This window comes from Podarcis tiliguerta (genome assembly GCF_965153285.1).
Source record: "Podarcis tiliguerta genome assembly, chromosome: 17".
In the NCBI taxonomy this organism is placed as follows: Eukaryota; Metazoa; Chordata; class Lepidosauria; order Squamata; family Lacertidae; genus Podarcis; species Podarcis tiliguerta.
Genome location: NC_139550.1, coordinates 3,727,183 through 3,848,217, shown reverse-complemented (window position 1 = coordinate 3,848,217; position 121,035 = coordinate 3,727,183). Strand labels below are relative to the sequence as shown.

Sequence of the window (121,035 nt, the reverse complement as noted above, 5' to 3'; positions counted from 1 at the left end):
AATACCTCAATATGAAAAAATAATAAAATTTCATAGATTGACTTCCATTGCTTACACTGCACTTCCTATATACATTTTAAGCAATATTGTATCTGTTATTCTGTATTTTTCCCATACAATCTCACACAAATATTCTGATCAATAAGTTTTCTAAATCTATTCTAAACACAATCAATACCTTACATTTAATCCTTGTCTACATAAATAATCATTTAAGCATTTCCATTGTTTCAGGATTATAAGTTTTTGGGTTTTGTCTTATCAAATCAGTCAACTTTACTAATTCCAAGTATTTGCATAATTTATTCAACAATTCTTTGGTTGGAATGTAATTTCCTTTTTAATTATTGGCATTTGCGCATGTTGAGCTATTGCCTCTTGAATATTTTTTCACGTTAAGAGGCAGAAATTGTAAAAGCTTTTCCTAGCATGGCAAACATGCTATAAAATATTGCTGCAGCTGACAAGGTGCTGCAAGATTGTGGGGGGTGCTATGAAAGAGGCAGCTCCATTGAGAGAAAATGCTCAAAGATTAAAGTGTAGCATATTGCGCTCTTCCTATGGCAGAGACACAGCTCTCACTGCTGCGCCTTATCAATCTCGCCTTTCAACTTTATCCTGCCATGTTTCTTCCCCACCCGCCTCGGCTTCAAGTCCTAAAATATACCACAGGGGTCAACTATGAGCCATAACTAAACGAGTGAGAGTTTAGTGGTTGGGAAACAGGCATAGCTCAATGACAGAGGACGTGTTTTGTATGCAAAAGTTCCCAGGTCCAGCCCTCAGCCTCCCCAGGTGTTGCTGAAAAAGACTATGCCTACAAGGCTGATGCCAGTCTGACTCAGTGCAAGGCAACTTCCTATGTTCCTAATAAATGGGTGTTTTCCCACCTGGCACCTCCCGCCACAAAGTACTAGGGTGTTCTGGTGACAGTACAAACTTCAGGCGAACGTTAGCATTTGATGTGCCTGTGTCACTTGTCCTCTGGCCCCTGCAAGCAGAGTCCTTGCTGGCAATTGTTTGCTCATCAAACAGAACATTCGGATTGTGCAAATGCTTCGAGACTCTTAAAACCACTTTCCTTCGTAGTAGCCCCGAGCATGTTGCCATCAAAGTCTCAATGCTACAGTTCTACTACAGTGGTACCTCGGGTTACATATGCTTCAGGTTACAGACTCTGCTAACCCAGAAATAGCACCTCGGGTTAAGAACTTTGCTTCAGGATGAGAACAGAAATCGTGCATCGACAGCAGGAGACCCCATTAGCTTCAGGTTAAGAAAAGTTTCAGGTTAAGAACGGACCTCTGGAACGAATTAAGTACTTAACCCGAGGTACCACTGTATTCTTAATCCACTCTTGCAGCAATGGATTATGTGTACCCCAACCTCCCGGGCGGCAAGTGAAATAAGGGGTTTACTTGCATACCTTGGGTTTGGTATAGCTGGATATGATGATTTATTTTTGCTGTACAGTGGTGCCTCGCAAGACGAAATTAATTCGTTCTGCGAGTTTTTTCGTTCTACGGGTTTTTTCGTCTTGTGAAGCACCGCTATGTATTGACGGTTTCCCATAGGAATGCATTGGCGTGGGTTTTTTTAAAAAAGGCGCAAGACGTTTCGTCTTGCGAAGCAAGCCCATAGGGAAATCCGTCTTGCAAAGCAACTCAGAAAACGAAAAACTCTTTCGTCTTGCGAGTTTTTCGTCTTCCGAGGCATTCGTCTTGCGAGGTACCACTGTATTTAGGATATAGGGCGTTCTTTACAGACATATTCAAGCCATAGCTCTGGATTCAATACAGAGAGAGCAAGTAGATAATGTGTCTCTTTCTAGCTCAATTTATTACATTGGCCCCAGGACTTCCTTTTCTTTTCTTTGTCACTCACAGATGGTATCGCCTCCAGCCAGGGGAGTAGGGAGAGGCCTCACCATTCAGCCCACTTTTTCAAAAGCAGCTGCAGCTAGTAGTAGTTTACGTGGCCCACCAACTACATGTACTCTTTACTCTTGCAAAAGAGGCAAGACTTGGCAGATGGCTTCAACCATTTTAGAAGCCTCTCTGCGGAAATAAATATATAAAAATGCAGGCTTTGAGGGGACCCCAAAGATTATACCCAGCGCACCATCCCTAATCCTATGACAGTCTTGTGCCTTCTCAGAGCCTCTGTGCAGCTGCTCCTTTTGCTGCCTGCCGGAGGGTTGGTGGAGATTAAAGGCCACAATCCACGCTCAGCCTGGTGCCTCACCGTTTCTGCTGGCTTGCCACATAGTAGCCCATATCCAATAGAGGGATTTATCATCCTAGGGCAGACCGTGGCAACACGGGGTCTTTCCTGCCTTCCTTGGCATCCTTTTAGTATCAGGTTATAAACCGTCCCCCTGGCCTTTCGTTAAAGGTCATAACCTCAGCCAGGGCTAAACTTAGTGCCTTGGTCCTTCAGTAGTATTGGGAACAGCAGCTGGGTGATGAGAATCGGGTTACCTCCTGAGCCAAATGAACTTTCTCCAGCGTCTCTTGAAGACGGCACCTCCCACCATCTCGTCAGCCTTTTTTTGTCCTGTTTTGCAGAGCCACATAGGTCAAGGAACAAGTCAAGAGTTCGTCTGCAAAAGCTACAAAAGACCGATCTTTCGATCTGTGGTTCTGCTCAGAATCCCATGAGAGTGCAACCTTGATTTTTTAAATTGGCATTTGGAGAAATGTGTGTGTGCATGCAAGGGTTTGTGCGCAGCTGGGTAGCTAGTTAAGAACTTGTGGGCACTAATCACAGAGGACCTCATCTCCCAGGTGTTTTTACATAACTGCAGGAGCTGTGCACCAATATGTTAAATCCTGGCAGTGTTGAGTCTGTTTTGGTTCTCCTATCACTAGCTTAGGACTTTGGATTTCCTGGAATTCAGTGCTAGGGAGAACAATAATGATGGTGCAATTGTTGTCAGTTGGATTCATTCATCCATTAAAAGCAGAGTCTTTTTGTCCATCATAATTGCGTGGGTGGTGCAAGGGACGCGGGTGGCGCTGTGGGTTAAACCACAGAGCCTAGGGCTTGCCGATCAGAAGGTCGGCGGTTCGAATCCCCGAGACGGGGTGAGCTCCCATTGCTCGGTCCCAGCTCCTGCCCACCTAGCAGTTCAAAAGCATGTCAAAGTGCAAGTAGATAAATAGGTACCGCTCCAGCGGGAAGGTAAACAGCATTTCCGTGCGCTGTTCTGGTTCGCCAGAAGCGGCTTAGTCATGCTGGCCACATGACCTGAAAGCTGTACGCCAGCTCCCTCGGCCAATAAAGCGAGATGAGCGCCGCAACCCCAGAGTCGGCCACGACTGGACCTAATGGTCAGGGGTCCCTTTACCTTTACTAATTGCAAAATCTCACTATTGCTGAGACTCCTGGTTCAGCTATCTGAGTGTTGTCTGCACTGGCTAGAAGTGTCTCTTCAGGGAGTGAGACAGAACATTCCCAACACCACCTGGAAATCCCAGGGACTGGACCTGAGGCCTTCTGCATGCAGATGAGATGCTCTACCGCCGAATGTCTTTCCTATACACACAGTAAGAGTGACATCTCTGCCTCTCAGAGGCCACAAGTCTGGAACACACAGCTTCAGATTCTGCTAGTATTCCTTGGCCCCTATCAGCATCAAATGTCCTAATCTGCATTCAGTTAAGAGGCCATTGGATATTGTCTGCAGACATTTTACTCTGGTGCTCATGGTGCAAGGATGGTAAGAAGTCCCATTGGAATATATATTTTGCCTTATTGTCTTTCAATTCATGCTTTTGAATTATGGTGCTGGAGGAGACTCTTGAGAGTCCCATGGACTGCAAGAAGATCAAACCTCTCCATTCTGAAGGAAATCAGCCCTGAGTGCTCACTGGAAGGACAGATCCTGAAGCTGAGGCTCCAATAAGTTTGGCCACCTCATGCAAAGACAAGACTCCTTGGAAAAGACCCTGATGTTGGGAAAGATGGAGGGCACAAGGAGAAGGGGACGACAGAGGATGAGATGGTTGGATAGTGTTCTCGAAGCTACCAGCATGAGTTTGACCAAACTGCAGGAGGCAGTGGAAGACAGGAGTGCCTGGCATGCTCTCGTCCATGGGGTCACGAAGAGTCGGACACGACTAAACGACTAAACAACAACAACTTTTAATTCAGCAGGGCAACCATTTTAAAACTAAAAGTATTATCGGCCAGATCACATGTAGGCTTCTCAGGACTATGTCAAGTGACACATTTGAATTCATCATCTGAATTCATCACAGTGCCCTATGGCAAACTGCAACTCGGCTAAATGTCAACTCTCTCATGTTTTCCACACCATGTCTTTGATGCCAGATGTTTCTGCACTCCATGCCACTTTGAAGAAGGAGGAAGTTACATTAGCAGGTGCCAGGTGGGCCCACTAGAAATTAGGCAGTGGTCTCTCCAATAAGCCATAGCCTACCTCAGTGGTGGAAGGGACGCGGGTGGCGCTGTGAGTTAAACCACAGAGCCTAGGACTTGCCGATCAGAAGATTGGTGGTTCGAATCCCAGCGACGGGGTGAGCTCCCGTTGCTCAGTCCCTGCTCCTGCCAACCTAGCAGCTCGAAAGCACATCCAAGTGCAAGTAGATAAATAGGTACCGCTCTTGCGGGAAGGTAAACACCGTTTCCGTGCGCTGCTCTGGTTCGCCAGAAGCGGCTTCGTCATGCTGGCCACATGACTCAGAAGCTGTACACCGGCTCCCTCGGCCAATAAAGTGAGATGAGCGCCACAACCCCAGAGTCGGCCACGACTGGACCTAATGGTCAGGGGTCCCTTTACCTTTACTCTTCAATAAACCATAGCCTACCTCAGCGGTGGGGAACCCTTTTTAGCCCAACGGTTGCATTCCCTTCCGAGTAACTTTGAGGGAGGGGGCACAAGCTAGTGGGGGTGGGGCCAGAGGCAAAAGTGAGAGAAGAATGTACATTTTACCTTTCTACCCTAGGCTAGTTTCTGCACACACACATACGCCTCTGTAGTGTTGTAAATAGCCTCCATCCAGACAAGCAAATGACAACAGAGGTCAAGGCCGAATTCTAGCTGGGTAGATGCACTTGGGGTGCAAAGCAAGGCTAGCGAGCTGTGCAGCCTGGGGAAGAGTTCTGAGGGCCAGAGACAGTATGGCCTGGAAGGTCACCTTGGGCCCTTAGTCTGTCCAACTCTGGCCTAGATGGTGCCTTTCCTCTGCAGCATCCCTTTGTCACACATCCTCTTTCCTCTAGATATGGCACACTTTGCACTTTGAAATTCTCTTCTCTCTCTTGCTCTCTCGCTGCTGTACTCTTCAGCTAGTAATTTGCTTTTTGGAGAGAGTCCGTTTACATTTTGCACATTTCACTACGGTGGTGGTAGTAGTGGCGCTGCTGTGCCACCTCTGGGAAGCTGCTGCTTCAGCCTAGATCCATTGCCTAGGTTTGAGACGTTTCCTTCCTAGCACGTTGCACAGTCTTGCAGTAAGTAGGCGGGCGCTGCCCGTTCCACCGCTGCAACCTCACCCCGCTCAGCCTCCTGGCACGCTTGTGCCCAAACACAACCTGCATGCTCCCTCCCTGCTTCTCGGGCTAGCGCCTTCCGGGAGCTGCTCAGGGGAAAGCGCTTCTTCTCGGATCTTCCTTCCAGCCCCGCTGCCCCTCTCGCGCCTGTTGCATCCAGCGACGACTGGCAGGGCGCCCTTGGCTCCTGTTTGCGCATGCAACCCCAAACTGCAAAGGGAAGGCGGGATTTCCGCTGTCACGTCCCTCGGGTAGAGGCCTGGGGGAGACTTCCCCTCGCCTGGCCTTATTAGAGATGCGGGTCACGCTGCTGCCGCTGCTGCTGTTACGGGGAAGAAGCGGGTCGGCGGGGGTTGCTGGCTCAATGAGCAATCACAGAGCCAACAAAGAGCTCCCTTGTAGGGAGAGGGAGCGTTTTGCAAAAGTTGGCCCATTTTATTTGGAACTTTCTGCCCTGTTTCACACGGGGAATGGGTAAAACGCGGGTCCTCATGGATCCTCCACTTTAAAAAAAAAAAACTCCCAACAAATCCAGTGTCATCCCCAAACCGACCCAACTATTCCCCATGATGTGAGGGCTGCAGTCTTGTTTAAATTGAAGTTAAGTTAAGGTCTGCAGAAATAATTAACGGGACTTCCTCCTCGGTAAACGCGGATAAGACTCGATTGCAACGGCTAGACGTTTCCCAGACATGCATATTTGGGAGCCCAGCTGATGCAATCTAGTCCTCTACCCAGGCTTGTTCATCGGTATGTCTCATCGATTTCAACATAATTCCAATTAACGATGCGATGCGTAACCTCTTAGATTATTTAACTGTATTATTTAAGGCTAGGGAGTCTAGCTTCGCGAGAGTTAAGAAAGGTGTGTCCTTCATCCTTTTGGCGCAGCCTAATTTGTTCTACTTTCAGGGTTTTCACCATGTTCTGCGTTACTCAGTTTAACTACAGCGTTTGCTGCATTTTATAAAGGTTTGCGTTAAAACTTCCATTAAATCTTCAGTTATAAAAAGGACACACACTTTTTTCCTGGCCGCCAAGAAATCACAGCGCTGGCCTTCCTCATATTGCAGCTGGGGCGTTGAATCCGAAGCAAGAAAACTCAGTCACTAGGCAGGATGGAGCAACATGTTATAAGAGAATATAACACTTGTTATAAGCAACATGTTATAAGAGAATATAACACACACAAAACGGAGCGGGGTGGGGAGCGGGGGTTGGCCCTCTTGTAAAATTAAATGTTCGTTGGTTTAGCCCAGGATAGAAGCGACCTAGCTGCCGCCGGAGTTTGGCGTGCCGGATAAAAATGTAGCGCAAAAGGCAAGCGATACATTGCATCGCAATGTCTTCCTCTTTTTTCTTGCAATAATGTTTATTCAGTTTCTTATAAATATAACACATACTGTAAAAACAAATGAAACAGAGAATGAAAAGGAAAAAGAAAAACAACATAAAACAAGTACAGCAAATAACAACAAATAAAAAATATATAACAACTAACACATAAACAATAGAAATTGGTTGAATAGTTAAACTTCCAACGTCATAAACATGTTGCTTGACTTCCTCCGGTCCCTTCCATCTGAATTTCCCTTGTAACTAAATGTAGCAGTTTCCCAATATTATTATTTCTTCCTCTTTTTACGCAGTTACGCGCGGCTTGGTCCCTCCGAGCTTAGAGGGACATAGATGAGCTTTAAGAGTTCTGAAAGATCCATGCTAACCCTATTCCAGGCATATTTCCCCTGAACTGGTGCCTGTACGTTGCTCTCTCTTATTGATTTTATTTCCCATCCTGGAAGGTGGGGTGAGATATAAAATCAATAAAAGGTTACAATATGTGCAAGACTGGGAAATAACAAATCTAAGGGAAACATTTCCCCAAAAAAACCCCCGCGGGGGGGGGGGAGCACGTCTGTTGTTGCTTGGGAAACGAGCTGTTAATTATTCGGGGGGGGGGGTGGGAGAGGCTGGAAGGAAACCTATTTCTCCCAACCCCCATGCGTGCCTGGGTTGGAAGGCTGGGTTTCGCTTTGCGCCCTCTTACCGTATTAACTGTGATAAATGCGTTCCTTAATAGCCGCCGAGGACGAGATGGTTGGACAGTGTTCTCGAAGCTACCAGCATGAGTTTGACCAAACTGCGGGAGGCAGTGGAAGACAGCCTGGCGTGCTCTGGTCCAGGGGGTCACGAAGAGTCGGACACGACTAAACGACTAAACAACAACAAAATAGCCACCGAGGTGGGGAGAGGAATGAAGGAATTGGGCAGTACCGAAGGCTTTGCTGCAGGTTCTGCTGAGAGTCTTGGCCCAAGTGGCACTTCTCCAGGGATGACTTTGAGTGGCTCCTTAAACGGCATAATCCGTTTCAGGGGCTGATGCTCTTCACTCAGCCCATGATAAAACTCTGCACTCCTCCATTCAGTTCAGGCATCTAGCTGCTGGCCTGTGATGCAGTGTTGTTGTTGTTGTTTAGTCGTTTAGTCGTGTCCAACTCTTCGTGACCCCCTGGACCAGAGCACGCCAGGCCCTCCTGTCTCCCACTGCCTCCCGCAGTTTGGTCAAACTCATGCTGGTAGCTTTGAGAACACTATCCAACCATCTCGTCCTCTGTTGTCCCCTTCTCCATGTGCCCTCCATCTTTCCCAACATCAGGGTCTTTTCCAGGGAGTCTTCTCTTCTCATGAGGTGGCCAAAGTACTGGAGCCTCAGCTTCAGGATCTGTCCTTCCAGTGAGCACTCAGGGCTGATTTCCTTCAGAATGGAGAGGTTTGATCTTCTTGCAGTCCATGGGACTCTCAAGAGTCTCCTCCAGCAGCAGAATTCAAAAGCATCCATTCTTCGGTGACCAGCCTTCTTTATGGTCCAGCTCTCACTTCCATACATCACTACTGGGAAAACCATAGCTTTAACTATACAGACCTTTGTTGGCAAGGTGATGTCTCTGCTAGAGGAACACAATGATGGGGTGTCTGCAAACCAGATCTGAGTCCTCTGCATCTTGCTTACAAAGGCCTAATGCCCATGTGTCATCCACCTGCATTCTTCGTTCCTGTCCTTCCACCCCCATGTGTTAAGGTGAGGCAACTGCCTAAGGCTTTACAGGAGCTTTATTGACCTTTCCTCCCCCTCTTGTTCCCTGTAGATCTTCACTCAAACCTTCTTCCCTGGTGGGGAGGTGGGGTGCCATTTTGTGGTTTGATTCAGGGGCCGGCCCTGTGTCCCTTCCCCCATTGTACCCTCTGCTTCACATCCCCTCCTGAACTTCCTTGGGGCTCACCAAATGGGAATTTTCCCCAGGGAATCAGATACCCTCCATCCAGCATCTCTCTGCTGAAGGTAAAGGTAAAGGGACCCCTAACCATTAGGTCCAGTCGTGGCCGACTCTGGGGTTGCGGCGCTCATCTTGCTTTATTGGCCGAGGGAGCCGGCGTACAGCTTCCGGGTCATGTGGCCAGCATGACTAAGCCGCTTCTGGTGAACCAGAGCAGTGCACGGAAACGCCATTTACCTTCCCGTCGGAGTGGTACCTATTTATCTACTTGCACTTTGAAGTGCTTTCGAACTGCTAGGTTGGCAGGAGCAGGGACTGAGCAACGGGAGCTCACCCTGTCGCGGGGATTCAAACCGCCGACCTTCTGATCGGCAAGTCCTAGGCTCTGTGGTTTAACCCACAGCGCCACCCGCATCCCAAAACCGCGTCTCTCTGCTAAAACACAGCAAATCCACAATGTTTGCAGCTCACGTCTCTCCGCCCATCCCCATCAGCCCCAATGATGGCTGATCATCTTGCTGGCATCCTGCTAAGGACAAATGCTGCCTGGAGGTCCCTTTACTGCTGATCTGTGGCAGCAGCAGAGTGGAGCTGGTCAGCTAGGACACATGCACAAAACATCTTAGGGATGCAAAATAAAACAGTGATGAGGCATGATGAAGGTTTTTGTTTTTTCAAAGAACCATTTTGGACGAAAGGACAAGCACTACCATATCCTGCAGAAAGCAGCGGCTGTGGACCTTATGGCCACTCTGTCTTCCAAAGACAGCTCTCCAGAACTGCCTTCTGTTTCCAGCAGCAGAGGGCTGGTGGCTTGGAAGGTAGACTGCCTCCAGCATGGAGGTTCCATGCCACCTTTATGGTTAATGTGGGCCCAAAAAATCCCTGACCAATGGCCGGCATTTAGGTGGCCAGACAGGTATCTCCAGAAGTCCATGAAAAACAAGGCCTATCCAGCTTCTGAGCTTTGAAAATCACAGCAGGCTGTCATGGCAGGTTCAGGGCCTCAGTCCAGCACCAAAAAAACCCCCATTTTGTTGGAATGGTGCTCTTCTGCACAGGTGCTATTAACCGAAGTAAGAAGGAAGGGCGCATTCCAGACCTGAAGGTTGGAAAAGGGAAGGGAATTTATGGCGCCAGGAAGGCCTGACTTGCTGGTGCTTGTTCATCCCTTCCTGGACGGGAGGAAAGCGCTTTATAGTAGCGAATCCACTCCGTGGCCTTCACTTTAGCTAGGTCGAATAATGGGTAAGTAACGCAAATTCGGCCTGGTGCCCCCTTTGCCGACCTCTGAGGTGCCTGTTTTTGGGTGGTATCCCTCCGCCCCAAAACAAAAGGTTGGGGGTGAGGCGATTTGGCGGGAAGGGGCCAGGGCTATTTCCATCTGCGTCGGGGCAGGAAGCGAGGGCCGGGGAGCCTCCCCCCCTCGCGCCATTCGGCCGGGCCGCCCGTCGCCTCCCCTCGGGCTCTGATTTGGCGCCTGCGCTCGGGGCCGGGCCTCGCCATTACCATACGGGGAGGTATAAAGGGCCGGGCGCCGGGGCCCTTCCTTCTCACCTCCTCACTGCACTGCGGAGCTGAGTTAGGTCAGGGACCCCTCGGGTAAGACCAGGCGGAGGGGCGCGCGGAGCGAAGGCGGCAGCAGGGGTCGCCGTTTCGGGGAAGGCGGAGGAAGGGAGACGGCGTTGCTGCGGCTTTGGAAAAGTTTATTTGGGGCCGGGGAGGAAGGAAGGAAGGGCGGCAGCGGGGCTGGTGGTGGGGCAAAGAGCCCCCCCCCCAACAAAGAGTCCCCGCGTCCCCTCAGCAAAGGGGCTTTGGCCAGGCTGCCGGCGCTTGTTTGTGGAGAAGTCCCATAGAACTCACTTGGGGGGGGGGCTTTACTTCTGAGTAGGCGCGCCGTGGGGTGGAGGGGGGGGCTCGCTCGGGGAAGCGGGGAGCTTTTCTCCTCTTCGCCCCCCCCACGCCCAGTCCTCGGGGGCTCCGCGCCCTCCAGCCCTCTCAGTGGCGTAGCGTGGGTTGTCAGCCCCCGGGGCAAGGCAAGTAATTTGCGCCCCCTAACCCGTGGATTTGCGCCCCCTAACCCTCAGATGTTGCGCCCGGTGCGCCCCGCACCCCCCACCCCCCTCGCTACGCCACTGAGCCCTCGGGCTGCGACGGTGACAAAGTTTCCCCGGCCGACTTCCGCGAGGGGGGAGCCTCGCTGGAAAGGCGGCCGCGGAAGCGCCTTCTTATCGCGGGGCGAAGTTGCGGGGGGGGGGGGAGAGGTTGGCGGAAGGAAATGTAGCCTGGCAGCGTTTCTTTAGTACAATGATCCCCCCCACCAAAAAAAAGATTTGAAGCAACTTTCGTTGTCTCTCGGGTCCTGAGCTTCGCTTCCCTCCGCTCTGCCGGGTGTGGGGCGGCGTCTCTCTCTCCGCCTAAGGGGACATTATCCTGATGGGGGGGGGAGGGCAGAGACAAGGACCCCTTTGAGCCTGGGGGTTCCTCGGGCATGAATCGGGGTGGGCTTGCTGGAGTGACGGGGGTGGGGAGCCCTGTTTTGGCGCAAGATAAGCAACCTTGTAATTTCTGTATATATATATATATTGTTTCTCCCAGGATCACAATTTCCAGAGACGAAAATGGTGAAAATCGGAGTTAACGGGTGAGTTTTCGGAGGGGGCGGACGTGCGGCGAGGCTGCCTTAGCATGGCAGGGAGGGAGGGGCGTGTAAAGTGGGGAGGAGGAGGAGGAGATCTGGTTGCTGGGAGAAGCAGGGGGGTGGCTGCCCCCTGGGAGAACTTGGAGAACTTTCCAGCCAATGGGAGAGCGCTGGCGCCTGGCTGCCTGTTGCTGTCTCTTGTGGCAGTTCTTGGGGGACCCGGCTCGCATTCCTGTCCTTTGCAAGGACATCTGAAGGTCACTCCCGCTCCTCTGCCTCCGCCCAGCAGCTGCTCCTCTCGAAAAAGGATCTTCTTGTGTCCTTCTCAGCCCAGCTGCCCAATTAAAACAGGTGGCACCCAAAAGGGTTTTCTCCCCATCTTTGAGCTCCGCGTGCAGCAGCGAAAGCACATGGGGCAAGCCAGTGGGCAGGATGTGCCTAGGCAGGAGAGGAGTGGTGTGACTCACTTCCTTGAGCTATGTACTGCTGAATCACTTGCGGCAGGAAGCAGCAGTAGCAGTGGGGCTCCCTGGTCCTCTTCGCCCCACTTCTCTTTTATTCCCATCTTTTGCAACTCTGGCTGCTTTCCCCCCGCCCTGCAAATCAAAGTGAAACTGCCTTTTGGTCTGAAGGGCCCACAAAGAATGTGACCTTCTGCACTACACCCTGTGGAGGCAGAAAACTGTAACCAGATAACTTGCCGCTTGGTGCTGGAGGGTGGGGGGAGCTGGCGCTAAAGTTAGTGCGTGACCTTTCTGCAGCGGCGGGATGGTGCTGTAGAGGAAGGGGAGAGGTGTCTGGATGCAACATGAGAGAGCGAGAGCCTGTCTAAGCAATACCTTTCCCATCTCAAGGCTGCTAACGAAATAGTAGCAGTGTCCTGCAAGAATTCCCATAGAGATGAGTGGCAGACTGCATGCTTTGCATTCACAGAGCTTCGGACTCAGATAAGGGGAAGCTGCTTATTGGTTTATTCCCACAAGTTGGTTGGGAATAAACCATGTGGGCCAAGTGGAATTCCTCAGAGCAGCTTCACAGGGAGGGTAGGACTTGCATTTCTGCATGGCGGTTTACAGTAGCCATGAGCAGTGAATCTCTGCAAATCAGGCAGTAACTTTTCAAGCACATGCACTTTGCTGAGCAGTGATTTGAGGCTCGTGATGAAAGTGGAGAGATCAGAGCCTCTTCCATCCACGTTTTTCTTGCCCCTTAGATTAGCTGGCTGCCGGTTCCAAGCATTTTAGAGCTAGTAAAATGGTGGCTTGGCCTCTCATGCAAAAGATGCCCTTTGTCTCAAACACAAAGCCTTCATCACGTGACCCCAAAAAAGCTGCTGCAGTTGTAGGGCTCTGGAAGGTTTGCAGAGGTGAAGTTGCATGCGCTCAGTTGGTGTCCTTGCTGCAATTGTTCTGCTTCCCCTGCATTTCTCTCACTGGTCCTTGACTTGCAGCCACAGGAGAAACTGAGAAAGGCCAGAGCTCACCAGAGCAGATGATGGCTCTGTGTTGGGGGATGCCCCGAACTTAAGGCAAGAACATGCAGCTCTCTTGGGCATCAGACCCTGGCTTGCTGGTTGAGGGTGCCAGAATAGGATTTGAACAGGTGGGGCACAGTCTACTCGGAAGGCTTTGGCAATAAGCCTAATTTGAAACTAACTGGGATTGTGCATTTTAGTGAGGCTTGCACAGGGTATTTAGATAACAGAAAGATGTTGGCTACATTTCTTGTGTGCCTAAGGCAGAAAATATTTATAGAATAAGCCTGATTTTATCTTAATATGGTTAGGTTCAGGTCTAAGCCCTTGTCTAGCTTCGTGCCCTCCAGCTGATTGCCAAGTTCTCACAAGCTGCAGTGTGATGTGCCTCATCACTGCTGCTTCTCCCCCGTCCCAATTACTTGATTTTTAATACTTTCTCAAAGTACTATTCTCTGTTTTGGGGTTTTTGGTTTGTTTTTTTGTTTTTTGCTTTCAGAACAACTAGGTAGAGAGAATTCTGGTTTTGCTTCCTTGTGACGGTTGATCTTCTCTTTCTCTAGATTTGGCCGCATTGGCCGTCTGGTCTGCAGAGCTTCATTTAACTCTGGAAAAGTTGAGGTTGTGGCCATCAACGACCCTTTCATTGATCTGAACTACATGGTGAGAATCCAGTATTCTTTCTAAAGTCAAAAAGCAGGCTATGGCCTTACCTTGTGAACATGTATTTGTGTCACTAAACAGTATTCTTGGTATTTTTTCCAGAGATCTGGCAAATGGTAGCAGTTACTTTGGGGGAAGACAGTCTATAAGCTGAAAGCAGCATTGGGTGGTTAGGGAGCAAGTGCCTCTTGAGATTTTAGAATAAAGCCCACCCCCCAGCTGAAGACTACAGAGTATGAGCCAAATTGGCACATAACCCATAATAATCACATTGTCCCTAGTGAGATGCTGAAAGTCCAAATGCAACTTTCAATGGGCCAGGTGCAGAGAGGTGTTCAAGGTTCTGAAGAGAAAACATTGCATGAAGCGGCACATAAGAGTTTTGTGGTCTTGTGTGACCACAGCAGTACTTAGCATTCTCCCCACGACCATAACACACAAACAGCAACAGCAACAAACCCGCCTTTCTACTTTCAGTTCGCACAGCCCTTTTCCCATGGAGTTGTGTATTTGAGAGCAGCTTGGGATGGGGGGAAATTACATTGGGGATAGAGAGAGAGGCAGGCAGAATGAGGGATTAATGTGGAACCAGACTACAAAACTCATGTTTTGAATGTCTCACTCTTAGGTCTACATGTTCAAGTATGACTCCACTCATGGCCGTTTCCATGGTGATGTGAAGGCCGAAAATGGGAAACTTGTGATCAATGGACACGCCATCACTGTTTTCCAGGAGTGAGTAATATCTCTCACTCTTCTCTTTCCTTGCTGGCTGGGCAGGATCTGGCTCTGTCAGAAACTTGTCTAAAACTGTGATTCCTTTTCTCCTCATCAGGCGTGACCCTGCCAACATAAAGTGGGGCGATGCTGGAGCGCAATATGTTGTTGAATCCACTGGTGTTTTCACCACCCTAGAAAAGGCCGGCGTAAGTATCTTCTGTGCAGATGAGCAAAGGGGACCGTGCATCTCTCCCGGGCAGGAGGAGAGGTGTCACAGGAGTTTTCTGTTTTCCACTCCTGTTTCTCCCCCTAGCTGAGCAATGATAAAAGTAAGAAGGATAACATAGTTTGCCTCATCCACGTGGCTGTAGCCTTCCTTAGCAACAAGATTCTTGTTCATAGTTCTTAAATGACAAATGCTCTGTCAGTCCTGGAGCAGATTGCTACAGTTCTTGCTTCCTTTCCCCTTTCAGGCTCACTTGAAGGGCGGTGCCAAGCGTGTTGTAATCTCTGCCCCATCAGCAGATGCTCCCATGTTTGTGATGGGTGTCAATCATACGAAGTATGACAACTCTCTGAAAATCGTCAGGTGAATATGCAAGCGAAACTGTGGTACTGTAATAGTAACCGGAGCAGTGTTGCTCGCTGGCCTATTAACATTGGACCACAAAATAGATTGGGTCAAGAGTTGTGGTGCTCAATATAAATACCCTCATTTCCTTCCAGCAATGCTTCTTGCACCACCAACTGCCTGGCACCCCTGGCCAAGGTCATCAATGACAACTACGGCATTGTGGAAGGCCTTATGGTAAGTGAATTGCATGCTCCTAATGCACTCCTCATTACCAGGGTCCTTTACTGTGGAGGGGGAGGCCTAGCCCCCCCAACACATACCCCAAGTCCCTCCACATATTGTTGGGCTCCAGCCCCCATTGGCCAGCATGCTCAGTGGTCAGGGATGATGGAAGCTGCTGTCCAGCAACAAATTTATCCATCCTTAGTGTAGCCAAATTTGCAGCTCTTCAGAATGTGCCGATCCTTCCCCTTGTGGGGTGTACAAGGGGAAAAGTGCATAGAGTATTCTATCCAATTACTTGCAAAGATTTTGACTCTTTCCATTATTGCGTCATACTTTTAAACCCTTTCTGCTTCACTGCAACCGTTTCTCCCTACGCTGAAATGTTGTTCAAAGCTTAACCTCAATGATCAAAGGCAGTCTAGGATAAAAGTTGGCTGCAGTTCAGAGCCCTTCCTCTCAGTAGTGTACATGGAGGGGACACACATCTTGTGCTTGGGGGTGAAAAATTGATCTCTCTTGCCCCTTGTCTACCCCAGACCACAGTCCATGCTATCACAGCCACACAGAAGACTGTGGATGGTCCATCTGGGAAACTGTGGCGAGATGGCAGAGGAGCTGCTCAGAACATCATCCCAGCATCCACAGGTGCCGCGAAGGCTGTGGGCAAGGTCATCCCTGAGCTGAATGGGTAAGTCCTCTTGTCTCTCTGGGTGGCGTCTGAGGGAAGGGTATGAAAGTGAGGAATGCTTTGCACCCTAACCCGAGTAATCTTCTACACCCCCAGAAAACTCACAGGGATGGCTTTCCGCGTCCCAACTCCCAATGTTTCTGTTGTGGACTTAACATGCCGCTTGGAGAAACCAGTGAGTATTTCGGAACTTGCAACGCCTTTCCCTGTGGCCTCGTGTAGAAACCCACCTTTGTAGCTCTCGGTAATACTTTGTAATGCTTGCCTGTACAGAAACCACAAAAGGGGTTTGCACCGCCATACAATGCACCATGAGCTGTGCATTTATGTCTAAACAAGCACAGCTAAGGCTGGACTTCTCGTATGAAGCCCAGTCCCCTCTCTATGATCCCCGCCCCCCCAAAAAGTGGCAGGTGATGGTGGCAGAAGCCAAGATCAATACCTGAATCTTGCCCATTGTGGTTGGCACTGGTCACTCTAGTCCTTCCTTCCTTATGCTTAAAAATATATACTTTGGGATAATCCTAATTTTATTTTTGCTTTAAAAATATATTATTATTTTCTACAAGTAAATTTGTTTAGCACCAGCGCAGCAGACGTGAACTCCCATTTTATTCCTGCAACCATGATAGTGAGGTTTTTTGTGCGCGTGCGCGCGCACACACACACACAGAGAGAGAGAGAGGGAGGTTTGGTTTGTTCTACTATATAAGGAATGTAGAAATAGTTGCAAATCACAGACTAGTGGATGGAGTGGGGGGAGGAGGGGAAGAGAAATGTTAATTGTGTCCACATGACCATCTAGAGCCCAGTCTCCTCATCAAGACCATTTGAATCCAGGGTCTAAATTTATATAACTGCTTCTCCTTTCCCCAGCCTTCTCTGGCCTGTGTCTTAAGTAATTTCCATAAGCTCCTGCACAGCTCTGGCAGGTAGGACCATTTTAACATTTCCCATCCTTTTCCACACAGGCCAAGTATGACGACATTAAGAAGGTTGTGAAGGCAGCCTCCGAAGGCCCTATGAAGGGTATCCTGGGATACACCGAGGACCAGGTAAGCCACGATGGCTGCTTCAGCAGACTGTCAAATCTGGATTTTCATAGAATCATAGAGTTGGAATAGACCACAAGGGCCATCGAGTCCAACCCCCTGCCATGTATACACACAATTTGTATGGAGAAAGCACATCGGTACATTTTGTAGCAATTTATGCTACCGTGATAGTGGCAGTAAAGATAATTTTGGAGATTGAATGTATCTATGTGATACATTTTCTTTCCTTCGTCTTCTTCCTTGCCCTATGTGACTGGCGGCATGCGGTTTCATCCTGCATTTCTTCCATATTGGAACCCAAGGTGTACATGTTTCGCCCAGGCAGTGCCAAGGTGTACATGTTTCGCCCAGGCAGTGACCTGGGTGCTTAACTTCAACAAGGTGATGGCCCCATGCACCTTTAAACCATACCAGTTTTGCTTCAAGTTTATACATTATGTTACCCTCCGTTGGATAAAACGTGAGATCATCTTTTGAGACTTGTGTTGCCTTGTATTGTAAGCTTCTCTTCTTCTCTCAAAGGTTGTCTCCTGTGACTTCAATGGTGATACCCACTCCTCCATCTTTGATGCTGCTGCTGGCATTGCTCTCAACGACCACTTTGTGAAGCTGGTCTCCTGGTAAGAGATCAAGCTAGATATAAGTTCTAGACTTGTGTAGGATCAAGGAACTTCTTGCTGTTTGAATTGCTATGGTAATCCAGTGGCCTGCTGAAATTTGGGAAGGGGGACATAGTGTGCGCACACATGTGTGTAGCAGCATAGACTTCCTGCTCTCTTCCTACCACTTGTCAAATAGGGGAAGGCTATTTTACAATGAGAGGATACTGTAGGTAACCCTACTATCCCCCTGCCTTCTTTTCCAGGTACGACAATGAATATGGATACAGCAACCGCGTGGTAGACCTGTTGGTTCACATGGCATCCAAGGAGTAAAGGCAGAGTTCCATTTCTTAATTTTCTTACAACTCGGCTCTGTATCTTGCAGTAAGAGGCCTTCTCTTGTTCCACCTGCCTCTGAGGAAGTGGAGAGGCTGGAAGAAACTTGACTGTTTCAGTAACATCTCCCCTCTCAATAAAGTCATCACTGTCTCAAATCCTTGTTCTCTTCCTCCTTCTTGTTGTTGTTGTTGTTGTGAGGGTGTGAGCACAAAGGCTGTGCTTTCCTCCCAAAAGTGCTGGGCTGCCTTGAAAGTTGATAAGCCCACAGGACAGAGTCTTCATGAAAATTCCCCACTTGGTGTCTGCATTGCTGAACAGAAGTTGTACTGCTGTATGGACCAGCAGGCATGGTGGTGGAGGCTGCCTGGATTGGAGTTTCGAGGGTTCAGAATGCCTGCAGCTGAGGGGTTTAAGCTGAATGTGCTGCTGCTTAAAGAATGAGCAACAGAAGATAACCAAGAGCAGTTGCAGCTTAATTGGAGGGGGGGGGGGGACACCTTGACTTGCTGGTAATATAAAACACAAAACAATGTGATGGTGCTTAGCCAAGGGACCCATCAGGTTTGTCTTAATTTTTACTGTAAAGCTGACACAATTACACTCCACCTGGCTCCATCTGCTGCTGAATGCTGGAAACAAAAACCAGGGCATCATCACCCAGATCTTCACTAGATCACCACCTAGCTAGCTAAATTGTTCCATTGTGTCAGAATGGCTGTTGCTAGCAAGAAGTTTTGACATCTCCTCGAAACTGAAGCCCATGTAAGATCAGTGTCCAGAAGTGGACACAGGTTTAATTAGTACAGAGTAGAGTGGAACTATTCCTTAAGGCTGCTGGAAAATAAGTTCTGTTAATGTAGCTTAAAAATTGTATGAGTTTCCTTTTCCAGCAGCATCATATTGCTAACTCAAGTTCATCTTGTGATTGTCCACAGTCCTGAGACTGTTTTGCCTACATGGAGAACTTCACATTTGTCTCTGTCGTCTTAGAATGGAAAACTGCTGACACTACACTACTGAGGCAATTTTAAATTAAGTGCTCTTGAGTTGTTCGCTATCCCTGCCAAGTTTCTTACCAATGATTACCTCTACCCCGTTTCTCCAAGTTGTTGATAAAATGTGGAAGGAATCTAGGCTCTGCATCACCTCACTTGATTTCCTCAGTTTCCAGCCTTTTAAAACTCAATACTTTTATCAACCTGCTGCTATGCTGGTGAAGGCAAGGAGCCACAAATCTCTCAGGGAGGGGAACGCAACCAGGAAGAAAACAAAACACAGCATGAGAATGTTCAATAGCTGGCAGCTATATTAGTAATTTGCCTCCTTTAATAAGGAACTGAAAACTTGGAATCTATTTAATAAAGCATGTCCTTCGTTCTCTTCCATTATATGATGTATAAGAATTAACCAGCTGTACAATGGCAGTGAAGCAGATTAATAGTTTGGAGTTCCACAATGGGAGAGTAGCCATGACTCGCAGTGCCAGCTGCTGGCAGAAACATACAGGCTATTCAGCTTAAGGAGAGCACACTCACCCTTAGTTTTCTCTGATAGGCAGCTGTGGAATTCACAGAACGGTAGAATTGGGTTGGAAGGGACCCTGAGGGTCATCTAGTCCAACCCCCTGCAATGCAGGAATCTCAACGTAAGCATCCATGACAGATAGCCATCCAACCTCTGCTTTAAAACCGACAATGAAACAGTCCACCATCTTTCAGTGGCACCTGTCAAGCCGCTTACAATTTGCTGAGATCTTCCCTGCTCGCTCTGCTTTGTGTGTGAACAGGCTGTGTTTTACTCCTCTTAGACTCAAACTCTTGGCTTGAGCCTAAATCCTCTGCCTTCAGCTGAGTCAGACTTTGAGGATGTGTGAGGAACAGCTGGTTTATTTATTCTGCTTCGGGTTCTGCCTCCTTATGGCACACACACACAAGGCTGAAGGATGCATTTCTGTCCCTCATGAACAGGTGTCACATTTAGCATCACACAATTACCAGCCGCAGAAGCCGCAACAGCTCGGACTCTGTGTGACTGGATTTTGCAAGGCTGCTTCCTGGAGCGTCCCCATCTCAAGTTAATGGGAAGTGACAGCCGCTTGGATTTTAGGCCTCGGATACTGTGAAGTATTTGGGGTGGGCAGGAGCTATTTTAGAGGTGCCAAATTCCTTGCCGAAGGAAACCTTTTTTGAATGGGGAAGAGGGGTCGCGATGCATGGTTATTTCTTTTGCTGAACTGTGTACAAGAACTATATGAGACATTCAAATGCACTTAAGGATAAAGACTGCCACATGTTCCTAGTCCTTCCCTTGCAGGCGATGAGTAATTAAGACAGATGATGTAGGTTTGAAGAAGCTATCCTGCAGAGGGCACTGTAGCCATGCTTTATTGTTATTCATGGCACTTTCCTTTCTCCTTGTCTCTGCTGGCAGAATGAGTCCACAGGCCTAGAGCAACACAAACTAATTTTTAAGCTGAGAAATTCTGATTTTGCCTGGGGCAGTTTAAGTAACATTAACAGGCTTTCCGCCCCAGGCAAAATCAAGGTTTAAAGTCATAGAATCATAGAGTTGGAAGAGGCCACAAGGGCCATTGAGTCCAACCCCCTGCCAAGCAGGAAACACCATCAGAGCACTCCTGACATATGGTTGTCAAGCCTCTGCTTAAAGACCTCCAAAGAAGGAGACTCCACCACACTCCTTGGCAGCAAATTCCACTGTCGAACAGCTCTTACTGTCAGGAAGTTCTTCCTAATGTTTAGGTGGAATCTTCTTTCTTGTAGTTTGGATCCATTGCTCCGTGTCCGCTTCTCTGCAGCAGCAGAAAACAACCTTTCTCCCTCCTCTATGTGACATCCTTTGATATATTTGAACATGGCTACCATATCACCCCTTAACCTCCTCTTCTCCAGGCTAAACATGCCCAGCTCCCTTAGCCGTTCCTCATAAGGCATCGTTTCCAGGCCTTTCCTATTTTGCTTCGGTTTTCATTCATAGCTCTGCAGCATGGAGTCCTCTCCAAGCAGAGACAAAAACTGCCCTCGTCCAGCCCCCAAATCTGCCAACTTTGACAGATCAAAGTATCGTCCTTGCTAGAAAAGCCTGGGCCTCACTGAAGCTCTCCATTTCTATTTGAGAGCTGGCGGTGTTGTACCGTTAGAATGCTGGACTAGGACCTGGGAGACCAGAGTTCAAATCCCGGTTCAGGCCAGGAAGCTTCCTGGGTGACCTTGGGCCAGTTTGCTGCCTCTCAGCCTAATCTACCTCTCAGGTTGTTGTGAGGATAAAATGGGGAGGAGGAGAACCATGTATTCCCCTTGGGCAACTTGTAGAAAAGGTGGGATGAACGTAATAAATAATAAAATAATAACCATATTTCTAACCCAAAGGATCTTGGTGCCAGAGGGCAGAAATGCTAGGCTTCGTCTGCCAGCGCTTGGTGCATAACCTATGTTGTGGCAGAACAAGCTGGAGATCTAATTCATTGTTTCCCACACCTCTGACTGTAGAGGTGCACCCTCCCACATTGCCTTTATAAAATAGGGGGACGTGGGTGGCACTGTGGTCTAAACCACTGAGCCCCTTGGGCTTGCCAATCAGAAGGTTGGCAGTTCAAATCCCCATGACACGGTGAGCTCCCGTTGCTCTGTCCCAGCTCCTGCCAGCCTAGTAGTTCAAATAGCATGCCAGTGCAAGTAGATAAATAGGTACCGCTCCAGCGGGAAGGCAAACAGCGTTTCCGTGCGCTCTGGTTTCCGTCACGGTGTTTTGTTGTGCCAGAAGCTGTTTAGTCATGCTGGCCACATGACCCAGAAAGCTGTCTGCGGACAAACGGCAGCTCCCTCGGCCTAAAAGTGAGATGAGCGCTGCAACCCCATAGTGGCCTTTGACTGGACTTAACTGTCCAGAGGTCCTTTACCATAAATAGTATGAGGTCCAGGCACTTTACCTGTCTACCTTGAAATGTTTTGCATCTCTAGACTCCAGAACAGTAAGTATTCCCATGTGGGTAAGTGATATGCATGCAGCAAAACGAGAGACAACTTGGCTCCTGGAGAGACAACTTGCTGTCATTTCTCCGAACAGGCAATATATTTTACCTGCCTGATTCCAGGAAGACAGAATGATCTTGCTTCACGGATTTGAGATGTCTTGCCACTTCATTCCAAAGATGCGATGAAACTACACTGGGATTGCACATCCTTCGAGGAGCAATAAAACTTTTCAAAAAAGAGGTTGCGATCTATCTTTCTGTTACGAGTTTTAAACAAGCCCCTTGTGTGAAACTACCTAACTAACCTAGAAGTTTCCACTTTTAAAGAGCGAGCAACAAAAGGGGAGGGTTGTAACTCTGGGGAAAAAACTAAGTAGAACAAAGTTATAAAATAGGTCACAAAATAGTGGAGCCGTGGTGTGTTTGCGTAAGTAACTGTTCTGTTTCGCATTCGTCAAGACAAAAGCAACATCAAATAGGACCTCGTGACGTATCTCTAACCAAATTCCACTTAGCAGTGATTATGGGTGTGTTACCAAGAGGAAGAATAACATCATCCTTATAACTCAGCCACCAAAGTGGGGCACAATGCGTGGGCTGTGCAGTAAAAGTGAGAGAACTGCTGAGCATTCCTTGAGCTACTAAAAATGGTATTAAAAAGAGACTTCTGGTTGAACACCAGTGTGCCAGCCGCTGGGGAGGAGGCGAGCCCTGCTGGATGTCCTCAGGAGAAAGATCACCCTGCTAATCCCAAATGCACATACAGCAACCGCAAATATTTCTGCTGTGTCTGGAGGCTCAAAACAACACTCAACCTGTCCGAGAGGAAGTTCTGCTAGTCCCCGCTCCCCATGCACACAAAACAAGTTCTATTTACTTTATCGTTAAAGAAGAAGAAATCCTGATGTTGCAAACAGTGCGTTGCTCTGCATAGCACCCAAACAAGATGCTGCTCTAACCGCTAGGCAGCACTATCCAATTTGGTTTCTGTCACCACAGAGACTATTGGGAAACCTGATGTCTCCCACTTATCTCTCTTTTGTGGGAGGGTTCTGCTTGTGTGCTTTTTTGGGGAAACCATTTTCATTTGATTTTACAGATATAATTTTCTAACAGTCCAAATGCATATCCATATATAGAGATTACTCTGAATCTTGAGACTTCCCCTTGCCCCCTTCATGGGTCCTATTGTCAACATGTAAAGCTGCATATTATTCCATAGTCTATATTATCAATCCATATTATCCGTAAAGTTTGTTACATTACAAGTGGGATTAAAATGCTGCTAATATTTTCATCGGCTTGCAGTTGTCTCCTAAATAGATGATAATTTCCCCCCATTCCTTTAAAAAGTTTTGGTCCTCTTGGTTTCTGAGCTTTCTGGACAGCTTTGCCATTTCTGCGTAGTCCATCAGCTTAGTTGCCCTTCCTCTCTGGTAGGGACTTTCTTCTTTCCATCTCTGGGCTAGTAGCATCTGAGTGGCTGTTGTCCCAAACATGAAAAGCCTTTTCTGCTCCTTTGGGATGTCGGTACCCCACTTATCTCTTTAAAGTTATGTCCTCAGGAGGAAGAGGGTGATTTATTTTGCTAAAGATAAACCAGGTACTTTGAATAATAGATAATATTATTTCTGTAAATAATAGAATCATAGAACTGTAGAGTTGGAAGGGACCACAAGGGTCATCTAGTCCAACCCCCAGCAATGCAGGAATCTTTTGCCCAATAGGGACTCGAATCCACAACCCTGAGATTAAGAGACATGCTCTACTGCCAGAGCTGTCCTAACACATGTGTATACCCAAGAATACAGATCTGAACCAGGCTAAATTAAGCAAAGCTTTTCTTATTATTATTGCAAGAAACAAATAAAAATAGCAATACAAAATTATTGGGGTTTGTGGCAGCCTTTATTTCTAATATTATTAATATTCCACCCCATTCATAGCTCTAAGCAAAGAGGTGAGCAGTGGGATACAGCTGTATATGGTGCTGTGCCCAAAAAGCACAGGTTTCTCACTGAGGCAACAGAAATCCTTTCAGTCCTGTGGTCTGAATCCAACATTATGTCCTCGGAAGAGTAGGGTGGAACTCAGATAGTCGGATCATCCAAATTTGCCAAATTGCTATGTTTTCTGCCTAAACCCAGCCCTAAATTCACGTGAAAAGGGGGGTTTGGGGTGTGCGGTGATTATGTCCTAGGAGTATATACTTGCTGACGCTTTGTGAAACCGACTGAGTCTACTATTTTAAACAATGGGCTGTCCTGCCAAGCGTAAGGGAAGTTTGCCAAGGAGGTAAGATAACAGCTGCTATCCTGTACTGATTATTATTTGGGGAGCTGCCTGATCAATTTGAGGTCTGGAGCAAAAGATGCCTACTTCCATGTCACACTAAGCGAGTGAAACACACAATGGCTTACAAAGTGTGTGTGGGGGGGGGTTGTTATAGTCCCAGGTACCTTTGATGCTTGAAAAATCTTCACCTTTACATGAAACTCATGCTTGGCTGCGATAGACACACACCTCAATGTTTATTTTGCTTCTGTACCTAGTACGCTACCTAAATTTAATCTGCAGCTCTGCTCTAATAGGTCTCCATCTCTGCCTTCCAGGTGACTTCTGATTCCCAATGCGTTTTTTTATATATATATAGCTCCTGTTGGGTGGTTAAGATATTTCTGCCTACTTAGTTGGGATTTTTAAAAGGCATATTTCTGCTGACTCAGCTCTAGCGATTTAACTACCTGCCTCTTTTAATTCTTAGCGGGTTTGGTTTTTGCCCTTGATTTTATTATTGCTGTTGGTTTTTAGTTGACTTGGATTGTTTTATTTTTACGCACGGCTCCTTGGTTGCCTTGAGCTCTATATTTTAAATGCAAAGGTAGAGTAAGAGCATTAGAAGAGCCTGCTGGGCTGAGACAATGGCCCTTTCAGTCCGGCATCCTCACAGTGGCAAGGCAGGATGAGCCCTGTCCCCTCCTGTGGTTTCCTGCAACTGGTATTCAGAAGCCGTGGAGACAGCGCATAGCCATTAGGCCAATAGTCATTGATGGCTGTCTCCCCCCATTGATTTTTCTAATCCTCTTTTAAACTCATTTAGATTGACAGCCATCACTGCTTCCTGCATCAGAAGCATTTTCTTTTATCTGTCCCGGATCTTCCACCCAGCATACATGGGTGTAGCCATGATTTAATTGGGGGGCGGGCACGACACCCACCTTTCATCCTCCTCTGTCTGTCTCTGTCTCGCAGATTCAGAATGAAATGTCTCAACAACAGTTGCTTTAAATTACTTTCCTCTGAGCCCCCAAGTGCTGAGAAAATCCTGTCAACATCTTTGTACAAATTATATTTGTTTTTATTTATTTACTTGATGGGGGGGGCAGCTGCCCCTCCTGGCTATGCCCATGCCAGCATTTTTTTCTAGGAAGGTAAAAGGTAAAGGTAAAGGACCCCTGGACAGTTAAGTCCAGTCAAAGGTGACTATGGGGTTGCGGCGCTCATCTCGCTTTCAGGCCAAGGGAGCTGGTGTTTGTCCACAAACAGCTTTCTGGGTCATGTGGCCAGCATGACTAAACTGCTTCTGCTGCAAAAGGGACACTGCGACGAGTGCCAGAGCACACAGAAACGCCGTTTACCTTCTTGCCACAGTGGTACCTATTTATCTACTTGCACTGGCGTGCTTTCGAACTGCTAGGGTGACAGGAGCTGGGACAGAGCAACAGGAGCTCACTCCATCGTGGGGATTTGAACCGTCGACCTTCTGATCAGCAAGCCCAAGAGGCTCAGTGGTTTAGACCACAGCGCCACCCGCTGATCCCAAGACACGGTTTACATCCATGTAACACCTCCTTGCTCCCGTTTCTGACTGCCGCAGCACAGGGTGCAGATTTTCGTTTCTCATAATGCCCAGCAAACAGCTGTATCTTTCTTTTTTTTAATGTATTTTTATTAAAGATTTCTTGGTTTGCAAGAAAGTACAGCGGTATCTCGGGTTACATATGCTTCAGGTTACAGGCTCTGCTAACCCAGAAATAGTACCTCGGGTTAAGAACTTTGCTTCAGGATGAGAACAGAAATCGGGCTCCGGCGGCGCGGTGGCAGCGGGAGGCCCCATTAGCTAAAGTGCTGCTTCAGGTTAAGAACAGTTTCAGGTTAAGAACGGACCTCCGGAACAAATTAAGTACTTAACCCGAGGTACCACTGTATGTGCAATGTCTCTTTTTTCAAGTTACATTTTCTACAGATCAGTTTCATTTGTTGAGACATTAGTGTTACCTTAGGAAGAAAAGGGTGAAAGAGGTGGAGGGGGAAAGAGGTGGGGGGGGGGAGAGGTGGAGGGGGGCATGGTGAGTGTGGGTGGGGTCGGGTGGCAATGCTTCTATTTCACTTAATGTGTGGGGTTTTGTGTCAGTGTCACTTGTGCAGGTTCTCTTTACTCACTGTGTTCCTTTGGTGGTGAGAGAGGTTGGCCTCAGGTGTAGTTATTTGTGAATGGCTGGTTGGACGTTGTTTTCATGTGTGAGTGGGGGTGTGTGTGTGTTTTTGTATCAGGTTAGCCATATTGATTCGTATGCTGTTGGCGGATTCTTGTCGCTGTCTTGTTGGGCTGTGTTGGACTGTGCCTTTGGCCAGTGGCGTAGCGTGGGTTGTCAGCACCCGGGGCAAGGCAAGTAATTTGCGCCCCCCCCCCGCTGCACTGTCCCTCCCCCAGATAGTCCCTCGCTCTCTCTCCGCACCACACCGCACGCCTGGCACCCTCCCCTCCACAGTGGGCGGTGACCTGGCGGCTCGGATCGGATTCGCACAGCCAGCACTGCAGTGAGAGAGAGTGAGTGAGCCAGGTAGGGGCAGAGAGCTGCGAGTGTGAGCGCCCCCCCCCCAGATGGTGCGCCCGGTGCGGCCGGCCCCCCCCCCTGCACCCCCGTACGCTACGCCACTGCCTTTGGCCAAGGTACAGTCTGACCCCCTCCTTCGGTAATCCTCACAGAACTCTAGCCCAATGGTTGCCATTAATTTGATTTTGAATTGATTTTAGAATGTATTTCAATTAATTGATTGTGATTTTATGTAAACTGTGTTACTTTTATTGTTGTTAGCCACTCTGAGCCCGGCTTCGGCTGGGGAGGGTGGGATATAAATAAATTATTGTTGTTGTTGTTGTTGTTGTGATAAAGGGGAGCCGTATCGGGGTGAAGGCATCTTCTTCTATTTGTCCCCGTGTCAGTTTCTGTTTATTGGTTAGTTTTTCTAATAAAGCTGTTTCCCATACTATTTGATACCATTGATCCATGCTTACTCCGGACAGGTCTCTCCAGGGTCTGGCTACAATATTTCTGGCTGCTGAGAGTAGGTGGGTTATGAGTTCTTTATCATAGAACCATAGAGTTGGAAGAGACCACAAGGGCCATCGAGTCCAACCCCCTGCCAAGCAGGAAACACCATCAGAGCACTCCTGACATATGGTTGTCAAGCCTCTGCTTAAAGACCTCCAAAGAAGGAGACTCCACCACACTCCTTGGCAGCAAATTCCACTGTCAAACAGCTCTTACTGTCAGGAAGTTCTTCCTAATGTTTAGGTGGAATCTTCTTTCTTGTAGTTTGGATCCATTGTTCCGTGTCCGCTTCTCTGGAGCAGCAGAAAACAACCTTTCTCCCTCCTCTATGTGACATCCTTTTATATATTTGAACATGTTGTGAGTGGGAAACAGCTGTATGTTTCCTACCCCCAACACCTGTGGAATATTGACAGAAATGGTGTAAGGGAAACCGCTGGACATGACAGGGGACGAAAACACGTACCCACATACGATTGCTGACTGACCTTTGCTAGCAAACAACCCCTTATCAACAGCTTGGTGCTTAGCAACTGGAAGTCTTGCCAGCCCCACCTGCCCCTCTCTGCAGGCATCCGCTTCCATGAATTCTCTATCAGGCATTCCAGCAAGTGCGGCCGGACCTGTTTCATGACATGAACCCGAGAGCAGCTTCTAATTTAAACAGAGCCAAAAAAACTTTGCGCAGATGCCACACGGGACAAGTGCCACGTAATGGCACATATGGCGGCTTCTTCAAAACCACAGGCTCTACCATTTCCTGAATGCTTCCCTATGAGCTGGGTGTGAAAATGCAACCAGTTCAAAAGCTGTAAATTGGCCAAGGGTGGGAGAAGTCCAGCCCAGAGGTGGAGGATGGAGCCGAGCGTTGGGCGTAATCATGATTTATGTTGGGGGAGGGCAGGACACCCACCTGCCGCCATCTTCTGTCTGGCTCTGTCTAGCAGATTCGGAATGAAATGTCTCAATGACAGATTGCTTCCTTTTGACCCCCAAGCACTCAGAAAAGTATGTCAAAATCATCAGTCATTTGAAAGCTAAATAAAAAATTAACACCTGGGAGTACCTTTCATGCAGCGAATATTTTGCAAAATTACAAAGAACACACCTTATTTATCTAAACTAAAACAAGTTTTATTGGATATATATGTGTGTGTGTCCCCAGTAGCACCTTAGAGTCCAACTAAGTTTGTTCTTGGTATAAGCTTTCGTGTGCACGCACACTTATTCAGAAGTTCAGATGGGAAGCGGGTGGCGCTGTGGGTTAAACCACAGAGCCTACGACTTGCCGATCAGAAGGTCGGCGGTTCGAATCCCCGCGACGGGGTGAGCTCCCATTGCTTGATCCCTGCTCCTGCCCACCTAGCAGTTCAAAAGCGCGTCAAAGTGCAAGTAGATAAATAGGTACTGCTCCGGCGGAAAGGTAAACGGCGTTTCCGTGGGCTGCTCTGGTTCGCCAGAAGTGGCTTAGTCATGCTGGCCACATGACCCGGAAGCTGTACGCCGGCCCCCTTGGCCAATAAAGCGAGATGAGCGCCGCAACCCCAGAGTCAGTCACGACTGGACCTAATGGTCAGGGGCCCCTTTACCTTTAAGGTGCTACTGGACATTTTTATTTATTTTTTTATATACATTTCAACTTTGTCAGACCAACACGGCTACCTACCTGAATCTAGAAGTTTTATTGGATTTGCTGAAAACCTTTTCAGCACTTCCTTCTCAAATTCCAATGGCGATTTTCTGTGCACGCTCAGTAAGCCAAACCCTGAGACGCTCCCCTGTCATCGATGACCTTAGCCAGGTCTATTACCCTCTGCAAGCTACTGAATGACTGCTCTATGGTACGAAAGGTGCATGGCTGAGCAAGAGAGATGAGCAGTGCTTTTTTTGTGGTCGGGTAAAAGATTTTCCTCTGTTCATGTAAGCCACACCTATCGCTCAGCTGGGTGTTAGGATATTTCCGTTCCACCTTAAAAGGGAGCAGGCTTTGTGAGTCACAGAGTCTGCGTATTTCCTGTTCACAGGAATTTTATATTTTGTCTATTGCTTTTGTTTCTCTCTGTGTGTCTGAGACACTGAAGCAGGCAGTCATGTTTTCTTTGTTCTGATCAACACTGAATAAACTTGGAAATAATGCTCTCCTGAGTGCATCTTTCGCTGTGCATTATCTGCTGATAGAGCGTGCATCAGCTCTGGAATGTGGCAAGCTATTTCTGGAGCTCGTGTCGCTAATTGCTGATACTGCGTGTCTACGGGAGATCGATGGACGTCCGGAGACGACGTGGAGTCATGATGAACTTTGTCTCCCTGGCAGTATCCCAACACTGGGTTGCCAGTTGCATCACTAGAACGTGCCACAACATCATCCAAGCGACCTCAGCAAACTTTTCAGTTTCACATATTCCGATTATTTCTACTTTTGGTTAAGTATTTTTATTTATTGACTTGATGGGAAGGGGAACAGTTGCCCTCCCTCCTATGCCCATAGCGCTGAGCTCTTCTCCTGCTTCTGCTCCCCGCTTATCTTCTAGCTGGGATCCCAAAGCCCGTGGTGGTGTAGTACTTTGGGTGCTGGCCTAAGACCTGAGAGACCAGGGTTCAAACCCCCACCCAGCTGCGAAGCTCACTGGGTGACTGTGGGCCAGTCATTCACCCACTGCTTGGAGGAACAGTGGGGTAGAAATGTGAAGAGAAGAAAATAAACAAAAAACATGCACAGCTGTTGTGTGGAGGGAGGCAATGCTTCAGAACTTCCAAGTGTGGGCCTTCCATTAACCCACACACCTGCTATACGATTGGAAACGACAACTTCCTTCCTCTCTTTTTTAGGACTGCAGGGACACCCTCCCTGCAACATACAGATCAGGGGTAGGCAACCTAAGGCCCGGGGGCCAGATCCAGCCCAATCACTTTCTAAATCTGGGCTGCAGACGATCCGGGAATCAGCATGCTTTTACATGAGTAGAAGGTGTCCTTTTATTTAAAGGGTTATTTATGGGTTTATTTATGGGTTATTTGTAGGGCATAGGAATTCGTTCATATTTTTTTTAAAAAAATATATAGTCCTCCCCCCCCCACAAGGTCTGAGGGACAGTGGACCGGCCCCCTGCTGAAAAAGTTAGCTGACCCCTGATATAGATATTAGATGCTCAGCCCTGGGGCTACCGGGCAGCCGTCTTGCAGTATCTAGCACAGCTGGAGGAAATGTGGTGGCTTCTGAAACTACCGCACAAAAATTGGAATGAAGGAATATTTAAGGACTTATCAAAAATTGGAGTTATAAAGGAGATGTGGGGGGGAAATGATAACATAAGGATCCACAAAAGGGGGAGGGAGGGAAATCAAAGGGGATATGTGTATTGCTTTTTTGTTTTTATTTGATGTATGTAAAACTGAATAATTCAAAAATGAAATTCTATATAAAGAAACTACCACCCCACCCCCTCAAGGCCTAAAATGCTCCCGCTCCAACCTGACCTAAATGCACATAGCGCTCCCCATAAATTCAGATCATTGAGCAGCAACAAACATACATTATTTTAATATGAGAGGTCTTACACAAAGCTGTTTTTAAGAGGAGCAAATGGGGGTGGGGTGTGTGGCAGTAGAGACGACCCCCTCAAATGACACCACACATGTAAAAAACATGTTTCCAATGGGCTCATGCACACTTGCCCTGTGACTGAGTTTCCTACATGTCCTAGGCTACCTAAGCACAGCTCCAAGAGGTTTAGCTTTTGTCCTGCTGCTTTTGCCTGGAAAATGCACTCTTTAGCTCTAAACGGGAACAAACAGCCATCTGCGGAAAACTTGAAGGCTCTTTGTTCTGATTCAGAGCTGAACCATGGGTTTCCCCCAAGGAAAACAGTGGGGCAAACAAAGATGTGGGCAATCCCTTAGTTAAATGGATCTGCAGTTACCATTTTTTTGCCTATTCACCCAGGGAGGAGCAATCCTTCAGGCGCGCTCCAAATCCCTCTTTGATTTTCGCCACTGAATAAATTTGGGGTGATCTGAAAACTTGGCCATTCACTTAGCAGACGGCAGAAAGCTGCACACCATCTACAGCTGGGAGTTATTCTGGAGTGTATATGCCAAATATTGGAAATAACTGTATTCTATACAATTGGACGATGGAAGAGTGGAAGTACCTCTCTCTCTTTCTTATTTAGTTTTGGATCATTCTTAATTAATATTAAAATTACTTATAAATATATGAAGATACATACAGAGAAAAGATGGCTAGAAAACTATGTGAGAGACGGCATAGTGGTTTTTCTCAGAGCCTGAGAAAGATGGGAGCTGCCCCAGGTGAGAACTGGGAAGATGTGGATCACTGTTTGTGAACTGAAGATTAGGAAAGAAAATTGATAGAATATAAAAAAATTGTGTTTGTGTAGGTTTCTTTCTTTTTTCTTTCTTTCCCCCTCTCTTTTCTTTTCCTTTTTATTATTATTTAGCTTTCTCTAGATATTAACTTTGTTATGTTTTTATTGCATTATATGTTGAAAATCTTTAATAAAATTGTTGTGTGTTTTTTTTTTAAAGAACAGCTCGTGGCATCCCATAATACCTGCACCAAGAGCTCCCGCGTCCACAGCACCCGCCGCGCGGCTCACAAAATCTCACGCGCACAACAGCCCGTAGAAAAGGACTTCAAATCCATTTAATGTTCCTCGTTTCCAGACATAGCACATCGCAGACATGGTTTGCGCCGCGGGAGCGCGACTAAGCAGAATGCAAGGGCGGAGAGGCGGGGGTGAAGGAGACTGCGGCTCGTTCTTCATCCCCGCACGAGGAGAGGTTCTTGCTGTCGGAGGGGCAACGTGGCCTTGGGGGGGGGGCGTGCTGCCCAAATGCACTTCTGCCCGTTCAGAGAACAGAGTCCAGCCTTTAAGCCCACTTGGCACCGAGATGAGGTTCAAGTTTTGCAGAGAGGAACGGATCCAGTTCGGCTTGTGTGTATGTGTAGCATGGGGAGGCAAGTCACATATACTAGGTGGCGAGGTGGGGGGGGGCTTCCTGAGGCAGAACCCAGGAGTAGAGGATGCAATAAGGCGGGTGCTGCCCCACTAAAGCCCACATAAGTACAGAGGGGCAGAAGAGGAGAGGAGGAGGAGGAGGAAGGAACAGACTCTCCCGATAGCCAACTTATCTAGCTGCACCTCCAGATTGCGGAGGCAGGATTGTGTGACAGGACTCTAGCGGGTGGGGCTCCTGGTTCCCTTCCGTCCGGCACAGCCACAGCGAGGGCATGGCTTTCCCCCACCCCCCCAACGGCACGCTCACAACTCCTGGGCCAGGAGAGAGATGCAGAGGGGGCAGATTCCCCCCTCATTATCTTATGGAGGCATCGCTTGGGAGGTCACGATCGGACTCCTCCTTTTCCTCGCTTGGAGCCGATTCACTTTTCGAGACCGGAGTGAAAGCAGGAGATTTTCTGAAAGAAAAAAAGGGCGGGGGTCACATGCGCACTAGGGCTGTGGGGGGGGACACACACACGGCGGGAGGGTCCAGTGGGCGCCTGTAACGAAGGCTCGCGGCGGGCAGAGAAGGAAGCACAGGAGAGCGCTCTGGAACGGAGAGGGAGTCAGTTTCTGGCTACAGTGGATGCAATTGCAGGGCACAGAGAGAGGGGGGAATGGGGGGCACGGGGGGGCGTGAGGGAGCTTCCTTAGGAATCTTGTCAAGCCCAGGGTTGGAGGGAATGGGGGGCACAGTACGGACATCCTCCCCAAGCCCAGCGCTGCACTGAATTTATTGTCCCATGAACCAGTGCCAAAAAAGCCCAGCACGTCGGCGATGCTTCTTTTTCTCCGGCCGAAGCTCTCTTTCGACGGCGACTGCGCCTGTCACCTTCTAGAGACACATGGCACGAAACACAACTCCTGTAAGTCTGCAAGGGGGGGGGGTTACAGCCAATCACTCAGAATCCAGCCCAAATTTGCCTCCGCCTCCCGCCCGCCCCCCACGGACACACACACTCCCCTCCCCTCCCACAACAGGGAAGACAACCGACAAGGCCCTGCAGGCACCCTCCCCCCGCCCACACCGGTGCCCCCTTCCCACAGCAAGGACTAGGGCCTAGCCTAGATGCCCGCTAGAGGAGCTCACCTGTCTCCCGACTGGGTGATGAGGCGGCGGCAAGTCTCCATTTGCACGTCCAGTCCTCGCTTCATGCTACACATCTCCATGTACTCGTGCAGGTGCCGGTTCATGTCGTTCTTTGCTGTGGCCAACTCCAGCTGAGGAAGAGAGGAGTTTCAGGGGCACTCATCCTGCAAATATCAATCCAGATCCAACCCATCTCAAAAAAAAAAAAAGTCCTTTCCCATGGCAGCTGGATGCAACTCTTAACTTTATGTGATAGATAAAAGGTAAAGATAAACATAAGGGATGCGGGTGGCGCTGTGGGTTAAACCACAGAGCCTAGGACTTGCCGATCAGAAGGTCGGCGGTTTGAATCCCCGCGATGGGGTGAGCTCCCGTTGCTCAGTCCCTGCTCCTGCCAACCAGCAGTTCGAAAGCACGTCAAAATGCAAGTAGATAAATAGGTACTGCTCCAGCGGGAAGGTAAACGGCGTTTCCATGCACTGCTCTGGTTTGCCAGAAGCGGCTTAGTCATGCTGGCCACATGACCCGGAAGCTGTGCGCCGGCTCCCTCGGCCAGTAAAGCGAGATGAGTGTCACAACCCCAGAGTCGGTCACGACTGGACCTAACGGTCAGGGGTCCCGTTACCTTTTTAAAGGTAAACATAGCTGTCAACTTTTCCCTTTTCTTGCGAGGAATTCTATTTGGAATAAGGGAATTTTCCTTAAAAAAAGGGAAATGTTGACAGCTATGAAGGTAAAGGACCCCTGGATGGTTAAGTGGCAGTGGCAGGGAGCTAATAGTTCATCTCCAGCATTTATTTCCTTGCACACTCTTCTTTCCCCCACCTCGATTTGGTCGATGGTTTCCTGATATTCCTTCTCCCTGCTTTTGAAGAGCGATTCCGTGTCCTTGATGACTTTCTCCAAGCTGTCGTCCGGCTGCTGGCAAGGAAGGTGGCAGTGACCCCAAAAAGAAAGAAAGACAGCAGGTGCCGCCCATCAGTGACACAGGTTGCAAAACAACATGGCGTCCATCACCACAGAAGGAGGACAGCCTACAGAGCGTATGATGTTCACAGCCTCACTTACAGTGTGTTGACAGAGTTCGTCCCTCCACTGGAGAGGCAGGGGGGCCATCTGGGGAGCGGGGCCCAAGGGGCCTCGTCCCCCCTCCAAAATTTTCAAGGAGGGGACCGGGCCCCCTCAATATCCCACAGCGATGTGCGCACACCACACAACATGCTCATGTCATGCGCGCAAGCTGCGGAGTGCGTGCGCATGGCGCGAGCACATCTCATGGCGTGGCCCCCTCCATTGCGTAGGCAAGCCAGCGCATCTAATGAGAGCACATAGTGGCATAGAAGGCAGGAGCCATACAACCCATGGTATTAGCTGAAGGAAGGGTGCCAGGGAATGGTCTGAACAGGGGGAGTGGGAAGGGTATCCTCAGCCAGATCAGCTTCACTCAGAGGAGGAGGTAGAAGTGAATGATTTGCCGCCCTTCTCCCCAGCAGTTTCAGTAGGAGAGAGGGGAGAATGCTGCACAGCCTCCCCAGGAGTTGCCGAGCTACGAGATAGTGGAAGAAGAGGGGGAAAGGAGGGAGCAGCCAGCAGAGACTTCCCTAGGGAGCCTGGGCCATCCCCACTCCTCTCTGGCTCGCAGGTCCAGCCGTATTAGAGAACAGAGAATGCAGAGGGGTGGAACTTCCCGTTGGCGACTGGGATGTTGCTGGGGACAGAACGGGAAGGGCTCAGAGTAGCCAACACCTCTCTTTGTGGAGAGACATGGATTCTTGCTTTGCAACCAGATGACTGATTCAAAGGACTATGAAATACAAACTGCTTGTGATTCTTGCCTACGAAGTTACCGGGGGAGGAGAGAACTCTCCACACCTGACACTGGGTTTCTTTTAATCTGGAGGGAATTGCTCCCAATCCATATCAGGGACATTTCTGGGGAGAGAAATTGCGAGAAGAAATTGCGAGAAGTGAGGTTACAGGGAACCAGGCACAGGGCCTTCTCGGTAGTGGCGCCCGCCCTGTGGAACACCCTCCCATCAGATGTCAAGGAAATAAGCAACTATCCTACTTTTAAAGGACATCTGAAGGCAGCCCTGTTTAGGGAAGTTTTTAATACTTAATGCTGCATTGTTTTTAACACTCTATTGGGAGCTGCCCAGAGTGGCTGGGGAAACTCAGCCAGATGGGCGAGGTATAAATAATAATAATAATAATAATAATAATAATAATTATTCTTATTACACATCCACACAGGCAAATCCCATGCCTGTGGTTTGCAGTGGAAGAAAAAGAGGTCCAATAGGCCTTTTTTTGCAAAGAGCCCAAATTGGATCAGGGTTTTTGACCTTCTCTTCTACTGTGGTCCTGATCCAGAAAGCGTTTCCTGTGTGTGCAACTTGCATTGCAAAATGGGCCTCTTTGCTTTAATGGGAACTTTTCCTAAGGCATGTTGCCCATGAAAAAGGCTTGGTCTGGATCAGGACCATAGTTTGAAGCAAAGAGATAAACCCCCCCCCCCCCCCATCTTTCATGGTGAGGTCTCATTCTGGATTGGCTGGCAGGTTGTGAAAAAAACCTAACTCCTACCCATGGCACACCCTCTGCTGCCCCCTTTCTGTGTACCAGCAGTGATGGAGACTGTTCCTTTCTCATTTTCTTCATTTTTAGGGCAGTTGGGGCTGTTGGCCTGCTGGGAAACAAAGCCCAGGCCTCTGGCAGCCCTGCCCTCGTCCCTTGCTGTGAAGGCCTCTAGGCCCGTTTTGGGGGCAGAGAGGAATTAAGCAGAAAAGAAGGAAATAGAGGCTGGACACACTGAAAAACGGGGGAAAGTGTGAAAGGGGAACTAAATTGGGAGATGCACAAAAGACAGAGGCTGCCACAGCAGTGTGCATTGCATGAGGTAAATTGTACTCTACAACATAGAGTGCAGTGCTTTTTTCCTGGAGGGACGAAGGATTACTCGCACCCCTAAACATTTTGTGACTCTAATGGAAGAAGAAACTATTTTTTTTTTTAAAAAAAAAATGTTTCTTTTCTAGCATGGTGAATCGTCAGTTCCTTTGCTAACCCCGATGGCGGCTTCATGTTTCCTGAATCTCAGACGGAAGCGAGCGTTTAATGTGTGAAGCAGTGTGGAATGTGGACGTGTGGTGTTTTACTGATGAAAGTTTGGCCTCATTGAGGAGCAGTATTTCAGTATGAGTAGGAAAGTTACTATTTTTCATCATCACAGCCAGCAAAGAAGTGTAAAGTTAAGGATGACTCTGTAAAAATAAAAGATGGGACAACGGTGTTGTGTGATACAGCGTCGGTTGTGGACAACGTGGAGATTTGAACTATAAAATTGTGATTTTTCTTGAGTACTCCTCAACATTTTTTTTAGGGAAAAAAAAGTATGAGAAGGGCAACCGTTATTCCAGCATGGAGTGCGCTTCTGATATTGTGTACCTTCAGCCTTAGTGGGCCAGATTTTGACAGCACCCGCTTCAAGATCTGTGGGCAAAACCTCTAAACGCAAGGCTTCGCCCTGTGGCCAGGCCTCACACCCTGCTTAGCTCACTGTTTAGGGAAGCTTTTAATGTTTAATAGATTATTGTGTTTTAATATTCTGTTGGAAGCCGCCCAGAGTGGCTGGGGAAACCCAGCCAGATGGGCGGGGTATAAATAATAAATAATAAATAATAATTATTGTTATGTACTGAACTTCTCACCCTGGGCCAGCAGGGGGATACTGTAGATAGATATGCAAATAAGGGATCGAAAGTGACGTTCAGTGATTGGATAGTTTTAGAAAATTGTTACAGTTACGATGTACTGGAGCTCTATATAAGCAGGCTGACTGAACCCTTCAGTTCACTTCTGTTCTGGCCTCTGAATAAACAAGAGCTGTTTGAAGAATCGCTGTGTCGTCTGATATGTTCACCCACAACTTAACAATTATTATTATTATTATTATTATTATTATTATTATTATTATTACTGCCCCTTCCTTAAGAAGCAAAACAAGGACACCTTCTTCTGCAAACCAAGGAAACCTATGAATCCCTTGGCCAAGATTTCTGACTGGTTTGGGTTTGGTTTTCTGCCCAACCTTCAAGCACGACTCAAAGCACCCATTCCACAACAATGGAGAAGGTCTTGCGCGGAAATGTACCCTGGCAAGAGGAGGAGCTCCAGAGAGACCACTCGCTTACCTCCCCCTGTGCTTCAGCTGCAGCGATAGCATAGCCAGAAAAATCCTCCCACAGCAGCAGCGTTTCCTCAGTCTCCTCCCAGGTGAGGCTGTCGCAGTCATCTTCAAAGTCATACTCCCTCCTGGGGACAAAGGAACCGCATTATCAGCAAAGAGACGGTGGGCAGGCCCAGAAACAATAGGAGGAGAGACTTAGAATCATAGAATCCTAGAGTTGGAAGAGACCACAAGGGCCACCGAGTCCAACCCACTGCCAAGCAGGAAACACCATCAGAGCACTCCTGACATATGGTTGTCAAGCCTCTGCTTAAAGACCTCCAAAGAAGGAGACTCCACCACACTCCTTGGCAGCAAATTCCACTGTCAAACAGCTCTTACTGTCAGGAAGTTCTTCCTAATGAAGTTCTTCGCTACGTTGCCGTACTGGGACTGGCATGCAAGGGACCATCCCAGCAACTTCAGTTCTGGGAGCGGCCGTTTTAGATGTCCTCAATCGGATCTCCAAGAAAAATGTTAATTTTTTTTTGTATGCCACAACTGCTGCTCGTATTTTGTTAGCTAAAAAGTGGAAAACCCAAGAATTACCAATGATAGAAGAATGGCAGATGAAGATGATGGATTTTTCGGAGCTAGCCGACCTAAATGGAAGAGTCCGCAACCAGAAGGAGGAGGAGTATCAGGAATAAATTTAATGATTATCTAGTTAAATTTGTTAAGTTAAATTAACTGAAAATAGCTTGCAGATACTTAATTGGCTTAGGATTTTAATTATGTTAAGTGATGAATTAATATGTTTAATTCCATAAGGTGAAGATTTAAGGATGTTAATGTTTAAGTTAAATTTCATAAGAATTGGGATTTGGAAAACCGTTAAAAGGACATGCAATGAAATTCAACCAAGGGGAAGCGAGGAAGTCACTTAACAAAGTTAATAAGTGTAATTTTCAATAAGGCTATGATTTATGTTTATTTGTCTTGTGTGTTTATTTGTTTGTTTATAATACTGTGAAAACTAATAAAAAAAATTTTTTGGGGAAAAAAAGATGTTCTCGATTGGATGCTAGGTCCAGTGGCCAGGACAGCTGCACCACCACCACCACCCTTCCTCCTTCAGGCAGCCCTTCATGCGAGAAAGCTGGCTTCATCTAGCAAATGAAGGCTGCATAAATGTGGCATTTGGATGGCATTTAGTCACTAATTTAGGGCAGTTGTCCCAAGAATGATTGTGATGATAGGGCAGACAGCAAGGAAGTCCTCTGCCTTTTTTGAAAGCACATGAGACAGCTAAATAATAATAATAATAATAATAATAATAATAATAATTTATACCCTGCCCATCTGGGTGGGTTTCCCGAGCCACTCTGGGCGGCTCCCAACGGAATATTAAAAACACAATAAAACATCAAACACTAAAAACTTCCCTTCAGATGTCTTTTAAAAGTCAGACAGTTGTTTATTTCCTTGACATCTGATGGGAGGACGTTCCACCGGGGGGGGGGGAGGGGGGAGCTAATACCAAGAAGGCCCTCTGCCTGGTTCCCTGTAACCTCACTTCCTGCAGTGAGGGAACTGCCAAAAGGCCCTTGGAGCTGGACCTCAGTGTCTAGGCTGAACGATGGGGGTGAAGATGCTTCTTCAGGTATGCTGGGCTGAGGACATTTAGGGCTTTCAAGTTCAGCACCAACACTTTGAATTGTGCTTGGAAACGTACTGGGAGCCAATGTAGGTCTTTCAGGACCGGTGTAATATGGTCTCGGCAGCCATTCCCAGTCACCAGTCTAGCTGCCGCATTCTGGAGTTTCTGGGTCACCTTCAATGGTAGCCCCATGTAATGCTCTTATAAGACCTATCACCAGGATTATTCCTCCTTTAAATTAAAGAAAGGGAGCAAAACGTAACCACAAGGGTAGCACAATGTGGTGATGTTGAGATGTTGTCGGACTCCAACTCCCATCAGCCACGGACAGGCCTGATGTGAGTTGTGGTCTGGCAATCTCAGCAGATAGCCACAGGTAAAGTTAAAGGTAAAGGGACCCCTGACCATTAGGTCCAGTCGTGACCGACTCTGGGGTTGCAGCGCTCATCTCGCTTTATTGGCCGAGGGAGCCGGCGTACAGCTTCTGGGTCATGTGGCCAGCATGACTAAGCCGCTTCTGGAGAGCCAGAGCAGCGCACGGAAACGCCGTTTACCTTCCCGCCAGAGCGGTACCTATTTATCTACTTGCACTTGACGTGCTTTCGAACTGCTAGGTTGACAGGAGCAGGGACCGAGCAACGGGAGCTCACCCCATCGCAGGGATTCAAACCACCGACCTTCTGATCGGCAAGTCCTAGGCTCTGTGGTTTAACCCACAGCGCCACCTGTGTCCCTAGCCACAGAGGATCACGCAATTCTGTTTTGCCCAGGCTGGATTGGCAATCCCTAACCAGTAACTTGGCTCTACTAGAAGATAACTCCAGAAGCAAGGGATAAACTCACAGCTGGTTCAGCATTCTCTGCATCTCCTCATTGATGCTCATGGCGGTGGTCTCATCCTCTTCCTCCTCCTCCAGTTTTTTGGAAGTCTCGCTCTCGGAGAGGGAGGTGTCTTCGTCGCTGACCAGCTTCCTCTCCCGCTTCCGCCCCATCGTGGCTGGGACCTTAATGGGAGACAAGTGCAGAGACTACAGAACGAGGTCGGGTTGGAGGTTGGAGGTGGGTGGGTGGAAAGAGATGGGAGAGGGAATGGGGTGGTGTAGGGTGATGTGGAGAAAGAGAGAGAGAAAGAAGGAAGGAAGAGAGCAAAAGAGAGAAACGGAGAGATCGAGAGAGAGGAGAGAGAGAGAAACGGGCTTATTATGACCAGGTTAAAGATGGTGCGATGGCTAAAATGCAATTTTTAGAAACCTTTGTTTTTTAAAAATTAAAAACTAAGCAATGGAAAGATGGAATCTGATGAGGGTTCACAGTAAAGGGAACTCCAATCACACCCCAAAGATGGCGTTGGGAAGACAAGATTAAGACAGAGGTGTCCAGAAGGAAAAAGAGGAAAATGCCGGGAATTACAGTTAAATTTTTTAAAAATTATTTTACAGAAAAGCTTCTAACTCGCATAGTTTTCCAGCTCAATGAAGAAAAGAAACAAACAACAACTAACCAACTGATTCTATTGGGGAAGCAAGAGAAAGAAGAGTGAGTGAGTGAACAAGACAAAGAAAGAGAGAGAGAAAGGGGGCGGGGAGAAGAGGGGAGAGATGGTGTTAGAGAGACACACACACAAACACTTCCACCATGTCTCCCTCTCCGGCTGCTTCCCTGACGGAGCCTGCCAAGAGACTGAGGTGGGGGCCCCTGAAGAGATGATGACAGGGACCAGGGGTGGGGTGGGGGGTACAGGGTTCCTACCGCACATCCTCACAGAGGGTCTCGTGAAGGCTAGCCTCAAACTGCCTGCCGGTTTTCCCCCGGGGACTGAGGTGAATACATGGAATGAGGTTTGGGTGGCAGGGGGGGTCTATTCCCCCTTGGAAAGGTGTGGGGGGGGGGGCGCTGTGGCCCTTTCCCACAGGTGGGAAGTGGGGCTGGTGCCTCTCACCTGAAACATTTTGATCATGTCCTCGCAGTTGCGCTGCTGGGCGACGTCGCACAGTTTAGCCGTGATGTCTATGCGCCGGCAGATGTCCATGTCCACTTTCATGGCTTTCTCTTGGATTTTGGTATCGAGCTCGGTAAGATTCTGGCCAGCGCACAAGAAAAAGGGGGGGGGGGGAGAAAGGAAAGTTAGGGATCGTTACGAAAGGTCCTCTGCACCCTTATGAACGGACTGCTTGCAGATGGAGGCTTTGTTTGGATCAATGTGACAATACAGTGGACTCTCTGGATACGAATTAAATTGATTCTGGGCGTCTGTCTGCAACCCGAAAAGTCCGTAGGCAGAGGCACCGCTTCTGCACATGTGCGTGGTGTAATTGAGCGCTTCTGCGCATGCGCACATGGCGAAACTCAGAAGTATACACTTCCAGGTTTGCCGCGAACATAACCCGAAAGTTACGTATCCACAGATTTTTTTTTAACTGGTGTTTGTTAACTGATGTGGTTAAACAATTAAAAAAAACTTAGACTGAGCTTTAGCACACATTAAAAACTTAAAACAAATCCTTATTTATATATATAGCCTTTGGACTATAATGTAACTATAATGTAACTTTAAGAGAAAACTATATTTCGAAAGATTTTTCCTCCAAAAGCATTTTATTTTAAAAATCCGATTTAACTCAAAAAAATCCAATTTAAATATTTTTTTAAAATCTGATTTATTTATTTTTTTAAAAGCATTGATTTTTATCCACTCTGCCTGGTTCTCAATATTAAGATGATACCAGCAAAAATGAGTCTTTCTGTAAAAAAAAAATGATTTAAATCAATTTGATTTAAATCAAATCCCCTCTGCTGTGGACTATGCCAGTTTACATGTCTTCACTTGCCAGCCATCTGTGGTCCAAAATAAACCAGGGTGCAAATTTGGGGGTGCAGCACGTAGACTCACATTGCTCATCAGCCCCTTGAAAACGACCAGCTCTGCTTTAAGCTGCTCCACCTTCATCGCCAGCTCTTCCTGACATGCTTCTGCTTCTTGGGCCTCCTAGGGGAGAGGCAGACATATAGACAGGTCAGCGCTTTGAGAGACCCAGGCCCAGGGCGCAGGGAGTTGGAGGGGAAGGGCGGATCCTCACCTCGTGCAGCTCAGTCACTCGGTCTTGCAGCTGAATGCGCAACGTATACTCCTCTTCCCACCTGGCGAGACAAACAGACCAAAGACATGGCAATTTGTTTTTGCACCGGGCTCTGCTGGGAGGAGGAACGCAAGAGGGGCTGTGGGTTAAACCACAGAGCCTAGGACTTGCTGATCAGAAGGTCGGCGGTTCGAATCCCCGTGACGGACTGAGCTCCCATTGCTCGGTCCCTGCTCCTGCCAACCTAGCAGTTCGAAAGCACGTGAAAGTGCAAGTAGATAAATAGGTACCGCTCCGGCGGGAAGGTAAACAGCGTTTCCATGCGCTGCTCTGGTTTGCCAGAAGCGGCTTAGTCATGCTGGCCACATGACCCGGAAGCGGTACGCTGGCTCCCTCGGCCAATAAAGCGAGATGAGCGCCGCAAACCCAGAGTCGGCCACGACTGGACCTAAAGGTCAGGGGTCCCTTTACCTTTAGTATTCCTACACTGGGGACGTGGGCGGTGCTGTGGGTTAAACCACAGAGCCTAGAACTTGCCGATTAGAAGGTCGGTGGTTCAAATCCCAGCGACAGGGGCCCCATTGCTCGGCCCCTGCTCCTGCCAACCTAGCAGTTCGAAAGCACGTCAAAGTGCAAGTAGATAAATAGGTACCACTCCAGTGGGAAGGTAAGCGGTGTTTCCATGCGCTGCTCTGGACCCAATGGTCAGGGGTCCCTTTACCTTTACTGCTGGGAGGACAGGTGCAACCCTCCCTTTGGCGAAACCGGTGCTGGCACAGGATGTTTTGCACGGGATTTGTGCTACGCGGGAGGGACTGGCACGGAAGCAGAGGCACCCACCCTGGAATGTGCCGCAGTGACAGCTGGCAGGCTTTGCCACACAGGCTTTTAACCCTGCTGCTCTGAATTCACATCCCACCGGCCGAAAACCGAAGAGAGCGACCACAAACTATGTTTAGCAACTGCAAGAGACTCGCTGCCCCAGAATAAACCACATCGACAGATGAGCCCTGCCTCTCCTTCCTTTGCTCTGCAGGATCAGGCCGCTGGGTATGTCTAACCTCATCAGTTTTTGGGCAGCCCAAGGCTTGCATTCCCTCTTCCTTCCTTCACAACTATAGCTGGCACTCAGCTGTCCCCCGGCCCACCGAGTGGCATTTTACTGCTGCCAGATAGCTATGCATGGACGTGTGCTACACAGGGATTCATATAGCTATGGGGATATATTTGAACAGGTAATGACAGAAGATACATGGAAAAACAAATGTCAAAAGATTTTGAATAAATGGACAAGTTATAGGAATTGGATAGCACAGGGGGAAGCCAACCCAAGCATCCAAATTAGAATGAATACCGTATTTTTCACTCTATAAGACGCACCGGACCACAAGACGCACCTAGTTTTTGGAGGAGGAAAACAAGAAAAAAAATATTCTGAATCTCAGAAGCCAGAACAGCAAGAGGGATCGCTGCGCAGTGAAAGCAGCAATCCCTCTCGCTGTTCTGGCTTCTGGGATAGCTGCGCAGCCTGCATTCGCTCCATAAAAGACGCACACACATTTCCCCTTACTTTTTAGGAGGGGAAAAGTGAGTCTTACAGAGCAAAAAATACAGTAATCTGTGCACATGGTTAAAGATCTGAAGAGAGAATAAGTTTTGGGGAAAGGGGTTAGAGGAAGGGGAAGAAAAAAATTAGGATAAATGAGTAGGGACAAAAGTATATACTGTTATGTATAACTAATAGGAGGATGGTTTTGATGCATGCTATTGTTACGATTTTCGACTGAATGATATATTTTTTTTTGCTAAGTTATTCAACATCCCTGGATGAAAGTGTGATCATAAAGAATGGAGAGAGGGATGAATGAATGAATGAATAAATAAATAAATAAATAATACATACATAGCTATGGGTTCAAGTTCTAGGCCCCCCAAGACTCAACCAACTTGGGCAGCAGCGGGGGTGGGAGGTGGGAATCCAACTACAGTGGTACCTCGCAAGACGAATGCCTCGCAAGACGAAAAACTCGCAGAACGAAAGAGTTGCTTCGCAAGACGGATTTCCCTATGGGCTTGCTTCGCAAGACGAAAACGTCTTGTGCCTTTTTTAAAAAACCACCAATGCATTCCTATGGGAAACCGTCAATACACAGTGGTGCTTCGCAAGACGAAAAAATTCACAAGACGAAAAAACTCGCAGAACGAATTAATTTCGCCTTGCGAGGCACCACTGTAACACGCAGTCCTACTGGGAGAAAAGTCCAGCGCCCTGTTGGTGATGCAAACTGTCCTCCGCAGTCACAATATCAAACACTTGAGGAGCAAAGAGGGTGTGTGTGTGTTTGTGTGTGTGCTGGTAACTCCCTCATCAGCGGATCCGCATGGATCAACTGTGGGAAGCGTGTGTCTGCAAGCATATTTGAAAGAGAGGGTGTATGTGGGCTGGGCGATATATCGTCCAAAACCGGTTTGAAGTCCGTACCTGTCATTTAAATTTGACTCAGCATTGATCCAAAGTAGATTCCAATGTATAGTTAGCGGAGTAAAGACTTAAACACGTTGCAGGATTTCCCCCAAAATAGACCAGATAAATAAATGTATAAAGGTGGTATCTTTGCATTGCAAGTAACAGAACCTTGCTTTTCCTGTTGAAGAATGTGGCTTACCTGGGCCAAAATTTTAAGAAAACAGGAGCTTGGATGCTGTTGCAATATTTTGAAAATAAAATTGAGGCGGCGATGGGATGGAGAGAAATTAACATCAAACATATTTCTATAGTAAAAATGAATCATTTCAACATAAAATGGCCCAGTTTGCACAAAATGCCAAACCAAACTATGGCTTAGCACAAATGAAACAGGTTCCAAAAATATTGCTGTTGCTTTGCTAGTCCAGCTGCTGCCGCATTACTGTTTCTTAAACCATTATTATTATTATTATTATTATTATTACTACTACTACTACTACTATTAGCATTGCACCCAAACTGAGCTCATGACTTATCTCATTCCAGATAAATCAAGAGCTGTAGCCCAGGTTTGTTCAATGGCTTACTGTTCCTGGGGAACATAAACCAGGAATCTGGGTTGACACAAAGCAGTGCAACAGCAGAACAAGAGAAGGAGCACCGTGGCCACAATCCTCCCTCCAGAGGCCCATATCTCATGTGCAACAAGAAAGAACAGTAGAAGTATTACATTTCTGGATCATTTCGTTTGAGGGAAGTAGGTTGGTTTAAAGGCAGGAGGAACACAAAATGTTAAGATTTCCACAAAAACATGTTGGTTGTAAATCTTGGGCTGCTGCTATAGAAACCATCTGTCCACAGCTGCACTGGCCTGGACCGCTCTAGCAAGCCTACTGAGGTTTATCATTGCAAGAGGTTTTGCAATATTGCAGTTGAGTGGGACAGCTCACGTTGCTGTCCTGCTAAAGAGCCGCTCTGGGGTTTCACTGCAAACTGAACTGCAGGGCATACCTTAAATAAACATCCTTATGCTTTGCTAACTCGAGCCGCTCCGGCAAAGATATGCTACTTCATTCTATGCCCTTCAGATCTACTCAGCCACTGATGCTCAACATGTGGCATGCGGTTGGTGAAAAGAAGGTTGCACTTACTGCATGGATAGCTCAGTTGGTTAGAGCGTGGTGCTGATAACACCAAGGTTGCAGGTTCGATCCTTGTGTGGGACAGCTGTATATTCCTGCCTTGCCGGGGGTTGGACTAGATGACCCTCAGGTCCCTTTCCAACTCTACATTTCCATGATCCCTTATGAACAATACCACAAAATATCTGTGAGGAAGCATCTGAATCATAAAGTCCAGAGTGGAAAGGAAACTGATAGGTCATCTAGACTGAGGTGCCCTCAAAGGCCTTAGAAGCACAGAACAGGATTGTCAACATTTTTTCTTCAAATAGCAGACACAGCTATATCCAATTCCCCTCTATCACAAACCGCTTTTGGAATTCCTTGGTTCTTTGTATTGAAAGCATACCTGGCCAGTGTCTTATGGTCTAGGCAAGCAGCTTAAAGGTCTAGCTGAGGGGTCAGCAAACTTTTTCAGCAAGGGGCCGGTCCACTGTCCCTCAGACCTTGTGGGGGGCCAGACTATATTTTGAAAAAATAAAATAAAATGAACGAATTCCTATGCCCCACAAGTAACCCAGAGATGCATTTTAAATAAAAGGACACATTCTACTCGTGTAAAAACACGCTGATTCCCGGACCGTCCGCGGGCCGGATTGAGAAGGCGATTGGGCCTGATCTGGCCCCTGGGTCTTAGTTTGCCTACGCATGGTCTAGCTGATATGAAGGGAATTTCTTCTAGGTTTGCTGATGTGGAATTGACTCCAGTACCTTTGCATTTTACTAAGGGGTGAGCTAAAAATATTTCAAATAATAATTCCTTCCTCCAGCCCATTAATAAATGGTTTCAGAGGCAAAGGTTTTCCCGCCTTCCAAATCAGCTTTTCTCTTGCAAGATTCCCATATAAAAGCAGGTTATTACACACACACAGCCAGGGGGAGGTACAAAAGCACCTCATATATCTCATAACTAGATCAGCATCTGTGTTGTAATGCTTTGTGGTGCCCCACTAAACTGGCTGGAGAGATAGTCTTCTATCTGTGGAAATTGGGAGGAGGAAGAATCTGCTCAGATGCCGATTTGATCTTTATCTCCAGGGGCTTTAGTGAAAGCTTGTTCTTCCCCTCTCCCAGAAACCTTTTAGTACTTCCCAGAACCAGCTTGAAAAGTCTCCTTCCTTCCAGAAGCAACAGCTTGCGCTGGCATTTCTCATTGCCTAAAATAAGTGGAATTCTTTTCTGGCAAACCTCTAGCCAAATGCTTCATATGCCATAAGAGTTTGCCTGCTCACCCACCCATTTAGGACAAAAACAAACAGGCGATTACTCATGGTTTGGGGAGGAACACAGAAAATGAGAAAGGAAGGGTGACTCAGGGAGGCGAAATGTGGAAGAAGAGACAGGCAGAGAGCTTGCGTCTCCAGAGAAGAAAACATGTCGTTTCTGCAAAATTTGTTTAAGGATACAGTACTTTATTCTCCCGTCCTAGGAAAAATAAACCTGAATCCATGGCCTGCTATCTATAGCATGCAATCAAAACAAATGGCAGCGCAAAAGATATCTAGGTACAGGCTGCCTTTCTATGTTTAAAAAAGCATGAGAGAGCTGCTTTTTGAGATTATGTGTTATAAATAAAGCTTAATAATAACTAGAGCACATGCTTGTTATTAGAGGGTGGGGACTAGTAATCTTGAGATATTCCAATTCAGGTTGCAATCCTGCTTTCAGACATGTGGCTCCTATCACCTAATAATCATTGCTATTTGGCCGTAAGCTATAATTGACCGTCCACATTATCAGGAGTATTGCATTTTTTTCTGCTTGCACATCTTGCTATGTTCCATCTATGTGGTGAGTACAACATAGCTGCCATAGGTAGAGGAAGATCGAGGCCCATACCCTCCAATATGTATCCAATGAAAATAGGGATGTCCTATTTAATAATAATAATAATAATAATAATAATAATAATAATAATAATAATATTTATACCCCACACATCGGACTGGGTTGCGCCTGCCACTTTGGGCAGCTTCCAACATATACAGAAACATAATATAACATTAAACATTAAAAAACCCCTTTCCTATACAGGACTGTCTTCAGATGCCTTCTAAAGGTTGCATCTCCTTGGCTTGGGGGGTTGCATAACTCCATACCCTCCAACATTTCTCTGAAGAAAAGAGGGGTGTCCTAAGGGACATTCTGGGATCAAATCAGAAACCGGAGCGGCTCCTGTAAATCTGGGACAGTCCCTGGAAAATAGGGGTACTTGGGAGGGTCTATACTCTTGTCCTCCCTCTTGATATTATGTTTTTATATATGTTGGAAGCCCCCTCCCCAGGGTGGCAGGGACAACCCAGTCCAATGGGCAGGGTATTATTATTACCATCGTTAGTATCATGGAATAGAACGCCCCTATTTCATCAGATAAACATTGGAGGATATGAGCAACCCAGAATGTGCTGCTTTACTCCCCCGCTTCCTCTTTAAAAAGGGGTCTAGCAGTCATTTGTACAGTCAAAACACTCAAAAAGTAGACATAGTCAGAGGTACCGGCAAAGTCTGTACCCGTTTCCTGCCCACAAAGAGCAACACCGGCCTTTGAGAGTGGAATCTCTCTCCACATCCTGAGTTCTGTTGGTTGGCCCCAGCACTGAGCAGCAGAATGCTAGGAATTGGTTTCAGTATTGAAAACTATTATTTCAGTTCTTTTATCTGGGCTATTTCCACCCTGGCCCTTCCGAAATGATCTCCCGTTCGCTCTCTACTGGTTCTTCGGGTCTGGGACGAGAGGACACGCTTACTGTCCTGCCTTAACCCAACATTAGGAATGGTACCTTAAGCTTCCTTTGCTGAAAATGGGAGCAAACGCTTCTGAGGTAGCAACACTGATCTGAGGGTGGCCCACTGGAATCAGAAGGCGACTCTTAAGCCTCCTTCACATCTCCTGATCCCCACCCCGCACCGCCCGCCTCCACCTCCCCGTTCGCACTCTCATCTGCAATGCACCATTTCCTAATAATAGTCTCAGCTGCAACTGTTCCCTCCTCCTCCCCCCTCAGCCCAGCCCAGGCGAAGCAGAGCAGCCCAGGCAAGCAGACGTTTCCTTGCGTGACCCCACATCTCCCTCCTTCCCAGGAAGATGCTTTTGAAGCTGCAAGACGAAAGGGAGGGGCGAAAGAGGTGCAGGGCACCATTCCCCAAAGAGACCAAGCCGCTGAAACAACAGGAGGCCTTTCTGCCAATGAACCTTCATTCCCTCAAGACAGGATCAACTCAGAGCAACAAGGAACCCTAATAGAAAACAGCTGACTCCAGTCCGGGGCGTTGAGTCTGAACAGCTTTCAGCTCTTAGCTAGCTCCAGATTTAGAGTTTATCCACTCAGAATCATAGAATTGGAAGGGTCGACGAGGGCTGTCTAGTCCAACGCCCTACAATGCAGGAATTTTTTTGCCCAATGTGGGGTTCAAACCCGTGATCCTGAGATTAAGAGTCTCGTCTCTCATGAGCTATCCTATGGGTGAAGGATGCAAGTTACTTGTAATGTAACTCTGAGAGCAGCAAATTTCAGAGGGCTAGTTTGGAGGCAACAATAGCTATCATGTAATATGTCTACAGGGACACAGTTGGTGCTGTGGGTTAAACCACAGAGCCTAGGACTTGCCGATCAGAAGGTCGGCGGTTCGAATCCCCGTGATGGGGTGAGCTCCCGTTGCTCGGTCCCTGCTCCTGCCAACCTAGCAGTTCGAAAGCATATCAAAGTGCAAGTAGATAAATAGGTACTGCTCCAGCGGGAAGGTAAACGGCGTTTCCGTGCGCTGCTCTGGCTCGCCAGAAGCGGCTTAGTCATGCTGGCCACATTACCCGGAAGCTGTACGCCGGCTCCCTCGGCCGATAAAGTGAGATGAGCGCCGCAACCCCAGAGTCGGCCACAACTGGACCTAATGGTCAGGGGTCCCTTTACCTTTAAGATGTCTACAGGGCAGCTTAAAGTCTCCTATAAAGCTTTCATCTGGGGCATTTCCCAGATACCTCTGATGTTCCTCACTCACACGCCTGTGGTAGACTATAAGAATCCCTTTCGTGCATCATATTCGGGGCCACTTCTCTGTTTCCAGCCGTGGCTGGTGGCTCAGAGAAGCTCACCAGCAAAGCACGGAAGTATCAGCTCTTTCTCCTTTGTCTCCAGTCCCTGGTATTTCAGATGCACACACAGATCTACAAGTGGGTGGGGGGGGCAACAGATCTCCCTAGGGACTCCTGAGAATACTATTACTATGAGAGGCAGGGGCTGTTAAAGATCTCACACAGATTTTCAGTGAATACTAAAGCTGCAATTATGGTGCAATTTTGAATTATGGTGCTGGAGGAGACTCTTGAAAGTCCCATGGACTACAAGAAGATCAAACCTATCCATTCTGAAGGAAATCAGTTCTGTGTGCTCACTGGAAGGACAGATCCTGAAGCTGAGGCTCCAGTACTTTGGCCACTTCATGAGAAGAGAAGACTCCCTGGAAAAGACCCTGATGTTGGGGAAGATGGAGGCACAAGGAGAAGGGGACGACTGAGGGCAAGGTGGTGGGACAGTGTTCTCGAAGCGACCAGCATGAGTTTGACCAAACTGCAGGAGGCAGTGGAAGACAGGAGGGCCTGGCATGCTCTGGTCCAGGGGGTCACGAAGAGTCGGACACGACTAAAGGACTAAACAACAACAACTAAAGCTGCAATTCTCGGGATCCTCTGGAAGAATCCGTGGTAGTTCAAAATTGTATCAATCAATACAAGGTTCAGAGGTGTCCTCCTTTCTGTCAAAAAAAGTTGGGGGGGGGACTGCTCCTCTTCACCATTGCTATTCTCAGGCTGAATGAAATACAAAGGAATTAAGTCACAAAAGAGTGGTCAAATTTAGTGGGGGGGGGGAGCACACATCTAATAAGTCTTAATTTTGTAATGAACTTTAATGAAGTTAGGGAGACTGAGCAGATGGCCTTTTAAAATCCCTCCCTGTTCCAAAAATGTTTATTCTGCTGGCATCGATAGTGCTCAGCCATTCTGCACAGTCATCTCGGTTCTCTGCATTGGACCCTTTGCCAGCTTTGCAGCTTTGCAAATTCCAACGCACACACAGAGAGAAATCTCCAAACACCAAGGCAGTTAGTGAATTCACTTTTCCCTTAGGATATCACGAGTGAGGGGAAGGAAGGGAAGGAGGGAGTAGTTCAATTATTAGGCCGCTCTTTCAGTAACTGGTTGGCTCCTGGATGATGCCGCATGTCAGTATATTTTCCTAGTGTTTATTTAATGCTTTCCCTAATTGCACAAAGCTCTTTGCAATTATCATCTCGCTATGAGAGACGCGAGCATCGTACAGCTCCGCGCAAACATTCTCTCTCACGTGCACAGCCCATGTGTCCGAATTCCCCACGTACCCAGTGCAGTTCAGTGTTTCCAGCTGCTGTTCTCACTGGTCCTTCCCCTCTGTTTTTAACAACAGCATGGCTGAGATCGTTTAAGCAGGTGAACGGTTTGCCATCACTTCCTCTCTGTTACCAGGACAGCTGCCCTCAGCAGATCACCTTGCGCCAGGCTGCCGCTAAGGACACAGGAAATGGGCAGAATATGTGCGTGCAGAGATATTGCAACCCTCTCTGCAGCTCCTCCTCTCTGGAGCAGAAAAAGACACCCTGGTAAATTGTACTGTGCATTAGTTAATGGAAAGAAGATGCCGTTTTGGTTTTCTGCATCAGGCCCGTGTGTCGTAGGCTGGGCCCGTCGTCTCCAGGAATTTACCCCCAAAGCATCACAGGCACCTAGGCTGAGTAGACATCACAGACTCACAGAAGAGTTGGAAGGGACCACGAGGGTCATCTAGTCCAACCCCATGCAATGCAGGAATCTTTTGCCTAACGTGGGGCTCGAACCCACAATCCTCGTATTAAGAGTCTCGTGCTCTACGAACATGAACATATGAAACACAAATGAGTGGGGAATCTGTAATGGAAGCATGGCCAGGGTGCTTTCCTCCTCTCACCTGCCACATTCACACACATAAACAGAATAGGATCCCAAACAATAAGTTTGCAAGGATGAATGTGCATTTGGAGCAGTGAAGGAGATGAGGAAATGGCTGAGGACCAGAATCTGATGCTTCTGAAATGGCCCGTTCCAAAGCTGTTTTTTCTTAACACATGTATGAATATTTAACTCCTGCCTTTCCACCAGAAACAGCTCTCAAAGGTTGATCATGTAAATCCTAACAAGGATGACCTTCGGAAAAGCGATCCGGGTTTTATGTGGGGGGAAATATGGGGGTGAGCGAGGCTCAGTGAGCGGCAATTGGCTCCATCCCATCAAAGAACTCGCTTCTGATCCAGCTGTGCCAGGATTATCATCAGCTTGCCTCTTATCTTGTCTGGATAAGAAAGGAGGCCGTGCAAGGGAGCTTCACAGCCTTTCCGGCAAGAGAGACAAACTATATATTGCAAGGAGTAATGTCCAGTTCCGGGAAGGAAGAAGATGAATCAGAGCCTGGCCAAAGGTGGGCATGAACAATGGTGAGCGCAGAGATGGAGTCCTTTGCGGAGAGGATGCCTAGGCCCGGCAAAGAGTTGATTGAGCAGTGCCATGACAGCCAACTACCTGAAGGGCTGTTGCACAAGCATTGGAGTAAACTTGTTTTCTGTTGCTCCAGAGGTCAGGACCCGGAGCAATGCATTCAATTGTCAAGACAATGGATTTGGACGAAATGCTAGGAAGAACTTGCTGGTGGTGCAAGCTGCTTGATAACAGAATGGACTGCCTCAAAAGGAGGTGGACTCTTTTTTTAAAAAAGTACAGCCAGGATGGGCACCTATCAGGGATGTTGTAGTCTGAAGTAGCTTTCCCATATTGGACAGGGGGGTTAGCCTATATGATCTCTGAGGTGCCTTCCAACCTAATGATTCTGTGATTGTGCAGCTGTAACAATTAGGCACAGGGATTGGTAAATAGCAACACTATCAATGAAGACCAGGCAGGGATATTTCACAAGAAAGGCTCTCATTTAGCACTATGTATACTCAGCACTTTAATAATAATGATAATAATTACAAAACCTGTCCTAAACTGAGTTCTGCATTGTGGAGGAGAAGAATAATTCCTCTATTAACTTTCTCTACACTACTCATAACTCTTCTTCGCTTTCCTTCCCCAACCACAGTAAACAAAAAAGATATGATATGGGAGCTTCAAGGCTGAACTATTTAAAAGAAAAAGTGGGACAGGAAGAGAAGGGCGTTACTTGACCCTTTCTGCCCTTGTTATTTATCCAAATGAATGTGATGCGGGTGGTGCTGTCGTCTAAACCACTGAGCCTCTTGGGCTTGCTGATCAGAGGGTTGGCGGTTTGAATCCCCGTGACGGGGTGAACTCCCATTGCTCTGTCCCAGCTCCTGCCAACCTAGCAATTCGAAAGCACACCAGTGCAAGTAGATAAACAGGTACCGCTGCGGCGGGAAGGTAAACAGTGTTTCTGTGCGCTCTGGTTTCCACCCAAAAGCAGTTTAGTCATGCTGGCCACATGACCCGGAAAGCTGTCTGTGGACAAACACCAGCTCCCTCAGTCTGAAAGCGAGATGAGCGCTGCAACCCCACAGTCGCCTTTGACTGGACTTAACCATCCAGGGGTCCTTGACCTTCACTTTATTTATCCAAGTTAAATCATCCTCTCCATCCTGTCAAAGCTGCATTTAGTCCCATTGGGGGAGTGGGCAAAGGTTTTTCCCCCTCCTAAATTTAAAAGCCACAAGGCGAGGGATGATTTCAGCTGCAAATGTAGCACAATGAAAAGAGTTAAAACAACCCTTCCTCTCGTGATTTAACATTTTTTTCCCATGTTCTCCCATGGATTAGCTACTACAGTTTAGGAGCAAAGGTTGCATCCTGCAAAGAAGTGGAGATGGTAGAAACGTGCATGACTTGTGCATCTTCCGCCTCACACTTCTTGTGAAACGTGCGAAGAGGGACCTGACACTTTTCCCTTACAGCAGCATGTGGGAGCATCGCCACATCCACAGGGAAATTCCACTACTGGTCACAATACGGAGATATGAGGCAGACGCACAAATACTTACTGGCCAATTATAATGCAGCCATCCTGGTATCTTTCTTGCTTAAAGCCAACAAAAGTAGCAGTAGCCCCATTGAAAGAAAGAAAAATAATGTTTCTGAGCAGCTGCTCTTATATTGTCCCTCTTACTCTTCTAAAGGATGCTTTGACAGGGATCTCTCTATCTCCTCCATGATCACAGACATTCACCAGCCTCTGTAGTATGTACCTTCCCTAGTGTACAAAATTGCATTGCAATTCATCGTTCCTCTTCCCGGCAACCCAATTGCCTGAAAAACAGCAGCAGGCACAGATTTTTAACCTGGTTCCCCTCACTGAAGCCCAGCTAGAGGCACCTGCAGTTCTGGCATATTTAAACATCCTGGAACTTAGCCAACCCTGCAAATCTTTCTACCTCTTCAAAGGTACCTATGTTTTCTTTTAAGCATCTGGTGCTCTGCTTTACTAGCTCAAAGGACTCTCAAGGCAGCTTACAAGTTTGTTTGTTTAAACATGGGTTTAATAAATAAAATGGGACAGAATATACCATCACTATAGCACAGAACAGAAATGTCGTATCGGAAAGAGTCTTCCTAGGAGGCCAGGCAAAATAAGAAGCTCTTCTTCGCCTGGTGCCAAAAGGGCAACAGAGTCGGCCCCAGGCAAGCCTCCCTTGGGAGTGAGCATTCAATGGCTGGGCACCGCGAGGTCCTTGATTCTGGTCACTGATGGTGGCCTTCCTTGGAGAGTGTCTGAGAATGATCTTAGTAGCTGGCAGGGTTGAGTGAGACAAGCTTAACTCAAAACTCCCCACATTTACGAAAAGAGAAGTTGCTTACCTCTTGCTTGTGTGTCTGTGCGCACGCGCACACACACACATGCTTAAAACATCACAACTCAGGAAAAAGTTATGGGTACCTGCCAGGAGCTGGGAGAGCAGGATTCGAATCCCCACTCAGCCAGGAAGCTCACTGGGTGACCTTGGGCCAGCCACCATCTATTAGCCTTGCCTAGCTAGGGACGCGGGTGGCGCTGTGGGTTAAAGTCTCAGGGCCTAGGGCTTGCCGATCAAAAGGTCGGCAGTTCGAATCCCCGCGGCGGGGTGCGCTCCCGTCGTTCGGTCCCAGCGCCTGCCAACCTAGCAGTTTGAAAGCACCCCTGGGTGCAAGTAGATAAATAGGGACCGCTTACCAGCGGGAAGGTAAACGGCGTTCTGTGTGCTGCGCTGGCTCGCCAGATGCAGCTTGTCACGCTGGCCACGTGACCCGGAAGTGTCTTCAGACAGCGCTGGCCCCCGGCCTCTTAAGTGAGATGGGCGCGCAACACTAGAGTCTGTCAAGACTGGCCCGTACGGGCAGGGGTACCTAGCTGAGACTGCAATACTTTGGCCACCTCATGAGAAGAGAAGACTCCCTGGAAAAGACCCTGATGTTGGGAAAGATGGAGGGCACAAGGAGAAGGGGACGACAGAGGACGAGATGGTTGGATAGTGTTCTCAAAGCTACCAGCATGAGTTTGACCAGACTGCAGGAGGCAGTGGAGGACAGGAGGGCCTGGCGTGCTCTGATCCATGGGGTCACGAAGAGTCGGACACAACTAAACGACTAAACAACAACAACCTCACAGGGTTGTTGTGGGGATGAAAAGGGGAAGAGGAGAACCATGCGCACTATCTTGAGATCCTTGGAAGATAAAGGTGGCATATAAATGTGGTAAATAAACAATAAATAAATGAGAAAAGTGCTGAGGGTTGAGCAAACTTTTCGGCACTTACGGAAGACATTCCTCTTTTTCAATGAGCCTTTCCAAGTTGTGTGCTCTTTCCCAATCTGCACCTGCGCTGGAATAGTTTTAAATGTGTTTGTATGGTTTTTCCCTTGTTATTTGCCGCCCTGGGTTCCTTTGGGAAGAGCAGAGAGAAACAAAACCTCTCTGATTCATTTGCCATAGCTTTCTCTACCTTGGATGCTGCTCTCAGTAAAAGGGAATAAAGTTTTCAGAGAAAGGATATGTCGTGTACATGTCGTGTGCAGCTTGGCTCCTTCAGCCTTCGCCACCAAGCAAAATGAAGCATCAGGACGTATAAAAATGCATTTGTTCACATCCATCCCTTGTCACTCCCAGCCAGCGTCTAAATGCAGACCGCAAGTTCCTCTGGCCATGAAGCCGACATCTGCCGTTTACATTTGCAGAGTGCTATGTGCGCTGATGGCACTATATAAATAATATGTGGCTACTGCAAATAATAATAATAATTCTGCACACACAGAAGATCTTTAAAGGCTTGGGTTTCTGTGCCTTCTCTCCGCAGCAAGTCAGCTGAGTGAGCATCTGCGACACAGAACTCGCCCAACATTGGCTTTCTATACAAGATGGGGATGTTTAGGTACCAACTGGTAAAAAGGGGGTGGTGAGCTGTGAAGGGTTAGACTGGCGTCACACCTTAGTTATAGAAATCTGAAGTAGACGGGACTCACAAAATGCTTCAGTGTGGCAGGGAAGAGTTGGGCATAGCTCTTGGCCTAACTTCACTTTTCTCTTCCTTCTTCTAAAAAGGAAAAAAGAAGAGCAGCAGCAACCGGGACAGATCATTTAACTGCTTTATAACTCTGTCCTGCCACACAGAAGAACCAATTGCTGGGGGCCGAGGTCCTTTCTGCCCACCCCCCTAAAATATTTGAGGGGGCTGCTGGGCCCCCCTAAAGTTGATGGGCATTGCCATTCCAATGGTGTGCATGCAAATTTGAAAGAAAGAAAGATGTTAAGTGATTAAGTTAATTTTATAAGAATATTGGTTTGGGAAAAATGATATACATGGAAATTCAACCGGGGGATACGAGGAAGTCGCTTAACAATGTTACTAAGATTGGTTCAAATAAGGCTGAGATTTTTGTTTGTTTGTCTAAATATTTTTTTGGAAAATTAATTTTAAAAATTGGGGGGGGGGGGTCAAATGGTGTGCCTGCTCTGCATCTTGTGATCGATTATGTGGGGTGGAGCTTACCTCTCCCACCTCCCACCCCCAATATTTTATTCAAGTTGGCATGTTTGCTGACATGTGTGGAAAAAGTGGATCAAGATGACTTGCACTGCATCACAATGTCGGGAACTGACGAATTGAGCAAAACAGAAAAGGAGAAGGAAGTCGTCCAACAAAAGCTGGCCTGGCCACGGAACAAAAACAAAAACAGTGGCAAAATAAGAGGCTCCTGCGACGGTAGCCCTCCTTCCTCGCCTCTTTTCCTAGTGCTCCCACCGGCCCATCTCTCTCCCCCCTCCCTGGCATTGGCACCGCGACGACGCCTTTGCCCGCCCCGTCGAGCCCCTCACCTGCGCTTGTACTCATCGCGTTCCCTCTTCACCTTGGCCAGGACGTTGTAGAGCGCCCGGATCTCTGGGGTGATGGTGTCGATCTGCACCCCGACGCCGTCAGGGTGCACCCAGGAGACGCCGGGCCCCTGCACCAAGGTGGTCTCCAGGCCGGGCCCCAGCCGTCGAGCCTGCGAGAAGGACCAGATGGTGCCAGGCAAGAAGCGAGAGGAGGACGAGAAGGTGCCACCCGGCAGCGAGGGCGACTGCGAGGAGGTGGGCGTGAGCGGGGCCCCCGGGTGGTGGCAGCTGGGCGAGCTCAGCACCCTCGACGGCGTGCCCAGCCCCACCGAGCGGGGGCTGCTGCAGCTGCTGCCGCCGCCGCCTCCTCCGACGCCCCCGGCCAGCGGGAGCCCCAGCGGGCGGATGGGGCCCACGAAGCCCGTCTGCACGGCTTGGTCCCGGCGCTGCAGGCTGCCCCGACGGGCGCCGCCTTCCTCGAGGGCCTGCTGCAGCTGCTTCTCCAGCTGCCGGTTGCGGCGCTCCAGCTCGTGCACCTTGGCCAGGAAGCATCGGAAGCGCAGGTTGAGGGTCTTGAGGACGTGGATGTTGGAGCCCAGGTCGTTGCGGAGCGCCATGGCGGCCGGCGGGGCCGGGAAGGCAGAGCCGGCGGCGAGGGAGGCCGGCGGGGCCAGCTCCCCGTCGAAGAAGTCCCGCGGGGGCTCGCCGGGGAGGAAGAAAAGCTCCGGGAACTGATGCTGCTGTTCGGGCTCCGACGCCGCCAAGCCCTGCTGCTCTTGCTGCAGCAGGAAGAGGTTGGGGCCGAATAACGGGTTCATGGCTGCGGCGGCCGTCCAGGGGGCTGCGGCGGCGCCGGGGGAAGCGCGGGCTGGGCGGGCACACGCGCCCGCCACGGCCAATCGCGGCCGGAGCCGCCCGCCGGGCTGGCACAGAAGGGGCGGGATCCGGCCGCCCGCCCGCCTCCCGCCGCTGCAGAAGGGAGGCGCCTGGACGGGGAGGGAGGGAAGGAGGGAGGGATGCTGCAGCGCGGCGATGCGGCGCCCTCCAGACGGGCCGGGGGATGGAGGCGCGCCGCACGTCCAGGGGGGAGCTGAGGACGCACAGCCGCGCGCCTGGCTGCGCCCCCGACGCCGGGAGACCGCGGCGCGCAGGAGGAGCGAAGCGCTCCTTTGCCAAACGGAGCTGCGATCATCTGCTGGCCGGAAACGGCCCTTTGCCTGCCAGCGGCGATGCAGATCAGAACAAGACTGGATGTTGGACAAGCTGCCTCTGTGTGCCATTAGAACCACAGAATTGTGGAGTTGGAAGGGACCATGAGGATCATCTATTCCAACCCCCTGCAGTGCCCAGTGTGGGGCTCGAACCCACAACCCTAAGATTATAAGGGCTTCATGTTCTACAAAGTTACCCCAGCCTTCCAAAAGTAGGGGTGCAAGACCTTTAACATAGCTGTAGCACTCTTTCTCCGTGTGTGTTTTGCAGGCAGACTTTGCTAATCTGGCGCAATGGACAAATTTGGACGCCCCATTATTATTATTTTCCACAATAATTCCTTTTGGTACAGTTGCCTTTTAATGGATCTTCTCAGTAAAGGTAAAGGGACCCCTGACCATTAGGTCCAGTCATGGCCGACTCTGGGGTTGCGGCGCTCATCTCGCTTTATTGGCTGAGGGAGCCGGCATACAGCTTCCGGTCATGTGGCCAGCAGGACAAAGCCGCTTCTGGCAAACCAGAGCAGCGCACGGAAACGTCGTTTACCTTCCCGCCAGAGTGGTACCTATTTATCTACTTGCACTTGACGTGCTTTCGAACTGCTAGGTTGGCAGGAGCAGGGACCGAGCAACGGGAGCTCACCCCGTCGCGGGAATTCGAACCACTGACCTTCTGATTGGCGAGCCCAGAGGCTCTGTGGTTTAGACCACAGCACCCCCCAGATCTTCTCAGTAGATGTCCATATAAATATAGCTTTTATTATAGTTATCATTTTGCACCTCCTCAGGAGTAAACCCTACACAAATCTGGAGTGGAGTCCCTAAGACGGTTGGATGGTGTCTTGTCCGCCTCCTTCCAGCAACTCCTGCAGCCAAACTGGTGTCAAACGCATTGCTCTGCTTTCCTTTGGACCCCACCAGCAAGGGGTCTTGTCATTTTAGCAGCCCACAACTTCGATACACACTCTGTGCAGCTAACAGTGGTTTGACTTCACCCCCCCCCCCGAGTTGCCTGCCATCATCTCTTGAGACAGACAGATGCCAACAAGAAGTGTCAGCTGATTTAAATCAGAATTTGTGCTTCTTGATGATGTGCTGCCCATCCATTTTCATTATAAGAATTTCCAATTGTGTCCCACTGAACTAACTTATCTGGGAATTCTCGTTCCCAAGGATTCTGGTAGCACTGGACAACTGGATCCTTAACACATATTATCAAGAAAACACAGTCCAACTTGGAACAGTGGACACTCCTCCGAGTCTGGCAAGGTTCATGTGATGAAAATGAATGGGTTACCCAGATTGAGCTAGGTGCTGTGGGGTGCCCCCCTCTACATCACCCATCTCTACTTCCAAGCAAGCCCCTCTGGAACCCAGGGCGGGAGGACCTGATGGCCTTTGTGAACTATACAAAACCCACCCTCTACAAGACCCCACTGGGCAATGGCAAATCTCAAGTGAATGACCCACGGGAGGTCTAGATCAGAGAGCTGGACTTCCCTATATACTTGAAGCAGTCGCAAACTTCTTTGGCCTCTGTAAGGTTTGGCTCGGATCTTCAATCACTTAGTGACGGACAAGTGGGGGGCAGACTGAAAATTCTCAGGTGCTCCATTACAGCACAACTCTGTGAGCCTTGAAGAAGGGGCAATGTACCATATTTTTTGCTCTATAAGACTCACTTTTTCCCTCCTAAAAAGTAAGGGGGAAATGTGTGTGCGTCTTATGGAGCGAATGCAGGCTGCGCAGCTATCCCAGAATCCAGAACAGCAAGAGGGATTGCTGCTTTCACTGCGCAGCGATCCCTCTTGCTGTTCTGGCTTCTGAGATTCAGAATATTTTTTTTCTTGTTTTCCTCCTCCAAAAACTAGGTGTGTCTTGTGGTCTGGTGAGTCTTATAGAGCGAAAAATACGTAACTGGACTTTTGTTTGCCCTATTGGTCAAAAGACAGGTGTTGCAACACTGGAAGGGGAGTATTCCTCCCCATAACAGCTCAGTAGTTAGAAGACGTGCCTATTCTTACAACATACGAAAAGGCTACCGTCACCAGGAAGCACAAAAAGAATAAGCACTCCAAGATTTGGGATCCGTGCTTGTTTGAATGATGTTTATGCCCAGTGGGCTCTGCCAGAGCCTATTCCTTGCCACTCTCTGTTTCTCCCCACTGTCTCCTTCCCCCACCAAATTCCCTTCCCCCTTTTAGTTTAGATCCAACTGTATTTACTTTCAGCTGTGGAAAAAAATGAAAATAAAAACCATACTGAGACTTGAAATAAAATCCTACACCCGACATGCCACACGGCCAGGTAGAAAATCTTTTAATGACTGACAAATTCAGACAGTTTCTGCCCTTCTAAGAGGGCTAAAAGAAAATTAAATATTTTACGTAAGCCCCAGTGTGCAGAGGAGAGTGCCCGAACGCCAACCAGGCACAGGTCTTGCCAGGGCAAAGTGCCTTGGGGAGGATCTCCCGCCAGTCTTACTAGCATTGTCTGGCAGCTGTCAGAAAAGCACCAAGCAATGCAATTTCCTCCCTATTGATGGTTTCGGTGCACCTTGCGCTTCTTGCTGGGGGTTGGCCGAGCTTTCGCACCTCCCGGAGAGGGCCGAGCAGCCTTCAAGGGCCTGGACCGCTTCTGGAAGGAGCCTTGCCGTGAGACCAAAAGCTTCTTCTTCTGCTCATCCCCTTTCAACTCTCCTTTCGCAGGCTGCGCCTTGGCAGAAAGTCCCTGTTTTGCAGGCTGCTTCTTAACGGCCTTTGACTCGACGCGTTTCCCCGCTTTAGCCGGCGGCTCAGCTGGTGCTGCAACAGATCCCTCTTTTGCTGTTTGCACGGCTGGCTCCCCACTCGGCTCTTCGTCTGGAAACAGAAGCAAGCGTTAGACCAGAACAATGGCAGCAACACTGGAGCAAGCAGGGAAAGAGAGAGCAGGGTGGGAACAAGCCAAAGACCACAAAGAAAAGGGAGAGCATTGTGTTGAACCCAAGGTTCTGGAAGCTCCGCAAATGCCATCTTGGTAGGCAAGATACCCCCCCCCCCCCAGTTAATTGGTAGTTGTTGCAGCAATGAGCTCATGTATGTTTTTATTCACTTGCTTTGCTATAAGCTAATAGGCTTGCTTTGACATTATCCTTATCTGTGGGCTTGGGGTAATGGGCTCTGAGCCCAGAAAGGGGAACTATCTGTAAGATTTGGGTGTTTGCCACTTATGCCCTCATCGGTCCTGTATACCTGAAGGAGCGTCTCCACCACCATCGTTCTGGCCCAGACACTGAGGTCCAGCACCGAGGGCCTCCTGGCGGTTCCCTCACTGCGAGAAGTGAGGTTACAGGGAACCAGGCGGAGGGCCTTCTTGGTGGTGGCACCTGCCCTGTGGAACGCCCTCCCATCAGATGTCAAGGCAATAAGCAACTATCTTATGTTTAAAAGACACCTGAAGGCAGCCCTGTTTAGGGAAGTTTTTAATGTTTAAAGCTGTATTGTGTTTTTAATATTGGGGTTGGGAGCTGCCTAGAGTGGCTGGGGAAACCCAACCAGATGGGCGGGGTATAAGTAATAAATGATGATGATGATGATCTGGTCAGGTGAAGTGACGTATGCTGCTTGGTGTATACAGAATGTATCAGGGCTGGGCTGGGCGATATCGGGTTCTCAACATTGTGATATATCAGCAGCTAAATACTGCAAAACGCTGATAGAGCACAAAGTCTGGAATGTATTTCGGCTGTTCCTTCCTTCCTTCCTTCCTTCCTTCCTGAGAAACAAGCCTACGATACCAAACTAAAACACATAAAAAACCATCATTAACTAAAAATGCTCATCCTGCAATAACCTAAAAAAGGATACATCCTACCCAACCAAAAGACACAGACCAATTAAGAGCAAAAACAGGCTGCTGGGAAAATAAGAACGTCTTCCACAAGCACCATCACTCACTGTTCACATTTTTCTCTCTCTGTTCCAGGTTATATTTAAAGCAGAACCAAAAACCTAAAAATATATGCTAGATGCCACAACCCCACCGCTTCAAAACAAAAGTATTACCGCTCTACTAAAGCTCAACAGGATCAGAGTGTTGCAGTGAACAGTTCAGCAAAATTCCATAACTGGCAGCCAAGAAACTGTTTCCAGGAAACAGAATTGTGGGATAGAATAATAACAATAATAATAATTTAAAAAAATTATTTATACCCTGCCCTCCCCAGCCAAGACCGGGCTCAGGGTGGCTAACACCAGATATAAAACAATTGATTAAAATACAACTTGAAAACAAGATTAAAATACAACATTAAAATGCAGCCTCATTTCAGTAGAAACTCAAAAAAAAAAAACCTTTTTGGGGATGAAAATGTCAAATCTTCACCAAGGCCAACTATCCAGACTGGTCCTACATGGGCCAGAAAAAAAAGCCAGGGAAGTCCCCAAATAGGGGAAGGAGAAAGGAAAAAGGAGAGAGCGGATCAAGTTGATTCCAAGCCAAAGCGTTTGTTTGGCAAGAAAACAAAGGTTGCTGATGAGGCAAACCCTCCAGCCCGTTACCTTTTGGAGGCTTGGGAATGGCGTTGGAGAACTTCTTCAGCTTGGCGACAAAGAACCCGTCCATGTTGTGGGTGTGAGGGTAGAAGCGGCGAGTGGATTTCAAGGTGGGGTGGAAACGGCGCTCCCTAAACCTGAGCGTCAAGGGGAACACAAAGATTGCACGTTGTGAGTTGCCGAGAGCAATGAGAATCACGAGCTGCTCTTGCATTCCAGCTTTAGGATTAGAGAGACACACCTGGTAAATCCTTCCTTGCCAAAGTCCAGGCCTGTCGGCACCAGGCGGACATTGCGTTTCTTCAGGGCATAATCAACCACCCACTCGTTTTCCTCCACCTGTCAAACACAGACAATGGACAGTCAGATTCCTTGAAAACGTAAAGGTAAAGGACCCCTGGACAGTTAAGTCCAGTCAAAGGCGACTATGGGGTTGCGGCGCTCATCTCGCTTTCAGGTTGAGGGAGCTGGCATTTGTCCGCAGACAGCTTTCCGGGTCATGTGGCCAGCATGACTAAACTGCTTCTGGCACAACAGGACACCGTGACAGGAACCAGAGTGCACAGAAACGCCATTTACCTTCCCGCCAAAGTGGTACCTATTTATCTACTTGCACTGGCATGCTTTTGAACTGCTAGGCTGGCAGGAGCTGGGACAGAGCAACGGGAGCTCAGTTGCGGGGATTCGAACATTCAACTTTCTGATTAGCAAGCCCAAGAGGCTCAGGGGTTTAGACGACAGTGCCACCTGCGTCCTTAAAGCTTCCTACTGGGAAGAGGTGCTCCATTGCCTGGGGCAGCGAAGACTAAACAGGGGGAAGAAGACTCACCATGACTGAACACGTGCAATACACAATGTAGCCCCCCGTTTCTGAGGCGGCATTAACCGAGTCAATAGCGCTGAGCAGCAGTTCCTTCTGCAGGTGCGCACAGCGCAAAATGTCCTTCTCATCCTGAAAGAGCAAGGCAGACGCACATTGGTAATAGTGAGATGAAATGTTCGTGTAGCAGCACATTGTTTATACCACGGATTGGGCATCTGAGGCTCTGAAGATGGTGCTGAACTCAGATTCCCACCAGTCCCAATTGTCAAGGTGGGAATTGGACTCTCCAATGGACCTAAGAGGGACACCCATTTCCTGTGTTAAAGGAGGACAGAACTTTCTTTATGTATGCTACAACAGCAGCAAGAATACTTATTGCAAAGTATTGGAAGACACAAGATCTACCCACCCTGGAAGAATGGCAGATGAAGGTGATGGACTATATGGAACTGGCGGAAATGACTGGCAGAATCCAAGACCAGGGAGAAGAGTTGGTGGAAGAAGATTGGAAGAAATTTAAAGACTATTTACAGAAATATTACAAAATTAATGAATGTTAGAATGATGTTGGATTGAGGTTAAGTGGTTTTTAGTAATAATGTCATGAAGGAATAGGTAAAAACGGATTGTTAACAGGTGAAAATTTAAAGTTATGATATATTAAGATCAAAGATAAGGACAGAGGTAAAGAGGGAAAGGATTTGCTGAATAAATAAACTGAACTGGAATACAAAGAGGGGAAGTGTGGGGAGCTCCGGGAAACAAGCAAATGCAAGATAAGTTATGAAAGATCAATTGTTTTTAATTGTTTTCTATTTTTGTATTTTTCTTTTCTTTTTTCTTTTGTAAAAATCTTAAAATATATATATATATATATATATATATATATATATATATATATACACATACATAAAAAGAGGAACACCCACTTCCCACCAATTTTTTTACATTTCCCAACAGCCCTTGCAGAAACCTCCTACCGCTGTGATTCTCATTTGTAGGTGGCGCTGAGGTGCTAAGGATGAGGCACGACTTGCTGAATGCAACCCAGCAAATTCATGGCAGAGGTGAGATTAGACGGCACTTTCTGTCACTCCTTAATCCAGAGTTTGGGGAGGGGCCTCAAGTGCCAGAACTCATGCTTGGCATGCAGAATGCTTCAGAGGGTTCAGGCGCTAGAAGAATCTTAGTCAGCAGGCCTCAGGCCTAGGAGAGCCTCTGGCAAAGACCACACCAACGCTGTGATTGGGTATAAGCGTCTTCTTGTGTCATTACGATGTACATCTTGAGTTCTTTCAAAAACTATTAGGTTTAAGCCACCTGGGTCCTGGCAACTGGTTAAGTTTTAAGAATATGCCCATTAGCCCTAAAACTGCATTCTGTTTGACTTCGTTCTTCAGGTTCCCTCCCCACAAAACTGGTTCAGGTGTGGCAACTGTCAAGCATCTTTTGAAGTGTAGACAGGCAGAAATAATCAATTCAGCTTCTCTGTAAACTCCCTCATCTCGTGCTATAATCCTTTCACTTAGCTATACACTGATCAAAATGTTGGCTGCCTGCCTGGTTGTCGCCATAACATTTGTTTTGCCAGAGCTTGTGCTTAATTTCATTCTCGTTTGGGCGACACTGCCACCCTTTTAAAAACAAAGGCCTTCTTGCCTCGTTTTTGCTTCCTTGACGTTATTCACCAAGCACGCTGGCATCCTCTTGCACTTCTTGTACCTTTAGTAATCTGTGGTATAATTGTTGCCATCAACACACCTCTCTCACTTCCCCCCAAATATCCTCAAAGAGGTTTTGGTAAGAAATAAAATGAAGCAGATGTGCAGCTCCAAGTCCCTCTTTTTCTGCACACAGATGAAGACCCCGTTAGAATTCCTGCTCCATGATTGCAGTCATGGGATTGTTGTCTATCACATGACGGTGTATGTTTTGCTCCACAGAGTGGGAAGTGACGGGGACAGGATGTTTGTGTTACTGTGTGCCGTGAAGTGGGACTATTGTCCTTTGTCCTTTCTTTGCTGTCTGATGCTAGAGAGAGAGGGAGCCATGTTGCAGTGCTCCGTGTGCGTTGATATGTAAATAATGTAGATTAGCCAAAATGCTGAGTTGCTGAGGTCTGTCACGCAAACTGCAAGGACCCTGCGGATCCCAAAGTGTGCCGATGTCTGTTGGCATCGGTCGGTGTGATGTTCGGGCAGAAGAAGGCTTTCAAAGCTCCCAAATGATCGACCAGGAGGGAGGGAACATGCCAGTCGGGAATGTGTCTCTGCCAGGGTCCTATTCGAGTGTAGGACGAGCTCCTGACAGACCCCTCCCAATGCCCCACTGCAGCGATTAAGGCCCAACTCACCTTATTGGTTTTAACCGTGGGGTCTTTTGCAATAACACCCGTTCCACTGCATGGAGCATCAAGCAGGACCCTGTCAAAGCCACCTAATACCTTGGGAAAGAAAAATGCATTCAGGAGAACGTTTCTGCCTCAGTTCTACACGGTCTCTCCCTCTCTTGGGCTGGCCGCCTGGAGACCAAGTGGGTATCTTAAAACCTTCCAGGTCAGCAGAAGAAACAACAGCGGCAACTGTCCCTGCCCAATCCACATCACTCGGGGATTCCTTCTCCGCCCAGCACAGAAAGGAGGTGGCAGACAACTGGACTTGAGGGACTGTCACTCTTGCCTCGTCTCTGTCTGCACCGGTGGAATCCTGCCCCAAGACAGCATCTGTACCCGCTTCCTCACAAAGTGGACCCTCCCCGCCAGGGATCCACTGGGTCAAGAAAGGTCAGAGCCATCAAAAAACAAAACAAATCCCAATGCCCTCAACCCACCTCCTGCGCAACCATATATACCTTGGGGAACTGGCGCCCGTCACAGTTGCTCACAACAGCGTTTGTGACTCCCAAGCGGTGCAGATTGCCCACCACACTGCGCAGACGCTCGGCATTGCTGTCATTGGCCAGAATCACACCTGTGTTCTTCATCAGCTGGGCTGCCAAAGCAGAATGCAAATGGGTTAGCGCTTGCAAAGAAATAGCAGGTCTACCTCCAGCCCTGAAAAAATTTCTCCCATACATCTTGTCCTTGAGGCCCTCTCTCCTTAGGCAGCTCTGTACCTATCAAAGTTTGGGCTTACATGTGGATTTTCTGGGCACCCCTCCACTAGGAGGAGACACAAGGTCTTTGGAGAATGACTCCCTTGAGCACTAAGAATGGGAGGCAACTTCTACTCCCTCTCTTATTGCAATCTCTTACCCTAAAGCTAGATGGTCAGCTGAAAAAGGAATATGAATTGCATCCCACAAGCAGCTAAATTCCCAAATCGACAACTCAGGAAAACAAGAAGTAGGGCAAATTGCAGGCCCCTGTAGAAGAGTCTGCAGATAAGCTCAAAATTGTCAAAGGAGCCATTCTTGTCATCTCCCAGTGACCCCAAAACACAGCAAAGGTGAGCAGGTGGGATTAGTTTCTCCAAAAACACAGGTCAACTTGCAGCAGGTTTCTCTTGGGACACAGCCATGGCATCAGACATCAGCACAAGAAGAAAAAGAGTTTGGATTTGATATCCCGCTTTATCACTACCCTAAGGAGTCTCAAAGCGGCTAACATTCTCCTTTCCCTTCCTCCCCCACGACAAACACTCTGTGAGGTGAGTGGGGCTGAGAGACTTCAGAGAAGTGTGACTGGCCCAAGGTCACCCAGCAGCTGCATGTGGAGGAGCGGAGACGCGAACCCGGTTCACCAGATTACGAGTCTACCGCTCTTAACTACTACACCACACTCGCTCTCTTAGGACTTAGTATTTATTTATTTATTAAATTTGTATACCGCCCCTCTTTCGTAGAGCTCAAGGTGGTTCACAACAACAACAAAAAAAGACAATATAAAAAAGACAAAAATATATAATAAAAAATAAGAACAAAACCAAAACCAATAGTCCCCCCTTCCCACAACACATTTAAAAGGACATCGGATGCCAGTCAGCCCAAGGCCTGGTTGAAAAGGAATGTTTTTGCCTGGTGCCTAAAGATGTATGAAGGCACCAGGCGAGACTTCCTGGGGAAAGCATGTCACAAATGGGGAGCACTGCAGAAAAGGCCCATCCTTGTGCTGCCACCATCAGGACCTCTCGTGGAGGAAGCAAATGAAGAAGAGTCTCAGAGGATGATCTCAGGGTCCGATTTAGCCCTGGTGCATCTAAGTAGAAATAGATCACCTCTCCCCTCAGTGGAAAAATGTTGGTGGGGGGCTCCCAAAGAGCCCAGTTGAGGTTCTGCTGTGTTGTGGCCTAGTTTCCCCCAAGCCCAGGCTCCAGCTGACGTTTCCTTCAGCGAGACGGCCTCTTAGCTGGCAGAGAAGAACAGCACTCTTGTGCTTGTGGTCCATTGGGAGGCAACAAGATGGCAGGACAGACCCCTCTCTCCCCCCACCCCGTCCGGTCCCAATCCTCCACCAGTACCTATGTAGCTGGTCTTGCCTCCTGGGGCACAGCACATGTCCAAGACGCGCTCGTTCTCCTGGGGGGCCAGAGCCATGACGGGCAGAAGGCTGCAGGCTCCTTGCAGCATGTACTGGCCGGCCAAGTATTCTGGGGTGGCGCCTGGTAGCGAAGGGAGAAGATGCAAAGCCATGAGAAACCAGCTGCTGAGAAATGTGGCAGTGCTGTTGTTGTTTTTTTGGAGGGGTGTGTGTGTGTGTGTGAAGAGAAAGCTAACACAGCCTTCTACTCACCTATAGGCACAGAGGAGTCGTACACAACAAGACCAGTTTTGGACCACTTTCCTAAGGGGTCAAGATTCACCCCACGGTTTATCAGAGCCTGTGGGATGAAGGGGAAAGAAGCAGAGTGAGGTTTTGTCCACCAGGGTTCACCTGAGGGTGGGGGGCTCTCCGCCAGCTACACACCTGAGCCAGGTCGCGCCGCCGTGTCTTCAGCGTGTTGGTGCGAAGGGTTACCGGCCGAGGAACCTCGTTGGACTCCAAGAAATCAACCAGCTAAATGTGGGAAGGGGTGGAGACAGAAAGACCAAAACAAGGCATGAGAGCCACCTATGAGAAGTCGTATTCTGAGAGGGGCTAACCAGGGGCCTGTGAGAAAAATCCCACAAGTGGGACAGGCGTGAAACACCATTTGCTCCCCAGGATTGGTACTGCTGCCACTGGCTTTGGAAGTTCTATCAAACCATTGTGACTAGAAGCTAATAATAATAATAATAATAATAATAATAATTTTTATTTATACCCTGTCTTTCCCAGCCAAGGCCGGGCTCAGGGCGGCTAACAAGCAATAATAAAAACAAGTTGAATGAATACAACTTAAAAACAAGATTAAAATACAACATTAAAACATTGAAAGATTAAAATACTAAAATGCAGCCTCGTCACAGGAGGAGAAAGAAAATAGACTTATTTATTCTCCATAAATTGGTATTAAAAAAGAAAGAAAGTTAAGAGAGTGGCTGTCACCACATCTTGAGGCAATGAATGCCATAGAGTTGTGTGTGGGAAAATATTTCTTTTTAAAAAAATAATAATCTTTATTTCTTTGCTCTGTCTTACATCACCTGCCAACTAAGCCCTATTGCCTGAGAAGGCAGGCCAATCAAAGTGAAAAGATGTACAGTGTTCTGTTTTAGTGGTCAGGGTGTTGGAGACCAGGGTTCAAATCTCTTACTTAGCCATGAAGCTCACTAATCTCACTGGGTGATTTGGGACTAGTCACTGCCTCTCGGCCCGACCTTCTCCTCGCAGGTCTGTTGTGAGGACGAAATGGGATGAACCTTGAGCTCCTTCGAGGGAAGGTAGGCTATACAGTGGTACCTCTGGTTACAAACTTAATTCGTTCCGGAGGTCTGTCCTTAACCCAAAACTGTTCTTAACCTGAGGTACCACTTTAGCTAATGGGGCCTCCCACCGCTGCCGCGCAATTTCTGTTCTCATCCTGGGGCAAGGTTCTTAACCCGAGGTCCTATTTCTGGGTTAGCAGAGTCTGTAACCCGAAGTGTTTGTAACCTGAGGTGCCACTGTAAATGTAACAGCACCACCTCATTCTCAAACATATTGTCCCAAGGGCTCAAATAGGGCTTCTGAAAACTTTTGGCCCACCAGTAGCAAAACGATGGTGAAAGAATACAGCCAGTAACAAGATGATGGCCGATGAAGAGAGTGTTTGGCATAATCACTTGGCAGTTACTGACATAATTTTCTAATCCATCTTTGGAAATGGCTAAATTATTTGTCACCGCTTTTCCCTTGAGGTAATGAGTTCCACAGCTCACCTTTTTTCAAGCTACATGTACTCTAGAGCAGCATTTCCCAACCTTGGGCCTCCAGCTGTTTTTGGACTACAACTCCCATAATCCTCAGCTAGCAAGACCAGTGGTCAGGGATGATGGGAATTGTAGTTCAAAAACAGCTGGAGGCCCAAGGTTGGGAACTAGATGTATTGTGATTCAGCCTCCCCCCTCCCCACTTTCAGGCAAATCCTGGTGCCTCTAAGTGAAGGTGGCTTTTACTTTTATATTTGCTCCTCCCCACTCCCACAGGCCTCTCAAAAGTTGTTTTAGCCCTCTCCTGTAGTATCTTCTCCTTTTACGCTCTCAAAATTATTTTTTCTCATCTCATGTAGTTTCTTCTCCCATTCTCCTTTCACACTCAACTTGTACCTTATTCCCCTACCCACAAACTGCCAGTCAGTGGACCTTGGAGGTTTTAGTTAGTTAGTTAGGGGGGGGGAAATAGATCCTGCAAGCTTTAAGTCTTCTCAGCAGTGAATACAGACTTCAGACAGTGGAACAGCCATGAGAATGTTTCGAAGCTACTTGCCTAAACAATTCAGCCTTGCCATCAAGGATCAAATTCAGGTGTCGTGCTACTTAACCACAGTTCAGTGCAACCTTCCCTGACCTGGCCCCCTATCACTCTGACCATTGGGCCATGCTGCCTTGGGTCTGGAAGAAGCTGGAACCCAACATCATATGGGCTCCAAAACTGGGTTATCCCCAGAAATAAATTAAAGGTAAAGGGACCCCTGACCATTAGGTCCAGTCATGACTGACTCTGGGGTTGCGGCGCTCATCTTGCTTTATTGGCCGAGGGAGCCGGCGTACAGCTTCTGGGTCATGTGGCCAGCATGACTAAGCCGCTTCTGGCAGACCAGAGCAGCGCACGGAAACGCCGTTTACCTTCCCGCCGGAACAGTACCTATTTATGTACTTGCACTTTGACGTGCTTTCGAACTCCTAGGTTGGCAGGAGCAGGGACCGAGCAACGGGAGCTCACCCCGTCGCAGGGATTCGAACCACCGACCTTCTGATCAGCAAGTCCTAGGCTCTGTGGTTTAACCCACAGGAGTGTCACCCACATCCCTAGAAAGAAATTATCCAGGCAGAAAACTGGTTAGGATAACAATAATGGAAAGTACCTCGGAGACTGGGAAAAGCTCCATCAACTTCTCGATCAGGAAGTCGCTGTAAGAGTAGTAAACAGCAAGGTCCCGGCGCAGAAGGGCGAGATATTCCTGCCGCGAGTGGCCCTCCTCTCGCTTCGCACTGAAATCCTGAAGCACCTCTATGTTGTCCTTGATGCGCTGGTGAATGAGCTGCAGGTCAGGGGGCTGCGCAGGTGATTAGGATGTTAAGGAGCAACGGCAGAGGCTGGGATTGAGGCCTGATCCCACGTCAGACCACCCAGGGGGCCCACCTGATTTCTGATTTGATGATTTAATTTCTAGATTGCTTAATATATTAAAAACATCTCCAAGCAGTGTACCATAAAGAAGCAGAAACAGACAACTTAAGCCAAGATATTACAAAGACACGCCTTTACATACAGAAATGCTACATTTACACAGTACTGATCCCATACTGTATACTCTGGAGTGGAAAAGTGGATTCTCGCAACACTTTGGAGCAGCTAAGAATTCAAGGACCTGCACACATGTTGGCATTCCTTGAAACAGCCCTGTAAAAGCAAGCCGGAATTACCCTATTTTTTGCTCTATAAGACTCACTTTTTCCCTCCTAAAAAGTAAGGGGAAATGTGTGTGCGTCTTATGGAGCGAATGCAGGCTGCGCAGCTATCCCAGAAGCCAGAACAGCAAGAGGGATTGCTGCTTTCACTGCGCAGCGATCCCTCTTGCTGTTCTGGCTTCTGAGATTCAGAATTTTTTTCTTCTTGTTTTTCTCCTCCAAAAACTAGGTGCGTCTTGTAGAGTGAAAAATACGGTACCACTCCTTTACTGCGAACGAAAAGTTTCAAACCAAAGGGAAGGCGCTAGATATCTGAACCAGGAGATTTCCCAGACACTCGCAGACACTCGTTCCCATTACAATGTGAGTGCTTAGCCTGCATGTGAGGCCCGTAATTTTAAAACCCCCCAAAAACTTGCTGCTCTCAAAGGTTTCCTGCTGTGATACCCGATGGTTTTCTGGGGGGCTGTTCTCCAAGCCTCCCACCATTCTTAACTGATCACAAAAATAAGGAATTTTTTCTTTTACTGACTTCTCACTGTGAGATTTTGATGCCATTTTAAAAATTATTATATAGTTTGTGGTTTTATATTTTGATTTTGTTCTGTAAACTGCCCTGAGACCTCTGGGAATAGGGCAGTATAGCAATTCAATAAATAATAATAATAATAATAATAATAATAATTTATGATGCCAATGCCCCCCCCATAATTTCTCTGTTAAAAAAATGTAACCATATTTTAAGTGAGCACACCCAAAGTGCTCCTGCTTGGTGCCAAAAGATTTTTGCAACATGCCCTACAAGACCCCCCAAAATCTGTCCTTAATTTTTTAAAAAAGATTGGCCATGCCCACTTTGACATGTGACAACCGCTGCTTGGCGCTGGGTCAACGTGGTCTTTGGCCTGAGAAAGGTTAGCTCCCGTGCCACATTGCAAGCACACGCTGCCATGCCAAGGGGCCACAGAGGAAAAGGCGTGCAAGGAAACTGAAGGCGCCCGGCCCAGGGCAACATCTCCCCCCCTTGCCCCAAAGACATGGAGGCGCCCCCATCTCCAACCAAGAGGAAGGATATCTTCTTTTTCTATCTCCTGCCCACTGGGAAGCACAAAGTTCTCCTCTGTGTCCACGTTGAGCTGCAGGTCTGTGTCCTTGCTTTGATCCTGCGCTGCCTCCCGTTTCCGCGGCGACGTCTCATCCTCACTGCCACTGTCATCGTCGCTGAAGGCCGGGCTGCATCCAAGAAAGGGAAGCATTTCGGCAGGAGAGTTTTACCACTCGCATTCCCCTATACAGGGGTGGCCAATGTGGTTCATTCTTTTATTTTAGACCCCACTTTTCCGCTAAGGATCTCCCCTCCTCATTTAATCCCCACAACAACCCTGTGAGGTAGATTAGGCTGAGGGGCACTGAGCATATACTGAGTGGGGATTTGTACCCTGGCCTTCCAGACCCTAGTCCGACACTCTCACCCAGGGGTCAGCAACCTAAGGCCCGTGGGCCACAAGTGGCCCACAGGGATCGTTTTACCGGCTGCCAAGCTGCTCCCGAACCAAGCGGCCCGCTCGGTGAGTCCCTGTGCTGTGCTAAACCAGTGCAGCACAGCGACTCACTTCCGTGGCACTGTAAATCGCGCCTGCGCAGGTGCAGACACCGGAAATCATGCGCACCTGCAGTTTGGCCTATGGAGGGGGCTCCGCGGCAGTGAACCGGCCCAGGCAAGGTAGGCCTTGCTAACTCCTGCTCTAACAGCTACCAGTGTTGAAAATTAGCCAGGCGCTGGTCCAATTGCGACCCTGTGGAGATCTCTGGATCCCGTGCTGGCGACTGACATCTCCATCCAAGCTGGTCCCTCTAGCTTTCTTAAGCAAGTATGCAGAAGAGGTTACTTATTGCACTTATATCCCACTGTCTTCTCCAAGGAGTACATGGTTCTCCCCGCTCCTCAGTTAATCTCTACAACGACTCTGTCAGGTAGGTTAAGAGGCTGTGACTGGCTCCAAGGTCACCCAACCAAAGCACGTCAAAGTGCAAGTAGATAAGTAGGTACCACTCTGGTGGGAAGGTAAATGGCGTTTCCGTGCACTGCTCTGGCTCGCCAGAAGCGGCTTAGTCATGCTGGCCACATGACCCAGAAGCTGTACGCCGGCTCCCTCGGCCAATAAAGTGAGATGAGCGCCGTAACCCCAGAGTCGGCCATGACTAGACCTAATGGTCAGGGGTCCCTTTTACCACTGTAATGCAGATGGGGCCCCAGGCAAGCCTCTGTCAAAGAGTCTTAAGGGCCACTAGCCCTTCAATTTTTGCCCTTCCTTTCCTGCCAAAGTCTCTAGAAATGAAGGTGGCTTTTGGAAGTTCCAGGACTTGGAGTGGCGAGCAGAGGGAACGTGCTCTCCATCACTCGCCCTCTTCAGTTTCATCGCTGAACAAAGTGCAAGTAGATAAATAGGTACCGCTCCAGCGGGAAGGTAAATGGCGTTTCCGTGCACTGCTCTGGTTTGCCAGAAGCAGCTTAGTCATGCTGGTCACATGACCCGGAAGCTGTACGCTAGTTCCCTCGGCCAGTAAAACGAGATGAGCACCGCAACCCCAGAGTTGGCCATGACTGGACCTAATGGTCAGGGGTCCCTTTACCTTTTACCTAATGTGTTGTAAACCGTTTTGAGATTTGTTTTTGAAAATATAAAGCGATATAAAAATGGAATGAATCATCATCGTAAGTCCAATGGGGTGTGTGTGGTGGTGGTGGTGGGGAACGGTGCCTAGACATTCCATTGTGGTGACTGCAGCCTAGGTTTAAGGTGCCAATTGGCATTTATAGATTATACATCTGAGTTTCTAACACTGACCACTGCACCATACTGGCCTCCATTTTGTGCCTTCCAGATATTGCTAGACTATACCTCCTATCGCCCCTGAGAATTAGTCACATTGGCTGAGGGCTGATGGGAGTTCAATGACACGCTGGCAAATTCCTGCTCTAAAAGGGTGAAGGGTTCGTCGGCCCACAAAATCTAAATCTCTTGGTTTACTCACCCGTCCAGCTTCTCTTTCTGGGCAGCTTGTTCTATAGGCAAGAGCTGAATTTAAATTTTTTAAAAAAGACACACACACGAGAAGGAGAGAGAGAGAGAGAGAGAGAGAGAGAGAGAGAGAGAGAGAGAGAAGCAGCTTAATCAGATGTCAGATATACACCTCACACATCAATAACACAGATCCACAAGAGGAATTGCAGAGTGGAGAAGTCGACACTGTTCATTGTAAGTAGACACACGGATTGTTATCTTCCAGATTCACACATCTGTTTATGCTGGTTTGTATTCATATTTCATTTCCAATTATTTTTATTGATATTCCATAATTTTAAGCAAATTGCCACCAAATTAACACGAATGCAAAAGTGGACTTCCCACCCACCCCAGGTGTCCCCTTTATTTTCCTCCCTCATTTTGCTGCTCCCAAATAAAAAACTTTTCCAACTATCCTTCTGAAATACATTTACCCCTTCTCCCTACACATCACCTGTTCAATTACCATTTTCAAGATGGTTTTTATACATTGTTATAACCTGTCTTCAAAATAGCCGAGTAGAGTAAATCCTCTTCTACCTATCGATAACTGTCGTTCATTGGTTTTCAAACATTTCCTTCTGGTACCTCTTGAGTAACACTTTGCCTGAGAAAAGCAGATCTTGTTTCCTCCCAGGCACGATACACACATTCCTCCTTAACATGGCCTTGAGCACTGCTGCCTGACATCTGGCCCCGGAAATCAACAACTCAGCCTCACTGGTGCAATATGCAGAGGGTGAAAATGAAACCCCTATAAATTTTTTTTAATATAAATATATAGCATTTGTATAAATATTTTAAGAACGATGAAGTACTGAAGATTTTCGGAGGAGTATGCTAACAAGAGATTTTCATAAGCAGAAAGGTTTTCCACTGCCTGCACTGGCAATTCTTTTCAGTCCATTATTTTACGGAAGGTACCGTACTTTTTGCTCTATAAGACTCACTTTTTCCCTCCTAAAAAGTAAGGGGAAATGTGTGTGCGTCTTATGGAGCGAATGCAGGCTGCGCAGCTATCCCAGAAGCCAGAACAGCAAGAGGGATTGCTGCTTTCACTGCGCAGCGATCCCTCTTGCTGTTCTGGCTTCTGAGATTCAGAATATTTTTTTTCTTGTTTTTCTCCTCTGAAAACTAGGTGCGTCTTGTGGTCTTGTGCGTCTTATAGAGTGAAAAATACGATAACCTTGCCTGAATTCTAGGGGGTGGGAAACACATTCACTGGCAGAGCCAGAAGCATCAATAGCTGCAGGCGATGCAAAAAATCTATTTGCAGCAGAAAAGCAGCAGGTTAAGAGCCAAATGACTCATTCACCTACTTGCAATGCCACAAGCATCCCTGCAGTCGCAAGGGTGAGGGAAGTAGCACAACATGCACATTTCTTACTGAAATATTTCCCCCCTTTCCTTTTTAAAGACACTTACACTCTCTCTCTTTCGCTCTTACAATTTAGAATATTCACCTACGCAACCTTAAAGTACCAATGACTTTCCTTCTTCTCTTTCTGTGGTTCATTTTACATATCATAAATCCCTGCCTATTTTATGTAAACCATTCATTATTCCATTATTACTTCCATCAAAACTTATTTACACTGTTGAATTTGTCTTAATGATGCCAACGTTTCAAAGCGTACAAAATTCCCCCCATATATTCAGTAAACATTCTCCAATCTTCTTTAAACGAATGTTCTTCTCATTCTCTTATTCTATACATTAGATCTGCAAGCTGCGCATATTCCATCAGTTTAAGTTACTTACCATTTATTTTTAATACCTCACGGTGGACTGAAGATTCAGATGGGAGATTTACCAAGTCACAGCTGAGTTATACAACGCAAACTCTTTCCCACCTAACCGTAAGAATTATTTTGACCCATTTATAATGGAAGGTCGAGGAATCCTTACCTCCTCTTCGTCATCAGAAGACCGATCTCCGTAGTCGTCCACCATCTCCTCCTCGCTTCCATCATCTCCGCCGCTCTCATCAAGTGCTTCACTGTCCTCTTCATCACTCTCTTCGGGTCTCGGTCTCTTTTTTCCTGAGGCCGAAGGAGTCAGCCAAGAAGCGTTGCCATCGCTGAAGCCACGCTGGCGGCCATCTTGTGCGGCCGCTCTTCCATTTGCGCCCTTCAACAAAGGCGTCTCTGCAGCTCCAAAGAAGGACCAAAAGGAACTATTTAGAACAGGTCTTGAAGAAGAAATGTTCTGAAGCAGTGGTAGTTGTTCTAAAGAGTGCTTCATACTTCGGTTTCCCAAGAAAAATCCAAGTATTCAAGGCCTCTAACTCAAACCAAGTATGGAGGCACTTTAGAGAAAGGCCAACAGGTAATGCAAAATATGAAACGCCAAGATTAAAACAGCGAAGAATCAAAGACATGTGAGAACCTGAAGTCCTTAGAAATAATAATAATAATTTATTATTTATACCCCAGCCATCTGGCTGGGTTTCCCCAGCCACTCTGGGCGGCTTCCAACCAAACACTAAAATACAATAACCTATTAAACATTAAAAGCTTCCCTAAACAGGGCTGCCTTTAGATGTCTTCTAAAAGTTTGGTAGTTATTTTTCTCTTTGACCACTGGTGGGAGGGCGTTCCATAGGGTGGGTGCCACTACCGAGAAGGCCCTCTGCCTGGTTCCCTGTAACTTGGCTTCTTGCAGCGAGGGAACTGCCAGAAGGCCCTCGGAGCTGGACCTCAGTGTCCGGGCTGAAGGATGGGGGTGGAGACGCTCCTTCAGGTATACTGGGCCGAGGCCGTTTAGGGCTTTAAAGGTCAGCACCAACACTTTGAATTGTGCTCGGAAACGTACTTGGAGCACAAAAATATGGCGCCGTGTCTTTAAAGGAATAAAAAAAACCCATGTTTACAAAAACAACATTTTTGCAGAAGAATAATAATAATTTATTATTTGTACCTCGCCCATCTGGCTGGGTTTCCCCAGCCACTCTGGGTGGCTTCCAACAAAGATTAAAAATACATTAAAATGTCACACATTAAAAACGAATGGAAGCAAAAGATGATGTCGGCAGGTCGGTCGTATGCCGCAGCAAGCAATAAACAGCTGAGCTCAAAGATCAGGTGCACCTCCCAGAGCACAAGTTGCCATCGATCTGGTGTAAGTACTTTAAATTTGTACTTCTATCAACTAGGACTTTTGTCAGTTAATAGATGGGAGTAAGAGCAAGCTTCAACCTGTGGTTGAGAGTTTAGGGCATAAGTGCTTCTTTTTTGGGTTGAAAACAGAGCAAGATACATAAAGAACATTTTTTTTGGGGGGGGGGAAGAGGTGCATAATTGTGAGGGGTTTTTGTTTGTAATCTCCTGACTGTTACAGCATGTGGAATCAAGAAGGAATTCCGTCTTTTTCCTTCCTTTGAGACATCAGAAGCAGACAAGAGGCTGCCCTGAACTCAAAATCTTCTAGCATCTGACAAAAGTTTGCTATTAGCTATGACAGCTTGTGACACAATACATCTGCTGGTTTTTAAGGTGCCTGAATTCTAGGGTTACTGCCAAATACGGACCAACACTGTTACCTTTTTGAATTATAAGAGAGAGCATCCCCAAATCCCAGCAGAGGCGGAACAGATGAAGATGGAGTCTATTGCACACCTTGAAAAGTTGTTCCTGAGGCTCAAGAGACTACCCATAAAAGAACAGGGTGTGGGGAGGTTGTGGGGAGTACAGAAATCCTGCTGGAATCGACACCAATGTCTGCAGGGAATCGCCCCTGTTGGTTTTCACAAGGAAGGAAACACTCAACCACCAACCTGTAGCTCAGGCTCCCTCAAACTTGGCCCTCCAGATGTTTTTGGCCTACAACTCCCATGATCCCTAGCTAGCAGGACCAGTGGTCAGGGGTGATGGGAATTGTAGTCTCAAAACATCTGGAGGGCCGAGGTTGAGGAAGCCTGCTGTAACTCCTCTTTATTTATATCCATCTGAACTAGGCACTGAAGAGCAACAACAGCCTCTTCAACGTGATGAACAAAAATGAATTTGATGCCTCCTCACCTGTCTGGAGATCAGGGCCTTCTGTATCTGCCTGGGGCTTTGTGGATTTGATTCGTCTCTTTGCAGCTCTAAAATAAGACGAGAATGAGCGAAAAGCAAGCATGGCTAAGAGACCAAAATAAATCAATGTACACCAAGGAAAGTTTTAGCCAAGAATTCAGTAAGAGGACACATTTACTTTTTTCAGAATTTAGGGACACATTTATTTTTTTCAAGTTATTTTAGTATCATGTTTTCTAGAGGAAAAGAAAAATATATACAATAAGATGAATGTGCCTATATTTTAAAAAATGGCAGCAAGTATAATTTAGAAGATATATATTTTTTAATCCTGTTGCAATAGCAGGACTCTGTGCTGGTTCCTACTAGCACAACTGTTTAGTTCCTAAGAATATCAAATATAAAAGTAGAGTTAACCATAGCCAGACACACTACAATCAACATTAAAACACAAGGCCTGGCAACCTGTTGCCAATTATGCTTCTCCATTTCTAATTCTAATCTGGACTGCTTGAGTATAAGAATCAAATCCTTAGGATTCAACCCACATAGCCTTGTGGAAGCAAATCTACCATGAGAGCCATGCCTAAAACAAACCACACAATTACTGGCAAATCTCAAAGATGGCTTAGTAATGAGTGGCAAGCACACTAGTTTACAATGTGCATTCTAACATCATTTTCTTCAGAAAGCAGATAACATTAATAAAACCCATGTCGATAGATATTGTTCATGCAATCAGTTAATGCTGGATGTCATTAATGAATCAGTTAACACAGGAAAAAGCAAAGAATTAAAGTCTCTCTCCTTGGTGGGCAGTCATTAAACTGGGGAACATTTTTTTTTCCGTTTTCTGTTGCATGAGATTTTTCAACTGTTCTTATATGTTCTTTCAATGCTGATTTCAAATCTGAAATCGATTTTTGTGTACATGCTATAGTTATCTTGCCATTTACAACTTTTGCCGATACGTCGTATTTACACTGGGGATAAGTGGACACTGACACGTTGATCTACCCTAACCACATGGTAATTATTGTTTTGCAAACTTAATTTTTATTTATTTTTATAGTTTTGTAACCTAAATGTTTATATTTTTCAGATCAAACCATGGCTTCTTCAAGTAGACAAAAATGTGTAAATAAGTCGGAAATTGAAAGATAACTATAGCATGTACATGAAAATCGATTTCAGATTTTAAATCAGCATTGAAAGAACATATAAGAACAGTGGAAAAATTCTCATGCAAAAGAAAATGAAAAAAAATTCTTCCCCATTTTTTTGCGTACCTCCAACTGTACACAGATATACATGTCATGTTCAATGCTATATAAGTCACTTACATTTATACTCATATTGTACTACTTTGGCTATGTGTTTAATAAAATATTGAATTCTTGCATTGTGAAAAACAAAGATTATGGTGAAAAGTGAAAAACATGAATTGCAAAAAAGCCAGAGCTTACAGAACAAAACCAACTTCAGATATGAAATCAGCATGTCGAAATTGGGTTAGAATAACCGCAGGTGTCAATGCAGCAAAAATTTTGTTCTCCTGAAGATTAAGTTAAGACAGAGGGAAGGGATTTGCTGATTAAATATTGGAACTGGAATACAGTGAGGGGAGGTGTGGGGAAGTCTGGGAAATAAGTAAACGCAAGGAATATTATGAAAATGGAATTGTTTTTATTTGTTTTTTCTGTGTTGTTGTTTTTGTCTTTTTGTATTTTTCTTTTGTTTTTTTTCTTTTATGTAAAAACCTTAATAAAAAATATTATAAAAAAAAATTTGTTCTCCTGAGTTATTTAAAAATAAAAGCAAAGCATCATTCTGAATAAAACCGCTTTCGCTACCAACCTTCGTCGAGCATGACTGGAAAGCTTCTTTGCACTGTCAGAGGAATCTGGAGGTTATGCAGGAGAAAAAGAACAATTAAAATTATTAGAAGGCTGATATAGCAATATAGCAAGCAAGACCAAAAAAGCATCAAGGCTTCCTGACTCCATTTAATGTAATTTCAAATAGGACAAAATCTCAACCGGGGAGGCAGAGCTGCCGGGCCACAGTGCCATTACCCCCAGGGAGAGATCTCTGCCTGTTGAGTTTTGAAACTGCCACCAACATCCAGAGAAAAGAGAAGGGGACAGGAATCTCAAAGGGCAAAGGAAGAGTCAAAGCTGCTTTTCTGCACTGATCTTCTCTCTTTACCCATTTCTCCTTGGGACAGGGCAAGAAAGGACAGCTAGCTGCTACGGTTTCCCCAGATGCAATTCCAATCCAGATTCGTGAAATAAGCTCTCAAACGGGGATGTCTGGTAACCCTAGATCTTTCCATAAAACCCAAACCACGGTTTGGGACAGCCTTGTATGTAAGCCCTTGCCTGGTAGCCATGGACGACAAGGAATTGTGTGCAGCTGAGTGGGTGAATTGATGGAGAACTGCTGTGCTCCAGTGCAGAAACGTGCCAGGCAGCTGTTGTAGGAGAGATGGAGCTCTCTGTCCCTCTCCCACCAATCCCTAGCTGGCTACTAAAAATACGTGCGGTCTGCAAATCGGGTTGCAAACCAGGGTTTGATTCTGCTTGGTAAGCAAATGTAAACTATGGTTCATCTGTCTGAACAAAATAGGGAATGGTGGTTTGCTGCAAACCCTGGTTTGCAACCCACATTTGCAGACAAATGCAAACCATGGTTTGCCTGTGTGAACAAAACGAGAAGGAAATAGTGGACAACGCACAAGAGAGCAAGAGAGCCAAGGCTCGTTCTCAGAAGACCAAACCATCGTTTGGCACAAGCAGGAATAAAGAAGGGTTGGAGAAATGTCAGCCAGTATGTAAAGTATGTGTGTCAGTGGCTAGCTATGGAAGCTGTAGTCCAACCACATACAGAGGGACCACATTGGCTACCCAGCCCTATAACACTATGTCAGAAAAGCTATGGAGGGAACATTTCAACAGAAGAGGCAAGATGAGTCCAGCCATCCCCCAACAAGTCGTCTTGTGAACAAAGCCTACACAAAGTCCTTTTCCAGAAGCAAAACAGGTTATAGGCTTATACATACTAAAAACAAGAGCTGCAGCTCAGAAGACACTGAACTCAACATGAAACACCAGTTTCAATGCAAGAGTGCAAAGACCCACGGAATACCCTACAGAAACCATGCAAGTTTCAAAAATTAAAAGCATGCCTCTTACCCTGGCCTCTGACATCTGAGACGCGTGTTTTCAGGACCCACCCTATCCCTATGAACTGGTTTAGCTGATTTTAATTCTGAATTTTACATCACTGGGCCCTGCTTGTGAAGGGCAGGTAGCAATAACAATAACACCTTCAGATCCCTAACAAAAACCCTGTTAAGTGAAACTACTATCATCCCTACTGCAGATGCAGGGGTGGAGGCAGAGCGGATTGCCAGTGGCCACCAGTGATCTTGTGAGAAAGAAGAGAGTTGAACTAGCACGTGTGGAGCAATCCTAAGCACCGCAACTAAGAGGCAAATTCAGAGCAAATCCAACAGGACTTGCTTGTTTTTGGTTAAGCATACATGGGGCTGCACCTTTGGCGCACTAGAGGTGGGCAGAAAACAGTGGATGCTTGGGTTGTGAACATGATCCGTGCGGGAGGCACGTTTGCAACCCGCACGTGCACAGATGTGATTCGCCGCTTCTGCGTATGCACAAAGTGCAATTTAGCGCTTCTGCGCATGCGCCGAAACCAGTACTTCCGTGTTCAGCGCAGTGCGCAACCCAAAAATCACACAACCTGAAGCGTCTGAAACCCGAGGTACGACTGTACACCCACTGCAGCAGCTAACGGAATTCCACTGCAGTGCCCTAAGGGACGTCCTCATGCGCTTAAGCAAGGCAGAACCATAAGGATTGCTTAGCTCAATTGGTTGGAGTGTGGTGCTGATAATGCTGTTAGTTTGAGCCCCGTGCGGGTGCACATTCCCACAATAAAGAGGGTTGATTGGACAAGATCAGTACAGTGGTACCTCGGGTTAAGTACTTAATTCGTTCCGTTGGCCCGTTCGTAACCTGAAACTGTTCTTAACCTGAAGCACCACTTTAGCTAATGGGGCCTCCCACTGCCGCCGGAGCACGATTTCTGTTCTCATCTTGAAGCAAAGTTCTTAACCTGAAGCACTATTTCTGGGTTAGTGGAGTCTGTAACCTGAAGTGTATGTAACCTGAAGCGTATGTAACCCGAGGTACCATTGTATTTCTTAAACGTGGGTCGCCAGCTGTTGTTGGACTACAACTCCCGCCATCCCTGACCGCTGGTCCTGCTTGCTGGGGTTGATGGGAGTTGTAGTCCAACAACAGCTGGCGACTCACGTTTGAGAAACGCTGGGTGATCCTCGCGGTCCCTACCAACTCTGAAAGCCTATGATTCTATATCATAGGATCGACGGCCCGTCGATGCGCGGCATCCTGCTTTCGCAGGCCGACCGGACAGCTTAATCCCAGATCCCCCGCTATACAGACAACAAATGCGCGCTTTCTTCGCGCGATCCAAAATGCACGCGGACTGAGGTTTCTACAGCACGTGCCCTCTCCGGTGTCGATCCACCCGCGCCGACACTCTGCCCACGATCCACCCCGCAGGGCCGAACCCAAAGTGTGTCGCAATTTTACCAGGGGGCAGGAAACGAGCGATCTCCTCCTCGGCTCCGCGCTGCTTGCGCGCCTTGCGCCCCGGGCCTCGCTTCACCTTGCGGGTCGGGTCCAGCTTGCGCCCCATGGCTGCTTCCCTCTTCCTCGGCCAGGCGAGCTGGGCTTCCTGCACGTGGGCTGCCCCCTTTTCCCAGGCTCAGCCGCGCGCACTTCCTTCCTTCCGGCCGGTCGGCGGGCGCTGATTGGCCAGCCTCGCCAGCCGGCTGAGCCTTTGTTTCATTCAGCATTCGCGGCCAAGTGGGTGGGCTTTCGGGAGGCGGACTTTCCCTTTCCTTCCCTCCCGCGAGGCGGAAGTGAGAGCTGCCCGTGGAACCCAGTGGAGAAAAACCAGGATTTCATTTCATTTTCTATCATGTCCTTGATTGTTCCTGGGGGCGGCAGCGCGTAACTCAGGAAAGTGCAGCTGTTGCTACAAGCGCAGGTTTTCATTCATGGGGAAACATGCACTTTTTGTCAGAAGGACACTGACAAACTGGAACGTGTCCAGAGGAGGGCAACCAAAATGGTCAAAGGCCTGGAAACGATGCCTTATGAGGTTCGGCTAAGGGAGCTGGGCATGTTTAGCCTGGAGAAGAGGAGGTTAAGGGGGGATATGATAGCCATGTTCAAATATATAAAAGGATGTCATATAGAGGAGGGAGAAAGGTTGTTTTCTGCTGCTCCAGAGAAGCGGACACGGAGCAATGGATCCAAACTACAAGAAAGAAGATTCCACCTAAACATTAGGAAGAACTTCCTGACAGTAAGAGCTGTTCGGCAGTGGAATTTGCTGCCAAGGAGTGTGGCGGAGTCTCCTTCTTTGGAGGTCTTTAAGCAGAGGCTTGACAACCATATGTCAGGAGTGCTCTGATGGTGTTTCCTGCTTGGCAGGGGGTTGGACTCGATGGCCCTTGTGGTCTCTTCCAACTCTATGATTCTATGATTCTATGATTTTATCTTGGAAGACAAAGTGTGATCAATGTCGGACGAGACCAGGGCTCACATCCCTCACTCGGCCATGACCTTGGGAAGCCACTGCCTGCCTGCCTAACGCAATCATAGAATCGTAGTTAGAAGGGACCGCGAGGCTCACCTGGAAAAAAATCCCCTGCAATGCAGGAATCTTTTGCCCAACGTGAAGCTCGAACCCAGGCCCCTGAGAGCCTCATGCTGTACCGACTGAGCTATCCCAGGTGTGCTATCCTACCTCGCAGGGTCAATGTTATGTAGGTTAAAATGATGACCAAGAAAATTGTGTATGACATCTTGAGCTCCCTGGAGAAAAAGGTGGGATATAAATGAAATTCTTCTTCTTCTTTGGCAATCACTCGTAGCCAAATAAGATTGTCTTCCATAAACACAGTTTTAACAGTGAGTCCGTAAGTGACTGTGGAGGCCAATTCTGGATCCACACGTCCTTCCACAGTGGGGACATAGGTTTCCGGGCAGGAGTTGATCATGGTGTGGATTTGCCAAGCGTGCCTTCCTCTTAGCACGTTTTCTCCCTTTCATCCTGAGTTTGAGCATCTTCAAAGTCCATGACACCTTTGGTAAAGGCTGTTCTCCAACTGAAGCACTCGCAGGCCAGTGTTTCCCAGTTGTCAGTGTTTATACTACATTTTTTTTTTTAGATTTGCCTTGAGACAGTCTTTAAACCTCTTTTGTTGACCACCAGCATTACGCTTTCCATTTTTAAGTTCGGAATAGAGTAGTTGCTTTGGAAGACGATCATCAGAAATTAATAAGGTGTTGGCCCACAAGGCAATGTGAGAATGAGGGTTTGTGCTGAGTCTGGGCCTGGAGCGGACCTGAGGCAGCAGTTTAAGCCCTCAGTTTAGGCAGGTGTTGCATTCTGGGGGCTGCGCCTAAAGCCACAATTGCATATAGTCAAAACACATTGCTTCCCCTCCCCCCCGGACACCTGCCCCCTTTTTAATTTATATATTTTTTTTGCTAAGTGCCTTAAACTGAATGTGCAAGTTAAATGTGTATCAGTTGCGGGCTTACTGTACTTTGACTTCTGTCGCAAACTGAAAGGTGTTAAGTATAAGGGATTTCTAGTGGTAAATCAAACCTTATTACTGCATCAGATATGCAATTTTATTTGCTGGCCATATTGGAGGACTGTCCTATGTCACTGTCTTCTCCACTGGGCTGCATTGGCTTGCAGGCAAATTTGAAAGCTCCATATTAAAAATTAAGCAAAACCACTTTTTGACACGAATTTAAGACCCACTGGGTTGGCAAGTGTGGGAACCTTTGCCATTCACTTTTCTTGCTGGGTTGTAAGTTACTACACAATCACAGCTCCAGTAAAATCCTGGCTTTTTCCAGCTGATTTCAGTGGGCAGCCCTTGCTGTCCCTTCATCCCATAAGAAAGTTTGTGACTGAAACTGGCAGTTCAAGAAATGCACTTGTCTCCCCCTTGATCTACAATCTAGGCAGCTGAGCAGCTTGCGGTTGTCCCCATAGATCATGGGTAGGCAAACTAAGGCCCAGGGGCCGGATCCAGCCCAGTCGCCTTCTAAATCCAGCCCGTGGACGGTCCCAGAATCGGCGTGTTTTTACATGAGTAGAATGTGTGTTCTACTTTAAAATGCATCTCTGGGTTATTTGTGGGACATAGGAATTCATTCCCCCCCCCCTAAATATAGTCCAGCCCCCAAGGTCTGAGGGACAGTGGACCAGGCCCCTGCTGAAAAGGTTTGCTGACCCCTGCCATAGATGGAGGGAACCCAGAATAGGGGATTTTGTTTGGAAAATGGCCACCAGTCCTGACTTTCGTTTCCTCAAAAGCAGGACCGGCCCAGGACATTTTGGCAACGGACGTGAACCACAAAATAGTGCCACCCTCCCTGCCAGGGAAGGGTGAGAGAAGAGCTACATGGAACAAGGGGGAAATAGAATATTTACATCAGGATCTGCTGCCCCTGTGGATCCTGCCACCTGAGGTGGTCACCTTACCTTGGCTCATGGGTGAGCTGTTCCTGCTCAGAAGTGTGTCCAGTCCCTGTATGCATTCAGATTTTGGTGCAAAATGTGTATCCTTAATCATAGAATCATAGAATAGAATCATAGAGTTGGAAGAGACCACAAGGGTCATCGAGTCCAACCCCCTGCCAAGCAGGAAACACCATCAGAGCACTCCTGACATATGGTTGTCAAGCCTCTGCTTAAAGACCTCCAGAGAAGGAGACTCCACCACACTCCTTGGCAGCAAATTCCACTGTCGAACAGCTCTTACTGTCAGGAAGTTCTTCCTAATGTTTAGGTGGAATCTTCTTTCTTGTAGTTTGTATCCATTGCTCCGTGTCCGCTTCTCTGGAGCAGCAGAAAACAACCTTTCTCCCTCCTCTATGTGACATCCTTTTATATATTTGAACATGGCTATCATATCACCCCTTAACCTCCTCTTCTCCAGGCTAAACATGCCCAGCTCCCTTAGCCGATCCTCATAAGGCATTGTTTCCAGGCCTTTGACCATTTCGGTTGCCCTCCTCTGTACACGTTCTAGTTTGTCAGTGTCCTTCTTGAACTGTGGTGCCCAGAACTGGACACAGTACTCCAGGTGAGGTCTGACCAGAGCAGAATACAGTGGCACTATAACTTCCCTTGATCTAGATGCTATACTCCTATTGATGCAGCCCAGAATTGCATTGGCTTTTTTAGCTGCCGCGTCACACTGTTGGCTCATGTTAAGTTTGTGGTCAACCAAGACTCCTAGATCCTTTTCACATGTACTGCTCTCAAGCCAGGTGTCACCCATCTTGTATTTGTGCCTCTCATTTTTTTTGCCCAAGTGCAATACTTTACATTTCTCCCTGTTAAAATTCATCTTGTTTGTTTTGGCCCAGTTCTCTAATCTGTCAAGGTCGTTTTGAAGTGTGATCCTGTCTTCTGGGGTGTTAGCCACCCCTCCCAGTTTGGTGTCATCTGCAAATTTGATCAGGATGCCCTTGAGTCCATCATCCAAGTCGTTGATAAAGATGTTGAATAAGACCGGGCCCAAGACAGAACCCTGTGGCACCCCACTAGTCACTCTTCTCCAGGATGAAGAGGAACCATTGATGAGCACCCTTTGGGTCCGGTCAGTCAGCCAGTTACAAATCCACTGCGTGGTAGCATAGTCAAGACCGCATTTTACCAGCTTCTTTACAAGAATATCATGGGGCACCTTGTCAAATGCCTTGCTGAAATCAAGGTAGACTACATCCACTGCGTTCCCTTCATCTACCAGGCTTGTAATTCTGTCAAAAAATGAGATCAGGTTAGTCTGACATGACTTATTTTTCAGAAATCCATGCTGACTATTGGTGATCACAGCATTCCTTTCTAGGTGCTCACAGATTGTTTGCTTAATGATCTGCTCCAGAATCTTCCCTGGTATTGATGTTAGACTGACTGGGCGGTAATTATTTGGGTCCTCTCTTTTCCCCTTTTTGAAAATAGGGACAACATTTGCCCTCCTCCAGTCTGCCGGGACTTCGCCTGTTCTCCAGGAATTCTCAAAGATGACTGCCAGTGGTTCTGAGATCACATCTGCCAGTTCTTTTAATACTCTTGGATGCAGTTCATCTGGCCCTGGAGACTTGAATACATCTAAACTAGCCAAGTATTCTTGTACTATCTCCTTAGTTATTCTGGGCTGTGTTTCCTCTGCTGAATCATTTCCTCCAAATTCTTCAGGTCGGGAATTGTTTTCTTTATCGGAGAAGACTGAGGCAAAGAAGGCATTGAGGAGTTCAGCCCTTTCTGTGTCCCCTGTTTGCATTTCACCATCTTCTCCTCTGAGTGACCCCACTGTTTCTTTGTTCTTCCTTTTGCTACGAACATACCCATAGAAGCCTTTTTTGTTGCTTTTAACCTCTCTAGCAAGCCTGAGTTCATTCTGTGCTTTAGCTTTTCTGACTTTGTGTCTACACGTGCTGGCTATTTGTTTGAATTCCTCTTTGGTGGTTTCCCCCCTTTTCCATTTTTTGTACACATCCTTTTTTAATCTTAACTCAGTTAAAAGTTCTTTAGATAGCCACCCTGGCTTCTTTAGGCACCTTAATGAAGGATCTAGTTAGGTTTGCCAACTTCATCATTTACTGGTGTGCCATATTAGCCCCTGCTGATACTGGAATGCTTTCTAGTGCAAGCAGATGGCCTTGAACTGTGGGAGGGGGCTGTTCTACTGGCCCCCCTTTTTTGATATGTGTAGAGGCAGACCTCCACATTCCAGGAGCATCAGTTCGTTTTGGGCTTCTTCCTTATTTTATTTTCTTGCAAGTTGCAGGTTTGCATTTAACTTGAAGCCCATACCAGGCATTATATGTGCATGACAACAAAATAGGTCGTAGGCAGTTCAACAACTTAATATATGTTTGGTAACGTAGGCTGAATTTGTAGGGGGTAATCCAGTTTGTAATTTACTTGGAACTCAGCCATAACACCAAGTTCAGATTTGATAGATGTCAGTTGCAGGCTGCCTCAATGTCACTGGTCCACCTAGGAATATTCAGATATTAAACATTCCGCTAAATTTATCTTTAATTTGTTACTACTATAACATCTTATGTAGGCTATGCTTTAGGTTATGAAGTAGGCATATCTTAACATTCTGATTTCCATTTCTGATTAGTCTTTCATGCTATGTTGGGATAGGGGCAAGACCATGTATCAAAATATTTTGATGAGACCTTTTGGGAGGGCTCAACACCAGTCAAACTGCACGGTCATCTGTAAGTACTGGGTCTGGGATTTGCTTTGCTCACTTTTAAAGCTATAAAAATTACATTGCCCCTGGCTGCTTCTATGAGTAGGCTCTCCTGGCAGAAAGTGAATTGAAATGTAGAGGAAAACCCCATAGCTCCCAAATACTTTGACAGAGCCAAATAAAATACAAGGAAACCTTTATTTTCAACTTTTATCAAGATTTTTTTGTCTTTTTTCCAGCTGTTTCAGAGGACAAGTCCAGTCAGTTTTTGTATTAAAAGGATCTTGATGGAGGTAGCTGTGTCTGTCCTGACTTTTGCTTGCACTCGTCTTGGTAAACAAACTCAAAATAAAATTAAAATCAAGGAAGTGTGGGCCAAGGTGATGCGCGTCGCAGCCAGGTCTGTGTAACAGATGTGGCGCTGCAGCCTCCAGCAGTCACTATGTACAGAGTCCGTCCAATGTCCCCTTATCACACCCAAGTGCAATCCAAGTGCAACTGGCAGCTTATGGAGCATTGCACTTCTTCCTCTCTCCAGCCACATCCCCCAGGCAGGGAAGACATCATCTGATCAGGAGTGCCAGGCAGAGGGGGGGAAGGGGGTCAGAATTCAAACAAGGGTGTGTGTATGTCACTTCAGCTGTATCACTGGGTTGTCAGCACTGGGCAAGCGTTTCACTGCTGCTGAGCCACCTAGGGCAGAAAAAAAAAAGAGAGGAACAAGAGCTTCTTCAGTGCTGTGTATTTCCTGCAGAACCCACCCAACCTGGGGCAGTCGCCAAGGGCCCCCTCCCTCCGGTTCGTGGCCAGGGTTAGGGTGGAAAGGGAAAGGTAGCAGGTCCGGATGCTTACCTGCTGGGGCGGCGGCGGCGGAGGAGGCTCACTGCTACGGTTTGCCAAGCGGCTGAGGATGTTGCGCTCCGACATCTGGAGACGCACAGCCACTGGAGGAATGCGGGCAATTGTGGCGGGCAGCCGCGTCACATCGGCCTTCATGTCGCTCAGCAACTCCTCCAGCTGCTTCAGCACTGGAAGAAAAAAGGAAATTCTAGGACTTACCTGTGAATTTGGTCTCCGTAAGGGGAGGGGGGCAGCTAGGCTTTGGGGAAAGCCTCTCCTCTGGGGACAGGAAGGCAGGCTCCAATTTTGGATTTCAAGGAGGCAGGACAACCCCCCCCCACACACTACTCCCCAAACTGAGAATGCACCTAGGCCCAGCTAGAAACTAGCTATATAACCAACGACTGAAATCTGAAACAGTTCTCTACATCTATATGGAGAGAGCACGACATAAAGGGTGGCTCCAGTCATCTCAGAAGCATGTTGCATTTGGGAGTCTACAAGGTGGAATAGCACTGCAGAATGGACCTAGCTGCCCTCTTTTCCTTGAGGAGAACAGAAATTCACAGGGAAGTACAGAATTTCCTCTTCTCAACCTTGGGGTGGGGAGGAGAGGGCAGGTAGCATCAGGTTGCTAAAAAGAGAGGTACCTGTCTGGAAACAGCCAACTACTGCACCCTGTCACTTCCAGAGGGTTTGCAGCCACATATGGAAATCTATCACCCAAAGACCATCTCAACTTAGGCAAAATGCGTCTTAACAGTGTCTGGTAAAGGCAGGCATCGAAACCCATGTGGTAATTGTTCATCTTTCTTAAGAGGAGAGCTCTCCCTGAAGGAGAAATAGTACCCCTTTACAGAAGAAGCAAAAACAGTCTTGCAAACCTGCAAGTTGCTGAAGAGTTCACTAGGTTGACACTTTCCAGTATGCCAAGGAAGCTGAAGGCACTTTCTTGCCCTAAGAAGTATTCTTGGTTGAGATAGGTAAGACCTCTACTGCTTAATGGACAGCGTGTTGTCTACAGAGTACTCAAAAGTCCTGCAGGCATCACATGTATTCCATGGCGAACAAAGGTCTGTAGCAAAACCCTACCCACAGGAGTTAAGAGGTGTGTGAAATTGGTCCCCGAGGGCTTGGGCAGATAGTGGAGATGCGATTTCGGACAGTAGTGGAGGAGTGTTACTAGCATGCTTGCAGAAGTCTGCCTACTGGGAGAGACTCCATCTATGAGGATATTCACATTCCCTAGTGGAGAAGCAAAAGATCAATCTAATGAGATTTTCACGCAGCTGATTAAGAATCAACGTCTTTGTAGTGTTGAGATGGTCGTAGCCACACCTTGGGGACAATGCCAGAGAGATGGAGAACAGATAAGTAGGTCATCCTTCCACTTTAAGACCACTGGGATCCTGGTGAAGAGTTTGGCATAAAATTTGTTATTATTGGTTCCTGCAGCTGAAACGAAAGCACCTGCATGTCTGCTCTTAGGGATGTGAAGGTAGGCCAGGATGACACTGAGCAGGATACATGGCCTCAGACAAAGGAAGGAGCAGATGAAACTTGTCCAGAACTGCTTGCCATGCTTTAGTATCCAGCATAGTCAGTGTGTTTCACCATTTTTCTTCAGGACTATAAAAATAGAAAACCATTTCCCCTTTCTGAGAACGGGTTTTTGGCCTTGATTTCCAGCACTTTGGAAATCCAGTGATGTTTTGAAGGTACTATTGGATATATAGGAGATCCTCCCTAAAATCTGTGTCTCAGCATCTTGGTGAATCTTAAAGCATAGCTTCTGGAGATTCATTTCATTATCCATTGGTGATGGTTGTTCAGATGTCCATGAATTCCTTCAGGTGGCTTCCAACCATCAGGCTCTTGCTGGAAAAGGGGTGGAGCACAACAGATAGCCTAAGTTTGGACTTCCTTCCAGAGCTGCAACCCGTTTTGGATTTCTTTAGATCTGCTATTGTGCCCATTTTAAGGCATAAAAATAACAACAACGTGGTTTGGAAGATTGATTTGTGCACTATGAAGCTTTACTTTCTACTAAAGACTGCCTCCAGAGGCCTTAGACTTTGAATTTACACCTTAGCAACAGAGTTCTTCAAGGCAGCCCTTTTGGAGGCCATGAATCTGTTACCTAGTTATGTAAGGGTCCAAAGATGAATCACCAAGAGACACTCCCACTGAAGGCAGCATTTATCTCTCCAAGCCATCCTTATCTAGCATCACAGAGACTCTTCAAAAGGTGGTTCTAGTGATAATGAACTCCGTGCAAGATTATCTTAGCACCATAGCTGAGGAACCCCACATTTCTGACAGGGGAGATCCAGACTGGTGCTTCTGCTCATCTGTCAATCTGCTTCAGAAGAGCACTGCCTTGGAAGCAAGATCATTGCAGGGGGGTCCAACCTGGGAAAGAGTCCACTCTTGTGGGATGTCTTCAGCAGCTGACAGAAGCTCTCTCCTTTCTGGCCATATAAATAGTGCCTATCCCCATGGGCAATAATAAAAGAATGACCTGGAGCAGATGTGCTCCCAAGATGTACTGCACCTTCTCCCTCTTCAGGGAGTGGCACTTCTGCCCCTGGAGCAGGTATGAGAAAAATGAGTACTATCACTTCTACCATGGAATGAGGGATTCCTGCTCCTAAACACTCTCTCAAGAAACACTTTGATCCACTGCATAAAGGTGTGTGTGTCGGGGGGAATGGTCTCCCCTTTAATGGGGAGGAGGGAAGAAATCAGGAACCCCCCCTCCCGACACACCTCAAAAGGATGGTTGCCTGGGCAATGGAAGCATCTTCCCCAGAGAATGGGCTCTGCAGTAGGGGGCCTTCCTTGTGGAAATACAGGAAGGCCAGGTAACAACCTCCAACTGTTTTTGTGCCCTTGTGTTGAAGGGAGGCTATACTGCCTCCCATTGCATCCTCTCCATCAGGTAATGGATGTGAAGGAGAGAAGCCTTTGCTGCAGCAATGTTCGGCTGCAATCATATGATGGCACCAGTCCAAACATGTTCTCATTCGCCAGGCCAAAACATTCCCCTTCAGAACCAGTGGGATCTGACCTATAAACCCTGACCCATCTCTTGCTTCCTGCAGCAAAGTTAAGTCGTCTTGCTTTTCGTTGCTTTGTGACTGCAAGACAACCAGGTTCTGCTGGAGCCTCCCCAAACCCCAAATCATTTGGGGATGTAAGGGAATTAAAGCCCCTCTTCCTCGTTTTAAAATTGGAGTTTGCCTTCCGAACCTGGAGGAGGGTTTCCCCCCCAACACTAGCTGCCCTCCTCCCCTAGGAGAGAAAGAGAAGTTGCACATTTAGAAAGACACAAGCACTGGGGGGGTGGAGGGAGGCGGGATGAGGTGGGGCGGGGGGAAGGGGCCAGTGGCACACAACAGAAGTCTGCCCTCACTCCATGTGATCTCCTGCCGACTCCTCACCTTTGTGAAGCACCGCGTTGGCTGGTTTGTTTCCAGCCATAGACTCCTTGGATAGATGCTGGTGGCTCTCAGCTAGGCACTCCACCTCAGCAAAACGGGTGTTCAGGGCCATGGAGGGATGGGATGGATCTTCTGACATGTTCAGGTAGGCAGCTCTCCTTAGCTGTTCTTCGATCACAAGTGCCTGCTCCAGCAGCTGCAAAAGAATGGGAAAAAAACACAGGATCCTGAGTCCAACTCTCAAACTGCTGCAAGGCTCCCTCCCAGAATAAGGGAGGCCTTTTCTCACTTGAGCCACGCAGCTTCCTCTGCAGGGTCTATGCCAACTGCTGACTCTTGTCTCGACATGCTTATGCACGGTACTAGAAAGATCAATAGTGTTGCCATAAGGAGAAATCTATCCATATGCTAAACTCCCTCAGAAATGGCATACCACCACAAAGTTTATTGCAAGCCTATGAGGAATGGTTGCATAGCTTATGCAATCTTGTACCGCCACACAATTTATTCTTTAAACCAAAACAAAACCATGGGTTCAGTAGCTAATACTGCATGCAAAGAAGCAACCCCTAGTGCCTATGCCAGCTATAGTACAGGCTTGTACCGGTACAATTAGGTCAAGAAGATAAGAGCAGATTCACCCCTTTGACATCTGCAACATAACCTGAAACAGAATACACAAGTTTGAAGAGACTTGTAGCTAAAGGCTAGCTGCAGAATTACCACTGTGCTACTGGGATCTATAGTTCAGTGTGTTGCTCCAGTTGTACCAGGTGCATATAGCATGAAGCCACTCAGCCTCTCAACAGGTATTTTGTTTGTTTAAGAAAGGTGCTATGGCAAACAGGCCTGCAGATTTTAAAAAGCTTACTTATCTTTTGCAAAATATATATTGGTGTGAGTTTGTGGAAGAGACCGTCTCCGTAAGAAAGAGCTCAGGAGGATCTCCAGTTTTGCTTCTGTTTAAATGCCATGACTTTCACAATGTTTAATTCAAATCCACATGTATCTACAGAGTAAGGTAAAGGTAAAGGTACCCCTGCCCGTACGGGCCAGTCTTGACAGACTCTAGGGTTGTGCGCCCATCTCACTCAAGAGGCCGGGGGCCAGCGCTGTCCGAAGACACTTCCGGGTCACGTGGCCAGCGTGACATCGCTGCTCTGGCGAGCCAGAGCCGCACACGGAAACACCGTTTACCTTCCCGCTAGTAAGCGGTCCCTATTTATCTACTTGCACCCGGGAGTGCTTTTGAACTGCTAGGTTGGCAGGCGCTGGGACCGAACAACGGGAGCGCACCCCGCCGCGGGGATTCGAACCGCCGACCTTTTGATCGGCAAGCCCTAGGCGCTGAGGCTTCAACCCACAGCGCCACCCGCGTCCCTATCTACAGAGTACTCTTTTCTTAATTAGAAAGCCTAGAGGAAAACAAGCTACTTTGCTCATTGGAGAAAACTCAAGCCGCCACTGATATACAGCATTTAATTCATAGCTTCTCACCTTAAACCTCCTGGCCAAAAATTTGTTCTTTATCTCCAGGAAGTTGCCCCTGTTCATTTCACCCTTGAAAGGCTCATTGAGGATGGCGTAACGAGGATCGTTCTGGATATCTTGCCAGCGAGCGTAACCGTGGCTGAAGTTGGCCAAGCTCAGAAAAAATAATTTTGGAAATGCACTGTTCCAACAGTTGCTTTTAACACTCATCGAGTGTCTTAGTGGTGATATTGTTATTTATTACATCTCTGAAGACCATAGGGCAGTGTACAATATAAAAACACAAAAATACATACCACACAAACAACCCCCTCCCCGGAGTTTATAAGGCCACAGATTCTTTACTTAGCCAAAGGCCTGGGAGAAGAGGAAAGTTTTTGCCTGATGCCTAAAGATACGTAACAAAGGTGACAAGTTAGCTTCCCAGGAGAGATTATTCCACAAACAGCTGAAGCTACAACAGAAATGGCCCATTCTTGCATTGCTGCCCTCCAGACCTCTCTCTTGGAGGAGGCACACGAAGAAGAGCCTCAGATAATAATCACAGGGGCTGGGTCATTTAATTTGGGGAGAGGCGGTTCTTGAGGCATTAAAATTCAGTATTGAGAAAGTGTTCCTTTTTTAAATAGGAAGAAGTCCCCTAGATTTTTCAGAAGATGCAAGTCATGTACCAGGCTCCCATAGCCCCAGATTTACGAAGCAGGTGCTAATGCAATCACCCTCCTAGCTGCTCACCTCCTTAGGTCAGCTCTCTTCCTCCTCCTGCTCCTCCTGCCAAACCACTGCTGCAAAATTTGCTGGAGCATAGCCTGCCTGCACCAGAGAGCAGTTCTCTGTTTGGATGAAGAGCAAAGTGGAGCTTGCCAGACAGAGCAGGCAGATTGATGAGAATGGCACAGGAATTGCACCAGGGCGAAGCAGGAAACCTGAACATCCTTCAGAAGCCAAGTGGCAAACAGTACAGTATCCTAATGCACGCAACTGAGTGCACATACATACGTTGGTATGTATTATTGCAACGTGCAGAATGCATTCATTCTGGGAGAGCCGGGTTCAGATATGTGAAAACCTGGGTTCAAATTCTGTTCAGTCAAACAACCACAGCATGCAAAATGTGGGGAAGTTGCTCCCATCTTAACCTACCGAGTAAAAATGTTGCAAGGCTAAAGTGAGGTAACTCAATGTACTGTGCTGCTTATCTTCTTGAAAGAAGGATGGAATATGGATAGTAAGCGGCAGATGCAGTGGACGAATGCAGGCAAAGCTGCAATGGCAGCCTAGGACCCACTGAAGCCCTTTGCACGGGGCCACACTCAAAGTCTAGGGCTGGGCTAATCCTGAAGATGCTGGAGAAAGGATACTTTATGATTCCTGCCAGGAGCCAGTAGTCGTGGCGCCGGTGCCAGATCTCATAGGTCTTCTTGGTAACGGTAGCTGCTCGCTCTTCATTTTGCCACAGGGAGTGCAACTCTGCAAGAGGAAACAATGTCAGAAAGTTATTTTCTCGTAACCGAGTGAGACCTCGCTTCCCCACAGTCCACAGCTGCACCCTCGGCCTGCCAGTACCAGTGAAGCCTCCGTCTGCAATGTTGAACATGAACCGCTGCTTCATGGCTTTCTTGTGCCGGTCTTCAGAAGGCTCTTTAAGTGTCTCCCCGTTCTGCAGCATCACGACATCCTTCTTGTCGTCTTCTTTCTTTTCCTCTGTTTAGGGGGGGGGGAAGAACTTGCTGGTTAGTCCCCAGATCTCCGCAGCGACAGTATGCACAGCCAAGCCCATACCAGCCATGCCTAGAATGCTCACCCTTCTCCTCAAGGTTAATTGTTGGAGGCTCAGGGTTTGACTCCGCAGGCGTCTTCTCTTCCACCTTCTCTATGTCAGCTGCAGGAGAGGAAGGTTTTAAGAATTGAATGCATCTATCCTGATTTAAGCAGAGGCTAATTCAGTCCCAACCAGGTTAATCTTGGTAGCCCTGTGAACTCTCCTTGACATCAGCGCCAGAGAGCCCCCCATGCTCTGGAATGCCATATGTCTTGCACATGCTTCTATGAATTAACAGCCATACCTTTGCTTTCCGTTTCCATTGGCTCCTCTTTCACTTCTACGTCTTCTGGTTTCTTCTCTTCGGTTTCCACAGCATTCACAGGGGATTTAGCCTCCTGTGCGGGGGTCTCTGTTGCAGGAGGAGCCTGCTGAGTGGGCAAGAGAAAGAAAGAAAGAGGGGTGAGAATCTTACTCAGTGGAGTGTAAGAAAATATACCAACCCCTGTGGTCAGGTTTCACAGCACATTCCCAGCCATGGACACTGTTCACTGCTTTACGAAGTTTTGAATTTTTAAAAACAAAGCATTTATCTTTCAAAATAGATGTCTCTCTTCAGAATCCTGAAGTAGGGGCGGAGGAATAACTGATTAAAAGCCACATTTCCCTCCCCGTCTCCCAAAGACAATATGGCCAAGGGACAGCAGCATTTGAAAGCTGAAGAACCTCAGTCATCAGCAGAGCATTCCAAAGATCAGAAGAAGAAATGCATTTATATAGCAGCAACATGAAGAAATCCCTTGAAGCTCACCTCAACCGGGGCTTCATTCTCAGCAGTGGAAGCAGCAGCAACAGTGGGACTAGTCTCCTTCTCAGGTTCTGTGGGCTCCCCTTGATCCTTGGTAGTGACCCCCTCTTCTGCTTTCACTACCTCCTCTATAAATCAGTAGGGGAGAAAGCAGAAGAAGCTTTCAGCACACACCACTTGGGACTCAGAAGTCTCTATACTCTGATCCCCTGGAATGGCCCTCCTCCCATGCAGACAATCCACATGTCCTCTTGCGCCTTTGAGGGCTAGGCTTAGCTCCAGGAAGCCCTCCTAAATTAAGAGTTGGTTTGATCTACGTCCGCCCCAAGTCCTCTGTCACAGCTGGAAAGAGGAGCAGCATTGAAGGCTGGACGGGGCTCTTTTAACAAAAACACAAAGGCAGGGCTCTCACCAGGTGGAGGAACAGGGGCAGGGGTATTAGGCTGTGTGTCTCCTGGCGTAGAGGGAGTTGGGGTCTTGGGGGAAGGTGAGCTGGGCTGCAAAAGCTTCTTGTTCTCCTCTATCTCTGCTAGCTCTGGCATACTCCAGCGTCCATTCACATGCTCAAACTCTTGCACCTAATGGGATGGGGACATGGAAAACACATTTTAGTCGTTCCAAGTCAAAACCAATTAAATGCATCAGTGTCCTTCTGAACTCCAAAAATAGAAACTAGTCACCAACTAGTCCATCCAATGCATATAAGAGGCTAAGGGCCATCTAGAGGTCTCTAAAAATTTTGTTTTAATACCCACCTTCTTGCGTATGAGAGACATGACCCCTATTCGTGTGAGGACGTGCTGCCGGGACAGGCCCTCGCGTGGGACCCCATCAGCAAACGTTTCTGCACCGTCCGCTCCTGGCTCACACAAGTGGCGCATGAAGAGAGAGACGTAGGCCCTGAAGGAGGGAAGGGAGCGTGAAAAAGACTGGTAGCATCATGACTGCATAAACCCTCGATGCAAGTAATTCCCCAGCAAGACTCACAATTAAAGTGTGTGCAAGTTCTCGACCAGCAATCTCCCTTATTCCACTCAAACTAGCTTGGTTCCCAGAGACTGCTTGTCAAATTCCATCACTCCCCAGCCCAGACATGGCTAAGCAAAGTTTGTTCCCCTAATTCCACTCTTTCTTGGGAATTTCAAGTTACGCCTCCTCCAACCAGCACGCCAGACTCACTTAAACTCCTTTTCTGACTTCCCACGGAGGTCCCGCACCAGCCACTGGGTAGTAAAGGCATCCTGAGGTGGCATCCCATAGCGCATGATGGCATTGAGGAAGGCCTTCCGCTGGCGAGCATTGAAGCCCAGAACCTGAACAGGAGAAAGAGAGGGAAAAAGCTTAAATGCAGCAGCAGCAGCCGCCCACCCCCCAAGCATAGAGGCTCATGTGTTCCACAAAGGATCTGATTTTGTTAATTTGGAAGATTTCTATGCCAAACCCTCAGTATAAAACTCTCAGAATTTTGGGAGTATAAAACTCTTAAGAATTACCTCAATGTTGCCTCCTACACGAGCAAGGAGTGGGGGTAGCGGCTTGTCTTTGTCATTCCTCAGGCCTTTCCGACTAGGACGGCGAGCAGCTGGCAAGACAGAAAAAGGGAGAAGTAGCAGTTTAAGACAGTATATTGAATCAGATGGAGTTTGGTATGCAAGGAAAAGCATAGCAATCATATAAAGAGCTTCCAATCTGTTTCGCTTATTCAATTTATACCTGGCCTTTGCTCCAAAGAGCTCAAGGCAGGGTGTTTCTCAATGAACCCTAACAATTATTAAATCCCAGCAGCCCTCTAAAGTTTGTGAGGCTGAGAGGTCACAATTGGTCAAAGGTCACCCAGAGAGCTTCATGGCTGAGTGGGTGGTCTCTCTAGTTCTGCCCTGACACTCTACCCCACTCTAGCTCAGAGCACCTCCTTATTGCGCTTTCCCAGAATCAAGGAGTCCAAATGCACAACACCTCAACATACCTTCCGACCTCTCATCAAAATCTTCATCACCTTCCTCAGAGGCTACAGAGTAATCAGACTGATTATCTGACTGGTCATCCTGCCAATCTGGAAAAAGAACAGAATGCCCAAAGTCAGTTGCCTGCGAAAAACCCAACCATTGTTTTTGTAAAGCTGCTTCCTCCTATCTCACGCACGCACAACTACCTCGGTCTTCCTGAGAGCCATCGTTGTAGTTGACCTGCTTGCGGATGCGTTTGCCCTTGCCCAGATTCCTGGCCAGGTCTTCCTGCTGCTGCTCATAGTGGTGACGAAGCAGCTTTTCCCAATAGTCTGGATCCACAGACTCCTCTTGTTTGATAATCTCCCGTTCAACCTCCTCTTCCTCCTAACATAGGAAAATTAGAAAAATGAAGAGGCAATCCTCAGCATACTTACTCAGAAATCCCAATGCCTTCAAGTAAAGCTTTCACCCTAGTAAGGAGGTTTGGGATTGAAGCTTCAAACCCACACTTGCTCCAGAATTCCATCCTCCAGCCACCAGCAGTGAATGCCTTTGCACCAAGAAACAAATGAATCAGAAAGCAGGTGGTCAATTCTCACTTACCCCCATTTCCTCTTCACGCACCACATACTGGGCCACCTTGAAGGAGCTCAGGTACTCATTCATGCCCTGAAGCTCAGCATCCTCCGTCTCATCCTGGTTCCGGTCCAGTAGGCGTTCAATTGCCTTATCGTCATAATGGATGACACTGCCATCCTCGTTTTCCTTGATATCACCTGGAGGAGGGGGAGGAGGACAGTCTTGCTGTAATCAAGGAGTTGTTGGATAGCTGAAAGGGGACAGAGCAACAGCTCTAACTAAAGGAAAGTTAATCACTTCACTCACATTGTGTCACATTACGTAGATTCTTGCCACTTTCAGTGGCTTCGTCTTTGAAAAGCTCTTCAGTACCAAACTTGAGGATGTCATCCAGTTCCTGTTTAGACATAGAACCAGTCTTGGAGCCTAACCCTGGCCTCACAACCAAATGGGTCAACATCATTTTCTTCTTGGCCACTTGCGTGATCCGTTCTTCCACAGACGCTCGTGTGACAAAACGATATATCATCACCTTCCTGTTTTGTCCAATTCTGTGAGCACGGCTGAAGGCCTGAGAGGAAAAAGGTACTCTTTCAGTCTTCATTCATTAAACTGCCTCCTTCTGCTGTCTTTGGGTCCTTCCATTTCCTTGCCTTCCTAAAGCAGACCTATCCCTTTGCCCACTGCCACATTAGTATGCCTTCCAAGCCATTTCAAACCACAGCTTAGCATTACAAGAATGATCCTAGGCAAGCTTTGGGCTTTCACACCTCCTGTAGAATAGCAGGAGTCTGAAAGGTTTTACTTTCGCTTTATACTAAACGCAGATGGTATAGCCATCCAACCCCCTTGTAACTTTTTCTTCTTTTTAATGGGGACCAATAGAGTGTGCTTTTACTTCAGAGTACTTTCAAAAAAGCTCAGGATTCTATTCATCACACGGTTTCCCAGTTGACTCTTTTAACAGCATTAAAGTCAATCCCAAGCTATATACAGCATATTCTGCTCAGCTTTCCCGCTTCCTAGCCTTTGTATAACTTCAGTTCCTTCTGATTCCTCCCTGTTCTTTAGCCATATCCAAAAAATATCCCCTTGCACCTTCCTTTATACTTGCATTCTTTTTATCACTTATTTGAACCTGGATAGCTCAGTTGGTTAGAGTGTGGTGCTGAAAATGCTGAGATTGCAGCTTCAATCCCCATATGGGACAGTTGCATATTCCTACATTGCAGAGAATTGGACTAGATGATCTTCAGGGTCCCTTCCAACTCTACAATTCTATGAAACACCAAGTCCTGTCACACTCCTGGGCAATAATCATGCCCGTTGCTCCCATGGAATGTACCAGAATACATCCCTTGATTTACCTTCAACTTGGGTGTTCTGGAAGGAGAAGGCCATGCTTACAATCAAGAGCAGGTGGCCTTGCTGCTGACAAACTGCGGTAACTCTTAAGTATGGTTAGTTGAAACAAACCAGTTTGAAATCAGTTTATGAACTAGCTGTTTTCGCTAGCCGTAGCTGAGATTAACCATAGTAAACTATAGTTACTCTAAAATGCAAGTGGCTGCTTCCAGATTCCTCCTCACTGATGCAATGGGGGGGGGGGGGAGATTTTTATTTTGCTGCTCAAACTCACCTGAATATCATTGTGTGGATTCCAGTCAGAGTCATAGATTATCACGGTGTCAGCAGTGGCGAGGTTGATGCCAAGCCCCCCAGCTCTGGTGGAAAGCAGAAAACAGAACTGTGGAGCACCAGGAGCTAGAGATAAATGAGACAAGATACTGTCAGATTATCACATACTTGGATCATCTAGACCTTCATTTTCACCATTCTCCAAATAGAGCAGGGATACTATAAAGCGTAATCACAAAGAATCCTGTGTCACCTTAAAGGCTAATTGATTTGTTATGGTGTAAGCTTTCAGGGACTACAGTCTGCTTTATCAGGTGGTGGTGGACTGTAGTCCATGAACGCTTATATGCTAACAAATGTGTTAGCCTGTTACAGCAAAGAGGTCTTGTGACAGCTCAAAGAGCAACACAGCTGCCCTGCTAGTTGTTGTAAAGGGCGAATTGACATTTTCAGCAAAGTATGAGAGGGGAACCCTGGTTCCTGCCAAGGGTAACCGTGCCTGCCATTATGTACTCTGTCTCATAACATACCGTTGAAGCGATCAATGGCTTCCTGACGCATATTTCCTGTGATCCCACCATCAATTCTCTCATACTTGTATCCTTCGTGTTCCAAGAAGTCTTCCAACAGATCCAACATTTTAGTCATCTTTGGGGGGGGGGGGGGAGACAAAGAAATGAGTTGGAGTAAAAACATACAAAATGCATTCAGCTAACCCATCACCATCTGGAAAATTTTCCCCACTACACAATAGCTCTTGGTTACCTGAGAGAAGATCAGCACCCTGTGACCTCCCTCCTTGAGGTTCTTCAACATCTTCTGGAGCAGAAGCAGCTTCCCAGAGGCCCGGATTAGGGCACTACCATCATACATGCCGTTGGGCATCTTTGGTGCTTCCTGCATGAAAAATTGAAAAGGGGGGTGAAGAAGGGAGGGAAAGTATTCTTCAAATTGTTGGTCCTGGCCATTAATGATTCACAAGTGTCAAACAGCTTAGCTTACCCTGTAGGGACTCCAGCAGTCTTATCATGTATTCCTTCCACTTCATTTTTCTTACCTATGCCTCTCTAGCAATTCTCCCTATTTTTTGCAGCTGCCCTATAAGTTCCATACAAAAGGCAGCATAGCAAGAAACAGATGGCCTATTACTTAATAAATTTCCTGCTCTGTGCCAATTCTCAGTCTTTTGAGATGATCATCAAGTTATAAACTTCCCTTCAATTACTACATTCAAAAGCTAATGACGTGGCAACTGCTGCTCGCAACCATGCCCTCAAATGATAGTTGTGCTTCGTAAAACCAATACATATGACAATATTTAAGATCAGGATGAAGGTTTAAGCAGGAAAGGGAGATAAAACAACAGGCCCATTCCCCAGTGCTTAGACAATTAAGAGCAAAGTGTATAGAGCACTTGAAAGGGAAATTCTGGGAGACAGAACCTACCATGGCAGCTACAGGAAAGAGATAGGGATGATTGCAGCATTTCTTCAGATCCATAACCACATTGAGCAGAGAAACTTGGTTGCCACCACCCCGGGCATTCAGTGCTTCAAAGTTCCTTGTCAGGATATATTTGTAGTACTTTCTGTAAAAATATGAATATCCACATTGCTGGTTACTTATTTCTTAGGTCTGCTGCAAACACTTCGCTTCTACCTCAGAACTATCTGTGGAAGCACAGGTCCCCTTCCATTCTCCCACCTTGTACTCAGAAAAGCAGCCAGTACAAATCTACTTTATGCAGCTGATCAGCATGAGAGACAAACCAAGAACAGGAAAGTGAGCATATTAGAATTCCAGCACCCTGAAGCATAGGCTAAACCATGTTAATGTCAAGATACTCAGCTAAAGGAGTAAAGGACTATCCTCCCACACTCACTTCTGCATAGGACTTAATTCCACTCTGACAATAAGCTCTGTCTTAGAAGGCATGTTCTTGAAGACATCGGCCTTGAGGCGCCTCAGCATGTGTGGGCCCAGCATATCATGAAGTTTTTTGATCTGATCCTCCTTGGCAATGTCTGCAAACTCTTCCAGGAAGCCTTCTAGGTTGCTATGAGGGAAGTCAGACAGACAGTCAGGAGAAATTAAAAAGCCACAACAAGAAACATGGGAACAGCAACCCAACAGGGAAGCTGTGCTTGAGTGCACACTGCAGGACTTACTGAAATCTTTCTGGCGTCAAGAAATTAAGCAGGTGGAAAAGCTCCTCCAAATTGTTCTGCAGGGGTGTCCCTGTGAGTAGCAGCTTGTGCTGAAGAGAGTAGCCATTCAACACCCGGAAAAACTGAAGGAAGTGTGAAGGGCACAGCAAGAAAAGGAAAGATAGAAAGTCAACCAAATTCACAACATATTTCCAAACATACAGATCTGCACAGGAGACTAGACACCGATCGTGTAATCTCTAAGCAAGTTCTCAGCTTTTGTAAAACTACAATAACCTATCAACAATTAAAGGACTTGCAGGCCAGCCTGAGGAGCATCAGACTGTTCCAATACAACACAGAAAATAACGAATATGAGACTAACATGAAGTTTTTAAAAAAACAAAAACAAAACAAGCATGTTCAAATAAGGCACTGTTCATCCCTCTTTTAAAACAAGAACAATCCTTAATCATAGTGCACAAAATTAGGAGCTGCTGCACAGCAAACACAAAAGCAGTTCTTGAGGGTTAATAGCTTCCTCATACAGGGGTGCACACACATATATAAACAGTGTAAAAATGCTGCTTACGTCAAGTCTTCTGAAAAGTTTGTTAACATTGAGAGAGCAGTGTCTAATCTTGGCAAGCCCCTCTAATCAGTCATAAAACATGGGAAAAGGAATAAAGAGTTTACAGATCCAAGATAAATTTCTCCCTACCTTTGACTGGTTATTCTTCAGTCTGTGCGCTTCATCCACTACAAGGCAGGCCCAGTCAATGGAGCCTAGAATGGCCATATCAATAGTGATCAACTCATAAGAAGTGAGCAATACATGGAATTTCACAGATGCCTCTTTCTGCAAGGATCAGAAGTTGCACATTAGGGAAACAAATAGCAAGGAAAGGTATAACCACAGGCCAGACCCACACTCACAAAAACCCAGCTTTCCATCATTTGAGATTACTTGGCATTCAATGCTTCACTCAGGAACCTGCAACATTACAAAGTTCTCAAGAGAGGCACTAACTCCAATTAGTTTGCTGTAATACCTTCATCTTGAAGGCCTTCTTTCCCCCACGAATAGCATTATCTTCAAAGGAAAATTCATTTTCACGGATAATGGCCCGGCTGTCTTTGTCCCCCACGTAAGTCACCACGTACATGTCTGGGGCCCACATCTCAAATTCTCTCTCCCAGTTGATGATGGTGGACAATGGAGCGCTCACCAAAAAAGGTCCTTTAGAGTGTCCCTATAATCAGATAAATCTGATGTTAAGACAGCAGGAAACAGACTTCCAGAATAAAGATATGTATGTGCACGTCAACGTCTTCTGGAACCTCACCTCTTTGTAAAGAGAATACAGAAACACAGCTGTCTGGACAGTCTTCCCCAGACCCATTTCATCTGCCAGAATGGTGTCTGTGCCCTGAGCCCAAGAGAAACGCAGCCAGTTCAGACCCTCAAGCTGATAAGGATGCAGGGTGCCTCCAGTCACATCCAAGTAATCAGGCTGTCTATCATACTTCACAGTTGGCTGCAGAGATGGAGAAAAACAATTGAAAATGTTCAGTTTCTGCTACTGCTGCTATTAGAGAAAGCTGAGTCTTGCCCAGTTGGATAACATGTAACATCTCAGCCTAGGGCTCAACAGTAAGTTTTAAACTGACTGCATGGCACATGTTTACTTTTTTAAAAAAAGACCACCTCATCTAAGCAGGGTTCTACGTGCTCAATGTATGTATAAACATTAAAACAGGCCATTAGCACACCAGCTTTGTGCAGCTTTTAAGCTACGTACCTCATACATGCATACCATTTCATGCGGAGGTGCAAAGCATATTAAGGCCACATCAAGGGTAACCTATATTTTATTCAAACCTCTACTAGTGAAAATTGTTTGGGGAGAACAGGATATGGGCAAAGCAGGCAAGAACTAAGGGAGGAACACAATGCAAAAGGAAGCTTGTTGCTTCCTTTGAAAAGTCAAGAGTAATTTCCTCAGGCAGGAATGGTGCAAGTTCTGTATAGCATAGGACTGCCATACGTCCTAGTTTCCCCAGACATATCCGGGATCCCGCTCCTGAAAATGGGTGTGCAGGGGGAATTTTCAGAACGCGGCAAAATTTCTTTCTCAGCGCAGGGCTGGCTCACGCCAGCTGCCTCCCTCCCCAGTGCCCTCCAACAATGCACCATCTCCCTCCCTCCCTTCCATCCAGTCTCTCTCTCTCTGCGTCTGATGGAGATGTGCCCCGATGGTGGTGGGTGAGTGTCCAGGTTTTTGCTCTTTGGAATATGGAGACTCTAGTATAGCACCTAGTGGACTTCTGATACTACACAAAAAAATTAGTAGCCGCAGAGGATGGTAGCTCAGCAGACAAGATCCTTTGCTCTGGTGAATATTACTTTATCTTTGTCCTCTTTACAGAATGTTGGTGAACTAGATTGTGCGCCTGCGTTTATCCCTCTTCCACCCATGGCAAAAAAAGGCAAACTGCTCCACCTCACTGTCTTTGGCCTGAGCTACTCTCAGGGTGCCAACTTGAATAAAATAATCGATCACAAGACACAGCACACACCATTTGACTGGCACTGCCCATCAACTGGGGAGGGGGGCTCAAATATTGTATTTGGGGAGGGGCGAAGAGACCTCATTCCCTAGCAGTTGGCTCCTATGCTTCTGCAACTTAATGCCATCAAAAGTGGTCCAGGACCAAGATTCCACAGAATGCATAAAAATTACAAAGGGTTGCTTTGGTGATCAAAAGCATTATAGATAAGTAGTTTTCACTCCAGCTACAGAACATACTGTCTCCGACCTTGAACGTACAAACTGCAGGACCACCATGTTCTTTCCCCTTCTTGCGTCTCCCTCCCACACCCCTCAAAGCCATTAACTCACATCCACTGTTGGTGTTTCTGGGGGCCTCTCTAATTTCCGCAACTTCACTTTCTTTATCTTTTTTCCAGGTCTTCCTTCTTCACCCCTCATCAATTCCCTGTGCAAGATAAAAGGCACACAGGTTGTATAGACTCTGTACTTCCGACACAGCAGATGGAAAGAAGAAACTCTTCCAAATGAAGCACCCCAGGGCTGAGTGGAGTATCCTTCTCCTTTCAGAGAGAAAGCTACAAAGATCTTAGGATAGCTATGCTTCAATTCACATTACCAACTCAGCTGGGCTTTTCTCACATCTGACCCATTTACCAAAGAATGAAATCCATGCTCACCTGTGGTTCCAGTATGCAGCCTTGTAGATATCGTAATCCTGTACCTCTGCCTCCTCATTCTCCCAAGAAGCCTGGTCATATGGTAGATCCCTCCATTTGATAAGGTAGTGAACATTCCCCTTCTTATCAATGCTAAAGGAAAGAGAGATTAAATGAATATCACAGTCTATGTAAAGTAGTAAAGGATGAAAACTGCATATATTGTTCCTGTCCCCCGTCCCCCGCCCCCCCCCCCAATACAGTTAATGAAGGGAATCAGAGGAGGCACAGAAAAGGAGGCTGAATTGTGTGTTTGGATTTCTTGGTTCTTACTGATTTTATCTTGGTTGGTGTTGCTGCTGTTATATTATTCTTTACATGTTTGTGTGAGTGTGGAAAGACAATATATAAGGTAAGGTGTGTCTTTACATTCATTTGGCTAGAGACAAATGGAATTATTTCTCCTTTTTGAGTGTTTCAGGACCTTTTAGAGTCACTTTCAATTCAGGAATGTTCAACCATTCATGTTTCAGAGACTGAGGCAATCTCAACTTCTTTCCTCACCTGTGGTTGAGAATCCGATGGATCATCATCCATTCTGGCTTGATTCCATAACGGTAAAAACGCTCCTCCATCTCTGCAAACTTTGGGTCCTTGTTCTTACGTTTACGGCTCTTCTCTTCTTCTCCCATAAAATCTCCTGCAGGAGGTTCATCCATGTCATTTTTACGCTGGTAATTGCGAAACAGTACCTGGCAATGCAGCTCCAGCTGAGGTACAAACAGATGCAGTTACACCCCGTCCTGACGTGGGGTTAGCCAATTTCTGTGCTCTGCTTCTAAGTAAAGATGCCTTTTGCTTACCTGTAGTTCAGACACCCAAGAACAATGCCAGTAGGACATGCCCTGCCACTTGACAAAGAACTGTCGCTCGGGTCTTCCCTCCAGGGGCTTCGGAGAAGGTGCATTTGGGTCTGCATCAGCCGGTCGTGGCACCGGCGTGGCTGGTGGGGGCTGTCCCCACTTCCAAGTCAAGATCTTCTGCACCTTACCCTTCAAAGATGGACACTGGAGAAGATGGACCATGGGATTAGAAATCAGTCCCCACCACAGCTTTTGAACAGCATTGTATCCAATCTGCTTCATATTTAGAATCATAGAGTCATCATAGAGGGACCACAAGGGTCATCTAGTTTCCCCAGACATATGCAATGCAGGAATACTTTGCCCAACATGGAGCTTGAACCCATGACTGTGACAATAAGAGTCTCCTATCCTACTGACTGAACTACAAAGGTTCCAATTATTTTCTTTATAAATTGTAGATTGGCTGCAAGATGGGAAATGCAGGTGGATTGCACCAGGCGTGAGAATACAACCTAGACATAACAGATGAAGATGCTTGGGCTAAAAGTCATGTGAGGCTTCCTATAAAGAACATTTTGGCCAGAGTCCAGGAGGCAATGCTGAAGGTAGTGTTTTGCTCGTACTGAACTCTACAGTTCTATGATTCTGTAAGAGAAAGACCCTCATACATTTATGGAGGGAGTATGACAAGCTTACTGGATTTTATGTTGTTTCTAATATTTATGGGTCAACATTGAACCCAGACCCTGGACCTATCACAAGATGCTAATCTAGACTCTCCCTTTACACACAAGGACCTAACTTTGTTTTTAAATACTTGGCAAAAACTGATTCCTATTGCAAAAAGATGAACATAGTCACTTTTTAACCACAAAAAAATAATCTGCCTGGAGAGTAGGATCCAAAAATGTACTCAAATGCTTTTCAGAGCAGGATTTCAGCGCGAGCTATCTTGATTCAAATGCTATCTCACTCAGGGGACTCCCACAAACCCAGCTTGTATTTCCCATTTGTGGAAGAGCACAGGAACTCACAGTACAACGCGGACAAAGCCATTCTCCGTTCGGAATCTCTGGCAAAGGTGGATTCAAACAGTGGATGTGGTAAGAAGAAGGACAGGCATCGCAGCAGAGCAGCTCTCCTCCATCTTTGCAGACACGGCAGAACTCCATGTGGTGATCATCCTCCTCCTCTGCATCTCCCACAGCATCCTCCATGGTCTCTTCACCCTCAGAATTATCTTCTTTAGCCTCCCATTGGATACCCTCTTTCTCCTATAGGGGAGGGAATCCGTTAGACCAAGGTGCTTGAAGTCCCTCAAGCTGTCTTCCTAACCCTGCATTCCCAGGCCTCTAGCTGCGTCATAGAACCCAAAACTCACACAGTGCGGGCAACTCCACTTGCCCTCTGGCGCTTTCTCCATATCTGGATCCAGACAAACCATGTGATAGGCACGAGGGCAAGTGTCACACAGGATGATCTCTCCCCCCTGTTGGCACACCTCACAGTAGTCTTGGTGGTCCGTTTCGTAGCCATCAACAGTTGCAGCAGAATCCTCTTCTCCTAGCAGAGCAAGGTAGTGGAGAAAGCTTTTAAACAATTAAGCAAGCAGCAGGTTCAAGCAACAAGGAGGATACTCCAATCTCATGCCACAGAGCAGTATCTAGATAGCAAAAAATTATTATTTAGAGAGCACAGCCTGGATATCACTATTGTATCCCAAGGGTCAGAGCAGGAAAATGGCTATGGGTGTACCATAAAAAGACGTAACACAAACTTTAAGTTTTCCTCACAGCGTGTCTTGTCCCGTCGGAAATCCCTCAATCTTTTAAGTCTGCAGAGTTTGACTTCTTCCCTAGGTACGCAATAGCAAATATTTTATACCAATGGTCCCCAACCACTCTCCAGACACTTGCAATCATGAAATCCCTGCTCCTGAGCACACACTTTCCACACAGCTCCCGTATGAGCCAAGCAGAGCTCAGTACCTTTCTTTTTCCTCTTTCCTGCTTTTAGTTTCTTGCGGCTGCGGCTGCTGCGACTGGTAGAGCCATCTGACACAGAGTAGCTGTTGATGCTTGCATCATCAAAGTCTGACTCAACATCCAGGTCATCATCCTCACTCTGGAGGTACAAAAATAAATAAATACTGTAAAGGAATATGAAAACTTGACTTTGTGACCCAGTGCTATTGAGGCTGCCCCACACAAACCCACACACCCATATCCTGCAAGAGACAATGTGGCCAAGAGAAAATTCCCACCCTCTTACCAGAAAAAGAAAAACTCACAGATGATCTTTTACGCTTGGAGCCAAATCCTCCCAGCTTGATTTTCAAGGGTGCCACCTTCTTGGTTTTGGGTTTTTTGATCTCAGGAACACGAGGACTAGCCTTGGGTTTTTTTCGGGCATTGGGACCTAGAAAACAGACCATCATCACCCCATTATTAAATGGTACCTAGATCCCAGCTGAGCTGTGCTTTAAAGGGAAATGTAAAATCTTGCGAGATTTTTCCAGAAGTGAATTAATGGGTGCCCTGCAGTACAGTTGATCAAAGTTGCTAGAAGAAGGTACAGAGCTTATGAACCCCTACCTCCCCCCCACTCATCATCACAACAGTCCCCATATGATCACCTCACCTTTGCCTTCCTTGGTCTTAGCCTTCCGAAGCGGGACTTCAACTGGGGGCTGAGGAACAACTGTATCCACGTTAGCCACCATGCTCTCCACCACAGCCACAGCAGCAGCTGCCGCAGCTGCCACAGATGCCCCGGAGCTCCCTTTAAAGGGGTTGTTTGTGCTAAACTCTCTCCACTTGGCCCCAAGCACCATCATCATTTTTGAGACAGCAATTTTGGGATTCTTAGCAGCAATAAGTGGCCTACATGGGGGAAGAAAAAGAAAAGAGCACTGCTGGATGGTCTGGACTTTGGGAAGCTCAAACTTTACAACCTATTCTTAAGACTGTTAGCCCCTCCCATCGCCCCTGAAGCCAACTAACACATGGGAGAAAAACATTTTCTAGTATTCCTAGAAAAGCTAGGTATGCTCCTAAGTCCCCAACTCTGCCACAAACCGAAGATTTTTGAGGCTAATTACTTAGGCCCTCCATTTATGTCTTCCATCCTTCTATGGGTAATAGTTAACATGCAAATCTATACATTCCTATTCAGAAGTAAGCCATATTGAATCCAGTGAGGGTTAGGATTGCAGCCTAACCCATTTCCTACAGTAATCCAACAATTCTGTAACGCCAAGTGCCCAAGCCTGGAACACTGTGATAATTTATATAGCATTTTCGATATAAAAACATTCATGGAAATTCACATAAATTATCTCAATAATTCTTACAACTGCCTTGTAAGCCAAGTAGTATTATCCCCTGCTTTAGATGAGGTGTCAAGGCAAAGAAAAAGTAGCATGCCTATTTGCCATTCAACAAAAAACTAAACCAGAGACTTACAGATAATACACTTCAATATCTCATCGTCTGCTAGATTATTAAGTCTTTCTTGCCCTGCATTCCCAAGATATGAAAAGACTGAACGACGCACCTGACAAATTGGCTAAAAGCCTTGTAATTGGTAAGAGTGCGATAATCCTCCTCTGTGAAAACATGATCAATATCCTCCATGCCCCAATCCTCTAGAAGCTGGGCAGAAGACTTAGGTTCCTGGAGAAAGGGACAGGGAAAAGTTGCTAGTTAAAAAGATACTAGTTTCAACAAGGAGACACTTTCCTGCCATGAGCAGGAAGCTTGTCAAAGAAAGGCAGGATCAGCAGGAAATTATAGAGGACTGGGCCAAAAGGAAGAAGAACCCAAGACACACACACCTACCCTACAAAAGCAGGACAGGGAATTCCCTTAGACCCTCAAGAAGGAAAACATCACCCTCTTTTAGCAGCACCTTGTGTTGTGCCCACCCTTCCCTCCCAAACCTAAAGTACAAAAACAAGTAAGATAAGCAAGGGTAACCACTATAGCAGCAGTGGAATTATGTGTTCATGTGATTTAATGAGCCATTCTGGATCTTCTCACCTTGGAGTCATCATCTTCATCCTCCTCTTCTTCCTCCTCCTTGCGCTTGGCTTTGCTCTTCTTTTCCTTCTTAGCCCCAAGTTTCTTCTTCTTCTTCTTCCCAGGGGTATAGTCACTTCCCTCACTGTCGGAGCGCAGCAGCACCTCCTCCTCCTCCTCCACAAATTCATTTCCTTCACCAGAACTGTCTCCAAGCTGGAGGGGGAGGGAATAATTAAAGCACATAAATCAGCACCCAAAAAATGTTCTTTCTAAAGGGAAGCAAGACTGTAATATAATCAACATGCAGACCCATCTGTACATTAAGCTGCTTTTCTCTCCCTCATCCCCAAGTCCTACTCTATTTCTTACCTCTTTTTTCTGGCGCTTACTAAGCTTGGGCACTTTAGGTTCCTTCAGCTTCTTGGGTTTCTTCTTCTTCTTGATTTTTGGCAGTTCTGCCTCTGATAACAGCTCTTCCTCTGGCTCTTCTTCCGGCTCTGAGGGAAATTATGAAGGCAGCAGGGGTAACTAATCATTTTCCAATGCCTAGGTACTTCTTCACAATCCCATTGCCACAGACTACACTCCACTTGTACTTAGTCCATTGTTGCTTTGCCACACTCCCAAGTTAGACCATATGCAATAGGGTCACTCCTCACCTTTTCTTTTCTTTTTTTTTTTTTTGAACTGGGCCCATTTCTACCCCCATTGTCTTTCCCATGGGTGTGATTCCAGTGTTCCAACCTCCTGCTATTGCACTGAAGTAACTGCAGACTGGAGTACTAGTCCAAAATTGGCGCTAACAGATTAAAGAGAACAAGGCATCTCTGATCTCCTCCCAAAAATCATATACAGGGAGGCTTCATTGAAAGAAATTGGAAGCTCTTCCTATACCAGCTTTCTCCTGTATCCTCACAAACCTACTGCAACTCAAAGAGAGGGAGGGGGTCCTTTGCCCAGGGGCATTCAACCCATCTTAGGTCTCACCTAGTGAATGAGGATGGTGCCACCTGCTTCAAGATTTTTCCAATGCACCAACAAAGACTACGTGTCTTCATGCATCTCCCTCTACCTCTTGCTTAGTGAAGTTATTCCATATGGAAGACATTTGTTTAGTCCAGCACCAGAGCAAAATACAGACTAGGAACAGTACTGGCTTTTAATGCAACTGAATAGCAAAGCACTACCCCCTTCATCCCTTAGCATGTTGTTTCAAATGAAAAATCTGAATCTGCAAGCAAGAACTTCTGAAGATACACCTGCTAGATAATGATCAGGGTACAACAAACATTCTCTCCCACTTTCCTCAAAATCCCCCTGAAGAAACCTTCATAGCTAACAGCAAACTCAACAGGATGCTGCTTCAACTCTCCCATCCTACCTAGACTGAAATGGAGGTTCTGAGTACTAACAATCACCAGGTGCTAACTCAGGTGCCAGCCCTCTCACAACTCACAAATCACCTCCTCGCTATGCAAATGCAAGCTTTAACTCATTCCCTCTCCCCCTCTCATGTGGGTGCACGCGCATGCATGCACAAGCACGAGCATGCGTACACACACACACACACACACACAAACATGTCACTCCTTAACCCGACAGACCACACTCCCATCTGTTCTCCAACCCCCAACAGCCCAGAGGGGCACAGCCAGCCGGCAGCTTCCTTTGTGACAAGATCCACAGTAACCAGCCATTCTCCCTCCCCTCCCCCCTCAGCAGCCACCCCCGCCCATTACACGCAGCCAGAGTCACAAGCTCTCCCTCCAAGGGAAAATGGCCTCCTAACCACAGGCACTGGGCAGGATGGGGGAAGCTACAGGTCACAGCAGTTGCTGCAACCAAAGGACAAGGAGCAGAGGGGAAACGGCACAGGGCGGAGCCCTGCTTTCCCAAACCAGCAAACGTATCCTGTGCCAGAAGTATTTTCCTTCAGCAAGACTTTCCCATGTTTCTCCCTCCCCACGCACTTCAGGCAGGCTCCACTCCTCAAGCATCATCTGCACCTCTTCTCTAGGCCTTCTAGCATCCAGCAATAGTAAGAGAGAGTGGACTCCCTCTTTGGCCTGTGAACTCAAAAACACACAATCCAGGTCTGCCCCCCTGAACTCCCAGCTGGGCCAAGCGCTAAAAGCACTTCGGAGGCCAGGAGACTTTTACCCTGTTCCTAGGGATAGTCTTGCACTCAACCCAAATCAATAGGTGGCCACTCCGTACAACTGAGCTCAACTACAATTCTTCTGAAAGGTACCAAGGCAAAAAGACACACAGCAAAATGCACTGCTCCCATGTCCCTGCCACATGGTGCAGGCCACATTCAACCCAAAATGCAGGTGAGCAGCTGTGAAGTAAGCTCCACAGGGTGTGGCTAGGGAGGAAAATGGGTCATGCAACAGCCCAGGGCACAGATCATTTTGGACACAAGACATAGTTGAGCTCTCAAGTGGGCAAGAGAAAGAAAGCCTTCCACTTCGTATTTCCCTTCAGAGCAGCTTGAAATGTGCATAAGAACCTGTCATCCACCCTCACTTCAGTCAATCCACTTGAAAGGTTCCCCACACCCCCACAAGCCCTCCCCACAATGAAGTCCATCACACCTTTAGGAAAAGGGACGCAATAACAAGGAATGAGATACTTTCTATCACACACACAGAAGTTCCTAGTAAACAGAACTTTCACCTGAGCCCTGTCTTTTCGCAGCCACCATTCATGTTCATTCAAAAGCAAAGCTAGCATGACAAGCTACGTATTCAGAGTATTCGGAATGATTGAGTGGGATCTACAGTAAGCCCTTCTCCAGGCAGCAGGAGGAGGACTCAGCAGGAAGCCATGGAAAGAGGCAACCAAATGAGACATCTAAAACATTAGCAGCTATAGATTAATCTTGCAGCCCCAGTGAAAAGAAGTTCAGAACAATTTTTTTAAAATTTCCCTCAGCCTCCGATCCAAACTATCAAGTCTCCCATCACGTCTATGTAGCAGAGTTATCAGAAACACAGGGCAAGATGCCTCCCCGCCCCCCGCCAAAACCCATTAAGCAAGGGCATGGATTAAGCAGAACATGACCTTGTCATTACTGGTCCAAAGCATGCAAAACAGGAGAAAACTCTTTTTGTTCCTTAGTTCACGAAAAAGCCACCATAGCACCCCCAAAACGAAGGAGCCGACGCTCTTCTGCTAGCTGATATGTGTACCTTGGTGTTGATGGATGCTGTTGTTCAGAAGGATTTCCATCTCCTCCTCGTCGCTGCCCGCAGAGCATGGCGATGGGGATCCTATACCCGACGCCATGTCCTCTGTTTCGGAGGACAATCCGAGGGCTCAAGAAGCTTCTGCTATCTCGGCGCCTCCTTACTGCTAAGGCCAGCAACGGGCTATAGGGAGAGAGAAGGAAAGAAAGCTTAAAAGTCGCAGCCTTTTTATAAGAAACAGCCCAAAACCAGCCTCTGGATCTCTGGAGAAAGGTGGCAGCGGCAGGGAGGGCCAGTCAACTAGGTAGCAGCTTTGGTCCAAGCCCTCATCTCAGAAGGCCTTCAGGCCAATGCCAAATTAATCCGAGTCACCGTCTCATTATTATGAGGATCTTGACAGGCACCACCGACTTGGGGTTTCCCAGTTTGGTTCCACCTGTATTTTGGACAGACAAAAACCTGGGGGTGGGAAACAAAAGCCTGGAGCAACCCACCTCCCATGGGTCAAGAAATGCCTCTTGGTGGCGCCTCTGTGGTCAAAGCTACCATAATTCAAAGCCGCCACCACCACCCAGAGAGTTTGTTTCAGCTCCTGAACAAAAAAAAAAAGAAGGGAAAAAAAACGCCCACTCACTAGAAGACGCGCAATGGAAATGCTATAAGAAATGAGGGGCTGATTTTTTATTTTATTTTTTACAAAGCCCACTCATTCTTCTCTGGCCGAGAATGGACGTCCTGGAGTCCCTTGATGGGCAGTTGGGATTTTAAAAAATAAAATAAAAAGCTTAACTCTCGGTTTTCCTTCTGACATAAGCAGGCTAAGGAAATTAAAGTTTTGGACCAGGCTGTAAAACAAAAAGGCGGCTTCGAAGCAAGCCGAGAAACTTGTCGGACCCGTCCCACTCCTCCTAGCTATGGGGAGGAGGGGGGGGGGAGGAAAAGACCCAAACTGGGGGGGGGGCGGGGGAAAATAAAATAAAATAACATTTATTTCGGGGCTGGCTGAGAAGAGCAGTTAGTGAAGGTTGAGGTTGGGGGGGGGCGGGCTATGGCAAGGAAGGTCGAGGTTTGGGACGGGGGGGGGCGTTTCTCTTGCCACGGGTTGGGGGGGGAGAAACTGAAGAGATAATATTCCCACATATATACATACAAGGCAGCCCCCTAACACGTGTCTGGGGGGGGCTAATATTCTCCAGCCCGCCCCCGAGAAGAAAGACGAAGGCACCCCACCCCCTTCCCCCCCACCACCGTGAGAGGCTGTGGGGAGTTGTGTGAGGGGGGGAGAGATAGGGGGCGTTTGGCGAAGGGGGGGGGGTCGCTCCGCTTCCCTCAGGCGGCGGCGGGTCGCCCAGGTTGCAGGGCGGCGGTGCAGCCGGGAAAGCCGGCGCCTCTCCTGCCTCGTCGTCCCCCCCCCCCCCCAGACCCCAATATCCAGGGAGCTTTCCCTTCTTTCTCCCCCCCCCCCACATAAAACCCCCACCTGCCCCCCCGCCCCCCTCTGGGCTTCTGCCCCTCTCCCGCCCTCACCCGACTCCGGGCGCCCCGGCTTCTTATTTCTCGACGCCGCTGAAGGGAAAATGGCTCCGGCTCCAGCGCCGCCTCTTAAAGGGGAAAAAAAAAGCCCCGGCCAAGCCCCTCCCCTCGCTTCCCCTCCTCAGCGCTCCCGCCTCCATCCCATAATAATCCCTTGCCCGGCCCCCCCCCCCTCCACCACCACCACGGCCGCCACCACACGGCGCCTTGGCGACGGGTCCCACCCCCGTCACCTCAGTAACACACACACACACACAGGCCACCCCTCGACCGAGCCATCCCATAATACTCCCCTGTCCACAAAACTCGGGAGCCCAGCCCTGCATCCCATAATAATCGCCCTCCCCCACCCCCACCCCCGAAGCATCCCATAATAGTCCTTGCGGGGCACCGTCCAGTAATCCGCTCCCCCCCCCCCGCACACACACCATGCGGAAACATCCCATAATACTCGCCCTTACTCATACATACCACAGTAGCCACCCTTCCCCCCACCGAGGTATCCCATAATAATCGCATTCTCTCCTTGCTCACCCCCCCCTCCTCCTCCTCCCTCCACTTTCCTCCCACAGGCACTGTGTCCCTGCCCTGAGCATCCCATAATAGTCACTACCTTACCCTCATCTCCTTCCCTGGCTCTTCCAGCCAACCCACAACAATCTCTCTCTCCCCCCCCCCCCATCACTCACTCACTCACTCCCTGACATATCCCATAATAATCACACACACTCCACTGTTGCCAAGTCTGGCATCCCAGAGCAGGCGCACTCCTCCCTGAAATATTCCACCAGAAGCCCCCCTGGCATCCCATAATAGTCCGCACCAGAGACATCCCATAATACCAGCCGCTTCCCACCTCTTTCCCCCCTCCCCCTCCTCAGGCAAGCATCCCATAATAGTCCTCGTCCAGCCAGACATCCCATAATACTGTCAGCAACTCTTAGCCACAGCCGACAATGCTTGCACTTACTGCATCTTCTCTCTCTCTCTCTTTCCACTCCCTCCCGCCCCCCCCCGCCTGCCTTCACACAGCCCATAATAATCACCGGCGCACTATTCCTCCCCAAACAGAATGGAAGGAACCCTGCGAAAAGAGTGCGCAGCGCCCAACGCCCCCTCCAGGGGTCTCCTTCCAGCTGCCCCCTAAGAAAGCATTTGGCGCGCCTGTTCCCAATGCGCCCCACTTCCCCCCCAACACCCCCGCCTTCAAAGTGCACAGACCATAATAACCACTGGGGGCACAGGGCCAATGGCACATCCCATAATACTCTGGCAAAGCCTGCCAGGGTTCTCTGTTCTTCCTTCAGATGATGCAGACGCTGCACATCCCATAATCTTTCATGCACAGGCGTTGGGAAGTCAGACCCTTACAGGTCTGGCTGCAAGGCCTCTAAGGCAGGCTTCCCCTCTCTGCCATTCGCACAGCACCAGGGTTATTGAGGTGACCTGGCATTCCCAGATAGGCAGAAGAAGAAGGTAACCTTCTGATGCGCAAACCGGCGCAAACTTTGGGGATCGATTCATGCGCAAACTTCTCCTGGCAAATATTCTTGCCTCTTTTTCGACCGCCCTCTGAAAATTCAGAGCACTTCAGTTTGGGAATGCGGGTCATGATGTTAAAAGTTGTGACGGGTCTATCTCATAATGCTACTGTAGCATCCTTTTTACACATGATACCATCTCACTTGTTCTCAGTTACCAGTAAAAATCTCATAGATTCATGGAACTGGAAGGGACCTCCACGGTCATCTAGTCCAACCACCTGATGATGCAGGAAAACCGCGTCTGAACCCGCATTCCATAAAGGGATCTTCCCTGCAATTGTGCAGTTCCGCGATTTAAAAAAGGTCTGGCGGATGCTCCGTAATGCTACCAGCATACTGACCATTCGCCATAATATTCCTTATCCTAATGTGGTCCTTAATATGCACAGGGAGCAAGCGACTCGCCAATGTTTCCTCTATTGCTGTGTAAGCTGCATTGAAATAAATGGAGACTGTTTAGCAGCAGAGCTTAGTGAATTGCATCTATGACGATTGCATCTGTCCATCCCCTAATTTAACGGTGCACGTTTTTCTTCCTCCGTTATTATGTTTGACAATGTTTTTCTTTTTGAATACACAAACTACCGGCAATATACACATCTCACAAGATGCGTATTTATTATTTTATTTATTTATTAAAAAGCATTTCCAAACTGCTTAGCGCTTTAAAATTTCTAAGCGGTATACAGAAATGCAACATAAAAACAGAGATATGGCAATGAAAACAGAAAAAAACTGTATTTTTTTTTAAAAAAAAATCCCAACAACAACAGACAATTCAGTAGTAACTGTGGGTGTCTCTTAGAAAAATCGTTGTGAAAATCTCTTAGAAAAAGGGAATTTCCATTCATTACATTTGTCATAGCTCACAGACATAAGAATCAATGTAAGCAGCGTGCTACATTTAAACACAACGTACACAGAGGGCAAGGGAAGGAAAGGGAGAGGAATGCCAAGTATCAGAGACAAGGTCGCCCTCCTGTAACAAACTTTACAAGCGCAGATCAAAACGTCTATATAAATAAGGCCATAATCTTGATATCACTTGGAGCTTGAGAATTCCATTAATACCAAAGGTGTTTATGAGATCAGAGACAGCTTCACTATTACAGCTATGTATTTACTATAACAGACTATCCGTTATATATGCACACTATTGCCTGTGTAAAAATGACAAAAAACTCTGTTTTCTCCTAAGATTTCATGAGTTTTGGACTGCATGTTTTCAAGCTGCTATCCTAACTGTAAATTTGCACATCTAATTTCATTTGTACGCTTAAATTATGCTGATGGGAGAGGTTTAGGATTTGTTTAGGTTTCCTAGGATTTGTTTAGATCTTGCCGACATGCCTCCCACTAGGGACCCAACATCAGTGTGATGTGTGGGTCATGCTGCTGAATCCCTGTCACTGATGGAACGACAACATTAGAAGGATAGGGAAAGTATGGCATGAGGGGTATGTCAGGGAGTAGCAGATATTGTCTAGGGCAGGGGTCAGCAAACTTTTTCAGCAGGGGGCCGGTCTACTGTCCCTCAGACCTTGTGGGGGGCCGGACTATATTTTGAAAGGAGAAAAAAAGAGAGAATGAATTCCTATGCCCCACGAATAACCCAGAGATGTGTTTTAAATAAAAGCACACATTCTACTCATGTAAAAACATGCTGATTCCCGGACCGTCCGCGGGCCGGATTGAGAAGGCGATTGGGCCGGATCCGGCCCCTGGGCCTTAGTTTGCCTACGCATGGTCTAGGCTGTGTACACACTCACAGGTTTATAGCACAAAAAGATAGTTTTTCTCCAACGTAATTGTTTGTGCTCATTCTCAACATGCTGCTTTCAATCTCTATTGATTCTAGCTCTGGTGTGCACAAAGGTGGGTGTGCTCACTTGATACGTGTTCTAAAAGCGCCCTCTTTGATTAGGTTATCCATGCCTTTTCCTCCCTGCGCATGCCCCAGGTGAAGGAAGAAGTCACTGTATTTGTTATGTACTGAGCTGAATAGGATCCAAAAGGCAGCAGTCTGATTGGTCCTAGAACAATAGGATTCAGAATGCAGCAATATGATTGGTCCACAGGAGCCACCCAATCCAGCTCCAGGTGGAAGTGAATCCGCAACCTGATTGGCCTGCAGAAGAATCCCAGAATTAGCCAATCACATACGGCCCATTGTGTAAATAATGTATATAAATCAGATATTTTGGGGAAACTTTCATTCCTCACTACTATGAGCTGAATAAAGAGCATGAAATCCACGCTTGAAATCCACCCCTCATTGGATACAACTCCCATTGCCAGGTCCCTATACATCAGTTTTCACACAGACACTCTGTATACACAATGTATACACAATGTTTTATTCTGGACTCAATCAAGGCTGAGTATTTGCTTCTCCCCGCCCCCCATGTAGTTTACACACTATTTATTTAGCATAACATTTATGTCCTGCCCTTCCTCCAAAAGGAGTCCTGTTTGATTGCCTACTTTTGCTCCTGAAAAGCACTTACTGAGGAACTCGATTCATTCAAAAAATAAAAGCTGTGTACGCATGACATTTTATCCTAGCATGAAAGGAAAGTGACTTCTTGTTTCTTGTTTTTTTTGCTAAATGGTACATATACATACCGCATCTATTGCATATTTTCTGCCCCTGAAAGCCAGTTCTTGAGAAACTGGTTTCATTATAAAAATAGCAGCTTGTTGCAGATTTTACTCCACACCATAAAAGAGCATCTGAATCTCATTCGTTCACTCAGAGATTTCTGGGAACTGTAGTTTATCTCTCACAGAATTACAATCGGGCGGCGTGTCCCATTTCACTGCTCAAGGTGAAACAAGAAGTGCCACCCTGCCGCTGCCACACCACCTGTGCTGCCCACCACATTGCCTTCGCCACCAGCAGAGAA

At 47.4% G+C, this 121,035-nt stretch overlaps 4 protein-coding genes and 1 long non-coding RNA gene across 16 annotated transcripts; 2 read left to right on the top strand and 3 right to left on the bottom strand.

Annotated features, from left to right (window-relative positions):
• Nucleotides 1-10,151: 10,151 nt before the first annotated feature.
• On the top strand, nt 10,152-17,928 carry GAPDH (glyceraldehyde-3-phosphate dehydrogenase). The gene is made up of 12 exons (XM_083420531.1): nt 10,152-10,394; nt 11,391-11,436; nt 13,471-13,570; nt 14,199-14,305; nt 14,406-14,496; nt 14,764-14,879; nt 15,017-15,098; nt 15,626-15,777; nt 15,874-15,952; nt 16,749-16,832; nt 17,355-17,452; nt 17,698-17,928. Exons 2-12 carry the CDS (start codon nt 11,414-11,416, stop codon nt 17,765-17,767), a joined length of 1,002 nt encoding a protein of 333 aa, XP_083276657.1. The 5' UTR covers nt 10,152-10,394; nt 11,391-11,413; the 3' UTR covers nt 17,768-17,928.
• Nucleotides 17,929-31,744: 13,816 nt separating this feature from the next.
• Nucleotides 31,745-58,051, bottom strand: IFFO1 (intermediate filament family orphan 1). 5 transcript variants are annotated; one of them, XM_083420084.1, is made up of 9 exons: nt 57,128-58,051; nt 42,120-42,180; nt 41,933-42,028; nt 40,982-41,122; nt 39,886-40,070; nt 37,408-37,528; nt 34,040-34,135; nt 33,215-33,345; nt 31,745-32,540 (listed from the first exon to the last, which is right to left on the bottom strand). In XM_083420084.1, the coding sequence occupies exons 1-9, from the start codon at nt 57,943-57,945 to the stop codon at nt 32,438-32,440; spliced, it is 1,752 nt and encodes a 583-aa protein (XP_083276210.1). In that variant the 5' UTR covers nt 57,946-58,051; the 3' UTR covers nt 31,745-32,437. The 5 variants fall into 5 exon arrangements, with proteins under 5 accessions (XP_083276210.1, XP_083276211.1, XP_083276212.1 ...); XM_083420085.1 differs by having other exon boundaries at nt 34,040-34,132; nt 57,128-57,997; XM_083420086.1 differs by having other exon boundaries at nt 39,886-40,046; nt 57,128-57,997.
• A 2,589-nt stretch (nt 58,052-60,640) lies between these two features.
• NOP2 (NOP2 nucleolar protein) lies at nt 60,641-83,580 on the bottom strand. Its single transcript, XM_083419932.1, has 16 exons — nt 83,389-83,580; nt 80,609-80,654; nt 78,752-78,819; nt 76,641-76,879; nt 74,701-74,744; nt 72,740-72,897; nt 71,118-71,317; nt 68,600-68,689; nt 68,426-68,513; nt 68,154-68,294; nt 66,547-66,686; nt 66,050-66,139; nt 63,703-63,825; nt 63,115-63,212; nt 62,880-63,010; nt 60,641-61,199 (listed from the first exon to the last, which is right to left on the bottom strand). The coding sequence occupies exons 1-16, from the start codon at nt 83,492-83,494 to the stop codon at nt 60,874-60,876; spliced, it is 2,088 nt and encodes a 695-aa protein (XP_083276058.1). The 5' UTR covers nt 83,495-83,580; the 3' UTR covers nt 60,641-60,873.
• A 5,082-nt stretch (nt 83,581-88,662) lies between these two features.
• Nucleotides 88,663-96,597, top strand: LOC310668003. The gene is made up of 2 exons (XR_014506530.1): nt 88,663-94,404; nt 94,779-96,597. It is a non-coding gene; the product is annotated as an uncharacterized lncRNA (long non-coding RNA).
• Nucleotides 89,285-117,292, bottom strand: CHD4 (chromodomain helicase DNA binding protein 4). Of its 8 annotated transcripts, none has more exons than XM_083419258.1 (40): nt 117,204-117,292; nt 115,056-115,235; nt 112,231-112,358; nt 111,880-112,074; nt 111,395-111,513; nt 110,480-110,721; nt 110,130-110,257; nt 109,828-109,963; nt 109,221-109,402; nt 108,874-109,113; nt 107,837-108,040; nt 107,538-107,743; nt 106,995-107,126; nt 106,666-106,762; nt 105,109-105,300; nt 104,815-105,015; nt 104,484-104,621; nt 103,784-103,905; nt 103,498-103,671; nt 103,062-103,203; nt 102,381-102,512; nt 102,146-102,263; nt 101,617-101,741; nt 100,284-100,548; nt 100,002-100,174; nt 99,599-99,782; nt 99,416-99,502; nt 98,943-99,031; nt 98,629-98,762; nt 98,205-98,349; nt 97,862-98,027; nt 97,453-97,577; nt 96,946-97,072; nt 96,684-96,761; nt 96,446-96,583; nt 96,241-96,349; nt 94,886-95,018; nt 93,389-93,584; nt 89,958-90,133; nt 89,285-89,798 (listed from the first exon to the last, which is right to left on the bottom strand). In XM_083419258.1, exons 2-40 carry the CDS (start codon nt 115,150-115,152, stop codon nt 89,781-89,783), a joined length of 5,793 nt encoding a protein of 1,930 aa, XP_083275384.1. In that variant the 5' UTR covers nt 115,153-115,235; nt 117,204-117,292; the 3' UTR covers nt 89,285-89,780. The 8 variants fall into 8 exon arrangements, with proteins under 8 accessions (XP_083275384.1, XP_083275389.1, XP_083275386.1 ...); XM_083419263.1 differs by having other exon boundaries at nt 96,946-97,069; nt 99,602-99,782; nt 117,204-117,282; XM_083419260.1 differs by having other exon boundaries at nt 99,602-99,782; nt 117,204-117,267.
• Between the last annotated feature and the right edge of the window lie 3,743 nt (nt 117,293-121,035).

Bases quoted from the DNA above. Each gene is read 5' to 3' on its own strand.
- CHD4 (XM_083419258.1), bottom strand. From the start codon at position 115,152: ATGGCGTCGGGTATAGGATCCCCATCGCCATGCTCTGCGGGCAGCGAC. The intron at 105,301-106,665 runs GTGAGTTAATGG...CCATCTCTGCAG, and splicing joins CAGAAACACCAACAGTGGAT to CCAACTGTGAAGTATGATAG. The intron at 90,134-93,388 runs GTGAGGAGTCGG...TTTTTCTTCCAG, and splicing joins CAACGCGGTGCTTCACAAAG to TGCTGAAGCAGCTGGAGGAG.
- GAPDH (XM_083420531.1), top strand. From the start codon at position 11,414: ATGGTGAAAATCGGAGTTAACGG. The intron at 13,571-14,198 runs GTGAGAATCCAG...TCTCACTCTTAG, and splicing joins TCATTGATCTGAACTACATG to GTCTACATGTTCAAGTATGA. The intron at 14,497-14,763 runs GTAAGTATCTTC...TTCCCCTTTCAG, and splicing joins CCACCCTAGAAAAGGCCGGC to GCTCACTTGAAGGGCGGTGC.
- NOP2 (XM_083419932.1), bottom strand. From the start codon at position 83,494: ATGGGGCGCAAGCTGGACCCGACCCGCAAGGTGAAGCGAGGCCCGGGG. The intron at 78,820-80,608 runs GTTGGTAGCGAA...GTCTTATTTTAG, and splicing joins TCCAGTCATGCTCGACGAAG to AGCTGCAAAGAGACGAATCA. The intron at 63,011-63,114 runs GTGTGTCTCTCT...CTTGACGCTCAG, and splicing joins GGCAAGGAAGGATTTACCAG to GTTTAGGGAGCGCCGTTTCC.
- IFFO1 (XM_083420084.1), bottom strand. From the start codon at position 57,945: ATGAACCCGTTATTCGGCCCCAACCTCTTCCTGCTGCAGCAAGAGCAG. The intron at 42,029-42,119 runs GTGAGGATCCGC...CCTCTCCCCTAG, and splicing joins GAGTGACTGAGCTGCACGAG to GAGGCCCAAGAAGCAGAAGC. The intron at 33,346-34,039 runs GTGGGGGAAAGA...TCTCTTCCTCAG, and splicing joins AAACCATCGACCAAATCGAG to CTGGAGTTGGCCACAGCAAA.